This window comes from Passer domesticus, chromosome Z, assembly GCF_036417665.1.
Source record: "Passer domesticus isolate bPasDom1 chromosome Z, bPasDom1.hap1, whole genome shotgun sequence".
Classification (NCBI taxonomy): domain Eukaryota; kingdom Metazoa; phylum Chordata; class Aves; order Passeriformes; family Passeridae; genus Passer; species Passer domesticus.
In genome coordinates this window covers 28,968,196-29,099,612 of record NC_087512.1, presented here as the reverse complement: position 1 = coordinate 29,099,612, position 131,417 = coordinate 28,968,196, and the positions used below count along the sequence as shown (strand labels likewise).

The window sequence follows — 131,417 nt, the reverse complement described above, 5'->3', positions numbered from 1 at the left end:
GTGTGATTTTTTTCAGTGCAGTTTCCATTCTGGCTTGTGGCTAATATTGTGAGACCCGTTTCTTTTTCTGATAACTCTTTGCTTGTAAATAATTTGTAATCTGTCTTTGCATGGGGAAGCTTTAAAAATTAAGTTTTCCATTTAGAGTGCAGTTTCTTGCAGTACTAATAATTTTAATTGCTCTGTGTACTTGATGTGAAAAATATCTGCAAACAAGCTTTGAAGCAGCAGGATAAAACATTTTGGTGTGATTTATTTTAACTGTTTGATCTAGAGGCCCATTTCCTGAAATGTCTGTGGGCATGCTGGTCATAGAACCAAGCAGATACTGCATAATTATTTTAAGTTGTCATCTCTATATTGCACTCTGGTGGCTTACAATGGAGGTGTAGAGATAGGTATCACTGTTATATTTTTCATTTATTTTTGCCAAAGAACCACTTGCAGCAGCTTCTTGTTTTACCTATTGATTAGAAAGAAGGATACCAAGGATAAGTCCCATGAGCTTTTAATCTTTGATCTGCTGATGAAATGCCATGTGTAACTGTACTATCTGCACACTAACTTTCATAGATGTTTTGGAAGAGATTTGCAGATTTTTTATGTTTGATTTTCTTTTATTTTTTTTTAACTTAAGCATTATTTTTCATTACAGCTCTGAGTCCTCAGAATTTAGAAGTTAATACTTTTTAAAAGAATGCTTTCAGAGTGTCTGAACACTGAAAAACTGTAAGTGAAAATAACCTATCATAGGCAGAGTAGCCATGGCGTATAACAGATGTATTAACCTGTGACAAAACTGGAGAACTCTTTTTCATGAGTGTAAGGGTATCTCAAAAATTTCTTCAAGTTTCAGTTTTCTTAGATTTATAAGTTTAAGAACTTAAGTAGAGATGGTGTTTATTGATAAGAAGGTGTTTATTTATAGAGATGGGGTTTCAGAACTTAAGTAGAAATGGTGTTTATCTGATTATTTCTTATAAGGTAGTTAATTACTTTCCTGTCCAAATATCTGTTTACCAGGACATCAGTATAATTACATCTTAATGATAGTGACATTAAATGTGTTCTCTATAGGTTTACTGCCATGACTGCTCTCAAGTTAAGTGTTTGTTCAGCCCAGTATTTTGGACAGGTTGGGTAAAAGAGTGTATCTTCCAGGGGAGCCATTAAGCATATTGGGTTGCAAATTGACTCTTTATTGAGGGGTGATTACTGTGTCTTCCTCCACACAGACACTTAGATTCCACTGAAATCATATTTAATACATGTGGGCAGTAAAGAAGAGAGCATTTTGCACTACTTTTCATTTCTATTGAGTATTTGTACACCACCTTCCATCCCATTTGGGGTTACAAAACCAAAGCAGCATCCATTCCACCTACAGCAGCTCAACATGGAAGAGAGAAAACAAGCTAAGAATCTAAAGTATGAGAAATTTCTAGTCTAGTGAAGATGTGACTTATAATCCAGAGAGTGGTTTTTTTGCAAGTTTTCAAAGTCTATTAAATTATTTCAGATGAGAATTTTCTCCCACTGGATTTTAATCAATTAAATGATGGTATAAATGCTCTTTTGTGTGGTTTGACATCATTGTGGCAGTCTGAAAAATAATCAGTAGAAATGATAAGGATGGTTACCACTGACTAGTTTATTAGCATTATCAGTTTCACAGTAACTGACCTTTTCCTTCTGTGCCTCACTTCTCTTCATCTGTCATGATTCATTTTGTAACATTGATTTCCTTTTACTCTAACAATTTCTGTGTGACAGACTTCAAAATCCCAATCAGCCCTTACAGTTGCTCACACAGTGTTGAGAAACTACTAGCTGTATTTAAAGAAAAATGGGAAATTTATTTCTAAAAATTTAAAATGTCACTTGCTATTAGGACCCATTTATTTTGAAATACTATACTTAATTTTTAAAATTATGCAATCAATATTTTTTGCCAATATAGAAGTTGCTACTGTCACTTTTTTATTATTATATTAACTGTGTCTATAAAATCATGGTCTGATTGTTACAGGATATAAGTAATTGAAAAGCATGCTTGCATGTTCACCCATGCATCCACATTACAGCTTCAGCTCTCTTGTTCTATGTACAGCAACCTGGATAGGAAAATTACAGTATCCTTGTTACTCCTGTTTGAAAGCTACACTTCAGATCCTTTATCTGTAATTTTTAGTGCAAGTATAGTCACGTAAATCATTCCTATTGAACTTTTTATGTCTATTTAGATGGGTCATTTATGTACTTAAAATGAAGTAGAATTTGTTCCCTAAGATAATGGCACTTGGATGGTGAATGGTTGTTGACCTGATATGTGTGATATGCACCTGTGGCTTGTTTTCTCAATAATCAGCTTTGCCCATCAGTAAGACTTTTCTAAATAAAATACAGCCCACCTCTGCTAAGTCTGAATGGCATACTTTTTTTGTCTTGTTATCTATAAAATTCTGTAAAATGTTTTGCAGTAAAAATGAATACCTACTGTTCTTAATTCTTACTTCTGTTCTGCCATAATGAGAAAAGAAGTAATTTTTTAAATTATTGTAAAGTCCTAAGACAGTAGGACTTGGTGTTTTTCATAAAATCTGCATGTTAATAGATCAAAAGTCTTTCACTATCCCAGTGCGACTGACATTTTCAATAGAACACATGCGGAGGAAAATAAAGACACAATTACTAGGAAATTAACAGCTGAAAATGGGATATTGATTTGAGCTGCAGTCGAATATGGTTTGGTTTTCTTTCATCTAATTTTGAGTCATTTTTTGTGGTAGACTCCTGATTTTTTTCCTATATACATATGTTTTCAAATCCTGACTGGCTTAAGCTCTTAAGGTAGTCACTTAAGGCATTGGTTTTTGCCTTAAGATCTGCCAAGATCTGGTTGTTAGCCAGTTTAAGACCAGCACGTCAGGATATATTGGTCATTCAAAACTACCCAAGCTCCAGATAGTAATTTAAGATTGGCATGTTAAATGGATAAGCATAAGGATATTGTTAAATTGTTTAAAAATTAAAACATGAGTTGTTTTAATTTCTAAAAGACTAGTTTAGAGGAGTTGCCTGAGTGCCCATGTAGGTGTTTTATTTTGACACTTAGAGCATTCAAAATTTATTTAAAGGTATATACTCTTTTACAATCAAGCATTGCTTTTAAACCTATTTAACTGATCAGCTGTCAGATCTGGACATGCTAAAGTGTATTTGATTGCACAGGATAGGCAGGTGCTCTGCCTTTTGTCTGCTTTGTCAGAATATGCCAGAGAGGTGCTCCCTGCTGTGCTACACAGTGGCTACAGAGCTCCCTGAAAAGAGCTCAGGTGTAGCCAAACTGGTTTTTCTACAGTTTTTTTCTGGTAAATTCATGTGATGAAAGAGCATTTAGTAGGACAACTTTGGCCATAATTGTTGCTCAGTTTTTGCTTTTCCTTAAGGAGAGTTTGAAATCCAGTGCAGTCAATGTGGAATTGCCCTGGAACACTTAGAACACTTAGACTAAATCTCATCATTACTCAGATTCCTGTTGTAATCCTAACAGCTACAGCATTGTAGTCTTCTGTTTTGCAAGATTAAACTTTGACAAGTAACAAAACTCATCTTGGAAATGGAAAGCATGAATGAAGATTTTTTTGGAATAAAGGAGTACAGAACAAAGGGAACTTCTGGGATTTGAGAGACGTAATTCTGGATTTGGCATAAAACCACATAGGTTCAAAGGTGTTTTGGAGCACATATTCATGTATTGTTACTAAGTTTTCTCTGTATAAATTATGACAACATAAAAGTTGGTTTACAAATCTGTGCATCAGTACTGTAGCTTACTTACGATCTCCAAACTCATCTCAGGGCTTTCTTGGCGCTACACTGTAAGTTTAGTGATAAAACAGGTCTTGTAAACTATTCATTGTAATATCATAAAACTTCAGTAATAGCAAGAATTAAATTATTATTTTAGCCAAATATCACTAGACCTGCTTTTTACTGCCTTTTGTGGATTAGTGTTCATCTGAAACCATTGTTTCTTGGCTTGGTCACATTTCACCATGTACAAAAACAATGTTCATCTCTAAGATTCATAGTTCTAAAACGTCCCTCCAATACATTTTTTTTAAGAAATTAATTTAAATAAAATATTCTGTTTCATCTGGTTTAAATTTTACATCTACATAGAAGAAGTTTGCTCAAAGAAAAGGAATTACAGGTGTTTTTCTATGCATTTCATTCTACCACTTGTTTTTTGATGGAGAAAGTTGAGGGTTGTTTCATTCAAGTGAAAGAAAAAAGATCTAGTTAGAAAAGAATACGAAAAATGTTTGATAATGTTATCTGGCTGCTGTCTATAATATAGAAAACAAGTTGTTTTCAATTATCGTAGGTTATTTATATGAACTACTTGTAGATATACATGAAAGTACCCTTGGGCTTCTGGAATTTGATATTACAGTCTCCTGCAGCATGGTGTTTGGTGACTTTATTGTTTGTGACTTATCTTTTTCTTTCAGCACTTGGGTTTTAAAGAGCTGTCAAAGTATAACAAGTGTGAGAGGGTTTTTTGGTTTTGTTTTTGGGGTTTTTTTGTGTGTGTGTATTTTTTTTTAAAGAAATCATGTTAGGATCCTTTAGTTTACTTTTGTAAGTTTGAACTTACAGCCTTCTTTTTATGCCATACTTACTTCTTTCTAAACACTGTACATGTTAAACTGTCTGTTTTTCTTCTTCTCCATTGTTCCCTTTTAGCAAGACCTATATTTCATCAGCATATCCTTGTCCCACTTCCTTACCATGTGCTTCTTCAAATTAAAGCTCATTTAGGGTAATACTGTGCATCTTGGAAGCACAGACCCTTATCTGTGCTGACAGGCAAACAAAGGATCCCTTAATACTTTTCACATATGTGGAAACTACACCTATAATCACACTGGAGATGAAAATAAAGTCATTAAATGGATATTACATGTCATTATTTTATCTTATCATGTCAGCCCTCAGCAATTTACCAGGCTTAGGATATTTGGGACCAAAATGGGTGTAATTAATGGGCAGCGTACTTGTTTATTTTAGAATTTCCGACTGTCTTGTAGGTAACAAAATAAAATCTAATTATTTTGATATTTTATTAAGTGGTGTGTCAGCCATTATATAATTACTTATTCTGAAAAAAAAAAACAAAACCAAAACAAAGCAATCTGAAAATTATGGCTATCAGAAAGGTAAAGCCTGTTGATATTTTTTGTGAGAACAACAATTGCAATGTAAGTCTTGAGGAAAGAGAAACAGATGAAATAGTACTGTGAGACTATAGTGAATGTTGTTTTCCTACTGTGTGCAATTATATGTAATTAGATCTGTCCTTTTTTCATTATGCTGTCTCAAAATTATTTCTACCTATGTAGGTACTGAATAAACTCGTAAATAAGATAGCAAGATCAACATAGTCTGAAGAAATAATTAGTAACAATTTAACAGAAATTGTTCTGTTCAGGCTAAGTCAATAGTAATGGAGATGAATAAATGGGTGGAAACCTTAAGTAATTACAAATCCTTTAAATTATTCTTGAATTAGAAAGCAGGAGGAAAGAACATATTTAATTACTTTTAGAGATTCATTAGAAGAGAACTTTCTGAATTCAGTCTTTGTTCCTTCTTCCCTAGAATACACTCATTTAGGCAGCTGGTATTCTGTTTCCTGTACCTTGCTGAACCTCTCATCCAACTTGGTTAGCTAGCCTAGACATACAAACCCAGGTATTCAATTTTTGCCCCACAATGTGAGTTGTAAACATTGCTGTGAAGATTTATTTTTCTGTTAACTAACTTCTCCACTTTGGTTTCAGACTGCTTATTTTTGGTACAATTATTATTTTTTCATCACTCTAAAAAGGAATTTTTTTTTGTGTTCTATATAGTTGAGAGGAACTTCTGAGAAATACTGAATTTACCTTACTTAATGCAAATGTACCAATAGGTTTAGATGGGGGATGCAACTAAAAAAAAATTACATCTAGTTGTTTGCTTTTTTATTCTTCTGTACCATAGAAAGTTCTTCTTGGATATGTGAATATATTGACTAGATTGTACTTTTTTGCTGTTTTTAATTTTAGTTACAGAAGTATTTCCTTATGGACTTTTGATATATATTCATTATCTATAAAAGATCTGTTATCTTCACAGTGCTTTTCTAAATTTGTAACTGTGGTATTGCAGAAGAGTTATTGGGTTTATGATGCATCATGGGGAAGAGGAAATCCTCAAAGGGCAAAGAGGTGTCAATATTGATTCTAAAATTATTACAACTAAATTAGAATTAAGCAAAATGAATTGGGAAAGCAGGTATTGTATGAATCAGCATGGAAATGCGAAGGTCAGAGAATCTTAATCTAGAGAGTGCTGCTGAGACTTGGGTCCCACTCAAAACCTAACACTGCAATTTTGATTATCTGGACCTTGAGAAGCACAATTAGAAAGATTCTGCATAAAAGTATTTGCTAATGGACCTAAAGGGTTTTTTGGTAGAAATTATTACTGAAGAAGGCCATTCTCAATCAAAAGCCATGAAAGATTGCCTTCTTAGTTAGTGTTTTGGATTTACAGACCACTGAGAGATTGAGTCAATCTTTGAAATAAATGGATGACTTAATTTTGTTTAACCTGTCTCCCTTCTTTAGCTGGAAAGGCAACTAGCACTGCAGAACCTGATGAGAGAGAGACAAACAGCCATGCAGATTGCTTGGACACAAGAATTTCTCAAATATTTTGGGACATTTTTTGGACACTTATTGCTGTAGTTTTAACAACTGGGTACGAAGTTTATTCCCTAACAGAAAATATATTACATTATATATTTCTATTTTGCTGGGTCTTAATTTTGGATTACAGGTAGTTATTTTTATCCAGTACTTGCTCAGAGATTGATCAAATAACAAATGGACTCTGAATTCTGTCTGCTTTGAATGTGTTCTGGTTATGTCTGCAGGTTTATTTAAAAGGAGAGACATGAGCTGACAATAAAATGACAATAAAATATCTGAAGTACAAAAAGTCCACTGCAAAATAAAAGTTGTGTGTGGAAGAGGAGAGAGTATTTAAAAGCCATGCTATTTTCTTGTCTGTACTGAGATTTAATGAACTGTTAGTGAGTAGCACTAACTAATTCTCCATCTGGATTTTTTTAATGCAGTGAACATATTCTGAAGTCTACTCACTTAAATTTGAATCAACTGACCCAAGGGAAAAAGAAACCTGGCTAATAAAGCTATATTGCATAGAGAAGAACTTGCCCTACAGTACTTTTGGTTGATAATGTTTTCTTGGGCTGTAACATGCTTAGAGGGAATTAGGAAATATTTGTGGTTTTGTGTGTATAATGAGGATTAAAAGCACCTTATGCATTATGGGTTCTCTGTAGCATTTGGAAATGAACATAGAATTTATATTGTTACCTGTTGCAAGTGGTGCCCATGCATGCTAAATGAGTTAGATCATCCCATATTTGTTAATATTTTCAAAAACCACTATTGCATTTTTAAGATGCTCTTGGCTTGAGAAAGAAGGCAACCAGAGACAAATGTTTCTGAGGAAATAAAGACTTGCTCTTTGATTAGAGACTTTTAGAAGGATACACATGTCCTACACAGTCATGGTCAGCCTAAAGTAACAGTGCTGATGCGCTGAATATCCTAAATACTTTTTCTTTCTTCTTGCACAGAGCAATAAAAAGGAAAAAAATCCAGAAATTTTACTGCCAATACTTCCCTTAAGCTTTATATTTTCCTATCATTATGGTATGGGCTATGGGACACTCTTGCTAAGGATTAAAGGTATGTAAGTCTGTCGTGTTCTCACAGAGAGCCAAGCTTCAGATAACCTGTTATGTTTTTTTTAAATGGCTGGGAGAAATAATGTAATAGATATTTGACCTTTTTTGACAGAAATATTATGTCTCATTTTTTCTCTTCTGTTGAATCAGACATTTTGCTAGTCAAGAGTGCTCACTATACTTTTATAACATTTCTTTTCAGTTAAGACTGTAATTTTCTGTTCTTGTTTCAAAATATTTGAATGCTAAGTTATAAACACAGCTGATGTAAGAACTGGATATTTGGGAGAAATGAGTGATTTACTTCTGTATTCCACTCTGCTGTTGTTTTTTTGGGGAAAGGGCTAGGGATTACAATATAAAGGAATAGAGACACAAATCATGGCCTTACACCTTCATGACCAAAGACAGTCATCAGGTGATGATCTTACTGCAGTGTCCTGCTAAGACCGAAGAAAGGTGAGTCCTGGAAAGTGGGGTCTTGCCTCATAGTTGTCCCTTGTCTATGTAATTAACTTATATACATTGTGTTGAAGTATAAGGAGATGCATTTATGTTAACTCTGATTCCTAGTGAAGGAGACTGGCTTGGTGAGCGTTGACTATAAGTGAAAACAGCATCAGGCCATGGGTTGTCACCTTCACAAATTGACTTAGTTAACTAAGTCTAAGTAATTGTCTTGTCTGCTACTGGCACAACCTATTGAAACAAAATAAAAATCTGCTTCAGCACTTAGTCTTTAGCCTCCAGATCTAACACTTAGGTTTCCTAACACTGTGCTTCATGGAAAATAGTGGTAGGTTAATTAGACAAAATCTGCTGTAGTTCCTGCTGCATGCAGGTGCAAATACATTTAGGTGATGCAGGATTATATATACCTGTGAACATTTCCCCAACAGCATTAAACAAACCTCTCAGGATTTTAATATGAAGAGTCAGCTAAGCATAGGGAAGAAAGGGTCGTTCTCAGCAATCAAAGTGTTAAAAACGAGATTAATACACACAGAGCAGAATTAGCACTTTGAATTTATGATCTATATGTAATGTGTTTACTGTGTACCATGTGGTCCTGTATAGGTTGAAGAGGAGCAGTGTGGTATCCTATTGCTTTCCAAATATGAAAAGTCATCTTCAGCACTTCAGATCCATTAGGAGAACTTCAGCAGTATGCAAGGCTTGTGAAAATGTTTTGCAGAAAAGAAACTGTGGAACCAAATAGAAAACAAAATTGAGTATGCCAAACTAACTCTGTCTTTTCCAGATTTTTTTTCTAAAAGAAATGTGGTAGATCCATTATAAACTCATGAAAGCATTTGATGGTATATTACCTAAAGATTAAGTTAGCATGAAAGACATGGAAATTAGTAGACAGGTAAACATGGGAGTAAAGAAATTATGTCAAATTTTGTGCTTGAAAAGGAAGATTAGGGTTCAGCAGGGTTATTAACAATATTTCTCAAGATTTGGTCTGGATCTTCATTTGCTTTATAGTTTAAATTATGAGTAGGGTATCCTAATCAAATCTTTGGGTGACAAACTTGATTAAGTTCATCAACAGAGAAGAAATAAATTGCAGTGCAAAAACTTACAGTCTGCAGAAATGAGAGAACAAAATAGGATTCAATTTGATAATGTCAGCAAGCAACTAGGGATTAATCAGGATTTCTACCACCAGAGCTCATCAGATGGAAATAGTAGAAAAAGGGAAAACATGAATGCTGATGATCACAGAATGAGTATAATTCAATAGTGTGAAGAAATTGAGTTAAACAAAGTCTAGAAACATCAAGTGAGGTTTCCTAGTATCATGGCATGGTTGAGGTTGGAAGGAATCTCTGAAGGTTATCTGGTCCAAGCCCCCTGCACAGACAAGACCATCCATAGCCAATTGTCCAGGAAAATGTCCAAAAGGCTTTTGAATATATCCGGAGATGCATATTTCACAACGTTAGTACAAATAGAATATAGATGGGTTTCACTCCCAATCCTATGAGAAAGTACCACTGATAGGAAGGTGCAGGAAAATAATAACTCCTGTGGAAATTTACATTAATTCAGATCACTTCTGGAAAGGGAATCTGTAATTATACTCAAGAGCTAAAACTATTAGGTAATGACAAGCTGCCTTGCAAGAGAAAAAAAAAAGTGATTAATTTGTTTAGCTTTGTAAAAAGACATGAGAGATTTGGGTCTACAGATCCTACTTACAGGATAGGATAAAGGAAAGTAAGAGAAGGAAATTAAACTAATTACCAATATCAGCACTAGATTAAAAGGAAGTGGAATAGCCTGGATGAATCTGGTCTGGAAATCAGGTTCAGGAGTTCAATTTCATTTTATGATTAAAATTACGTAGTTGAAGAGAAGGTTTTATGACACAATAGACCTGCAGCCACAATGCTTATTCTCAACACTCAACTGATCCCCATGTTCACTCCCATACCTTTGCAACCATTTCTCTGCTTGTTTGTCTAATCTGTTGGTGCATGCCACGCTTAATCCCTCTGGTGTAATAATGTATGTATGCATTTACTGTTTTTTCTTTAAATGGTCTCTTTCTTCCAGCGTATACCTATCATCAACCTCATAGCCAATTCCCTCTCCTAAAATAATCTGCAATTATTTCTGTGCTGCATGGTGAACCTTGTATCTGAACTAACTTGATCACATAATGTCTGCATCTGCTGCCTGTCATCCTCTGGCATCATTTTATACCCGTGAAAGTTTTCATTGTTTCATTAGGCATTTTGTTTCTGATCTTGCTTACAGTTAATTTTTTCTTCTGTCTCTAGCCTATTTGACCAAAAATTATCTCATTATTTTAGTATTCTTCCACACTGAGATATTGGAAGGGTATTTTTTCCTGCTTTATAACTTGGGCTAATTAAAACCCCAAACTGAAGACATAGGGGAAAATACCTGTTTTGAGTTCTGTTTGTGCTGTTGGAAAGCCCTAAATTTCCAGGGCTGTGTATCAGAACCTAATCTTTTGGGTATGTCAGGGTTGAACAGCTTTTGGGTACGAACAGCTAACCTAAGATTAGGTTGAACCTAATCTTTTGGGTATGAACAGCTGTCAAACTATCTTTTCTAAACCCCTGAGGACACAAAAAATCAACCTGCTGTCTGTGTTCTTGGCCTCGCTGTTTTGTTTTTCCTCCTAGTCCAGGCACACACTGCTGGTGTTTTCCACACAAATTATTAGATGAGGGGATGGATTTTATGGCCAGCCTCTAGTTGCACAGAACTTCTCCACTAAGCAATGGAGCTCTGGCTACCGTTTCTGAGATTTGCATAGCTGAGTCCCTGTGTTCTGAGCAGTCAGTGGGCCAATGTCCTCTATTCCATGTGAGGGACAGGCATAGAGATTTGTCTATCTACATCTCTGTCCCAAGATCTTTTGCTATTTCATAATCAATTGCTATATGCAACTGACTGATGTTGTGGGAGTGGTAACCAGTGTTGGATATTAGTGATGGTCCCAGGCACTGTTGTGCTATAAAAATTACAGCTGGGAGATGTCAGCGCTCAGACCTGTTTTATGGAATGACCGTAATCCTGACTGCATTGCAATAGTCAGTGAGGCTGATCACACATAAATACACTTTCAAACCACTGCTATAAGGATCATAAAGCTGGGACTTAAGGCATAGATAAACAAGATTGTTGGCATTGTGCCAAATGGCATCAGCCAAAACAAATGCATTCTTTGCCTAATCTTCATCTCTTCTTATATCACAATCAGACCACCACAACCTATGTATGATGTTCAATCTGTATCTTTGTTTTTTGGATTCTCTGTCCTAGATGTTTTCATTCCAGCCTTACCCAGAGCATTCTGCACTCTATAACTTTTCCCTGCCATGCTGCATGTTTAGGTAACAAAGTTTTTGTGAGCAGTGGCTTTGAACAATGCTTCTTCAAGTCCTGTGCTGCCCACATTCTGACACCTTTTAGGCTAGTCCTGAGGCACGAAGAAAGATTGTGCCCAAATATGGTACATCTGTGACACTGTGTACAAGTTTAGTTGTTAAAGCTTATGTACACCTTCATGTGAATGTCTCATCCACATTCTTCTCAGATTCCTAATTACCCAACCAGTCTAAAATTCCTTAGAGACAACTTTGCTTCTGTATTGACATCAGTTTATTTATAAAATATATAGCTATGACTTACTATTTTGCTAATGTGGTCCAAACAAGAATGGCTAAAACAGTTTCTTACGTTTTTTTCCTTTCTTTGCTTTCTAGCTGTAAGACTGAGGAAATTTACCTTTTGTTTTCCTTTTTGGTTTGGTTTGGTTTTGGTTTTTTTCCCCTTTTTTTAAGGTGAAGCAGAGAACACACTTGATGCACAGGGCACTTTGCTGGAATTGCCTAAAGGACCTCTCACATTTAAAGATTTGTAGAAAATCAGAATGTCTCAGAGCAATTTCTTCATAGAAAAATAGGAAGATGGTATTAAAGCTACATATCTGAAATGTGATTTAATACTGCATTTTAACATAATTAAATAATTTTAAAATGTATAAGATTATGAGCTGTTATAAAATAAAAATGTAATGGATTTTTAAAAATTAGTGCTTTCTAAAGCAATTGGTTTCATGCTATATGTATCTCTTAAAAATAATCATTTTTCTGTAGTATATTTTTCTTGTTTATAATGAAATACTGAATTTGCATTGTCTATTCAGAGTCTGAAAATAACTTTCACCTGTTGTAAAAAAGTCTGGTACTGACCAAACTCAGTATAACCAATAAAGATATGGTAATTGGTAGTTATAAGTTTGTATAAATATATAAAATATATAAATAATTATATACCATTTTCAAATATATTTCAGGATACCGAGCTCAATTTGAAGTCAGGAGCGGGCAGTCAATTTATTTGAAAAACAAGACACTTTTTATTTGCTCTTCTTTAGCAAAGAACTTACCATCTCTGCTTCAAGTTCTGGAATAAACAGCTTTTATCAGAAGTAGGTTCAGAAGTAAACATATAACTTGCTAACTGTGTGTTTTACTCTTAGGGAAAACTGTGTTAAAGTATGAGTAGAGATAGCTTCTGAAAAAGAGGAAACAAATTATGTAGCTATTTCCTGAATCTTTTTCATGCTTGTTCGACATTCTGAAACTCAGGATAATTTGTTTTTTGATAATTGAAATCAGAGTTTCCCTACTAAGATGAATATTAACTTAGGCTAACAGCAAGCAAAATTATTAATGTATGTTTTTGTAATGAGTAGATCCAAGTGGCCTTACAAGTACTGAAAAACGGAGGGATTTTTTGTATGCCTTTACTCTAACATGATATATTCCAAGAATATAATTTTAGTATACTTTAATGTTCTGATGTCACACTTGGAAAAATTGTTTCTGATTGGAAATATTGTTCAGAAACAGATTATTTTGTGTTTTGGATGGAAATTCTTGTAGCATTAATCTAATTGTGGAATGAAAAACAAATGCTCAAGAAACATCCAAAAATTAATTAAGCCAAAGTCTCTATTGACAATTTGTTGATTTAAAAATTAAATTCCAGCTGGAGATAATGCCCCAAATATGATTTTGAAGACTACTTAACTAAACGTAGAATATTGCTACAACAAAACAGCCAAATATATAATGAAACAAAAGCTTCTCAACGCAGAAGAAATTAATAGCACAGTTTCCACAGTCTGACTTCTGAAAGTGCATTAACTTCTGCATTCAGGCACTTCTGTAATCGGTTCTGTCCCCTGCATGTTAACAATGCATACAGTCTGTAAGTGATCTCAAATGTGATGTGTTTTAATGGTCAGTGTAATAACATGAACACAAGTACTCCACTTTCTTGTTTTGCTTTGAATTACAGAGCGTTTGCTATGTTTCCTCCAAGTTCTGAAGTCCACCTTCCTTTAATTTTAAAGAATAATTTTATGTTTTGATATCTGTCATCTATTGATACTTTCTTATCTGTGTGCTTGTGACAGATTCCTGACTATGAAGTTTGATCAAAAGCCAGTGTTAAAGGGCCAAATCATGGTCCAGGTAGCAGTTTTAGGGGATAATAGGGTAGGTACATATTAATAAAAAATTGTTTTAATTTTTTTTGCTCCCAAAATTTGAACTTTGATTAATAACGTTAGTCTATTGCAAGACTCCACACAAAAATGTGACAGAAATGGGGTAAGTTTCATCTAGTATTACACAGTATCAGTGAAATTTACCAAATTTATTAAGGAAAAGGCTCTAAGCAAGATGGTCTAAGCCAGAAATAGATTTAGATGGGCTACATAGAATATGCCAAAAATCATCAAGCAGTTAAGGGTTATTCACCTTTATTGTCCTTATTTTTTACTGTTTGCTTTGCTTTTGTTTTTTGAGAAATGCATGGTTTTGTTTTGTAAATGCTTGTTCTTTGTTGCAGAATTCTACTGGCAGTAGAATAACTGCCAGTGTACTAATCAAAATGCTTGCACGTGCTGTGCACAGTCATATCTGTGACATAGTGAAAGATACAGAATAATTGAATGGTATAATTTCCTTCAGAGGACAGTGAAAGAAAACAGGGGCTTAGTAGTGACAAGGTTTACTTTGGGGAAATACATATTCACAGCACAAGTTGCCCATATTCATCATATTTGTTATATAAATAAATAAAGCGCCTAAAACATCCTGCTCCTTTCTGTAATTTGTGCTCAACTGGCCTCAGCTGTTAGACTTACTTTAATATATCACAACAATTGCCTTTGTTTCCGTGAATCACTGGGGAAAAAAAGGAGAGCAGTTCCAGGGGGAGCCTGTTCTGGCCTGAAGGCACTACTCTTACCATTCTTAATTCTAATGGTTTCTTCTGGTTATTTTGTCTGATAGCCATATATTCTGAATCAGTATCATTTGGAGCAGGATTGTTCTGGAAAAGGGAGAAGTCAGTCCTGATTAGGATGCCAAAATTAAGCTGTTTGTGTTCTAATTATAGGTGTGAACCCAAGGAAGTGCCTGCCACAAGTGCTTCCACTTCACTCTTATCTGGTTGTGATAATATATATGAGCACTGAGGAGAAACAAGCAAAATTGCTTTGGAGAGTGCAGGTTGGGCCTTACAATACGGAATTCCTTACAATAAGGAAAGTTGAAAATCATGGCCCCTTCCTACATGCTTTGGAGTTATTGATGACTGCATATCGCTGGTTTTAAAAGAAGGGGAAAGCACGTATGTGGATGTATACAAACAAGATTATTTCTGCATTATTATTTATTTTCTTAATCAGCCTTGCACTTCATTATGCAAAAATGCATGGATTTCTTAACTTTTTCAATTATGAGCTTTCTTAAGATTGAACTGTTTTCTAAACTGCACAATCCTCTAATGAAGGCAACTGGATAATGCTCATGCTTGGTCATCAATTGATGCTGTGATATTTCCCATTTGTTGCAGAATCCTGTATGGTACTAAGCAAACTTTAGAAATGCTGTAAATTCATGTTTGGACAGCTTTCAACAACGAAGTTGTCTTTGCAGAAGTGAATTGCATGAATTTGAAATTAAGTCTCTGGAAAATGTCTAATGAAATCAGTAAGTTTTTGTCTTACTGCTGATTTTCTTTGTCTGACATTTGTGAGTGATGGGAATAAGAGTTTAATTTAAGATATTCAAGGCTGCTGAGATATTGTTAAAGGATATTTTTTATTTAGCCCCCAGTTTTCATGAAATCTCCTTTACCTTCTATAAACTTTGCTATTGCTCAACATATTATTTAATAATTTAGTACAAGGAGAGAAGTAGTACAATTATCTTTAGCTTTTTTTAAGAAATTAAAAGATAAAAAATACTTGCATTGAGCCAGTACACTGGATGTACTTGCCTTGAAACATCCTATAGATAATTAATGGAAATTAGTTTCTTTGCTCTGCTATTGTTTTTTCTTCTTTATAAAACAAACAGTAGGAAGTTATATAGTTACTTCAGATTTGTTAAATTTATATTATTAATCTTCTTCTGCATGTTTTGTTTTGAATAATAGTTTTGCTAGTCACTCAGGAGGTACTATCCTCATTGCCTTGTCCTGGCAGTGCTTTTTCACATTACTACAGATTTTCAGACACTGAAAACAAATCTGTTGTCTGGAAGACTACATAAAGTCCATGCAGAAGTCCACCTGATGTGAGTATTTTCAGAAAAAGTCCATGAGACCAACAAAACCAAGGTACTGCTCTCAAAATTCAAGTTGCGATCACCCCTGCACAACTTCTGTTTGTAACAGTATAGTAGGTAAGACTTCAGCTGAGGGAGGAACAGATCGAGGTTTTGTTCTTCAGGAATTTCAGATTAGCAGACTCCACTTCTGCAGATTACACCCTAGCAACATTCTGGATGATGGTGCCTACTGTTGTAGAGGTACCACTGTTTAAACACTTAAGACTGGACCAAAAAGAAAACTGTCTGGGTTTTGGTTGGAGATTATTTTAATTTTTAATTTGGCTGGGTAGATTTAAATTTTTTTGGTGGTTGGTATTGGTCTGTGGTTTGGATTTGTGCTGAACACATGGTTAATAATAGAGAGATGTTTTTGTTATTGCTGAACAGGTAAGAGCCAAGGCCCTTTCTGCTTTAGTACTGCCACACTAGTGAGGGGACTGTGGGTGCTTGTGAGGAGATACAGCCAGGACAGTTGACTCAAAATGACTAAAGGGATATCATGCTGGTGGTATATGAAGTGGGGGGAAATGGAAGAAGGAAAAAGGAGGGTACCTCTGAAGCCATGGCATTTGTCTTCCCATGATGGCTGAATACCTGTTTGCCCACAGGAAGCACTTGAATCAATTCCTATTTTTCTTTTTTTGTTTGTTTTTTTTTTTTTCCTTTTGCTTTCCCTGTTAAACTGCCATGACTTTTCTCACTTTTCTAAGTCTTTCCCCAGTGCACAAATGAGCAAGTGACTGTGTGGAACTTGGTGGCCGGCTAGGGTTAAACACAACAACTTTGCTCACTATTTTAGCCCTCCACAGCCTTGTTCTAGATCCAGCTCAGTGTAAAACATCCAAGTCCTCCTTGAAGAAGAGACTGGATCCTGTAACTTCTCTGCCAGCACAAGTGAACCATACACCTTTGTACACTACTCTGTAGATGTATTTCTTCTCTGTGCTCTCCTTCTAGATTGAGTTTTGAAGGTTTTTTTTTATATGCCAACAATACTCAAGGGATTGAAAGCATACCCTTCATGTGAAAGGATCTACAGACAACAACTTCGAAGTATTTTAAGAGAGATTAACTTTTCTTCACAGAAGAACCAGAACCTCGTATAAAAGGTGACAGCAACCACTTCTTGTCCTATTGTACTAGGGGAAAAAAAACCAAAAAACCAAGGAAGCCAACAAACAAATCCAGAAGTGAAGTTTACTTTCACAGAGTGCAGAGTTCTGCATGGAGTCCAAAGACCACCACCCTTGTCAGCAACAGCCTGCTGAGCCCTATTCAGGAGACACACAGATGTGGAGCTCCAAATCTCTAGGATGCCCACACTGGAGCCAGAGTATCTCTGACACTTGGATACCTATGGCTACCACTGAACTCAGGCCTCCTGTACAACAAACCTGAGAGGAATCCAGGCTTTGAAATCCCCCTTCGAGTATCCACAGCTGAAGTACTTCCTTAGAAGTGCATTTCTTTTACTTCACTTGTTTCTGTCTTTTTATGTCAGGCAACAGTTTTAGGACACAGAGGTAGTTATGGAAAAACAATGGAAAAACAGTCGAAATTAAGTTTTTCAGGTTTTCAAAGCAATACGAAAGGGCATCGGCAGTGCTATCTGGCCGCAAACAGGAACAGCTGAGGCCCAGACCCGGCCGAGGCCCAGGCCCGGCGTGTCCCGGGCAGGTGTGGGCCGGGAGCCCGAAGGTGAGGCACGGCGGCGTGAAGAGCCGCGACAGCGAGCAAGGGCAGAAAGGGACGAAGGCGCTGCCCGAGGGCTCCTCGACGGCTGTTCCAGGCACAGGGACCGCCCGGCGGCAGACGACAGCCCCGGCACTGGGGAAGGGGAGGGGGCTCGGGGCCAGGGCCGGGGCGGTGACTCAGCGCCTCCCGCAGCGCATAAAAGGCGAGCGGCGGGGCTGGGCTGGACGCCGCGGTCGGGGGCGTTGTGGCGGCCGTCGGGTGTGCTGGGACGGCGCGATGGGGATGGCCAAGCTGCGAGTGCTGTGCGCCGCCGTGGCACTGCTGAGTGCGGCGCGGCCGGGGCAGCCCGGCGCCGTGCTGCCCGCGGGCGAGGGGGACGGCTACGGGGTGAAGCTGTGCGGCCGCGAGTTCATCCGCGCCGTCATCTTCACCTGCGGCGGGTCCCGCTGGAAGCGGCTCTCCCTGCTGGCGGTGGAGCCGGCGCCCGCGGCCGGTGAGTGTCCCAGGAGCGAGCCCGAGGGGCAGGCGGCTGTCGGGGCGCTTCGCTCGCTGCCGAGCGACGGCCTGCGAGGAGGGATGGAGAGCACGGGAGGGAAAGGGCGAGGGCGGGCGCTGCGCGGCGCCTCTCGCTCCCCCGCCCTGAGCCGCTGAGGGAAGGTCCCCGTCCCTCTCTGGCTTTCCCTCTAGATCCTAGTTGGCATTTCCGAGACTTTTGGAAGGACGCCCTGAGCTTCAGAGTCGGTATTTGCCTTTCAAAGGAAAGGCAAATAATGCTGGGGCGTTATTTGCCGGGATAATCCGCAAAGTTTTTGGTCAGTTCGGGGATGCCGCGCCGCTGCGCAGGGCTGCCGGCTGCAGAGGAGCTTCTGCTATAAAATCCCACAAAATCACACTTCTCCCCTCTCTTGGCCATGTGGGGACGCCTGGTGCGCCCTGGGGAGCGGTGGGGAATGCCTGTCGCTATGGCTTCCCTCCCTTCCCAAGGCTCCGCGGTTCCTGGGGCGGCGGAACGGAGCGGGGTTCCTGCCGGCGTTTCCCTGCCGGCCGGGAGCCCTGGCGCCGCGCTGCCCTCAGAGCTCCCGGGACGTGGGATCGCGCGCGATGGCATCACTGCTGCTTCTCTGAACCAGAGAGTTGGCACGCTGGGGAGCACGGGCTCTGGTGCTCCGGGTTACAGTCTCCGGGCTGTGCTCTCAAACCGCGGTAAATGTAACAGCAATTTTAAGGGATTGCTCTAATTTATGTTGATATTTGGATACTGAAAAAGAACGTTTTTTAAAAGGACAAAAATTGTAATTTTGGGTAAAACGTGCAATGGAAGAGATTTTTTTTTCTGATTAAACACACTGCAGTGAAATAACCTAAGACTTCAGGCAGCTAATGAAGCCAGTTTTCTGGGAATATTTGCACGGTTTTTTCTCCCAACAGGTTGAGTAAAAGATAAAAGTAACCTTTGTAATTATAACAAATCACTTACACACAGGCTCTGTGGGGATTATGTCCTTTCCCAGCAAATTTTGCTTTCCTTTTTGTTAACAGCAGCTTCTGAGAACAACAGTCACTAAGGAGCCTCCACTATGCTGCATGATATCTAACTAGAAGACTTCTTCACCCCAAAAGATTTTTATTAAATGGCAATCAATGTCTAATTACTAAAGTAGCTACAGCTACTTTTATTTTTGCACATACTCAGACAGCTGTTCTATCTGAAAATTAGGTTCTGTATACTAATTAGCCATATTTAAGTAAATAAAAAGTTGCTGGATATTCTCACGTTCTTTCAGCTTTCTGAAACAAAAAAATAACTGTATTAACAGCGTTAAGATCACAAGACAAAGACTTGGTTTGGATTCTTTTAAAATTAAGACTTGAAGAAGCTGTTTTTCTTCACATTGGCTGAAGTAAGCAATGTCACTTGCCTTGCAGAAGTAAATTTAAGAGAAACTGTGTAAGGTGAAAGGAAGTAGGACTGTATTTTTGAGAACACTAGTCAGTGAGATGAAGCATGTCATAAGTGAATTCTGCAAGCCCCTGATATGCCTTGAGAAATGAAAAAAATGAGAGGAAAGCATCAGTTAAAAATAGCTGTAGAAGAATGCAATCTAGGAATCAGTTTGCATAGAATCCTTGCTTATTTAGTCCTTCCTACGTTTGTTCTTCACATGATGCTACTGTGTATGATTGTGCACAGGAGAAGAGGGGTCTGATCTAATTCATCCAAAACAAGACACAGCTCTGTGGTGTTTTTGGGTACATGCCTTTACAACAAAATTCTGGTTCTGTGGAAAAATTGAGACTTCTCCATCAAAAACACTGCAGTTGTGACAGGATGCCTTTACTTCAGTTGCAGTTGTTTCTGTGTGCTCTGCATGTCTAACAGGAGGTATTGACTTTAAAACATAGATTCTGCTAAAAGTAAGCTACAAGTAAGTAATGGTGTGGAGACTCTCAAGTACTGACAGTTATCCTGCATAATAGTGTTTCCCTTATTGCTAACTGAATGGGTTTTGTTGCTGTTTCTTAGAGCTGTGTAATCCTTTTGATGCTCCTGCAGTCTGAATTTAAGATAAGTCTTCTCTTTAAAACAGATTCTGCGCAAACAGCAAGTAACAAACTACTGGGAAGCTTCAACCTGCAATCAGTTTTGGATCCTGAAGTGGAGCAGCTGCAGAGAAGCAGCCCATTTCTTGGATGGGAGACGTTTAAGGACTTGTACAGTTTAAATTACTATAATGAATATGTACCTGTGGCAGGTGACTTAAAAAAACTTGTTCACCAGGTAGAGGAAGCTGTTCAGAAGGACAGGGGGGGAACAGGAAATGCAAATCCTGTGGAATCAAGCAGCTACCTTTGGGCCAGGTATCCCAGAAGAAAACGGGAGTCTCTGGGCTTGGCAGGAATGTGTTGCAAATGGGGCTGTACAAAAGCTGAAATTAGTACTATATGCAGAGTTTAAAATCTTCTCTACACTTATGCATGAAATCAGTGTTTGTTGCAGTGTTACTTGATTGATTACTTAATGGAGGAAGAAAACTTCTGCTGTATTTTATCTTGTCTATATGTGCCAGTCAATATAGCTGGTTTTCTTTAAAAAAAACCCAAAACCAACAAAACAAACAAAACATAAATGTAATTGCAATGAGTATGTTTTGCTGCAGTAACTTCTAATCTATATTTTTTACTAAGTCTTTTCATTTTAATGTTGAGCCTTTACACTTACATTACGAATGTATTATATCTTTGTAACACTTTAAGAATAACTTCAATATTTCAATAAAATGTAATTATACTAAGTGTTGCCAAATTATTGTTCCTCTGACAAAATAATTAATATAGAATCATAGAATGCCTTTTATTGAAAGGGACCTTAAAGATCACCTAGTTCCATCCCCCCTGACACAGGCAGAAATACCTTCTCCTGGATGAAGTTGTTCAGAGCCCCATTCAACCTTGGCCTTTAATACTGCCAGGGATGAGGCATCCGCAGCTTCTCTGGGCAATCTGTTCCAGTCTCACCTCACGGGGAGCAATTTCTTCCTCAATATCTAGCCTAAATTCTCCCTCTTTTAGTTTGAACCCCTTATTTCTACTGCTACTAAGTTTCTAATAAAAAGTCCCACCAGCTTCCTTGTAACATCCAACAATATTAAAATGGGATTCATGGTACAAAGCTGTAGAGAAAGTGTCAAGTGAGAGTTCAATTGGCAAAATATTCTAACTCAGGTTGCTGATTATTTTGACCACGTTTTCCATTTTCTTGTAATTGCAGAAATTTTTTTATGCAGTATTATCTTTATAGCAACTTTACTGCAACACAAGAGCAGCCTGCATTTTTTTTTATTTATGTCTAGGCTTAAATAGTTAGAGTTTTAACACTTCAGTCATTCCTTGTTTACTTCCCCATTTTTTCAGTACTGCTGCTGAGTGAGAGTGCTGGATGTGCATCAAGTAACTTGTTGTACAGACACTCAGACATCTTTCTGTGTGTTCTTAAAGTCTTCTAGTGTACACTAATTCAGATGTACTTCTAAGTTGCTAATTGCCTCTGTATTTATGAATAGCTGATTTATTCCTTGTAGTTTCTAATCCTTTTGCCTTCCTCCATGATTTTCTCAGCTGTAAAAAAGTTGTATTTCAAGCAATATGGTTCATGAGGTGAGAGTTTTGGTTTTCCTGACCTCTGTAATCCTCAAGGTAACTTAACTTTGTAGCAGTAGTTGACTCAGAGTATGCTTCAGGGCTTAGGCTGTGCAGTTGATGCCTTTTGCTTTGTTCTTCAAATTATCTTTTGACAAGTATTCCTTAATTAGAAGAGTGCTCTCTGCAATTATTGTGTAATTTTTTTTTTTATTCCTTAAGATATTACTGTTATTGCAGCAATTAGGCATCTATTGATTTTTTTTTTTTTTTTTAAGACATGTTTAATTCAGTAAAGATTGGGCAGAATGGACATTCACTATGAATGCTGTTATCTTCCACATGAAAAGAACCATCTCTGCTGTCCTGGTAATAATATTTGTGAAGAAATGAGTCATCTTCTTAAACATCTTAGTTATAGTGACTTGAAATGCTTTTTTGCCACTCTGAGTGGAAACAGCAACTGTGCAACATTCTGCTATAGTTTTGGGTGGGTTTGTTTTTGCAACAGATTAGCTAAATGTCTACAATTAGCTTCCAGCAACGTTTCTGTTAGTTTTGGGTTTTGATTAGAATTTCCTAGAAGATTACAGGAGGAGTTTGAGGGGAAGTATTCCTTATTTTTGAGCAGTTTTAAGAATTTTTGGAGTTAAGATTACTTAGTAGTAAGGTTAGGAATAAGAGGTATATAGAATCCCTATGAAAAGCCAAATGAAAATTCCATGCGAGGAGAAAGTGAAAATTATCCTGTATGCATTTGTCTTGCTAGAAAACTGTCTCCCAAACTTTTAAAAGGAATATTGGAGAAGGTGAATGGTTATAGACAGTAAATGGTTATAGCAGACTTGAGTGAAACAAAAATGTAGTTAAAACATTAAATTTGTGAGTTTAAGTCTTGAATGGAACAATCTGGAGTTTAACTTGCTGGGTTAGATGTAAACCATTGGTAAAACTATAAATAGTGTAAGTGGAAATAGTGTTTGAGTGGAAGTGTTTCAGGCTGAGATGGGATTATAAATAGAAAAATCAGACTTTATCTGACATAAACAGGCTTTTCTCAGAGGTATGAGTCAACCCAGAAAAAAGGTGAAATTTATGTTTTCATTTGGTTTCTCTAATAGGCCTTGTCATAGTCTGTAACAACTTTAGCAGTCAGGCCATGGCAAAGGCAGATGGCACAGACAAAAATTAAGTCTGTGAAAAAAATTAGAGTAAAAAAGTATTACAATAAAATTAGGGTAAAAAAATTAGAGTAAGAAAGTATTTGTGTACATACTAGAGTGTGCAAAGGGCCCTTCCCTTCCCCTTCCCGTGACACTAGGCTAGGTATTTTCTAATGGTATTTTTGCAATGTAGCCAAAGGTGACAATTTTGTGTCACTCAGTTGGACCAGGTCTTGAGGATGCCATCTGCCTATGCTCACATCACTTGGTGTCCAGAGATACTTTTTTAATACGAGAAGCAAGCCTTTTATGTAAAATGAGGTGTCTGACTATTTGGGTAGGGAAAGCAAACACACTTTGAAGCAAACATACTTTGGAGCAGACCGCTCAATATGTAAAATAATGATTGAGTTGGATATTGATCCAGATAGCAGAGCACAAGGACACTGTCTCTGCTGAAAGTGCCTTTGGGAGTGCTGCTATATGTATCCAGCAGCATAAACATGAGGACAGCAGTTTAAGGGATCACATTCTGTTTACCATCACAATTGTTCAGAAACATAGACTTTTTATTGAGGAAAAAATTGAGGTTTTTTCCAACATTTCTTTCACAGACAAATTAGGTATTGAGGAAAGCATTGTTTTAGCAACTAGCTGCTTACAGAAATTTCTTACAGTCCTGTTGATTAAGTCTTAGTGTACAGGAAGTATCCAAGTTCTGGATAGTCCATGAAGATGTGTGAGCCTACATCTGAACAGCATTTTAGTTCATGAGTAGAAAGAGGTATACCAGCACATTACCATATTAGTGCTGCCATTTGTGTTTGCACGAGTGTATTCTGAATGTTTTGGGGAATTTTTTTCACTACAGGTGTAGTCTGATTCAGGTCTGACTATGACCTCCTAGAACAGTGCCCAAAGACATGGGAATAATTCAGGGCAGTATGTAATAGCAGGTTTCCCAGCTCTGTTCCCTGATATTTCCTTGTTTTAAATCTGATGTAAAACTCTTAATGCAATTATGCAATGTGTTGATAATCATACAGCTAGAGCCCAGTACCTCAAGTAGTGATGATATGTAAGAACATAGAATGATAAATGTGCTACAGGAAACTGCATGGCAAGTCCCAGAGACTTGACAGACACATCTCCCTCCTAACTCTAGTCCTGTTTGGCCAGTTCTTTATTTTGCCATTTGTTTAAACCATAGAGGAAAACGTCCAGATTCATGAGTTACTGAAGATATGCTGTCCTTTTTTTTTTTCCTTAGCCTCCACTTACAGGCAGAAAAAAGATTGACATTTATTTTTGCCTTCTGGCAGAGCTGGAGACAGACCTGGAGTTAGCACTCTGAGTTTTAGGGAGAGTTCCTGAGACTACTGTGTTTCCTACTCAGCTAGCAGTAGAGAAATGACTGTAGAAAATGGCAAGTCCTTTCCTACTCAGCAAATGGAACTTGGATGGATTTGTATCCCACCTCCTACTGTGCAATTACTCACCTGTATAAGCAATTAGCTCAAAGGGAGTCCTTTCCTAATTTATGCCACAATGCCACCACACATTGAATGAATTCTATTCATCACACAGCTTTCATGTATCTTGGGAACAAACACCTGGGAAACCTGGGGTCAAACCAATGAGGAAACTTAGTCTGACTGGGTGTGAGTGCAGAGAGTCAAGCGGGGCACCCATCGGCTCTCTGGAGATGCCCACTGTGGAGGGGCTTTCATCCCAGTTGTGGAAGTGTCTGCCCACACCTGAATGGTCAGTCTGGGAAGTTCCTTAACACAATAATGTCTTAAATTTTATCTTTGAGTCTAATTTTAACTATAAACTTAGATTACATCTAAACTAAATTAGTTGATTTGAATAGGTAGTTGGAGATCCAAAAGATCCCCAAGACACAGACCACTGCTATCAATGAAGAGGTCATCAGGAAGCAAGGCTCTCTACAGCAGTATATGGGAAGAGGATGAGAGAAAATACTGATAAAGTGAAACACAGAAGCACAGGCTGGAGATAAAAAGAAGCCTTTAGCCCACCGGGGTAGTTTTGGCAGCCATGACTCAGAGAAGTTGCCCCCAGTTTGAGGAATTTTCAGGCCTGTCAGGGTAATGCCTCAAGGAGCCTGGTCTGACCCTGCAGCTGAGCATTCTGTGGGCTGAGTGTGGGACAGGAGCCTTACCCAGCGTGCATTCCTCTGAAATTTCTCCTTCAGGAATGCTGAACAGATACAAAACAGTAATTGATATAAAGACTTAGATGTGGAGGAAGTATTTTCCTGGTGTGGTCTTGAGGGAGCTAAATGGACACATCTTAGTTAATTACATACAAATATTTAGTTATTGCATGACATTGTTCATTACAGATAACTAGCATTTATATATCTATACATACACTACATAGGAATATGGACAAGGACAAGAAAGAAGACAGGAAAAAAATGGCTTGATGTCTTAAATGGTATGCAAAATAATGTCTTAATTGTCATGATAGAGACTTTGTTGGATAGTAGACACAGGCAGGTATGACCTGTTCAGGAAAGATCTTTAAGACTAAAAGGCTATTTCGAGAATGTTTATTCTTAGACCAGAAGGACTTTTGAAGCTGGAGTGACTAAACATTTCTCAGTAAAAAGAATATTGCTGTCATGTAGGGGACTATGGTAAGCTGTAAATGAAGTTGTTAGTGGAGATGAGTCTTTCTCTGTGTGATCAGGACTTACCAGAAAAACTGCATACTAATGGGAAATTCAAATTACCATTTTGATGAGAAAGTGATACAAAAGGACACAAACTACACAGAAAACTCAGGAAAGGTGTTAATGCACTCTGCAGAAGATGGAGAAAACAACTGGAGGAGAGTGTGCTACTTAAGAAAATATCTAGCTGAGAATGTGGACATAGTGGGCACCATAAGAAATTACCAACACAGAGTTATTAGTTTCAGAAAATAAAGGAGTATTAAAACAAATAATGACATTGAGAATTAAAAAAACTCTGGTTTCTAGTACCTCTGTAGTACCCCAGAGATTACTGAAATTCCCCAAAAAGTGTGATTAACTAGCAAAACTGCACCAGTGATCTAGGGCTGAGGAGAGACACTGGCCTAGTGTTATGGATGAGTGGAGTGCATCTCAAAAGAGAGAAGAAGCAATATGTTTTATTAAGATAAAATAATAATTTGACATGATTCAATAAATTTGAAGGAACTTAATGAAGAGTGGTTTGACAAGGTTCAGTAAGTTTCATGGCAAGGTTCACCTTATCAATTACTGCACGGAGGAAATGAAAGAGAATCTATTTAGAATTTAGAATGCTTCACATTGAGAAAAGAGATGCCAAGAGTAGGGAAGAGCCTGTCATTGAGTTATGAGGTTCAAAGAGGACCCCCTTACTTTCTAAACTCTTCGTGGACCCAAGGTGGGGCTAGGTCCAATCTTAGTCTCAGACTTGGACAATGGTTTATGTCTAAAGAAATTGTCTATACAAGGCTTATAATAATATTGAGTAGCTAAAGGGATTAGTAGTATTTAATTGATTTTAATTCACCACACTATTAGTCACTTACCAAGGATCTGTTGTGGATTAATGATCTGCCTTGGGCATGACAGGATCTCTCAGTGTCAGGTAAGGAATCTGAAATCCCAAGAAGTGTCCCTGCTCATGGGGAGAGTCATCTGTTGCACAGTCCATCTGCAGTTCAGGCAGAACTCCGGCTGGGTCCATGCTGATGGTGGTATCTATTGAGTGAAGTAGTTGGCTGCTAGTGAACATTACAGGCTAGATATATGTCCTAATTTTAGCTATGGTGTCCTGTTCTCCATGTTGGATTACATGCATTCTTGGGTTTTGGAACATGATTTGAAATCTGAAATATTTTCCAGATCACCTTTATGCCCTTTTATGAGAGCCAGGGCTTGTTAAGCTGGGTGTTTTACCTCCCCCAGGCTTAGGCTCCACAACTGTTAATAGTTATCTGTGGGAATTCAAAGAGAGAGAGCTTTCCAGTGATAGGAAAAAATATAAACTGTGCAAGATTGGACAGAAAACTACAGATCAGAATTTAGTCTAATTCAAAGGGCAAGAGAAAATGTAGCAAACAACCAAGTGAACTCTATGATTACTTACTTATAAGATGATGAAGAGCCACCACATGGATTTAAAAAAAATAAATCAAATCTTGTGTTTAGATGTTATATTTCTTGCTATCAAAACTTACAGTCTTCATAATTAAACCAGGGCAAGACAGAACAAACTTAACTACTAAAAAAGATTAGTTATGTCAGATCCTCCTTGTATTATGTTTCTGCTGTTTAACAGAGGTGTGCTTCCAAGGCAGAGAGACAGACCAAACTGAATACACAGCATCTTCCCTTTTGTATAGTGTTATTTGACATTTCCATTAATTGCTTGCATGGAGTGAGACAGTGAAGTTGCAGAAACTGGCAAACAGATGAAGAGGAATTTACAAAAGGTATTGAGAAGGAAGGGACTGGAATTACATCCGGAGACTTCAGACTGGTCTTCAAAAATTAGGGAAATTACTTCCTGTGTTTAGGAACAATCAAAATCTTTTGCTATCAAAACATTCTTTTAAACAGCAATGTCTTTGGCTGATATTGCTGTCACAAAAGTGAATAGAATGAAAGGACCCTTATGGTAGGTCCTTTTTTTTTGAAGACTGAAGATTAAGTTCAACCTTAAATGTTACTTGGGATCTTTTCACAAGTACTTTCAGAGGTAAGAATCTGCACAAGCTTATTTGTAAGCGCCACACTTCCCATGCGAAAGCTGCTGTATGCAGACTAGATGTTAAGGTTGATTTACCCTTTTTGTTTATAGATCAGTATTTTTGAGAAGCAGGTAGTCCTAAAAGTAACCTGATAGTTAGAAAACTCCATTGATCTGACCAGCTATAGCTCAGGAAACACATCCAACATCCACTTTTAATAGCTCACACCATGCTTTTTTTCAACTGCTCTTGATGTTTAGCTTTTGTTGTTGTTGTTTCATTGTTCTTGTTAGTTAAATTCAATAATAGACTTATTATTGCTATGTGAAGTTCTTGCTGGAGAGAAATAACTGCAATTTTAAATGTATTGTAATACCTTTAAGCTAGATACTCAGATAAATTTAACTATTTAAAATAATTGATCTGTTAATGTTCAATTTCTTAATGAAGTCTTCTAAAAGTTATGTAAAAATTGTTCTATATAATATGAAGACCAAAGTTAAAATGAGTTCAATAAAACAGTAGACAAAATTATAGTGTCAAAGTGAAATCACTAATACCATTACATTTGTAGGACACTTATTCTCTTTTTAAGAAGTCAGTAATATGATTCAGCTGTATTACAGAGGAGATGAAACAAAATGATAATTTTCTTTCCCCATGCACCATTCAACCAGATATCATCCAGATAAAATTGATTGTATATATTTAAAATATTTGTACTGATCACATACTTTGAACTTAAACAGGAATTTTTTGCTGTCCTTGTTTGGGTAGTCTGATTTATGGCAGTTCTGATACAACTCTGCAATAGTATGGTTTTTTCTCCTGACATGCTTAATCTAGCTTTTGGTTCTCCTCACATTTTCAATTCTTCTAAGAGTCTTTTACAGGGTGGCAGGTACCTTTATTGATACAATTGCAATCTTATTATTGTCCCTTATTACAATGAAACAAATTGAGATGTGTGTAATCAGACTTATCTCCACAGGTACAGTATTCAAGACCCAAGATTGACTGAAAATGTTAAGTATTCTGTCATTTGTTATGCAAGCAGAACATGTTAGATATCTTCCTCTGTGTTCAGTCATTCAATTTGAAGATCTTAAAATACAGACAAGAGAAGGAAATTTAATAAAATGGTGTTTGGGAGATATCCAGTGTGTTGGACCCTGGCTACTATTTATTGGACATTGCTCATTACTAGACAGCACCCTCGGAGGAGGAGGGAAGCAGAGCAGAAGGCACTGTGGCCACTCAAAATGCAGCTGAATCAGGGGAGTAACCCCTGCTGGTAGCAGCTACCCCTGTACAGAAGAAGAAATCCAAAACCAAATCAGTTTGCTCTGTGAGGGATGAAGAGGAAGCAGGACCCTCACCACAAGAGGCAGGGCCAGAGATAATTATCCAATCCCCACCCCTGGGTGAGCTGCAAGACCTAGGAAAATATTTCAGCCACCAGAGAGGAGAGCTTCTGTTGGTCTGTTTGCTCCAAAGCTGGGACACTGTGGCACATGGCACGAAATCAGATGGTAGCAAAGCCAAGCAACTGGGATCCCGGTCACAGAATTTGGGCAATGACAAGGGAAGAGGACAGAAACTCTCACCCTCTGGAGATTATTTCTGTCAAACGGGAGGGAAAGATGTTCTTTCAAGGAAGACCTAATACTCAAAAGGGCATTCAGCACTGTGAATAAAAAAACCATTTCACAAAGAGAGTGCCCAAAAGCAGTAAGGTGCAGAAAGTTCCCATAGCTTTATGTCCCCTCCCTCCACCAGTCTGAAAACAACTAAGAGCTGGAACAAAACAAACCTTGAAGACAGATCATCCATGTTGCATTGCTCATTTCTTTTTTTTCTGGATTGCTGAGCTCAGCTGTGTTTGGCACTGTTCCCCAGGCTTGGCTTGGTCCCATGTGGCTAACTCCAGCACCAGTGGGGCTTGGCTAGGCTCAGTGGAGCTTTGGGCTCTGTGTGGCTGCTTCTGCTCTGCCAGAGCCAGGGTGTTCACTCCACTGGGCCCAAAAGAACAGGAAAAGGATGGGGGTGACAGAGCAGGGCCGAGCGCACCAGGCTGATCCCAATGCCTTCTCAGCTAGGCTGGTGCACTCCCCCTTCTTGCTGATCCTTGGCTTTTCCTGCTGAAACCATATTCCCATTGATGTGTTTGGTATGTAGTAAACATGTCATCACACCCACACAGCACTGAAAAGTCCATCCCCTTTCCCTGTAACCAGGACACTGTGGAATGTGTGCCACAGCCCAGCAGACCAAGCAGGTAAACCCCTGTGGTATGGTGGATGATGGTCAAAAGAAAAATATGGGGATATGGGGGGAGTCTGCAGATCCATCACCTCACACTTGCCCAAACCTGTCAAGGCAAGCCCTACATGCTTACAAATAGCAGTACAACCACTGGATGGCTGGAGAGGTACCTGTACCTCATGCCAGCACCTGGAACTCCATCTCGGGCCTTGAGAAGCAAGTCCTGGTGGGACATGGCACCCCTGAGAGAAGTCAGTTGGACAATGGGACTCATTTCAAAAACAGCCTCATAGACATCTGGAGCAGAGAGCACGGTATTGAGTGGGTGCTCTGCCCACACAAAACCTACATATACTGTGGAAGGGAATAAAGTCGCTGTGGTCCATATGGGGAATGTGTTAGGGAAAACTGTCTGGATTAGTCCTGCCTCAAGCAAAGGCAAACTCATCTGTGGAATTGGTTTTGCTCAAGGACACAGGTGTACTTGGTGAGTAACACCAAGGGACCAGTTGTGTATTTGATAAAAGTATTCAACTCTGTTCAAGGTAAATGGTGGTAATTTTCATTAAAAGTGGTGGTAATTTTCCTGTAAAGTTAAACAAAGTCAAATGGAAAGATGACAAAGTAATGAAAATCAAGACATTAGAATTTCTAACAAATTTAAGAAATGTAAGATGGTGTAAGTCATTTGTCTTACAGACTTGCATCTCTTTAAATACTGAGAACCAAAGGAAGTAATTCTTCATCCCAAATGAATCTGCTTAGTTTAAATCTTCATTAAAAAAGAGATTAAAAGCCCTCAGTCTTATTGTTTAACCTTTTAACCTGTCTAACATCTTTACTTCAGTACATCTAAGTTTCTTCCAAAGGATAAATGCTTAACATGGCTATTCTAGGAAGGTTGGAAAGTTGTATGTGTTGTGTTCTACCTCATCAAAGGGAACAGCTGCCTTCAGCAGTGATTTAAATGCCAGTAACAAATGTTAGTGTGCAAAAGAAAATGTTGGCAGGCATGCATCATCCATTGTATTCAGGTTTTTTTTTTTTATTTTCACTATCCAAATGCAAAAAGAAACACACAGTTAAGTTTCAGGTATGGATACACAGTTTTCTAAAAATATCCCTTTCATGTTCTCCTCACTAAACCATGTGTTCAAATGTTTACATTTCAATCACAAGTGGCAGGTATCTTTTCCTCCCTGCTCCCTACCACCAAGGGACTTTTTCTACTTTAATATAAAGTACTGTAAACCTCTTATTCAAAAAGAAAAATTCAGAACAAAAATTTTTAATCAAACATCTTTTCAGAATTGTTGTCTGGCATGGCACAACATTTAGTAGTTTATTTTGGTATAGTAATTACTGATTTTTTTCAGCCAGGTTGGGTGTCTGTGAATATTTCAGACTTAAGGCAGACAACACACAGTTTAGAAATATATTAGCACATATTTGTCACGGTATGGCATTTTCAGTAGACATCAGTTTTTCATAATTCATTGTGCACTTCACATTTCAGAAAGCTTCTCCCATGCTGAACATCATCCTTCTTCCTTTAGTCTTGTTCTTCTACACCTTTACTTTTGCTCTCAGAACTCTAACCTCTAGGTGTTTATGATCCTACATTCCTGAAAAGCTTGCTTTCTTTACACAAGAGTTACATTTCTTCATACTTAGTACAGTAACCTCTTTTCCCGTACATTTCAGGGCATCTGGTCAACATCTCAACTAAATGCAACAATTAAATATTTAATTGTGGGGGGGGAAATATAATTGTTACACATATTTTCACAGTTGTAGTCATCAGGACATTTAACAACAATTATCTCAACTATGGAAGATTTTAACCAGTACTAGGACCTGACAAGAGCATGTGTTTCTTTTCCTGAAAATTAATTTCTCCTCTGGCTTACTACATGACTGTTGCGAGTTTGTGGAATACTGTGTGGAATATATTTAAAAACTAACTTTGAAACTTAACATATTTATACTGATAGACAACAAATCAATACTACACAACACAATACTTGATTGCAGAGATTCTATAAGATACATTGTGCACTTCTTAAAAAATTATTTCAATTCCAATGTAGGTGCAAAGCCATAGTTAATACTTTAATTCTACACTGTAGTAGCAGTCATGTATACATAAACCAGCACTTTTTCTATCAACAAAAATCAAACAGCATTTTGGGTAGCATAATGATTACACTAAAGTATTACAAATGCAATGGCAACTGAAGACATTTTCTACAACAAAGTACTTAGTCTATTAATACAAATGCCATGTAAAAATATGACATTATCAATGCTACTGTAGATCTGAGAGCTTTCAAAAGACAGTGTTTTTTGGTGGTGTTGTTGTTTTGTTGGTTTTTTTTTTTAAGGTTACACAATTGGCAGTAGCAAATTCAGCAAAATCACTACATTTACATCCTCAACAGCTTTTTGAGAAAGCCACCAGGTCTGCTCTGGGACCTAAATATTGACACTGCAGATGACTATACATCTCCCAAGTCCTAAGCACTACTTGGTCCTATTCTCCCAGCTAAGAACTTTAATCCCAAATGCTCAAGCCCTCTGCACAGGACCAGCCTCTGGTTGTTAAAAAAGACTGTCTCTGGCCAACAGCACAAAATTACACTGCAGTGTAAAGATATGGCTTTCTCTCAAAATGATATAGTATTAAAGTAAAAAAACAAAACAAAACCCAAAACAAAACAAAAACATTCCACAAGACACTTAAAATTCATCCTTGAATTCACCACTACATTTATGCAATCAAATAGACTATGTAATTAGTCAAAATGTAGTAGAACAAGAAAAAGACCTTTAATTCACTTGAAAAATTAGCAGACTGGAAGATTTCTTCATTGCATTACACAAACTTCCCTGAGATTTTTACATAAATTATGTTTAGTCTACTATGTATTTGAAACCAGTGAGCTACCGAGTGTCATACACTGCAAATGTTACATAATTCCTGCATATGTTATTCAGCTAAAATGCTGTCTTGATACTTTAAAGCTTTATCTCCTTTGTTACAAAAATACACATACACATAACTGAGACTACAAATGCAAAGACATTTTTTTGCACAAAATTTCAAATCTTCAAAGCAATGTATAGAAATTGAGATAACATTTTAAGTTGAACATAGCACTTCAAAGTTCTTTGCAGCTTAAAAACTGACTGTGAAATTGGTTTGAAAAATCATCTATGCAAATGCTTGGTAGCAAGAACACTAACAGAAATAGTTTTAAATGCAATGGGCAGAGAGAAGGTTGACACTGCTCTCCGTACTTAGCACTCTCTTGTACTATAAAATAGTAATTTTGTAGGAGTGACTGTGGGAGAGAAACATCATAGTGGTACAAAATACTGCTATACTGGCACTATGTTACACTAAGTAAGGATTTTTTAAAGGGTTTTTTTTTGTTTGGTTGGGTTTTTTTTTTTGGTTTTTTGGGGGGGGGGTTTTTGGTTGGTTTTTTTTTAGTTTTTTCAAAAGCTGAGGTTCTTCAATTTCTGATAAGATGGATGTAGTTAACCACAAATATTAAGGAGGCTCTGTTTCACTAACTCACTGTCACAAATTTTCAAAATGAGCACTTCATTTTAAATATAAATCTGGATGTCAGGTCAGTTTGCCAAGCTGTATATCCCCTTAACTGAACTTCTCTCAGCAGAAGTCCAAAAAAGAACAAGCACTATACTTTGCAAACAATAATGCTTAAGTAAAAACAAACAAACAAACAAGATTATTTTAACTAAAAATAAACAAAACCTGCAATTATACTGCTTTGAGATATGAGATTATCCCCAAGTTTTATGCCTCAAGGCAAAACCGAAGCATTCTCTTGTCCAAAAATTTTTGTTACTTATTTCAAAAGCTGAATTATACAGCATTCAGGTAGCTCTGATCTCCATCCAGTTCTCAGTAACTGGAATCCTGTCCTTTCCCTCCGCTGAGTGTGAAGCAATTGCACTTGTAACTCCTCCTTCCAAATAGTCCCATGTTGGGTTTTACCACAGAAATAAATACGCTTGGGCCACTTCAATACAGAACAGGCTTGATGTGGTTGTGACTGGCCATATCAAATACTGAGTTGTAAGTAGTCTTTTTCTGTGCTGGAAGGAAGATATTAAGATGATCATCTTAACAGCAAAGTGAGGAATTGTGAAAGTGAGGGCGTTTTCTAGATTTTTAATCCTGCTTTGAAAGTTTCAATTCATTCACTTATGACTGCATGAAAACTACAAGGATGGAAAGAAAAAAAGAGCAGCATTTAAAAGCAGTAGACTTAGCTTTTTCTTATTTACACTGAAGACACTGCCTTGTGTAAAAATGAATTCAAACTTCTATGTGTTATCACTGTATCTTCAATTCTGTAAAGGTAATCTAATACTCATCAAGGGAGGAGTAGGAATAAAACAATAACAACTTTGTGTTTTCATTTTTAAATTAAATTTTTTGCATGGATTAGTAAGTTTTCTGTCTCTCCCAATAAAGCACAATTTGCTCCCTTTCCCTCAAAATACTTACAGTACATCACACAGCTACATCTCTTTGGATATACTGCTGGCTGATAACTGATTCAGACAGGCACAGCAAACCACTTCTGTTTTGTTACACAGAGAAGCCAGTTCTGCATCAACAATGAAAAAATCATCAAACTGTATTAACAGACCAAAGTTTTTGTGCAACACACAAAACAGGGTGCCAAGTCACTATATGCTCAGTGTAAAAGTATTTCTAGAAGTCTTTTCTGGGCATCTCCACTTTAACACGGAAATACACTGTTTTTTTATCCCTTAGTATCATCACATTTTAAGTCACTTCTTTTTTGTACTGCCAAGTAAGGCAAATAATGGTGTTGCTGAATGATCACCCATTATTTAATTTAGAAAAATAATTTCTTTCCCTATTTAGAATTTCAACATGTTCTCATAGTAACAAATATATCCTGATAAAAAAGCCCTAGCAGGATTCCTCAGTATGCAGATTGAGATATGGTATTTGCCACAGACTTTACTTCCAGCAAGGATAAGATGTGTGCACATGTACATATGTCAAATATACACAGCCGACCAAGAACATTTCGTTCTACATTCCAACTCATCCTCTGAAGGAGGGACAGTTTTCTCATCCTCCCATGTTTTCCCTTATATGATCCACTCTCTGAGCAAGATCCCGAAAGGTGGGGCGCTGGGCAACATTATTGTTCCAGCATTCTTTCATGATAGCATAAATCTGGAGAAGAAAAAAAAAATGGTAGTAGGTAAACAGATACCATACATATTTACTTGAAACTAGACTAAAGAACATCCAGCTTAACTTTATGCTTCCAAACAACAACTGCAGAAGAGTATGCCTAAACTCTTGCTATACTCATCAGTTTATCTGCTTGATCCCAGTGACTGCAAGAACCTAGAGTGGCTCTGCAAAAGCTCTTATTATAAAAGACAATTTTTTACAAGTTAACATGAAAATTCACTCAGCTGTTTTTTGAAACTTTTACAAGACTTACGTTATTTTGCCACGTTTTTGTATTTTTTTCCTTGGTCTTTTTTTTAAAAAAGCTCAAAAACACTTTAACATAACAAACACCAGTATGACCAGAAATCAGATTTACAAAGACAGTAGCTCTAAGTAAGACTTCCCCTGGAAAGTTAACATACTTCTCCACATTTGTATATTAAATTCTTAATTATTTTTCATATATAATTAGAAATAAGAAAAAAAAGTTACTGTGCAAACTGAACCAACTTTGAAAGATACTTCCACTACAACAGTTTTCTTTTTGCCCAGAGATGTACCTGATACCTGGTCTCATACAACTTCCCAAGCTCTTCACCTGTACTCTTCTCGTTAATTCAATGCAGACTCTTATTACCAATTTCTCATACTTTCAACAGTTTTTCACATGTTGCTTAAGAACAATCTGTACAGCTACCAGGAAAAAAATTAGAAACTGTTCCTTATCTTTCAGCAGATTTGAAACACCTGTATTGACAAAGCTGCTTTAGAACCAAGTCCCAAGCAGCTTGTAAGCTGCAAGATAAGCTGCTGTAAGCTAAGGTAACTGGAAGATTTATTATCTGTGATGACTGGTCTTCCAGAGTCAAAAGGGGATGAATACAGCTTCTGACACAAAGACATTTCCATCTTGCTTTGATATCTGGAGAAATGTCAGACACTGAAACCTTTGGGTTAGTTAAAATACAGTTTCAGTAAAACAGATTATTTATTATCTTGTACCTATGACATTCAGGTTATCTACAAAAAGCCCTTTTTGTAAAAAAAACCTTTGCAATTCAACAGTTGCTATACTGGTACATAAAATGCAAGAAAGGTTCTTCAAAGACTTCTCTTTCCATTCCCTATACATGTTTTCTTCCCCTGTGGCTTCCTGCCTCACTTGTACAATTCTTTCTCTCCTCTATTAGATCACTTGACCCTGATGTTTTCTCTTTCACCAGTTTTAAATGTATTATTTTTTGACTTATTGCCAAGTGTACTTGACTTTAAAGGGATGCAGCAATTAACCTGAGCTGGCAGTTACATATGTAAAAAACAACAACCCATAACTATTTTCCTTCCATTCTTTCACTACTGATTCACCTACAGAGCCCAACCAGGTCAATTTGACCGAACCAGGCTTTGTGCACTCTGGTCTGAAGAACAGAATACTACAAGACTTAGGAGTGGTATGAAAGTATTTTTTAAAGCATCTGGTATATAAGTAAAACCAAAAGAATACTGAATTTATGTGCTCTGAGGACAGCTTTACAGCTGTACTTTAGTATCTACAAATAACATGAATACAAATCTGAAGACGCTCATCATAGAAAATCTGATTCATATACTTAACTGTGCCTACAGTCTGCAAGTTGAAAATGCTTGACGGTGAATAACATACATTCTAAATATAAGCCTTCCACGCTTGAGAAGGGAACAGTAACAGAAAGGCAATAATCAAGACAAGCAGCTCTTTAAATCCCGGAATTAAATGTGAAAAACCTTAGGTGCATATTAAGATTTTTTTTACTGAATATTACATATTTCAAAAAAATCCAGAAGTTCACAGCTTTGATAGAGAATCTTCACATGGGACTTACACAGAACAAGTTCTATAATACTAATCTTGTTGCCTTAATACATGTATCTTTTTTGAAACAGAAGTGCAAGTGCCCAAGTACAGCAGTAAGTTATAGCAGTCCCAATTCACATATTCAGCAAGACTACAGTCTGGGCTCCTGAGGCAGTACAAGCTAAAGAATCAGAAAAAAAATATTATACTCATCATGAACTCATAGAATAACAGCACAGCCATTCCACTTGAATAAATACTTTAGTGGTCCAAGCAGAACAAAATACAAGTTTTGCATTTACAGGTACTCACCCTAACTGAGCACTCTTTACACTACAATAATATTTTAACACAGTACATCACCTCATCAGGGCATCCATCTGGTCTCGGCAGTCGTCCATTATTCTTCAAAAGCTCTATCAAGTGAAATACAATCATCTGACCTTGTTTATCATTGCCAATCATGCGCATGAATTCCTGAAACAAAAGGCCAACTGTAATATATAATCTTTAGAGGAAAAAAAGATGCTGCTATATTTTTACCAAGCAAAAATTTATAACAATAATAAGAATAAATTGAATAGTACATAACAATTATGAAATTATAAATTACACATCCAGAGAACATATCAATAATTACAGATATTTTGGTGTATAAAATGGAATAATAATATGGAATAGAATAAAATGGAATAATGATACATACACAGTTTAAAGCACTAAATGAAAAATCTTTAAAAATGTTGTTCATCATCTGATGATTTGGCTACCCTGGATAAAGAGAAGGCTGAGGTTTTAAATTACTTCTATGCCCGAGTCCTCAAAGGCAAGTGCTCCAGGCACACTGCCCAAGTTGAGAAAGGCAGATGGAGGGACTGAGAGAATGAAGACCCTAAGACCACTGTAAGAGAGGGTCATGCTCATGACTATCTAAGGAACCTGAATGTGCAGAAGTCTGCGGGACCTGAGGTCCTGAGGGAGCTGGCAGATGAAGTGTTAAGTTGAAGTTTGTGATGACTGGAAAAAGGGGAAGATAACCCTGATTTTTGAAAAGGGGAAACTGAAAGACACAATGAACTACAAGCTAGTCAGTCTCATCTCTGCCAGGCAAGATCATGGAGCCAATTCTCCTGCACATTATGCTAAGGCATATGGAAAACAAAGAAGTGACTGGAAACAGACAACATGGCTTTAGTAAGAGCACAACATTTTGCCTGAGAAATCTAGCAACCTTCTATGATGGAGCTACCTGGACTTATGCAAAGTTTGACACTGTCCCACATCCTTGTCTCTAAATGGGAGAGACGTGTGTTTGAGGGATGGGTGACTCCGTGGATAAAGAAGTGGCTGGAAGGCTGCGCTCAGAGTTGTGGTCAATGGCTCACTGTCCATGGGAGAGCAGTGATGGGGGGTGTCCCTGAGGGGTCAGCACCAGGGCCAGAACTGCTGAACATCTCTGTAGGTGATGTGGACAGTGGGACTGAGTGCACCCTCGGCAGCTCACTGACCGCAGCCTGCGTGCTGCAGCCGACACCCTGCAGGGAAGGGATGCCATCCTGAGGGACCTGGACAGGCTTGAGGGCTGGGCCCATGCAAACCTCATGATGTTCAGCAAGGAGAAGCCAAAGGGTCTGCACATGGGTCATGGCAATCCTGGACGCACCTGAGGGCTGGGAGGGGATGTGATTGAAAGCAGCGCTGTGGAGAAGGACTTGGGGGTGATGGTTGATGCAAAACTCCACATGACCCAGCCATGTGCACTCACAGCCCAGAAAAGCCAAACATGTCCTGGGCTGCATCCAAAGAAGTGATGCCAGAAGGGCCAGGGAGGGGATTCTGGCCCTCTGCTGAGACCCCACCTGCAGGGCTGCATCAGCTCTGGGGTCACAGCACAGGAGGACCTGTTGGAGCAAGTCCATAAAAGAACATGAGGTTGGAAAAGAGATTAATTAATAATATACTTACAGCTGGTGGGCTTTTGCTTTTGTCAATATAGGTGAAGAGTTCATACAAGACCACACCAAAGCTCCACACGTCTGAGGCCACAGAAAATTTGCTTTCTGTCAGAGATTCTGGAGCATACCTGCAACACACAGTACAAGGACAATTGCTCTCTGCAATATGTGCCATTTTGATTTTGAAAACATTTGTTTTAGTAAGACAGATTTCTTTTTCATGAGTAAGTGTTCTTTATTCATTGATATTAGCATGTTCTCATTTCCTTTTGGTACCTTCAATTACTAACTAGCCTTTTAATAATAGTTAATTGGTTTTGAAAACCAAATACACCTTAAACACAGTTGGTGATAACTATAACCAAGTTTGATTTTTTTTTTTTACAACAAGGTTGTAGATATAGTTCTTATTTGTAGTGCAAGTAAACAAGATGTGATGTGATAAGACCTGCAAAGAAAGACAACTATAGCCTTCCATCACTTTCAGTGAACTGTGTTGCAGGCACTTTTGGAACTAAACTGTACATCTCCAACAGCATCTACTAAGATGCCACTTTGTATAACTTATTCTTTAGGAAACAGTGTCTGAATCAGAACTAAAATACAGACCAAAATCGCATGTACAGAATGGCATTTTCTCTTGGGGTGTATCTCAGATCTCAGCTGGAAGACATGACTGACCAGTGTTTAGGGAATTAGAACACCTAAAAACTTGAAAGCATCCAGGAAAATGGGCCATTTTAGACTTCCTTTATCTCTGAATTGTTTTCTGTTGGATGTTATTTCCTTTAAGTATTTTTTGGGATTTTTGTTTTGGGTGTTTTCCTGGGTTTTTTAAAAATATGTTGAAAAGTTCTAGATGCTACTCTGTGAAGCAAAATATCATGCACATGACTTTCACAATTCTGGAAAACTGATGTGGAGCTTGCAAGTAAGAATTCCACAACACACAAAATCAATTGGCTGAAATGGCAAAAACTGAAAACATGCCATAATTTCACATACCAAAAGAAGACTTACCAAAATATAGGACTTTCGCCAGGTTCTTTCACTTTGTAGTATTCTTTGTCTTGTGGCAAAACTTTTGTCAATCCAAAATCTCCAATTTTAACTCTGTTCTCATTCTCCACCAAGATATTTCTTGTTGCTAAATCCCGGTGAACATATCTTTTTGTTCCCAGATACTCCATGCCCTAGGTGTAGGGGTTACAAACAGAACAGGAAAAGAGTTATTTTTACCACAACATAGCTGCACTTTCCCTAAGAGGATTAACCTCAAAGTTAAAACCAAAACCAAGTTTCTCTTCTCTGAGGAGACAATTTTTCCAAGCTCAGGAACTTCCCTTTAACTGTAGGGACACAGACTGAGTACCTGTCAGAGCCAAGTATTTTTTGATTATGTAGCTGGATAAATGCTACCACCCTTTCTGTGCCCAAATTCAGTTGGCTGGAGATATGCAAAAGGAAAAAGTTTGGGCTAATCTACACAATCCAGAGCACATGATCTGTCCAACATATCCATTTAATTTACTCTTTTTTCTTCATTTTCTGCATCTACATTCCTGAATGCTTCCATGAAACTTTGTATTATGATTCCTTGAATTTGACTATTATTCACTGTGTTCCCAACAGTGTGCTTTGTATCTCTTTTGTATGGACAATTATTCACCAGCACAGTTCTGCTTATTGTTACATTCTCACAGATTGCTTTTAACAAAGCATTGGTCTGAAGGCATATTGTCTTTTGCTGCTGCTGATCCCTTCTTACCAATGCACCTAATTTCACTAACGATGAAATTTGGAAAAAGCCAGTGTGTAGTGGCATTACTAAAACAAGAAGGTCTTGCTTAGACAGCAATAAATGGAGGACTGAAAGTGATGCTGCACAATGTCAAGAGATACCCAACTCATACATGAAAGGAATCACCAAGCAAGTTATCAGTTTCATCATTTTATAAGAAAGCATATCACCCTTTCAACACAACAGAAAAGTCAAATTAAACAAATAGCATTGGTGATCTCAAAAGTTCTGAAAAGCAACGTCTTTACTAGTTATGCTAAAAGGCTTACTTCTTCCTCTAATTTTTTTTTCTTAATGTGAGAAACCTCAGGAGTTTGGCTACAAAGTACAGTCTTTCAGATTCTAGTACCTCCCAGTACCATTGGGTGGCATTGCTGTTCTCTCACAGCTCGTTCCAAAACTGTTCAAAAATGCCCTATTCCTAATTGCCAACTTATTCACTGCCATAAATACCAACCCTAACTTCAAAGTGAGGGTTGTGTGTTTCTGGTACAACTAGCCTATGAAAATGCTACAGCTTTTTCTTACTACAATGTACTAATCCTAAAACAGCCCTAAAGTTTGATGATAGTAACTTTTCTGTTAGCCTGGAAAACACCTAAGACAGATCTTTAACTGAATCAATTTCTAAGTGGATATCACAATCCTGTGGCACTAGTCTAACAAGAGAGTTTAAATGTGATTTAAAATGTTTCTGTCTTTAAAAGTGGGTTCACCAGCAAGGACACCTGAAACACTTCAAACATTAAGAGAAGGAAAATCCTTTCCAGTATAGTAGCAAGGAACCGAAACACATTCATCTTAACCCTCAGGTAATGGGTGAGCCTTCATTTCTCTCACACCCTTCAGAGGAGAACAGCAAGGCAGAGGTAGAGATTACAGACTGACAGAAATGCACAGCAGAAAGATGAGATGTGAGATGCTGAAAGGCCAAACATTGCAAGAAAAGCAAAACCAGCTGAAAAGTGTAACACGATCAGCTAAACTAAGAAAAAGCATTCAGGTTTCATTTTCACAATATCAGGTATTTGCTATGTTTATAGTTAAGTTGTTTTGGAGTAACAGAATGCCACAGATTACAGAAATCTTAAAGCAATCAATATAACCTCTACTTTGCAGATTGTACAGCAACAACTTCAAAGCAAGGCACATACACTGTAATTCTTAGATTTCACTTTTCTTAGAAGTGAAGACATTTCCTTAAGAGCAAGCTCTATGTAGATTTCCTACATTTTCATACTGTTTGTCCCCATGGTTTGTCACTATCAAAGCAGGATGTTTTCCTGCTTTAGTATTTGCAGGATGCATATTTTAGCTCCCTTTCTCTTGGCTGGTGCTTGGTACCTAGGAAGGAATCATCTCATCTACTATTTTGATTTCTCACCATCCTGAAGACCTATAATATTTTCAAAGTTCTTTCGTGTATGTGTACACACATTAAGGTCCTTTTTTCTTCGTAGTTTCTGAATACGGTTCCTTTTCCAAAGATTTCTACCATATTTGCACAGCCATTAAAGGTCAAAATCCACCTTCCAGTCCTCCTAATGGATGCCTCAGACCAGGGTCCTGAGACGTGTTGCCAATGATATTTCACCAGGCTTTGAATGAAAGCCTGAGGACTTCTACATGCTTCGCAGCTTCTTATGAGAGTGCACAAGGCCAGCACCTTGAGGTCACAGGCTACATGGACACAGAATAAAACAGCTAAGTGTCTTCAGCCTTTGTGTGCTCAAAAATCCATGTTGCATCTTACTTCTGTGAAAGATTCAGTTACCACCCCCATAGATGGTGCTGTGTTTTAAGACTCTTCCAGTCTCTGCTTGAACAAAGGTTGTTTATAGTGACTTACCATCATAATAATGTAATTTTGTTGCAGAAGTAAGTATGAGATAATTTCTTAGGCCTGTTACTGACTGTTGATTTCTTACTCCTGTTCTTGTTTTGGAGACATAGATCAGAAAGCTCTTCAACCCTCTGAAGTGGGTGGTCACCTGTTCAATCCTTTCTCTCTGCAAAGACACTTGCCATAGACTTGCTTTTTTTGTTTTCCCACATTCCGCACTGTTTGCCTATGAATGAGCTCCTCCTGGAGACTACCCATATTGCTGTCCTTTAGTGAAGCACATGAATAGGTGGGATAAGCTATTAAGTGTGCAGCATTCCTCATGTAAGAGGTTGAGCAGCTAAAATGTTAGTCCAGTTTCAAGCAGGGAATCAGAAAGCTCTTTTTACCATGAGAAAGTTTGAATGTCAGGAGAAGGTCTTGGCCCTAGCAGAGATTCCCCCCTGATTATCAGAACTTTTCTGTAGATATTTCAGAAGCTAAGTCTTAGGATCTTAAGGTAGCAGGGCACAATTACCAGACATAAGAATATGTGTGGACAACATACCCTAATAAACACCCTCATCCATCTTAGTGTGATGAGAGAGCTGACAGAAGAGCTCACCAAGACCCTCTCCATCATCTGGCATCAGTCCTGGCTCACTGGAGATTTCCCAGACAACTGAAAGCTGTCCAGTGTGACACCCACCCACAAATAGGGCCAGAAGAAGGATCTGGGAAACTACAGGGCAGTCAACCTCAGCTCGGTGCTTGGCGAGGTTATGGAACAGATCATCTTGAGTGCCATCACACAGAACCTACAGGATGGCCAAGGGCTCAGACCCAGCCAGCATGGAATTAGGAGGGGCAGGTCCTGCCTGGCCAACCTGATCTCCTTTTATGACCAAGTGACCGCCTGGTGGATGCAGGAAAGGCTGTGGATGTTGTTTGCCTGAACTTCAGCAAGGCCTTTGGCACTGTCTCCCACAGCACACTCCTGGAAAAGCTGGCAGCCCACGGCTTGGACAGGAGCACTCTGTGCTGGGTTAGGAACTGGCTGGATGGCCGGGCCCAGAGAGTGCTGGTGAGCAGTGCTGCATCCAGCTGGGGCCAGGCACCAGTGGTGTCCCCCAGGGATTTGTGTAGGGCCCAGTCCTGTTTAAGAGCCTTCACTGATGATCTGGATGAGGGGATCGAATATACCCTCAGTACATTCATGGACAACACCAGGTAGGGGGGGGTGTTGATCTGCTGGAGTACAGTGGGGCTCTGCAGAAGGACCTGGACAGGCTGGATCGATGGCTGAATCCAGTGGTATGAGGTTTAACCAAGAGAGACCAAGTGCCAGGTCTCTTGCAGTTTAACCATAACAACCCCAGGCAGTGCCACAGGCTGGGGACAGAGTGGCTGGATAGTGGTCAGGCAGAAAAGAACCTGGGAACCTGACTGACAGCAGCTGAACATGAGCCAGCAGGGCCCAGGTGGCCAAGAAGGCCAATGGCATCCTGGCCTGGACCAGCAATGGTGTGGCCAGCAGGAGCAGGGCAGGGATTGTCTCCCTGTACTCAGCACTGGTGAGGCCACACCTCAAATCCTGTGTCCAGTTTAGGAAGGACATTGAGGTGCTGGAGCATGTCCAGAGAGGGACAATGGGGCTGGTGAAGGGTCTGGAGCACAAGTCCTGTGAGGAGCAGCTGAGGGAGTTGAGGTTGTTTAGCCTGGGGAAAAGGAAGCTCAGGGGGAAGGGGGGAAGCTCAGGGAGAAGCTCAGCTCCCTAAAAGGAGGCTGTAGCCAGATGAAGGTTGAGCTCTTTTCCCAGGCAACCACCAATAGGATCAGGGGACACAGCTGCACCAGGGGAGGTTTAGGTTGGACATTGAGAAGAAATTGTTCACAGAAAGGGTGATTGGGAATTGGAATGGGCTGTTCAGGAATGTGGGGGAGTCACCGTCCATGAAGGTTTAAGGAAAGACTGGATGTGGCACTCATTGCCATGGCCTGGTTGACAAGATGGTGTTCATTCATAGGTTGGAGTCAATGATCTCATATCTTTTCTAGCTCAGTGATCATGTAATCTTATGTAACGTACTGTTTCCATGTCTTTGATGAAGGTATTGGGAAAAGAAATTTTAAAATATTTCTGGTACATGCCTTGAGGGAGTGTGGTTATATTTTTTATTTTTGTCTCTCTCCCCCTTACTCTCATTTTTTCTTCTTTTTTGAAATTTCTAAATATGCAATGAAATCTCAGGTGTCTCTGGTTTGTAATATCTAAAATGTAATTACAGAATAAAACTAGGGAAAGCATAAGCCCTCTTTATAAGGAAAATGAAATATAACAAGAAAGATCAGATAGCAGTTTGTACCACTTTTCAGAATTTTATGAATTATGTTTGCTACCAAATAATTTATTAGAAGTTTGGGTACTTCTAAGGCCTCTGGTTCTGCATACAGAAGTCATGTATCTTTGTTCTTACAGTTTAAAGTAAATAGTTTAAACATACACATGTTGTTATATTATTTTTATAGCTGAATGTCTTTTGCGGTGAATGCCCCAAATGTGAGGACACGAAGCTTGACTCTATTTTGATCAAAAGGCTGATTTATTATGTTATATATTATGTTAAAATACTACATTAAAACTGTACTAAAAGGACAGAGAGAGAGGAAGGATCAGAAGGCTACAAAGACTAGAACAGAACAGAACAGAACAGAATAGAATAGAATGCAATGCATAACAAAATCCTGTGACTGCTCACAGCCTTGGCACAGGTGGCTGTGATTGGTCTCTAATTGAAAACAATCTACATGAATCAATGGAAGATGCACCTGTTGCATTCCACAGCAGCAGATAGTTATTGTTTACATTTCTTTCCTGAGGCACTCAGCTCTCAGGAGGGGAAAAATCCTAGGAAAGGATTTTTCATAAAATATCATGGTTACAAATGTCAGATTTCTGAAAATTCCATTACAGAATGTCATTAACAGATTGCCAGAGTGAGTGTATTAACTCCTACAATACTTTATGTCTGGTCACCTGAGGGAGAAAAAGAGAGTGTATTCTGCCTCAGTCAGCAGATAGACCAGTGTCAGCATCCTGCATTAATATACCTAAAAGTTTTAGGTCTCAACTACATTAATATATGGTTACTTTTTCTTAGAGTTATGTGGTGCTAACAGCCCAACAGCATTATAGAAGATGCACCGAAATAACCAGTTTTTGTTCATTTGAGACAAATGGGATGAAAAAAGGAGAAAAAACTTCGTTGAAATATGTATATAATTTAGAATGTCCTACCTTGCATATCTGAGATGCATACAGCAAAAGCTTCTTGTGGTCCAGCCTCTCCTTGTGTTTCTGCAGATAATCTCGTAAACTTCCATATGGTAGGTATTCCATAATTAATCTTAGATTCCTACGTCCTTTTACAGCAATAACAAAAAATACAAATGTAATTTTTTCTGTAATTTTCTAAAGAGGAGTTTTTTAACATAAGTATTTTAATTCCTCTACCAGCAGGCATAATAGAAAATGGACTTAAAATATTAATTTATGATCTATACATCACTATGCAATTTTTCATATACTAATTAACTGCATTTCCTCAGTTTTCATATACTAAAAAACTGCATTTCCACTCAACAACAACGTGGATATGCTTGAAAAATTAATATATCACTCATCAACATCATCTCATCAATACTTCAGTTACTACTGCAAAGGCAAAGTAGAAGTCTGTATGTCTGTGTTGTCAAGATGAAATTCAGAATGGTAAGTGACATCAACGTTTTACCAACGTTACCATCTTCCAAAAAACTTCCTTTGTTTTGTACTCTCTCAGTCCTGATAAATTTACGGCAAGTGAGTGACTGTCATAAACACTTACCTCTCTGAATTTCTCAATATGCATATTTAGGTGTATTCAATGTAGCACATACCTGCACTGTAGCATACTCCTTTGTATTTAACAATGTTATCATGCTGTAGCGATTTAAGTATTTCAATTTCTCTTTCAAAATCCCTAAGGTGCTCTTCTGTGCTATGTTGCAGCTTTTTCACAGCAACCACCTCTCCAGTATTATCCTGCAGCGGGTCATACCGGCACATCTCAACACTGCCAAAATTTCCCTAGGTCAAAAATAGAAACACTTGGGAATTAAAAACAAGTTCACATCATTTGCTCTTTGTGTTTCCTAGTGTACAAGTTTGTTCATATATAGAGTGTACTTTTTGTTCAGTGCTCACAGTACTAAACATTAAGGTTATGCGATTAATTATTTAAGTGAAAGGCCACAAAACTTCCCTGAGAGAAAAATTGCAGGACTGAGGGTAACAGTTGCAAAAGAAACATAAATTCCATGAAAGGAAGCAAACAGAACAGAAAACAAGGACAAGGAAAGAGGGTGATGTCCATCTGTTTTCTCTCCTTTCACAAATTTCCACTTCGCCTGGCATGATACTTTTCCTGCACTTGCATAAATCCCTTTGTCTTGGTTTTTAATTCTGCTCTGTTTCTTTTTGGCTCCTCTCCAATTTCTTTCAATGTTCTGGTTTTGTCTCTTTCTTCATTTATATTGTCTTTTGTCTTCCTTTATGCAGCCATCATCTACCACTCTGCTGTTCTCCCTATGCCATGCTGTCACAGTCAACAAACATCTGCAAACAGAAGTACTTCTGCTACTTCACTTTCAGGCTGCTTCATTACTTGAAGCCAAAAGAATACTGGTAAAACCAAATAAAAAAGAATACTGGTAAAACCAAATAAAACGGCAAAGAACCATGCTAGAAAAATAGTACTTGGTGAAGATCTGCCAAATGTACTTGGTCATCTGTCTAGGTCTGCTTTCACACAGCCAGGCTGCAATGACTTGCAAAACTAGTAACCAAATGCTGATTTCTAAAACCAAAAAGCTCAAGGCCTACATGTATCTTGAAGACATATATCTTCCTTTTGAATTTAGAGGCTGTATATTCAGATTTCTCAGAACATGCATGCACAAAAACACCAATACTGCTAGTTCTGCATAAGAGTGCTCCAGAGTGTTGTTAACTGAATATCAAGTGTATGTGTGCATCCATCCATCCATCCATCCATCCATCCATCCATCCATCCATCCATCCAGCCATCCAGCCATCCAGCCATCCAGCCATCCAGCCATCCAGCCATCCAGCCATCCAGCCATCCAGCCATCCAGCCATCCAGCCATCCAGCCATCCAAAATATGTCAGGCAGCTCTTCATTACTTAAAAATACTTAGCCTATTTGAGTGACTGGATGCATTGTGGAGGTTAGCTAATTTTCTTCTAAGAATACAGTGAAAGTGAAAAAAAGAACTAGAAGGAACTGCACGTGTTGCTCAGATGACTGAAATTAGTAACGTCTAAACCAGAAATTTCACTGTAAATAATGTATATGGGGTCATCAAAGGATAACTGAAAACCATAGTTATTTCCTAAACTATTACAGAATTTTGAAACATCTTACCTTGCCAAGTTGCTGTAAGAACTTAAGATGTCTTTCTTCAAATTGTGTTGGGTCCCGATCTTCAAACGCACCAGAAAATCCAAGTGCTCCAATTCTCATATTTGGCAACATATCACTTTCTGTCAATAGCTCATAATCTGAGAGGTAGAAGGAAGAAGGGAAGAAAGGGAACAGAAGGCACAGAGTAGTGAACAAGAAAAGGAAGAAGGTTATTATAGTCATAGCATGTTCTAATTTTGTTTGGCATACTTCAAGCTCAGTAGAATATTGACAGCCTTTATTTCTTTGTAGTAATTTGCAGTACAATGATGTATTGCAAAAAACATACTAAAAAGAAAGTGAACCAATAGGAATCAGGAGTCTTTTTGATCCTGTTGTATCACAAACTCACCTGGAGTGAACAAACTGTTCAAATCACGTATAATTGCTCTAAAAGAAGGCCTGAAATCTGGCTCATAATCCATGCAGTTGTTTATGAGGTTTGCAAGTTCTGTCCAGTTGGGGGCAGGAAGCTGGTGCCTATCTTCATAAAACTGCAGTTTCTGGAATCAAACAGGTAAGTAATTTTACATTTTACAACTAGGAAGAGTTGCAGAAGCCTTAACATTCTCCCCAGAGTAGCCAAAAATTACAGCTCTAAACCTAGACTTGCTATCTCACCAAATGTCCGTATCACCAAATTTCATCTAAGGCAAGGCTGGTATAATTTAGAGTGATCAGTTCAGAAATTTCCAGCCAATTACTGGTAGAAGATAAGAGAGAGAGAAATATGAGAAAAATAGTGTCTCCTTTATTGGGAATTTCATAAATTCTCAGCTGGATAGGTCCAGCAGAAAATTCTATTGACCTGTGAACTGGCTGAACTGACAGTTGTGAAAAGCTTTGTGAGTATTATGAAAGAATGTAGGGCAACTTCTGAAATACTTAGATATTTATCAGTTAAGTCTAGGTAAACCTTGTAAATTATTGTAAGAGCTGATTAAAATACCTGAAAAATCAAATCAGGCTTTATGGGAAGGTTATAGTACCTTTACAAAAATAATACTACCAGTACTTTTGTGGCATAGTGAAGTATTCTTTCTGCTTCCAAATAAAGAAGCAAATACATATAAATTAATATTTTCATAGAATGTGTTTCTCCTCCATCTCCCGCCCCTATCTGAGATAAAAGTTAACAGTACTGGTTTAGCTAAAATAGTAGAATTGTTGCAACACACAAAGTACTGCTGTATTTAAGATGTTCAATTATGGGAATGATAATTAAAATCCATGCACACTATTAGGAATACTTTTTTTTTTGTTTCAAGTGATACACTGCGGCAACAAAGCAACAGAAATGTGAACTAGAGAATACTGACAATTCTACACTTTGTTCCCCTAAAAATCAAAATAAACAACATAAAAACAAACGTCAAATCATCTCTTCTGGTTATTACTCACAAGCAAGTATGTCTTTTTCCTACAGTGGTCATAGGCCACACCACTTTACATGCTGATGTGGTTACAACAGCAGATGTTCTGAAGAAGTGTTCAAAGAACTGCTATGACTGCAGACCCAGTAATACTTACTCTTGAAGAATCTAGTGCACTCAGGGGTTTGTCTCCTCCACTGCAGATTTCCCACAAAGTGGTACCAAAACTCCATTTGTCTGTAGCTAGGCTTAGTTGTTTGGGATTCTCAATACATTCAGGAGGAACCCAGGGTATTCTCTCAAGAAGAACTGTGCAATCACACAAAGGAAACTTGTTAAGATGAATAACAATATCAGAAAATTCCGTAGCATAACTGATTTGGTAAAAATTACTTTAATATAGACAGGTATTTCATTGCAATGTACTTATAATATTTTCCAAGTATTTTTTCCCACCAAGAAAATCAAATTATGGAATATGGAAAAAAATTAAAATCGTATTTGTGAATCAAAGAGGAGATCCATTCATTTTACTGTAAAATAAGCCCAAAGGTATAAAACTGCCGTAATATCATTTCCATGTTACATTTGTTCTGTGATTTCTCTATTTCCTCCAATCTTACCAAGACTCAATACTTATCAAAAAGAACCAAGACATCAAAGAGTAAAAGGTACTTTGTTAGTGGTTGGTGTACTATGGCACAGCAAAAGGCACCATGAAAAGGAATTTTAAACTATGTGATTTTTAAGCTATTGCTACTGACTGTAGTAACAAGTTAAAACATGGGATTGTACTGACTTGGATTAGAGCTCCTTAAAATGAGATCTCACAAGAATAATGTAAGCTTCATAATAAAACAGGGAGAATTTAAATAGTTTACTGGCAAATAATGACACTGCATTATGCATAGGCTCTTAGATACCTTACTTCTTTAGACATCAATAAAAAGTACCAAGTAAGAAGTGTTTTTATTAAAAAGAAAGACCATAAAAAGAGACCAGGACATTCCAATCCATTAGCATAAAAACCTTGCACAATTTCCATTAAATTTTGCTGTTTATAAAGCACTGGAACAATCTTAAGAGTGGATGATAACCCAGTATTTTTAACATCATCAAGTGGCTCTAGTTATTCACCAAGAAATGCACTGAAGATGCTTTATAACTGCCAGTCAGTATTTTCAAAAGTGCATTTGGTTTCAGTTCTGAAAGTTCTTGCAAGCTATAAAAGATTTTATCAATTACAAGACACCAAGTTCAGCAGCTATCTACAAAGGTAATAAACTATATTACATATTTACAATATAGTATAACAATAGTACTACCAATGAAAAAGGGCTGAAAATTAGAACATCAGGGAAAAAAACCTCACACAGTGGAGAACTGTGGCTTGATGTCCTGTAGCTATCTGCTAATTTAAAAGATACACTCAAAACTGCTTGGCTAGGGATTTAGCAATAATTATAAAATGACACACAGATCAAGGAACTTACTACATCAAAATTAGATTAGATGGTAGTCAACAAAAAACCCACCCCCAAACTTATTTTTCAAGTCAGAAGCACTGGACAAGAAAGTTAATGGAAAGACTTACTATCTCTTGGCAAAACTGTAATACTGATGCCAGGATCACTTAGCTTTATAAATGGGAGGTTTCCAGACTTCCTGTCTTCCTCTCTGATAAGCAAGATGTTTTTTGCACAGACATTCCCATGAACAAGGCCTTTATCTTCCTATAAACAGAAATGCATCTTTTACAAACTGACCAAAAAAGTCTTACTGTTGAAGAGATATTTAAAAACAAATATTGTACAGCATGAGGGAAAGAAACATCAGCAAATAAAATAATGATCACAGATTAAGTTGATCAAATTTCAGGTACTCCACCAGTTTCTCTCAAACTTACAGTTTTCAGCTGATTTTTGTTATTTACCTAAAGTCTGAAACAATTTGACATTTTTTAACTCAGAAGAATACTCATCCATCCACTTAAAATAAATGTAAGAATATTTAAATTCTGTTAAAGGAAAGACTTATCTAGTCACATATGCTGTCTTGAATAACGGCCTTTATGTTTAACTGGAAAGACTAAGATTGAGACCTAATGCCCAAGAAGAATGCACTAGCAGAGTGAACAATACAGTGTTTTCCCTTCCCAGTGGTTAAGTGTTAACACTACCAGGAATGTTCATGTTTATGTTCAGCATCATGAGCTGAGGTGGGAAGCCCAGAGAGGACTGATTTCTGGGGATGGTGGGGGGTAAAGCATTACTGCAAATGTGTTTGTATTTTATGCTAAAACATAAAGCATTAAAAAAGAATGGACATTCAACTACACTTTGTGCAAGATACAAAGTCTGTCTCTGGGTATCTACTAAATAGCTGGTATATGGCCAATCCATTATCAAAACCCTTCAGAGTTTCAAGAATTCAGGTAGCTCAGCCTTCCTACACACATTAGTCAGAATCACTTGAATTTTGCCATTAACAAAACTGAATCACTTACCAGAAAATGCATGGCTAATGCCAACTGTTTGGCTACTTCCAGCTTCCACAAAATATTGATAATATTTTTGTTCTTTTTCAAATATGTGTCCAAGGATCCAAATTTTACATATTCTTGTACAAGGATGTCTGAGTCACAATGATAAAAAGAGTAACAATTAAAACCAATGACAAAAAATAAAATTTCAGGACAGATTAATGACTTTAGTACCACTCTTCTTTTCATACTTTGTTGGTGATCTAACTATAAATTTCAACTTTTGTGATACCTGAGTACTGCCACAAATACTCTATGCTCTTTATACTTCTTTGGAGCGTGGAAGTTCACCTAATTTCTTCTCAAATACATAGTTACTAGACTTAATATTTTAGGGTTAATTATTTAGATTTAATCTTTTACAGATTAGGTAAAATCCAATTAGCATCTTTCCACCCTCGTCTGAAAGGTACAATAATGTAACTGCTGATGTACAGAACTATCAATGTGGTGAATTGAATAACATTCAAGTCATTCACACTTCACAGTTGTTTACTATCTATATTCTTACTGGAAAATGCAATGCTTTATTGACAAAAGATGCTTTGCTTGAAAACAGAGAAGTACTTGCCCTAAAATTGTGTATATGTGTATGACATATGCCTCCATGCAGCCATCCAACAAATAACTCCAGAAACAAGAACTGACATCCTCAGTTCAACACAATAATTTCAAATCACATGACTGAATCCTTGCCCTCAGCTGCAAGATGCTCACACTGAAGCTACTAGTATTATATCTGACTGTAACAAAAAAACACAGATTTTTTAACAAATTCATTTTATAGACAGTACATACTATTTTTTTTTGCAATTCTGTGAAACAATTTTTATTGAATTTGTACATCAAGTGTGTAAACCATAGAATCAGTAACAGCTGCTCTTCCTATTTCATAATAACTGCCTTGCCTTAAACTGTAGTAAATCTCTTGCCTTCAGAAACAGAATAATTTCTAGAGGACAGCTATGATCTAAAGGTGAAATATGTACCCACGTAACTCTTGCAACAATTTCTTTTCAACTATTAACTTCATCTATCTGAAATTTTACATATCATCTCAGTGTGTGGCACAATTAATAAAATAAGAAACCCCCATGTGGTTGTTTTGGCACAAGTCCCCAGCCAAACATAATGCTGTGCCTTTTCCAGCCTTCTATGAGAGGTAATTTTTGATTACAGAGGTAAATTCTGATTACTGAATCCACCGTCTCTTTTGGAAATTCTTTCTCCCTAATGAGGGTAACCACCTACATAATATGCTCATACAATTATAAAGTGCTTCCTTTATACAAATTTCTAATCACAGAAAAAAAAAGGGTTTTGGGCAAACTGACATTTCAGCCCAAAGATTGAATGAAGAAGAAAAACTGTCAAAGTGAGGTCCAGCAGTCATATTTGAAGACATATTAGCATATGACAACCATCCAAAATTAAGATTTCATTTCAAGATGGTACAAATCTATTTCAGGTGTTCTTAAAAAAATGTTATTTATACATAGTCACAAAGCTGTAAGCTAAACTGGAAAGGCATTCAACTTTTGCAGATAATGCAAACATTTTACTGCTGCTAAAATTTTGTAGTGTGTTTGTTGAATTACCAGGACCTCATATTTTCAGAATGGGATCTCTAAAGCAAACTTCCCAAAGTTAAATTTGTGCTCATGAAGTCAGCACGTGTGGAAAAGGGCAGCAATAGCTGTTTCTAAGCGCAGTAAATGAAGATTTTTCTGGGTAGCACAGCACCTCCCTTTCTAGCTAACCACAGCTGATACAATGTAAGGCTGCAATTATTCTGGCACTTCAAAAGCTCATTCCAGAGGCGTGGCAAAACTGATCTCAGACAGAACAGACATTACAGAGGTTACTATTCACACTGTCTGTACTTTAAACAATTTTTCCCTTTTCTTTGTTTTTTACTATTAACTAGCTCTCAGACACCAAGGCTAATACTGCTGCAGCATGAACACATATTAGCTGCCCAGCTGGTGTTGAGCTTTTGTTTTGCTTGTTTTTTCCCTGTTTTTACCCAAAACCAATGTAAAACTCTAATAGAGACACATAAAAATTGGTAAAAAAAAGAATTAATTTCTACTTACTCTCTTCTCCACAAACACAGACGCCATAATTTAACACCAAATGTTTGTAAGAAAGCTGGCTCATCATACTTGCTGCTTCAAAAAAGGACTTTTTGGAATGAAAGGGAGAGATCAACAAAGAAAATATATCAGTAAAAACAAAGCCCCAAAATCCTAATAAATTTACTAAACCAATTTTTTTAAAATATTTCAACTATCTCTTTGCAAAGACCCTACGTAACATATTTTATATTGTTTGTTGTTGGTTTGTGTTTGGCAACTGTTTCTTGTGTGGTTGGTTTTTGCTTCAGTTTTTTTGTTGTGGAGGTTTTTTTCTCATTTTCTTTTTCTAAATAACTGACATTGCACATTGCAGATAGGTTAACAACCTCTTTTTCTCTGGCAGCAAGTATATCTCAACATTATTTAAAAAATTATTTTTTTTTCAGTGTCAATTATCTAGGTAAATTGAAGGCAAATTCATCATACACTATTCACTTTCTAATTTATTCTGCCATAATGCACTATTCAGTTTCCAATTTATTTCTTTGTAGCACATTATTAAATTAAAAGACAAAAATTATTATGTAATTCATCCACTATTGCAAGACCTTTTCCAACTTTGTCAGGAAAGTTTCAAATGTTTTTATTGCTTTCTTTATTTTTTTATTCTGTTCAGTGGCATCTCCACCTACACTTGCCTGTGTACTGATTATTCACCCAACAAAGTGAAGTGAAAATGAGAACATTTTCTTTCAGGTGAATATTTTTGTTTCTGAACTCTGAACTTTTAGTAACTGATTCATACTTTACAATATAAATTTATTACCTATGTTATCAAAAGCAGTATTACTATAATAAACACTACTACATCTTGTGAAAGTCTTTAAAATTCAGTTCTCACATACAGGGCTTGATTACACATCCAGTTTATTAGTTTTTGCACAAAAGCATTTCAGGTCTGCTAAAAGCGTCACTCAAAAACTGAGAAGGCTCAGTGATTATGGGTGAATCCATGTATGGCAAGTTTTCCTCATACATAAATATTTCTGATTAGTTGATTTTATTGGAAAATCTGAAGACAGTCTACCCAGAGGAAGAGTTTTTCCATAAATGGTCCCTCATCTGTAAATAATGAATTTACTGGTTAAGACAATCCTGTGACCATACCACCCCTCCTCTGGTACTTTAATTGTATAAATTACTTGTTTCCAGACCTCAGTGGGTAGTTTTGAATTCTCTCATAGGCAGTGGGAACAGGGAAAACAAAGTACACAGGTGTACTTCCCAAAGCCAGTCTCAAATCCACACTCCCAGTGTCACAAGCCTAAGTATGAGCTTGGTTCAACATGCAACCCTCTACCACACAAATACTCATTTATGAACTAAATGGGTAATGCTCATGAAAGTAAGAAGAGTAATGCTCAGCATAGCATGGACAAATGATATATAGCAGTCAACAACCACACCAACCTCAGAGTAGTTTCTGTGCACTTTATCCAGCACCTTTAAAAGAACTTCAGTTTGATGGAGCTGGCCATAGTCTCCCACTTCTTTCCTTACACCTTTGAAAATCTTAGTAAACGTGCCCTGTCCAAGACTCTCCTCCTAAAAGGAAGGAAATATAAACACAGAAAAAAAAAATCAAAAATATCTGCCTGTTTTAAAAGACGTGTTTAGAAACCCTGCCCCTGCATAAGCATATGTAAGTCTTTAGAGGTGTGCTGGCTGTAGAGACCTGTTGAGAAAGAAAGGAAGCAACTATATCAAAATCATCTTATATTATTCCTTGTTTTTTATTGATTACTCAGGGATCTCAGAAAATAACTTGCTGCAAGAAGCAGAGAGGAAGCAATTCCATTAAATATGCATTTAAACATCTCTAGAATGAAATAACTGTTATTGCAGTCAAAACAATACTTCATAATTATTTAAAAATAGTTATTTGCATTACTGAAAAATAAGATAAATTATTTTCCACAACTCTAAGGAAAGATTACAGCAAAATCTCCTAGCTCAGATAAGATTCTTTTAAACACACGCTGAGGTTTTTAAAACTTGGTGTATATTAAACCCAACATCTGCAGTAGAAAAAGCAACAAACTGACTTACGAATATCAAGTCCTCATTACGAATTTTGTGAAAAACCATCTGATTGACATTATTGTGTCTCTGTAGCATAGGTGATGAAGGTACATCAGAAACACTATTGCTTCTGAAGACTAGGAGATTTGATTTATCTGGGAGAAGAAAGAGGGAAAGGAAAACCAAAGTAAATTTGTAAAATATAAAACTAAACCAATACTGTTTCAGAAGGATTGCTAATGAGGGGCTCCTGATTCAACACAAACAAGATATCACATTGAGATCAGTGTATTTAAAAAGCCACACAGCATTTAACTGAAATCAAAGTCTGATATTTTCTAATCAGCAAAATCATCTAAGTTTACTTATGCGTTTTATGTTTCTTAAGTACTCCTACTTTTGACAAACACTCTGAAAATATTCCTACCCCCTTTCACATTTTAACTGCTGCACTATTTGTAATAACAACTGGGGATGGAAAAGGTAAACTACCTTGTTTTACAATACAAAGTATTTGTATTATAAAAGAGCAAGACTGATACTAAAACTAAATCTGAAAAGTATGTCTTTGTGAGTATCTGCTCACATCCATGATTATATTTATTCAATAATTTATCATTCTGATCCATAGAAATTTTTATTTTAATGGACTAATGTTAAAAATTTATTCTCTATAATGTGCATACATATTTACTTGTTACATCATTTTAAGGTTTTGAATCCATTGGCTATTTTCAATCAAATCTGAGAGAAGTAAAATTATATCATACAGTCTGTTCTGGCAAGTTTTTCTTAAGTAAGAACTTTGATAGAGACAAAGACTGTACATAGTACTACTTAGAAGGGCAGATATTTAAAGATTTCATAAATGAGAAAGATATTAATATCAAAGGTAGGCAAAAAAATAAAATCCAAATACAAGAAAAATCCCCTCCTCAGGCAGAAGCCTTATTCCATGTGTATTTTTAGAGTGTTAAAAAGGAGCTGAAACAACACTTGCAGATTTGACATAGCTCAGCTAAGATCAACAATGACAGAAATTCAGTGATATTGTTGGTTCCATTGCCTATGGAAGTATTCTCAGTGATAAATAATTCATTTAGTAGCTCTTTCCTTCTCAAGACATGAAAACACTTGATGTAAGAAGAACTGCTGCTGCACAGAATCCACTGCAATTAAGAAATCAGTTTTGCTTTTAATCATGAAACTGGTTACCATGATTACTTCTGGAAGATATCTTACACCAAAATTTTGCAGACACTCTGACTGGAAACTATGACTAAGAAGATGAATAAATAGGTCCGTGAAATTAAAAAAACCCCACACAAATGTATCACAGAATCACAAAATATTTTGAGTTGGAGGGGACCCACAAGGATTACCAAGTCCAACTCCTGGCCCTGCACAGGACCATCCGCAAGAGTCACACCATGTGCCTGAGAGCATTGTCTAAACACTTCTTGAACTCCCTCAGGTTAGTGCTGTGACCACTGCCCTGGGGAGTCTCTTCCAGTGCTCAGCCGCATTCTGGGTGAAAAAGCTTTTTCTAATACCCAACCTAAACATCCCCTGACACAGATCAGTGGGTCCTGTCACTGGTCACTACAGAGAACAGATCAGTGCCTGCCCCTCCTCTTCCCCTCAAGAGGAAGTTTTAACTCTTGATATCTCTCTTATTGTGGCAGCCAGAACTGCCCCCAGCACTCGAGGTGAGGCCGCCCCAGTGCAGAGCAGAGCAGGACAATCCCTCCCTTGCCCAGCTGGCCATGCTGTCCCTGATGCCCCCAGGACACGGCTGGCCCTCCTGGCTGCCAGGGCACTGCTGACCATGTTCAGCTTGCCACAGACCAGGACCTCCAGGTCCCTTTCCATGGCATTGCTCTCCAGCAACGCATTCCTCAGTCTTTCTTTACATCCAAGGTTGCCCCATCCCAGCTGCAGAATCTGACATTTTCCTTCATATAAAACTTCATATGGCTAGTGACTGCCCCATTCTCTAATTTTCTGAGGTCTCTTTAAAGGGCTTCCTTGCCTTCAAGGGCACCAACAGCTCCTCCCAGTTTTGTATCATGCACCTACCTGAGAGCCATTTAGTATTAACTTAAAAATAAGTCTTTAATCTAGAAAATAGGAAACTTTCTGCTTAGAAATAATCTCTCTCTCTTACCTTTTGGTTTTGGAGGACAGCATTTGATGAACTGGAAAATTATGCTGTCTGAACGGACAGTTTCTGTCTGGTAACAGGTCAAGAGATCCTTAAGATTACTAAAACTTCTCTTGGTTCCACTAAGATTATATTCTCCATTCTCATTCTTCGTAATTAAGCAGTGCTTATAATCTGTAGTATTGTCACGCTGCAGATAATGTTTCCATTAAAAAGGAAATGGATTAATATTTAGTATTTGAAAGCTTATCTAAATGTATAGCGCTCTACTAATTAAAGAAAGGATGCTTCAGGAAAATATGATCATAATTTGTTATTTTGTTCTCACTATGTAATATCGATTCTGAGAAAATATGACTCTACTCCCATCACTGGAACAAGCATGTTGATGCTAGAGAAAAACAAATGTTAATGAAATCTGAAAAGATGGAGCTGAGAAAACAGATAATGGATCCTAGGAAAAATCCTTCAGAGCTATTAAGGAAAGCTTATTCACCCTGACAAGGGGTTACGTCAAAACAAAATTTTGTTGGAAGCAATAGCCCTAATGCTTACACTCTGTGTTTGTTTGGCAGGCATTTGGAGATCTCAGCTGTAGTTCTGCTTTCATGTAATCTCCAGCACAGTTATACAAAATTACTTCCTAATACGTATTTTTAATATGCACTGAATTATTTTCACAGACTCTTGAAAAGATACCATTAAACATTTTTAAACAAGATGAACTCTTAACAGTGCTTTTGTGGTCCTGTATCTCAACCTGCAGCACATGCTCTAACCAATTCTGAATATAAAAAGTCTTCCAATGACTTGCACAAGTCTCAGGAAAAAAAAAAGTTGCAGTAAAGTCACTTAAAGACAATGGTAGTCTTCTCTCACAAGGTTGACTCTCACTTTGCCTCTCTAAGCTTGTTCATGAACCAATTTCTTTGTCTACAAAATTCCCTACCAAACATACTTCATTGACTGAACATAACATTTCTCCATTCACACATCAGCATTATTTGGCCATTTTCAGAGATCTACCTGTCTCTGACATTATTAGCAAACTTGCTAGCTTGCTGTATACCAGCAGGAAAATTCTTGTATTACCTTCCCTAGCTAAAAACACAAAGGTAGCTCTGCTAATGTAATTAAAGAGAAATCCATTCTTGAAACAACATCATTTAATTATTTAATAGCAATAATAAAGCATTATATTATCACTAGCTGTGATGTCAGAGAGAAGAGGTACATCGGGTTCTCTGAGAACCATATGCATTTCCAGGGTGGCTTTCTCTCTAGTTAACAACAGATATATCCAGGAGATTTGTGTTGATGTAACAGCTGCCAAACAATACGCAGACCTGGGGATGAGGACAAGACCCAAACCCAGAAGAACCTGTGAAGGAGGCACTCTCAGATTGTCAAAGGCTGTACACCCAATCTAATGAAGCCCTACTTGTGAGGGGGTATGTGGAAAACCCAGGGAAAAAACTCAAGTAAAAACCCCCAAACATTAAAAAAATAGAAAACCAGATTGCTCCATCTCCCAAATATTTATCCCAACATCACAGTCCCAAGACCCATGTCATTATCTCCAGAACTCTTAAGCTCGCTTCCCTTGGTCTCCAAGGCATGTGGCATGTGCATTAGCAATTCTGTGTCAACTCTGATGTTTCTCACAAGACCCTGAAAAGTGGCCCATCTGACAAAAGTAGCTATAGAATATACATACTAGACAAACATTCTGGAGGAGAAATTCAGAATCATTTACTGAACATCTCAGGCTCAACATCATATCACAACAAAAATTAAATAGGCACTAAGAATACAAACCTCTATAGCAAAGGTAAGGAAGTATTTTTTAAAATCTTTAGGACTGCAGCGAAGGACGTAGAAACCAGTCTGATTACCTGCTTTCTTCAGTTTACTGATAGCAAAGTCCATGCTGCAGTAAAAAGAAAATGTTTAATATTGCATAATTGCAAAATACAGAGATAGAAGATGTTGATTAATGAGCAAAATTAACAAATATCTAATAGAACAAAAATTAAAACTTTCAATTTTATTCAGCTTTTTTAAAGATAATCTCTTTGTCCTTTATTTTCCAATATATAGGGTGATTGCTTATGTAGAGAGCAGCATATTAAAATGTTTTGATACTAAAGAATCAAAATTATTTATCCAATAAGAAATGTTAAGGGCTAAAAAGGATATTCCCCACAGCTTATGATATGATTTTCAACATGTATTATGAAAGAAGCTATAATAAAATTACCTAACAAATAAGCTTAAATTAGCAAAACATTTGTGTGGGTGAAAAAGGTGGGTTTAACCAGAAAAATGGCTAACAAGAAAAAAGAGCAGAAATAAAACAACATTCATTATTATAAAAACGAATTTCCTCTTAAACAAGCCTTGCTAACTCACTATTTCTATCCATATCAAGGAATGATCTTTCCACTTAATTTTTATAACGTGTCACAAATGCACTGTATTTTACAAAGAGAAAAATAAGAGGAAAAATATAAGGCATTTTGTGTTACATAAATGCAGCAAAAAACAAAAAACATTTAAAAATGCCTACCACAGTTCACAATCAACTAAAGCTCATCTTCAAAAAAAAAAAAAATTCAATTGTCATATTACTAAAAAAATACTTACAAAATTGGCCCATGACAGTTGCTTTGGATATTTTCAAGGACTGATGGTGGTGCTACTTCTTTACAGAGATAATGATGGGCATCCGCTGTTAATCTGTAATATCCATCAATTAATGATACAAAGGAGAGAGCTTCTCTTAATGACTGAAATTCAGCCTCCTGTTCAATTGCCAGAGAACAATGTGGGGCAGGGAGGGAGAGAGAATTTAAATTTTATAATGGGCAACAAAAAAATTCCTGAATATGCTAATGCTATAAAAGATATGCATATATGCACACATTAAAGACTGAATAAAAGCAGTTTTAAACTGATGTTTGTACATTCTGCCTTCTTGTCATCATTCAAAACTTTATAGCAACCTTCATTGTTCAAAATCAAATCCAAACCAAAGAAAACAGAGAAGTTGTGGATGCCTTATCCCTGGAACAGGCATTTGAGCAATCTGCTCTAATGATCTGTGTCACAGCCCATGGCAGGGGTCTTGGAACCCGATGATCTTTAAAGGCCCTCCCAACTCCAACCATTCCATGATTCTGTGAAATCTGCCCCCCAATAAAACAAGCAACTCTTAGTCTAAATAGATGAAAGAGCAGAGAAATGCCAGTATGAAAGAGCATTTGAAAGGGAAAAACAAGTAGATAGATACAAGTCAGCATGCAGACACCTACTTCACTGCCAATACAGTCTGTTTCTCTCCCTAAAGGAAAGCCTTCACTTATCAAAAATTTATAGGTCTGCCTTCAAGCAGAAAAGAAAAATCTCCAGGAAAGTACCTGCCTGAAAACTTAACTACTAGTCAGCAAAAACTAGCACCCTCAGCTGGATCACAGACAGAAGATGACCATTTACTACTATGAAATCAGGTACACTGGATAGAAGCAGGGAGAAAAATCAGGTGGTTAAAGGAAAATGGGTGTAAAAAAGGTCTTATGCACAGTATGATTAACAGATAAAAGCAGGGAAAAATTACATTAATGTGCAACAGCATATTAATTGCTGCAAATAAAACAAAATCAGAGAAGCATTGTCTGAGTCACCCTAGATTTCATTCAGCAGTATAACCCAAGAGAACAGGCTGTGGTATGCGTTTGCCTGTGACACCAGAGACATACTTAAGCTGAACACAATTATTTGCCAAGTTCTTTGCTAGAGAACAATAGAAAGAGCTGGTGTTTTTGAGGAAGTGTCAAGAATTTAGAGTCTTCAAACTCCTTTTTAAGAGGACCATGACCTGGAAACAACTGCAGCCCTTAGTGCAGACCATGGTGAGGCAGCTGTGTCTCTGCAGCCCATGGATGTTCATGGCGCAGCAGAGATCCCGCTGCAGCCCATGAAGAACCTCATGTCGCAGAAGGAGGATGTGCCTCAAGGAGGTTGTGACCCCATGGGAAGCATGGAAATGTAGGTGTTGGCTGGACTTGTGGCCCCATGAACCACTATGGAGCTGTGGAGCAGCCTGCTCCTTGAGAACTGCACTTTGTGGAAGGGACCAACACTGAAGCAGCTCATGAAGAACTGCACCTTGCGGAAACAATTTGCATTGGAGAAGTTCATGGAGGACTGTCCACCATTGGAGGGATCCCTTGCTGGAGCAGGGGATGAGTTGGGGAAGACTGAGAGGCAAGGAGAACATACAATGAACTGACCACACCTCCCATTCTCAATCCTCTACACTGCTGAGGGGAAGGAAGTAGAGAATAAGGAATAAAGGCCCAGGAAGAAGGGAGGGGTGGTGGGAAAATGTTTTTTAGGATTTTTTTATTCTCCTTACCCTACTCTGAAACAAATTTGGTTAACTTCCCTGAGTCAACTCTGTTTTGTCCATGACGGTTAATACGTCTTACTTTATCCTTCTCTTGACCCACAAGCCTTTCATTACATTTTCTCTCCTCTGTTCAAGCTGAAGAGGGGAGTGATTAGAGCAGATCTGGTGGGCATCTGGTGTCCAGCCAGGGTCAGCCCACCCCACAACTCTGTGATAGCTATAAAGCCTGACTCAAGTGCAAGGTTTTAGGTTCAAGTAGAAAACTTTTTACATTTAGGTATAAAATACTTTCTTAAGATCTTCTTCAAAGGATTGTACACAGTAAAAGCAGTAACATTAATTTTGTCCTGATATTTATTTTGTATCATCATTCTTCAGAACATTTTGAAGCCTTTTTCAATGTGTTGGTCTCTAGCAGACAGCTTATCAGGACACCATGGAAACAGCACACTTGAGAACTGAAACCATGGACTCAGGTTTAAGACTAATAAACAGAAGAACAAATCTGTGTACCAGAAATTTTCCTCAGATATAAATATCTATTTCTATTTCATTTCAAGCCCATAGCTTTGAATGCAGAAGACTTTTAGTGTTCTGATAACACCCCTTAAATTGCTGATAGGTGTTTAGTTTTATCGCCCACTTAATTAACGTGGTCACAGATTATACAATACTATGCATACAACAATCACACAGCCTGCTCAAAGCAGTATCTATTAGAAAGAACAGCAACCAAAGTAAACAGACCAGATTCTTGCTGTCTTGTTTGTGAATGGTGACAATTCTTCTCTCACTGGAGCCTTCTTGGCTTGCTTGTTTAATGCTGACATCAATGATATCAGGAAAATCACAGTATGTTTGTAAATCCTGCAACAAATATCATATAATTTCAGTAATTACATAAAAGTCAATTAAAAACCCTCACCTAATTGCAGCATTGGAACTTCTGCAACTCCAAACTTGTAAGCCAACAACAAAGAGGATTATAAAAGGATTATAAAACCTTAAACGTGCCATTACAAGTAAATAAAGGATTTTTTGCTTTATTGAATAATCACTAGAACATAAATTGAAGAACAGAGAGAGATCCAGGAAAAATGAACAGAAATATCTACATATGGGCTTGGGTTTTTATAACTGCAGATATTTCTTCACTCTGTAGTATTTTATAAACAGTGGATCATTTTGATCACTTTTTTTGAGAAGGGTTTGGGGGTTTTTTTGTGAGCTTATTATTGGCATCCTGATTAAACAGTTTTAGAAAGCCTGTTAATTATACAAAACGTGGTAATTTCATTCAGAGTGATACAAGCTGCAAATCTGTAGTTGGAATGAAGAAAAAGTGTAAGGTTGTCCTCTCAGTCCCATCTACTTGTTCATCTAGTTGGTGAAAATGTAAACTTGCAAAACAAATTTCTTCACAATCTACTCCACATATGTCATTACATACAAATAAATAAAAGTTATTTTTAGTTCAGTATCTAAATGATAATTCATCAGTAAAGTTTACTGAAATGAGTTACAATCATGTTTACAAAGAGCCATATTAATTCAGTTGGTTTTCAAAACCAACTTCATAAATAGTTTCTTTACCAGTGAAAATATATGCAGTGTCTGTCAATAATAGAATGATAATATTTTTAATTAGGAAAAAATAATTTTGCAGTCTTTATTAAAAAAACATGATTTATTCAAACACTATGCTTACTAAAGGCTTGGTTGCCAAGCCTAAAGAGCATCGTATGCATACACTCTGTACACCTATAACTGGAAATTGCAGAATCTGACATTTATGACAGATCCTGCCAGAGCAACTTGCATTTACAGGAAAATTAGGGAAGGCACAGGGCTGATACATAACAACTATGAATGAAGTAATTGTCAATCTACAAATATTCTAAGAACAGCACACCTCAAAAAAATATGGGCATGTAATCAAATTTACTTTTTGCAAAGTATTGAAAAAAACCACTAGCATATAGCATTTTTTACAAATTATTACAGCACACTGTAGAAATACAACTTTTTTGTACTTTGGTCTTTTCTGCTACATATTATGAATCAAAATTACCCAACCAATGTAATTATTTTGTAAAAACACATACTCCAGTTTGTCTTTAGTTTTGCCTTAGGATAACTCCCACACTCTCAATGTGCACTGCTTTGAGTTTCTATCCGGTTTTGGTAAACTCATCATAATGAACAGTCATGATGGGAAATCTCACACATATACAAAATAATACCGAAAAATAAAAATGCAGCAGTACATGATTACTAGCACTTACAGGAACCACTAAGCAGCTAATTCCTGAAGAAAGACTATAGGGACTCCACAATCACACAGATATCATTTTAAATTTGCTAACTGAGACACTGGTAGGTGTCTAACTGCAGCAGGAAAGAGGTATAGGAGAATCTGCCTCTTGTTTGGAGTCCTTAGGTGCCTGCTTTCAAAGACGATCTGGGGAATTTCTGCATTTTATCTACACCTGGGGGTATGGTCATTACATTTCTACATTTTTTATATGTCATTGTGAAGTAAAATTTGCCTACCAAAATTGCTTACTACTCTGTTCCATAACAAGTTATCAAAATAATTTTTTAAAATTACCTGCTCTCCAAGTGTCTCACAGTCTTTAAGTTTTCCTCTTGAACACTGAATTCCACCATTTCCAGTTATTACAACGGTTGCAAAGCTTTCCTCTCCAGAAGGACCTCCACCAGGTTCTTTTACTTCAAAAACCTCTGAATAGAAGGCAGGCTGAAGGGTTTCCAGATTTATGAGATACTTAAGTTTCAAGTTTCTGGCAGTAGCTTTGCATTGGCCAAACTGTTGTATAAATTTGCGGAACCTGTACCTTATTCTTTTTCGTGTTAAAATGTGGTAGTCTTGGATTTTCGCTCGCACACACTTAGGTAAAAACATTTTGTAGCTGTGAATACATAACCAGACAAAAAAAGCTAATAATTTTATCCATTAAATCCAGCAAAGATAATTAGCTCTGTGCTAAACAAGTCAACATTGAAAACATCTTTTCCTCTAAATGTACTGTTATTTTTACAACTGTAGGGTAACAAAAGATCCTTAGATCTGTAGTATGTTCTTTCAAACAGAGCCCCCTGTCTTCTTCGACTTTCCATTTTTTCCCCTCATTCAATTGCAACATAAACTACATAATGCATTTTTCACAAATTCAAAAATGTCTGTTCTTTCATTAGTGAATTTCTAAGGTAAGGCAGCACAAGTTACAAAATTGCTTTGTTTGGTGTAGAAATTGTAAAGAGGATACTGCATGGCAGCTACATGGATAAGAGACAGATTTCCTGGCTGAAAATACAGGTGGTAGAATACAAAACCGTGGTTGGTTGTCACTGAAGTTCCTATATCAGGGACAGAATTAACTCAGTTGGAGTAGAAACTGATAGGATTGATACACCAAAGTGAGTTGATAAACTCAAGAAAGTTTAGCAGAGATCTGCCCAAGATGGTTTAAGAGCCTGGAGCACATGACATGAGAGAAGAGGCATATGGGAGCTTGATTTGTTCAGCCTGGAGAAAAGTAGGCTCAAGTATGGTGTTCTATTAATTGTCATCTAATAATGTGAAAGGACAAGAGAGGATTATCAGAATCAGTGAGGAGACTGATTAGGAACAGAGAAAATCTTTCACAATGACCATGGTCAGGCAGAGGACAAAGGTGCACAGAGTTACAGGGAAATCTCCATATCTGGACATTTTCAGAACTTGACTGGATGAGGCCCTGAGTCACTTCATCTAACTTTGAATTTGACCCTGACAGGAACAGGGGCTTGGATCTGATGACATCCAGAAGGTGTCTCACCTAAAATTATTGCTTACATATTTTCTCACGTAAGAAGCTGATGCCTTACCTTTCATCAAGAGAGTCAAATCCATGTCTCCAAATCATGAGTCATAATGACACGTATTTTCTATTAATTTCTATTTTACATAATAAGTAAAATTATGTAACAATTTTACATCAACACATCAACTGCCAAGAAATGAACACTTTCTCCTAGACCCTAACGTGCAAAAATACAACCTTTAGGCATGAGATAGATATGAAACAGTTACAAATTATGGAATCACCTGACTGAATTGTAAATAGCCATTGGGGTTTGGTCCTTTTCTTTGGCCACTCTCATCATATCCAGAACAGCCATTCCAAGGCATTCTTCTTGTGTTTCATGAGTAACAGGCATCTGTACCCATCCATCCAAAAAATCAGCTCGCCACTGAGAAAGAATGCAAGAAAGCAAATGAAACCTGGTGTACTGCTGCTTAACAAGAATAGAAGTTTGGGTGCAGTTGTTGGGGGGAGCTGTTGTGCTGTTTGATTGTCTATATTTGGTTTGTTTAGGGGGTTTTATTGGCTTGGTTTTTAAAAGACTCAATTACCTACTTCATCCACAAAGACATGTACTTATTCATAAGGAATACCAGCTGCTATCATGCTTATAAGCACTGTTTTGAACTTCATCTCTCCAAATACACAATGGGACATGGAATTTAATTTCCAGCTTGAGAGGGCTTCAAGCTTTCAAGAGCCTACAGAGTTACTAGGAGAAGACGGAAGGGGAACAAATGCTGATAACCCTCACCAATCTGCATTTAGCAATAAGCAAGCAAATAATACCTGTGCGAACAAGTAAGACATGACAAGATCGTCAAGGACGGGGCTCTCTGCACCGCGAAGAACACCGTAACGGTATGCCCTGTTGCTGCCACTGCAATACCAGTGGGGAAAATAAAACCTGGTAGGAAATCAATTCAAGCAAACGTTAATAAACAGGCATTTTGGTTACCAGCATCAGACCTTACTGCTCTCATCCACACGTAACTAGTGCTGCTGATCTGGAGGACCACTATGAAACCCCAGTTACTCCGTGAAGACTTCAGATCCAGTTCTTGGTGCTTTGAAGTACTACAGTACTCAAGGTGATAAACTGTACTGATAGGAATGAGAACTTTGCTAAGTTATTCTCATTAATCAGAATACAGAGAATTTTATTAGTGCCTTCTAGTTTCTTTTGAAACAGTTCCCAAGAAACACTCAGGCCAAATTATACAATGTAAATAAATTAAACCCTTTACAAAAGGAAAACTGACTACAGTTTTAGTTGTTCACATTCAATTATAAGGTTAGGAAAAAATGGTTGTATTGCAGAAACATGTCTGACTATGCAGGACAATTACTCTGCATTTCAGAAACTGCTACTTTTTTCAAACAGGCAAGCACAGAGGAGAGGAGATGAGATGTATTATTATTAAGAAAGGTTTTTACTTCTAGTATATTTTTATTGTTTGTTTCTTCAATCTGACACTGGTAAACACATTGGATAGAGAAAATTAATAATGTACATAATTCAAATCACTCCAATATTTTTGATTCTTTTAGCTCCCTGTTTTCCAGAAAATGCCAGCAATCTGCCCATAACTTCTAAGAGAAACTACAGTTCAACTAAAAATCATATTGGTTGTGTTCTCTCACACAGTCTTGTTTTATCATGAAAAGTGTACAACATTTTATTTAGATTACCTTATCCGGTAGATTAGGATGAGTCTGGTTGTTTCATCTACATGGAAGATGTGATTTGGGGGATACCACATTCTGTCTGCTTCACTCATGAGTGCAAACATGTTATGATACACTGGCATGATACCTACATGAAGAGCAGAGAAGCAAACATCAGTAGGAAACAATCTTCACAAAATATATTTTTAAAAAATAAAATGTTTTTAAAAATGGGTTAAAAACAGCAGATTGCCACAGTGCTCTAATACTATCAGCAACAGGTATCAATATTGCCAACAACACTGCAACCTTGATACCATAACCTGCAGGCTGCTTTGCTGGTTAAATTTTTCATTCCTCCTTTATGCTTTCAGACTGAAGACTCCGTCCACCTGTTGTCCTATACCCCACTGGTAGATTACAAGATTTTCTCTCTATGGCATTTAATAAAATGTCTTCTTAGCCTCTCAGTTTAGAAACAGCTTACAACAGTAAATTTTTTTCCTGCCTTTCCAAAATCAGATGACTTGATTTGAGCACTGGTTTTACACCTATGCATTGATTTTAAGACTTTAGACTGATTAGCAATTAGGAGTAAAGCAACACAAAGAAAATTATAGTGACTAGGACAACCATTGGCCATTTCCATTTTAGTAACTCAGTTTATAGCAAACCCAAACATATACTGTTAAAATAAAACAGAACTGGAAAATATCATTTTCCCTCAACAACTTTGAATTGTGTTAATGGTAACTGACAAGCAATCCTACTTAAGCAGAAACTAAAAAAAATCAGTTGAGTATCGACTCTTCAGCAGCCCCAGAATTTAAATTTGACTTTGATGCTCCCAACTGAAACACAGCATATGATTCAGCATTGTACTGTGCTGCAATGTTATGTATCCCTGTGATGTCAGTGTAAGATTTAGAAAACAGGTTAACTGCCTGAAAAATGACAGCACAAAAGAATGAACTGCAGGTATTGACACACATTCTGAAGACAGAAAGAGACACAGGTCAAAAGGCCAGAGAGTAGAATGAAAAATTACAATGTCAAAATTACAGTAGGTCATATCTAAAGAAAACTTTACATTAAAGGAACATACTTTGGGGTAAGAAGGCAACAAAAAAATTGAAAAACAAACAGGTAAAGACAAGAAAAGTAACTTAAAATGACGTTATGAGACAAAAGAATTCTGAGAAAAGGCAAAACACCAACACGCTTGCTCAAAGACTTAGAATGAAGTAACTGAAGTTCTCACAAGAAACCAGGAGAAAAAAAAATCATCCTTTATTTCTTTCTGTTCTGAACAACATCTAGGTAATTACTGAAAGGGGCAGAACCCACATTTCTTTCATCACATCTATACAGCATGTAAGACAATCAGAAGAAACCACCAACCAATTCCACACACAAAAACCACATAACCCTTTGGAATAAAACATATTTCAGTCTTAAACAACAATTTGCTTATTAAATTTTATACAAAAAAGAGTTTGCTTATATAGGGATGTAGTAAGAGAGCTAAGAACTAGAGTTCTATTGCGTATTTGTGAAGATTAGACTGCTGAAATCTGTAGGTTAATTACCTGACACCTTAAACTAAAGCTCTACAAAACACACCAGAGCTGCAGGTCTTAACATATGATTTTCTGTGAAAAGGAGTCACAAGCTTACAGGAAACTAGAGAAGTGGAAAGCATTATATAAGGCAATGAAAGGGAAACCAAAACGAAACACATCCCCCACAGGAATAAAACTGAAAGGATAAGTAACTGAAAGATTGGCTGTAATTCTAAATGTTGCAAATTTATGGCGCAATATGACATATTTCATCCATCCAAGTTTTGAGGATTTTTTTTAATGGAGTTAAAAAGAAACCTACCCCATACAACTAAACATGGTTCTCATTTGATGTGTAAAGTGGGATGAGCTATACTATACTACATGCCAGCTGTCCATAAAGCAGTAACTTAGCAGTCACTAACTTAGCAGTTTTACGGCTGTGTGGTGTCTGCATCCAAACAATTTCAGACTAATTACAGAGTAATGTACGTGAGAATCATTAGCATGTTTCATGACTCTTGCTAGATGCTAAACACCATTCAGGGCAATGCTGAATATTTACTATATAGCTGGTGAGACCTATCTAGTCTCCCTAATACTTTCACCCAAACTACAAACCATACCATGTACGCTTACTGAACAACATTTCAAAACCACATTCTTAAATTCAAATGCTAAGCTGCTGTATTTGACCAAATACATTACAGACACCACAATCACCATGCCACCCCACATGTCAAAAAACCCCACCGGTATTTCAAGATCCTCATTGCCATTCTGAAACTTTAACCAAGGCATGACTGTGGTACTCCCCCCTACAAATCAGAAATATTTATATTAAGCCCTCCCCCTGCCATTGTCTTCCTTTGTTTGAAAAAAAGAGTAAATTGTGCACTCTTCCATCCCTCATATTTTGGCATTTATAGTTCTGAATGGTAATTTGCACCATTCAATATTTAATGACAGTATTTAAGGCAGTATTTAAGGACTCAGAGATCATGTATATTTTTCAAGAAAAGGAGTGGTTTTTTATCCCTTCCCCTTTATTCATTTGCTTTACTACACTTAATGCTCAACAACTATAATACAGAGCAAATTCCTTTATTAAATAGAGTCTTGAAAATTGTCCACAAAAATCTGACAAAAGCAAAGAGGCCAGAAACTTCTCTTTTCATGTAATTGTTACCACCACTATTAACTGCAGGGCCTTTTAAAGTGAAGATAACGGCAGTATTTAAATGTTTTCTCTAGAAACAATGCAAATCTAAAAACTGGAGTGGGGAATAAAAGTCTTCTGATGAAGCCTGGATATGTCAACAATAGCAAAAACTTTGGAGAAATATAAAAGTAAGTGAAGGTAAGTAAAATCATAAAAGCCATTCACAATAGGCACTGAAAAGCCTGCCCTGGATTTTTACACTGCATTAACCATGCTATCAGCTCAATCAGTGGTCAATTAGGAGAGAAGATAGTGACTCAGACATAGGTAATCAGCATTTTCACTGTTTTGCTTCTTCAGCAAGGGCTAGCAAGTAAATTTTCTGGAATATTGCAATGACAAGATCTCTTTAAAATTTATTTGTTTATTGCATAAGGCTGAAGAAAGGAGTGTATATATATATATTGTATATACATATATAGTATATACATGCTATATAGAATATATATACTTGACTATAGTCAAGTAACATCACAAAAGACTACAACACAGCATAAGTTTATATTTCAAACTTCTGTTTCAAACCTAAAAAAAGTAGATTCTTCTTTTCCTCATTATGATTTTAGAGCTTCATATCCACACAAGTCTCACTACTTCATTTAACCTGAAGCAGCTAAATACAGGTTTTCTGTATCTCCTCTTTTGTTGGCAATAGGAACCCCTTCTCCCATACAGTATATTTTCATAAGGTAATATCTCTATTTTTCTTTCTTTCTAATAAAAATTAAAAGCCAGGAAGTGTAAATCACTGCAAGCCATGACACCACTATGACATGTGAAAGCCATTAAGAGTCTGCAATAGAAATACTGTTGTATGAAACTCAACTCAAGCGTGTTAAGTTAGATATAAAAAGATGAAAGCAATTAGTTGAATGATTAATAAAAATCTCAAATTTTCTATATAAAAAGTCTAATACATACATTAGTTCTCATAAAATTGAAAGTAAACTATCTAAAACATATATAGCCTTGCATATACCAGATGGAAATTTGCTTGCCTTTTCTGACATAAAAATAGTATCTTGCATTATCATTCATACAAACTGGAGGCTTACCAAACCCTTAACATCATATTCAATGTCACTATCCTGTCAACAAAATGGTTTCTGAATAGTCAATCAAAGCTTCTATTTCTTTTCCTGGAAAAACAGAATTGCCCAGAGTTCTGATTAATTCATTCCCCAGCTAGTGGAGGAGAGCAGGGGGGCTGCATGTTCTGGGTGGATTTTCAGGAAAGGCTATCACCCAAAGGAAGACAAACAAAGAAAAACCAAATAACACGACCTCACAAAAACAAGCAAACACACACACACATACACACTCACACACATGAAAAAAAAAAACAACCCTGAAACCAAGTAAAACCACGGAACAAAAAGAAACAACCCTCAGTGAACAGTTATACTCAATGAAACTCCGAGCTGTGTGAACCCTGACTCATGTCAATTCTGGAAATTCAGCATGTTAGAAAAAATATGCCTAGAATTCCCTTGTTAGCAGCACGGAATCTCTTCTGGAGCATAGAAGCAAAGACGTACTACAAAACACAACATTATGCAATGCAGTCTCTCCCTTGAAAACATTTCATTGACTGCAGACACTGCCACCACTTGTCACATTAAATGCTTTGAAACAGTGCTTTTACTTACTTAAAATTAAAAACTCTCTGCCATTTTATAGTTTTCCAAGATAGACCAGCATTTTTCAAGGATTGTACCATGGAAGTTCCAACATATTTGCAATCCAGATGGGTGAGAGTTAAAATGAAGATACACCTAACACAAAGATTCTGCAACCTTTAGAATGATTTCTCTAATGTATTGAATTTCCATCATCAGTTAGTTCCTCTAATACCACTTTCCCCTTCAGGCTGAGAACAATACCTTTTCTTCAATTTGGTGTGACATTTCTAATATTTTACTTGGAATTAACTAGCTAACATGCAAGAACTGAACCATGACTAACTCATCAATTTAAATTTAATTTCAAGACACCTTATTTATTTTTGCATTTCTGCTTGCAAAATGTGATAGCCACTTTTACATACAGTTTTCCTTATAAAAATACAAACCTACAAAAATGTTTATATTTATTATATTTTTCCCAAACCAGAAAAAATTTTTAAAATAAAGTTAATTAAAAAAAAAAAGAAGGCCAAGCTTTTGCATGCATGTATCAAACTGGCAGAAAAATATTTAGACAGGCTAACATTTTTATAGCCAGATATAACAGATCTAATGTCAAGTTAGCAGTGACTGGAAAATTTTCCATTGTTTGAACTGTTTAAATGATACATAACAAGACTCTGATTGCTGATGTTTGCCTAGATCCAATCCTGCTTTGCCTCCAACAGCAGTCATAGCTGGATATAATCAGCTCTGTTATCAAAAGATCTATGAGCTGTTCAGATCACAGAATTCAGTAACAATTACCAAATTTGTTATATTTCAGTCTTGCTTACTACCGAAATCACTCTCTTCTTAACCAAGTATTCTGACTCATAGCTTACTCCTGAAAGATCAGTCTTGCAATCAAACATTATTTGACTGTATGGAGCCGTATGTGTTTTGCCGTACAATCAAAAAATCCTCTGGGAAAAAAAAAAAGAATAATAAACAATAAGAAGCAATGCCGCATGATTTAAGCACTAATGGTTGCTATGAAAGAGAAAAAAGAATAAAAAGATGGTCACTTTCATACCCAGAGATTATAGGAATGAATTTGTTTCATTAAAAAAATCCAATGTACTTTTGCAAAGAAAGACACATGCAAAAAACGCACTCTTGAACTATTATACTATAGATTTCAGCCCTGTTGTATGTTAGACTCTGGGTAAATGCAACAATTCAAAGGCATTCTTAGATATCAATGTATTATTTATTTATAATATACTGCCATGTTGTTTACATACTATATTTCCTAAACCATTACGAAGAGCATCAACCACACACACAAGCACTCATGTTATATCTAACAGAACAGTTTCCTTCTGCAAAGTGACTAAGCATGTATAATATACAACATATGCACATAACTTCCAGGACCAATCTGTTGTGCAGGACTGCATCAGGAAGTAATTCAAGCTATATACAGCTCCTGCTAAGATTTAACTATCGAAACTTAGCTCAATGAAAGAAGACTTTCAGTTACAGGATGGTATACCCTTAAATTATTTGAAAAAATATGGCAGTCACCCAATTCAGCTTCACAACCATTCTAATGGGAACAGTTTTACAGTCTGGTGCTAATTACATCTGAAAGAACAGAGAAAAAACAGTCTAAATGCCACCATTTTGATGAGCTTTGGATTGTTGAAAACTTTGTATGAAGCTGGATTTCACTGCTTCATTATATTATAAACTGTTAGATATATACTTACCACAGGCTTTACAGGCAACAGCACAAATCTCTTCTGCAACATATTCTCCAGCTGAAAAGTGAAGGTAATCTCCTTCTGTCTTCCCAGGAGAATGATAAAGGTACACTTGAAGCAATGGTTCTGTCTGCTTGGGTGCACTGCTATTTCCACGGATGTCACCATTCTGGTGGACAGTAGAAGTTGCTGTACTTTCCATATTTGTCATTGTAAGACAAGCCATAGTTTGTTTTGGTTCTGCTCAAAGCATCTGCCTGAAAGAAATGTAAGAAATACTTCTTGACTAACCGCACTTGGTTTTATTTGTAATATTCATATTGAGTGACAGTACTGTTCTGACACTGAAAATCATTAGAACTTGAAGGCAAGAAAATAGCAGTATTACAGGAAAAAACAAAATATAAACTGGGAGTCCAGCTAGAGGATTATCACTTTTCACTGGATTTTAGACAGCATTGTGCTCACCTGCAACATGCTAATTAAACCTGAATGCCAAAAGAATTGCTTTAACAAGATCTAGTTGGGTTACAAACTAGCACTGATGGAGAGAAGGATAGAAACAACATCTTGCAGCTGTGTTTTCCTTGTAAGCAAACACTTCAAAAAAGCACTGAGATGTGAATCTAACAGACACGGTTTGTTGACCTAGGAATGGGCAATCTTCCAAGACCACCTTCTTCCAGAAAAAAATCATTTAATCTGCCATCAAAATAAAAGTTGTCTCTGATAAATGTAATCAAAGACTAATAATGCAAAAAATAACCACACATATATTGGATAATGAAAAAAATGTTTAAAAATGTGAGATTAAACAGCATATTCCAACAGCCAGTTGAAGAAAATCTTCGCTTCTCTGTGACTGCATCATAATTTCAATTGGTACAACCCCTTTTAAGACAAAAGCTTAGATCACAGTCGAAAAGGTTGCTTTATTAGAAGCCATTCCAAGTAGCGACCAGCTGGGATTCTGCATTTCTTATTCTGAAAATGCAGAATAGGTTCAAACAAGACAATTAAAAAATTTTGATTTTTTTAGAATCAAAGTATGGTTTGAGCCACAATAATGTTGCCCTGACACCTCCTTCTCTCTTCTTGAGCTGAAGAACCCCAACTGCCTCAGTCCTTCCTCATGGAAGAGGCACTCCAGCCCTCTGATTGTTTTTGTGGCCCTTCCCTGGACTCACTCCAAATGTACCATGTCTTTCCTGTGCTAGGGATCCCAGAGCTGGACACAGGACTCACAAGTGCGGTCTCACAAAAACACAGCAGAGGAAGAGAATCACACCCCTTGACCTGCTGGCAGTGCTTCTTCGTATATGATGAATTTGGTTTTCTGGTGTGCCAGCACACATTGTCAGCTCGAATCTCACTTTCTATCTACCAGAATCCCCAAGTCCTCATAGGGCTGCTCTCAAATCTATTCAGCCTGTACTGATCCTGGAGATTGCTCTAACCTAGATGTAGGACAAGGTGCACTTGGCGTTTTTGAACTTCATGAGTTTCCCATAGAACCACTTCTCAAGTCTGTCAAGGTGTCTCTGGATGGTGTCCCTTCCCTCAATCCCTTCAGCTGCACTAGTCAGCTTGGTGTCATTCCCAAACTCACTAAGCGTCTGCATGTTGCTGCTTAAGATGTTGAATGGTTAATAAAGATATTGAAAATGTAAATCTTTAGGTTAAAAATATGTTTATTGTTCTGCATAGGCATATGAGTGTTACATTCCTAACACATTATTTTCAACAGCTATTGTTTGTATTGAATTATGTTGCTTTATCAGGAAAGAGCTGTTTGGAGGTTGTTTTTAAATTTTCTGTTCCTAACTAGAATTATTCAAGAAAGGATGAGTGTATGAATATTCATTAATGAGGGCTAAAGATGATGTGTGCTATGGAAACCATAACAGTTACATCAGCAGGAAAAAAAGGCTGAACATCTTAAATAAGGAAAACTTTAACTTAATGAGTTATGACATGACAAAAATATTGAATTACATATACAAGAGGATAAAACTGTGTTATCCTTATGCTAATTCTGGGGTAAAGAGAAAAGAAAAAAGTATACCATCACCAAGTGAAAAATACATCCTTTTACTTTCCAAGCTAAGCAACACAAAGAACCAGTGTATTATAGATATATAAATATGAATGTCTAGATGCAAGTGTCATTCACTACATTCCGTAGACCCTTATGTAGGGGATACACAGATCTCCTGCGCCTCATTACAGAGCCAGCCACCTTTAACTAAAAAGATAAGTGCTTTTAGCTCCAAAGGTAGCACAGGTGACAAGCACATGTTTAACTAAGGAAAAAAAAAAATCATCCCTCCTCTACTCAAAAAGGAATTATTGTTTTTTAGATGAAAATAACCACCACATGACTATAAACATCATATTTAAAAGATTTCTCACTACTTTTGTCAATATTATGCAAGACGTAATGTTTGTGCTGTGCAACTTGCTTTTATAAAACAGTCACACCTTTAACCCACAGGGTTTAATACCACAGGGGGTAATCTTTAATTACTACAGTAGTTTTCCCAAAACACTCCAAAATTAACCTCTGTTTATTTAAACCTTGACCTGAACTGACAGATTTTTCATCCTGGTCACTCAGCTTTACATCTGAGTTGCTCTATTTGTTGCTCTAATTTCACAGGTTCCATATGACAATGTGAAAAAAAATCAAGAGATATTATTCAGTAAATTTGTGTCATGACTTCAAACTAAATAATTTTCTAGTTTGTCTTTATGTTAAAGTGCACACAAAGCAGGTGAAACTACACCTGCTACATTATTTTCTTCACTGAAAACAGAAAACACGTTTTCTTGGCCTCTGCCTTATGCATGTAACTAAAGCAGTTATATGGGCAGAGCCTCACGTGCAAAGTAACTGAAACACAAGGTCACCACTCACTGGTGAAAACAATACAAAACTGCTTTTACCTGTTTTTCTTAGCAGACAAGTCTCAAATTGGACACATTTGGTTTTCCCTGCTTTGTTCTATTCAGAGATCACTATATTAGCACAACAGAAATACTAAACATGGCCAAAAAATTAACTGCTGTTGATCTAGTATATTTAAAATATGACCTATTCTTCTGATAGAGTTAAGTATTTTGAGACTAAATGTACTGGGAGACAATAGCATACCTGTTTGCAGAACTCACTGAGTATAATTTTCTGGGGTACACAGATTTGTTCATACTGTAATTCAAAAGAATTTCTGTGTTTCTGTAGAGAATGTAAATAATTCTCACTATTGTATGAAAGGATTTAACATATTAAGAATGCAACTTTTATAGATAAGTTACTTGGTGCCACAAAGCTATTTGTTTGAACAAAAAAAAATCCTATACCAAGTCCACACACATCTTAGAATGGATGTCCGACATAAAGAAGATTCTATTAAAAAAATGGCCGAACAGTTATTCAAGTAATAAACAGAAATAGGTAACAGTCTGAGATAAGGATGATGTTTTGGAGATGAAAACTACTAGCTGTAAGAGATGTTATTCTGGTACTGAGGAACAGATTATTTGATTCAATAGAATTATTTTATGTTGCTAATACAGGTAATATTTTAAGCCATGGCTTCTAAAGGATAAGATTAATTATTCCATACATTGCTGTAACCACAATCACCAGCATCTACAACGGAACATGTCTACATACAATTCTCTGCTGACGTTTGTATCAGCACTGCACCTGAAAATTATTTTCACCAGTCACACTGCGTTGCAGAAATGTAATTTACATGGTTCTTTCTAAGTCAACCACCAAGAAACTGGTTAATTAGATTGAAAATCATGACTCACAGAAGACATTTCACTAAAACATAGAGGACATACAAGATTCTCACTATTTAATAATATGCAGCATTCACAGCGTTCAAAATATTTTTTTTCAACTTACAAGGTTTCTTTTTTGGGGAGCAGGGTCGGGAGCATTTGAGGCAACAGCTGGCTCTTGAAGGGAAGACTCCTGAGCCAGTGTCTTTAGCCATACCACTTCAAATGTGTAATTTCAAAGGTTTAAAAATGCATCTCACTACAGATAAATCCCCAACAGTTAATTACCTTTTTATCACCTGAGAAATCTCTGTACTAAACATGGGAGTGATGAAGCCCTTTAAATGAGCATGTCACAAGACATCCACTCACTGCAGGAATCCACAGAAAGCCAGACAAAGCAGGCACACATGCAGAGGTGGAACATAATGTATCTGCATTAAAAGTACAATATTAAAAGAATGTTAATGGCTGTGAACAATGCATGATTATTGAAGAAACCAAATCTGTATTTAGATACAGATTAAGTGATCCCCTCCTGTCTTATTTGCCCAAATTCCTGTCATCTTTGCAAAGAAGTTTTTAATTTAGGCTTTTTAAAATACAAAATTAAAAAAAAAAATTAAACTACATTTGTGGTACTGAAACTACTTCTCAGTTCTAGCAAGAAAGTGGTATAGAAGCCAGATACCTGACTTCAGACATAATCACCAGGTTTTTTTGCATGCAACATGTTTTTCTTTTCTGTGAATACAGCATCAGTTTGAGAAAACTGTTGACAGCATTACATGGAGAAAATAGAAATGAAAAAGGGAAAGTAATCACAAAAAGAGACATGGTATGTTCACTTCATGTAATAATAATCTCTTTAGCCACAACAATTAATTCTGTTTGAAAACTGACAACATCCACTTATTTCAATTCATGTGGAAGTTAAGATTGACTATCTTGCAGCAGGAAGGGCAAGGGCACACCCACCCTTTGCTCTCATTGCACAACACTTCTGTGGTTGCAGAAAACTATTTGAAAGTGCTTAAGCACAACAGCAGCTTCCTGCAGCAATGAAAAAAATATATATTCCCTTTGTGACCCTCCCAACACAGAAAGGGCCTGACAGAGAACCAAAATTGTTTTTAAAACTGTATAAAGGTGGGGGAAATACAAGGAACAAATGGAAGTTTGAGGGGGGCAGAATTCAGAATGGAGAACTCTTCAAGTTCCATACTGGATGACTCTTCAGACAGGTATCTCCCTGAACAGGAGCAAAGACTTCAACACAGCTTCCACAGCACCATGTGCTGTGTTGACTGAGTCTATCATGAATACCACACTCCCTTCTTCTGTCCCCAAAAAATAATCCATCTCAGTGAGCAGTAAATTCAGCTTATTTCCCCACAGAAGTCATACTGGTGGCAATGATTAGCATTTCTTCTCTTGCAGTACTAGCTTTAGAGACAGACAGTTTTGCCTTGCTTGGACAGCTGTGTATTTTGTATGCACCTCCTCCAAGTGCTTCAGACCATACCAGGATCTGATCTCAAGGCCAGTACAGTCAGCGCAGATTTTCCAGACCTGTGATGAAGTGCTGGAAGTAGAGAGGAAGGATTGTTTGGGGGAGAACTGTCTGTCTCTGACCTTCTGAGCACACATTCCATGCACACTGATCTGAGAGCACGACCTTCAAACAAAGCAGAGCACAATCACCTATTCACACTTTTCAGATCAAGGGGTATTCTAATTTATCTTCTATTTTAAAAGTACAGTTACATGCTCAGAACTGCCTAGCATTCATAATTCCCAGTCAGGCTCCTGACTTTAACCAAAACCGCATGAAGATTTATCTATGTTTAACTATGTCGTTTTTCCACAAATCCAGCAGAATAAGGACTACAACATTTTGAATACTCTCAATAATACTGTAGCTTGTGCTTCACAGGCAAAAAAAATCAATGAAGCAGTCTAATAGAAAATCTATTCTGCACATGACAAACAAAATGACTGCTTGCTTATGAAAGAGCAGCTTACAGCTGTGAACAAGAAGCATGGAAACTCAGAGATTAAAAACACCAAATTCAACAGGTTCATGTGACATATTTCTCTCTTTCTCCCTCACTACATCTACAGGATCTGCATTAAGGCCTTATAAAACTATTCAGTTCACACACTTTAAGACTAAGTCTCATCTGACACAACTTATTCTTTAAGAAGCAGAGCTGCTGTACCAATCTCATAGTGCACCATCTTGTCAGTGACCTAGCTCCCCTATTTCCTCCTTCCCTCTATTTGTTCAAGTCTACACCATCTTACATTTCTGGTAGCTGCAAGGATTTAAATGCCCAATTCCAAAACAAACTTAAGAGTCTAATGAACCTCAGCCAAAATAAATTAGTCCATCATCTCCGAGTTGCCACTGTCTGCAAAGAACACAATACAGCATTTGTTATTTCAACAAGTCTTCAGAACTGCTATAAATACAATTAATGTTTGTGCCTTGTCACCAACTGCTTAGTGAAAGAAGCAAGAATAAATAGCATTTTTTATTTACAAGCAAGGCTTTGAAGACATAGACTGTCTCCCAACAACTCAGTATGTCTACTGCCAGTAAACCAAAGATGACAGCAATGTGCACACTTTCCATCTGCTTATATACACATCCTTCTTTCAAGGAATTTGAATGAACATCAATACTGAAAGCCTTCCCAAGTAATGGTGAGTAGGTGGTATAGCAGGATGCTCTGCCTAGAATGGGATGAACCAACTTAAACAATGCTCTATTTTGCAAAGCTATCTGCAGTGAACTAAAAGAGGGTGTCATGCTGCTTTTGGTATAGGATTATGCTAAAACCAGCTTGACTCATCAACACCAAAGTTTAACGTCCTGATAGTGAGGTGAAGATGTGGCAGATAAAGTAAAAGATGCTTACCTAAAAATGCTAAGGTATCACAGTTGGTGATACAGGTAAGTAACATCAATCTCTACTTAATAATTTTTAGGGAGTTTCTTTGCTAGTTTTAATGGAATTGCTTTAATATAGTTGTTTTGACATAGCACACACTATTCTATCCTAATTTTAGCTTCTATAATGCATAGTAAATAATTGTGATTAACATCTTCATTTCTAATCATTTATTATAGTAATTAATTCATTTTTATATGAATATATCTGGTTTGCCTCCCTTAATCCTGTAGGACAAAGCTGTACAAAGGTTCAATCACAACTCCATAATTTCTTAGGCCTAAAACTATTAGTTTGGCACTAAGATTGGATCCAGCCACACCAGGCACCTCCTTGAGAAGGCGTTTAGAAGGCAAGCAGGTCCCTTCTGCACCTCATGACTCAATGGGAACTTTTCCAATAAACTTTATCTGAAGGTCTCACTCTACCTGGACCGGAGATTAAGTTTGCAGCAAAGTATCATAAAAAGCACTAACAAATTTCACATTAGCCAGTAGTAACAGAAAATCACAAGGGTATTATGCATCTTGTTCCAAGGCAACCAAAATCAAGTTTTTACCTCTAAATCCAAACTTAGACTGAGAAAAAAAGTTAGTCAGCTTCCCATCTTTTTGGCTAGTTTGTTTGATTTACGCTTAATATGTATGATTAATATTTAATTATAGTCTTTGCAGTTCAGTTTGAATACACAGACAAATGGAGCACAATTAAGCGTGCCCATAACATGTGCTCAGCATGGCTTGTTATGCTATGAAAAGTTTAAAATTGTATGACAATAGCAATAGTTTTCATATTCTGCATATATGACATCAGGTATCCTTGCAAATTTGGTCTGATTTTCTTTGTGTGTACAAGGTACAAGCTTGTTTCATTTGGTTGCTTTAAAAACAAAAGTACACTAAATTCAAGGAAGCAAATGCATACACGATGCTGACAGGCAATGAAGTATTGTATTTTTAATACATCACCCCTTACAGAATGACAGTGCTTTTTAATGGACCAACAAGAGGTCCATTAAATCCTTGTTCGGTCCAAACACACCACATCAGTGAGAATTTCACAAAAAAGTCACAGCAACAGATTCATATATTTCCAGTATACATTCATAAAAAAATATTCTCCTGACTAACTTGGCTGAAATATTCAACAATACTTTTAAAAATATTAAGCAAACTGGAAAATCTGAGAACTTTTTTCCATTATTTGGAAAGCAGGTGGTAAGTTCATAAATAAAATTAATCTGCAGTTTAAATGCACCATTTTCTGCATTAAAACTCTGCTGGCTTTTCATATTTTATTCTTTTATTATTGTCTTTTAATATTTATTCTGAACTTAAAACCAGCTTTCACAAAAATACAAAATATTCTCCTAAAGCATATTCAAAGATGTTTAGTGAACAAGGAGTGCATCTTCAGTTTTCATATTCATTTTTCTAATATACTGTGCCTATTGTTCCCCTGCCATGAGGTAAAGCCACACAAGAAAACAACTGCATCTACAAGAAATAAGCCCAAAAAGTTAAGTAACTCCAAAAGAATTTTCCTGTTTTATCAGCTGTATACTAATAGCACACAAGAATTTTTAATAAAAATTTGAATGCATGTGATAGCAAGCAAATAAATACAGAAGGTGACAGGTTAACATATCAATGACAAAACATGCTAAAAAAAAACCCAAACTAAAAAAAATATAGAGAATTAAAGATAACATTTGCTTACATTTTTCACTTGGAAAACCATTCCCAGTATCCACAATTCAGTCCATGAACTTTTGTGTAAGAGAAGAGTAATAGTCCTGGCCTGACCTGCTTGCATGACACTCAGGGATTAAGTGGATAGCTGTTAACATGAGGATTATCCCATTTTCATTCTGATTAGAAATTCTAAAATTTTGTTTTCTAAGTTCTTCACAACAGAATGAAGTAATCACTGTACTTATTGCAGGAAGAAAACTACATGGGGCTACTGTCAGAAAATGAATGAACACCACGCTCAGGTAGAAGCCTCAACATCACAGTAACATGCCATGTAGGTGAGTTACCAGAGAAGTAATCAAATCAAAGACTTGCCCAGAAGCAACAGCTTTATTTAGGTTCCATTAAAACTTTGGAAAAAGTTGGTCCATATCAGCAAAACATTTCAGTTTCACCATAGTGATAAATTTTAGCAAAAGTCTATTTCATCAGAAAATTTCCAAGCAATTCAAACAGTTGCCCAATCATCTGGCACAGATTATGTCCCAAGATAATGGCATCTGAGGGTCCTCAGTCCATTCAGTGCCACCATTATCTGTACATCTTTATATACACACAAGACATGGAAAAAGTAATGATAATGGGTCAGGAAGACCATTTGCATGAAGCATGCGAAAAATATCACCAATTTACTTTTATTCCCTTACATATCTCCCAAATTATTTTAAAGTGATGCAATAAAAGATGACAACACCAAAATTACAACTAAGTGATATTTTCACAAATATACCACCAAAGAAGAAGAAAAAAGTACTTTTCTATTAAAAGGCATTTTTGTTAAAAATACTGTCTTGGGGAAAAACCTTTCAACAACCTCTAGAGAATATGTAAGATAGGTACAGCCTCACTCACAAGTTTAAAAAAAATGCTGGAAGTGCAAACAAAAGCAAAAATTACAACAACAGCAAAGTCATCTGTGAAGTTACTTCATTTTCTTAAATGTTGCAAGATTGAGACAGTCAGGAGGTGATGCTGGAAGACAATTTTGAAAAAAGCTAGCTATTCTTTCCCAAATGCAATTCCTGCTGTCATAACTGAAGAGCAATTTGTGAAAACATGAAGCAGCACTTGTTTCTACAGTACTGTAGGGCCAAAGAATAGCATCAACAGTTGAAAACAGGTGTCGGTTTACAGATGCTGTCAAGAGCCACACAAGCTAGAGCTCTCAGAGGTCATACACGTTTCACGCTGCAGTCAGTGAGTGCTGAAGAGTGGCACGGCAGGCACCAGCTGTATCACAATGGGAAAGGTTTCAAACCAGTTACTCTTCTCCCAGCCTTCTGAGGCAGGCAGGGATTTCCCAGGTATGTTCTGGTTTTAGCATCTTAACTGTGGAACAGTTAGAACAGAGAACAGCCAAGACACACCACTTGCAGTGGTCTGGTGCTTCTGAAAGACGTCAGACTTTTTAACAAAGTTCTTTATCCTCTCCCACTACAGATGCACTCTGGAGTTCTGAGTCTATAAAAATATTATCCTCTAAGCAAATAACACAACAGTTTAACCAAGCAGAGTTATTTACTGGTAGAAATTAAAAAGTTCTCTTCCTCACAGAAGAAAAAGTTTCTCACATATTTCTGTGAGGAAAACCAGTCATAACTCTTTCCAGCTGCCATTGGCTATTAGTACAAATTGCCCTGCCTGCATTAGTTCAGGAAGCTTTTTCCAAGACCTGGATTTTAAAATGTTAAACTCCTTTGGACTTCCTTCTGAATTCTGTCATCTCCATTTTCTTGCACTCTTATCTCACTTCCCCAGCCTGGCAACTTCCCTCCTCAGAGCTTAGTAAAACTACTGCCTCTACAGTAACTGTCATATGTGTTTACACTACATGCAGAGCTCAAGCAGGCTGGAGAGCTAGAATTTTCCTGAGAACCAGGAGCAGAAGATTATGTAGTAGGGAGAAAGGGCAGTGACATCACTAAGTCTCCTCTAGGCAAGTAGGAAGTAAACAGAAAGAGGAAGAGCCATTTTAAAGGCAAGTGTCAAAACAATGTTTAAAAACATGCTTTCACCTTCATGGTTTATTTTATGGCCTTTCTCTTTCAACACAGATTGCATTTGGTAGCATAAAAGAAAAAAGAGACAAAAGAAAAGATGGGAATGAATGATCCTGATTCCTGCCCAAGAATCAGAACATCTTAAGAAAAAAATCTGTTACTCAAACCTCAAAGACTGTTTAATGAAATTTGCAGTCACTTAAGTGAGAAATAATTCCATGGAACAGTATCACCAGGTCTCTTCATTCTAGGTGAAATGATACCTCCAGTTTCAACTCCAGAATATCTCAACTGAAACTACTGCTCTTTGCCAAACTTCTAAATATCTACCCTTAGAGATTAAAGGTACAATTTCCAGTCTGCCATACACAGTAAAGTATATAATATAGAATATAACAATAGTAACCCCAACCAGCTCTTCTGCCCACAAAAAGAAAAACCACAAGAAGATCCACTATGCTCAACATAACACAATGTTATATTTGTAAGATGTCACTCCTGCTGCTCCCAATTTCATAGGTTATTTTGGCTTCTTTCCCCTCCCAGTTTTCATCACCTGACCAGAACAAAGGGTAAAGTGGTCTTGGCCAAGAAAATTCTAATAATAGACTGAACGATAAAACATGCATTACCTTGATTCCTGTAACATTTTTTCTGGGAAAAATATGGTAGAAAACAAATCTAGTAAATCTGAGACAGAGACGTCTCAAAAATGTGAAAACATCTGGATGAAGGAACTATTCTTATGCCAGCTACACTATCTGAACAGAATCTGGAAACGCATGCTTCAACAAATTAGCTCTTTGCAGAAATAACTGTCAGCATGTAAACAGGATAACAGTTAAGTCAGAGTGAATCAGCAAAGTCCTCCAAACAGCCAAGAGCAATAGATGTCAGTGTCTCCTCTGGACTCTCCAGAAACACTTTCTTCAGCCTACCCTGCTTTTTCAGCTTCAGTTAAGAAACTACTTCAAAAGGTCAGATCTAATGCAAATTTTATTGTACAAATTTCCTCCTCAAGGTGCGGGGGTTTCTAGGGGATTTTGGTGTCATTGCCCTCCTTCCTCCTCATCTTTGGAAAAGTGCCTAAGTCTTATAAAGGAAACCAAGCTAGTTCTTTACAGTAACACATCAGGAACATTACAGGAACCCAGGACTAATGTTATTTACAACCCTGCCTTAAAAAACACCCGCCCCCGCCCCCCCCCCCCCCAGAAAACCAAGCAAACAAACAAAATCCCCCAAAAAATTCCCTAAAAATCCAGCCAAAGGAAAAACCAACAAAAACCCAGAAGACTTCCCTCCCTACTCTTCAGCTTAGATCCCATACAGTTTCAACAAGGCTATGACTAGGTACACTTTCATAAACCCTTACAGAGTCAGGGCCTGGTCACATAAAATGAGACAAAACATAACAAAGACTAACTAAGACATACAAGCAACAATCTGAGATATTCAAGCAACTGCCACAGAAATATTTCAAATAAAATTATTTTTGTAGAAGTTTGATTAAATAGTAAAGTCAAGACTATGTAAATGCACTCACAAGCCTATCAAATAATGATTCAGAGTTCAATTACTGTATCAATATATAAATATTTATATCAATATATAAATATTGCAATTATATAGATATTATAACATATAGATAGTGCAGCTTCTTGTTACTATTATAACATATACATAGTGCAGCTTCTTGTTACTCTTTAGGAGAAGAGCTGAAGTATTTTTGCAAAAGAATACATTATTTTTTTAAATCCTATGCTAATGCTTCATATTGCTGAATAATTTATGACACTAATGTTGATGCTTTATCTTTACAATTCAGGAAAATGTACTTGCTTGATAGTTTATTTAATGTTTCCTTAAACACCAATGGCCTGCAAGTTCTCCACTTGTTCCCTATCTGAAATACCAGACAGCTTTTGCAAAGATACTGCACTACTTGCTTTGCCAAGATCATGTTATCTCTATAAACGCAGAGTGTCAGAAAAAAATGCTGGCCAGAAAACCCAGGGCTCTGAAAGTAAACAAAGGTTTTTCATAAAATATACCGCTAGCAGAGATTCTGCAGAAGTCTAATAGAAGTGACAAGGAGAAAGAAACATTAAGTTAAGACAAGCATATTTTCACAATGTAGCATTTCAAATAGTCTGTGTTCTCTTGAACATTTTAAAAAAAGAACAGACTGGTGCTTCCCCAAACACTGCACAAGAGTGAAATTATCATCATGTGGATCCAGTATTTACAGAACTCTGTTCTGAGTATGATTAAGCATTCAATTGTACACTTCACTTTCAAAGAGAAAGAAAATACTCCAAAATAACATAAACTTAGAACTGACTATATTCACATTGACTGTCCCCCAAGCTCTGAAAAAAGAATGGCACAAACCATTTTTCACTATTTTTGAAATTATATCCTGAGACACCCTAAGAAAACTGCAGAAAGCAAGAGCATGAAATTGTGCTCCAGCAGACTAAAAAGATCTAGCAGACTATCTGACAGTCTCAATAAATAAAAAGCATAGTGGAAAAACAAGGAACTGTTTAAATGAGATATGCAATAGCTTTAGAATAAATACCTATTTAAAAAACTTTTTTTTCCTCTCAGAAACAAGAGTGTCAAACTACTGAAAAAAAACAGTTAAGAAAGGAGTAGATTCTGCATTTCCTGATTTTAAAACATGAAGAGTAGATGCACTGTTACAAAATAGGTTTTAGATAATCCTATGTTACTGAACTTGATGAAGGGAGGAAGAAAGCCCAAATGTAAGTGACTGGTTTATGATATACAGAAGATTGGACAGGAAGATACAGTGTTCTTTTCTGGATTTTAAAATATGCTGCTGCAGATTGTGCTATTATCAGTTCCTTTATGACTAGGCATTATAAAATAAAGATTAAGCATTCTAGCACAACATTATTTAATAACTGGTAAGTTGTTGATAAAAATGTTACATTGCAAAATTCCCACTAAACAACTATTTAACTCCTCCCAAAATTCTTTCTGATGACACAAAACTAGGAAAAAAACCGTGAAAACACTCAGATCTCTTAGTACAAAAGTCAAACTCCAACACATGTTTTACCTCTGAGCCCTGACGGCTTTCACCCACGTTTCAATGTCCTTAGCATTGTGGGAACTCACCCAAACGTTCTGCAGATGCATGCACCCAATAACATGAACCAAGGCACCTCAGCTCTCCCTGCAAGTCCCCACTCCAACTCAGCAATCATACTCTTCTGATCTTGCCTAAAAGTGTTATTTTCCCACCCACTCCTGGATAGGAAATTTGAATCTACCTAAGGTGATCTGTTCAAAATCTAACATACTCCATTCTTAAATTATAGAAGAACTCTTTCCTAGATCATCTCAGACTTACATGCCACTTCAGCTTTTTACAGAACTTTTCAGCATGCTTGGCATAGTTATTTGCAGCTTCACCTCAGCTCTGATGGAATAAGAATTTCATATCTCTCCCCAGGTTTTGAAACCAGCTGTTGCACAGAAGTGTGGACCCCAAGAACCACATCCCAAGGTAAAGCAGAATGACTAATGCAAAGTTGACAAAAGCAAGATGTGACCATGAAGCAATGAAAAATCTCGCTAGGCCCTCCAAATTTCCTGTAAAAGATACTGCAGATTCTTTGACACTTTTTATTTCTTTGAATGCAAATAATTAGATAAGTTGGAGCTATGTGTAGAATACAAATGCAACACAGTTTATTATAGCCAAGTTTCTTCATAACTTGCCAATTATAATAAATTCTCATTCAAATAGAGAGTAAGAATTGTCTCCATCTGAACTAGTTGCTCTAAGAGGTAAAGTTTTGTACATACATTTATAAGACAAATTGCTGAAGCCCATTTAAGTGAACTCAAAGTTTAAAACCAGCCATGGTCTCTCCTTTCTTTATGCATGCTTTGAGCTCCCAAAGATATTGCTAAACAAAGTACAAATCACTATAAATACTAGTGATTGGCTAGTATACATATAAAATATAATATAAATATATATTTTGCTAAATATAAATTCCAATTAGCAAACAAAAGCCAATTAAAATTAAAAATTAGTAAACAAAAGCCAATTAAAAATCCTAGGCAGGAATTAATAAAGTCTGAATAAACCACTTCTGATCATGCATTCCAGCGCCTATAAATGGACATCGCACTCCCCTCTATGGCCCTTCAGAGTTTGCTATATCTACCACTAACCAGTCTTTTAAATATTTTTTTCCTTAATTGGGACTTAGTAAGGACTTGGGGCCTAGATGCGGGTGGACAATTTATTGCACCTACTAATCAAACTACATATAACAATATTTGTCTGCCAATCCACCAAATAATAAGGAAGAAACCAAGGAAAAGAAAAGCACTGAGGGAAAGACATAGATGCAATATACCGACATATGTAACACCTCTTAAAGTAACACAACACAGTGATTCTGCACACTGTTTATTAATTCCATTCTCAATTACTCTTTATAGTTCAAAAAAGATATATAACTATGTAACAAACGTGACACTACTGTGAACAACTCTATCAGAAGCTGTAGGTGTATTGTTCAGTACCTCAGAGGTGACCAAGATATTCCTCATGCCTACAAAAGAAAAAAAATTCTTATTGACTGTGGTTCTGCTCCACTCTAAATGTCATTACTATGTAGGATGTAATGCCCTCTACATTATTTCAAGCAGTAAATAAAACAAACTCACAAAGACACACTCTTGTTATTCTTCCACCTGCACTGAGGAGTGATAAGTTTTCATTTACCAGATGCTTCTCCTTTCCACCTCCCTGAAAACTGTTCACAGACAAAGCTCACCATTTAACACTCGGCCTAACTACAGGCACAAGCAGGTGCAGGTGGTCACCACCACCACATCTCAGGACATTGTGTAGGCTGGGATAGATTCTGCCCATCACTTCAGACAGGCAGGCAGAATTGCAAGAAGGGTCTGGTGGGTTGCTCTACCACTCCCCTTGTCAGCTGGACAGGCAAGACAAAAGAAAACAATTCATAGGCTGAGATAAGGCAGTTTAATAAAGCAAAAGCAAAAGTTTATGCACACACAAGCAAAGACAAAAACCCCCTATTCTCTACCTCCCATCAGCAAACAATGTTCAGCCACTTCCCATGAAGCAAGGCTGCAGCACATGTCACAGTTGCTCTGGAAGGCAAACACTGTAAATAAACTGTGCTCTCCCTTCCTCCTCCTTTACTCAGCTTTTCTATCTGAGCTGACATCATATGGTATGGAATATCCCTTTGGTCAGTTTGGGTCAGCTGTCCTGGTTATGTCCTCTGCCAAGATTCTGCCCAGCCCCAGGCTGCTGGTGGGAGGTGGAATGATGGAGGGACAGCGCCGGTGCTGCGCAGAGCTGCTCGGCAGCAGCCAAAACACTGGTGTGTCACCAACCCCTTTGTGGGTACCAATGCAAAGCACAGCGCTGTGAGGGCACCTGTGGGAAAATGAACTCCATCTCAGCCAGACCCAATACAAAGAGGTGCAGCAGGGGTTATGGCAGTTAAATAACTCTTGTACTTGACAAAGGATTTTAGAAACCTAGAATCAAAACAATGTAAGAAGTGGTTCTTGAGCTTCTTTTTGCCAGACACAGGTTTTTGTGGACAGCAAGACAGTGTAATGGAAGGATGCCTTCTCTGATGAAGGATCCTATCTCAGATGACACGGAACTTTCCTAAAACCAAATTATCTCCCTCTCAGCCTATGTCCTCTTAAGCAGTGTAAGCACAGCAGCTGAGTCACAGTGAAGATTTGATGTCATTTTATGTGTTGTACATGATCTCCCCCAGAAAGAAGAAAAAGAGTGGGCAACAGGTAAAACAAGCAAATCCTTGAGGGAAAAAAAGAGAGTGAATTGAGAGAGAAAGGACAATATGACATGTATTAGAAACTGTATGACAGCAGAACATCAGATTTTCCAGAAAAATCTGAGTACCCCTTACTCTAAAACCTGGATGTTGCTTGAATAGTCTGCAAGTTCAGAATGCATTTCTAGGATTAGTATGCCAAGTCTGAGCCCAAACTGAGCCACTCTCAAAGGCGTCTGCTTTTCCTCTTTCCCCACAGCCACTCCCCCTCCCAACTAAGCTTTTATAATAAAGATAAATTCTCCTCTCTCACCCACAATTGGGTACAAAACCAGGTTCAAATTTTAGCTGAAATAACCTCAGTGATTTAGCACTTACTCCACATCCTTTAAAACTAATTAAAAATTAATTTAACTTATTTAAAACTAATTAAAAGTTCATGATTCAAAGGCAGGCATAACCTTAATATACACAAGGTGAAATCAATGCTTGTGCATAAGCAGATGAAAAAAATGAGAAGGTTGAAGCCTGCTTCATCTTGGTAGGCATAGGAAAAGAGTAACTACTGAACATGATCAAAGTGGATGCCATTTGATTCCTATAAAAATCCAAAAAAAGGAAGGAAATGTAGGCATCCTGCAAAAATTAAGTTCTTCCAGAGCATTATGTTTTAAACTTTAGAAATATAATTGAACACAAATGAAAACTTGGGAAGAAGTTCCAACTGCTCCTGAGAAGAAAGTACCTTCTCATGGATCATTTGCTGGGAGGCAGTGACAGGTACCAGAGGATTAAGTAAAAGCACGAGTCTCAGTTCAGGTGGAAGATGAAAACAGCACACTGAGCCTTTGAGCACTACAACTGCAGCCTTCAAGCATTAAAGTGCCACCCTCCTGACATCTTCAGGCTGGTTTATTTTAATGAAGGTAGAACAAACGAAACCTAAAAAAATCATATTTTAAACTGACATAAAATTAAAGGAAGCAGGAGTAAATACCTTCATGGGGGGAGGAAACCCCAAAGACTACAGGAGTTAATTTGGGGAAGAAAATGAAAAGGAGGCTTTTCAATAGAGCCCCTGAGCAAGAGCAAGTTAAAACAGATGTTCAAATCACTATTTTAATCTTTCTGTTGTGGAGTGAGAAAAAACACCAGTGGAAGTGACTGCTTTTTCTTAATGAATTTCAGCCACCATGGCACAAGAGGCCATGTACCAGCTGGACCTGGGCACTGACTGTCCCCTGTACTTGGCACTGGTGAAGCCACACCTTGAATCCTGTGGTCAGTATTGGCTCGACAAGGACACTGAGGTGCTGCAGCATGTCCAGAGAAGGGCAGAGGAACTCCTGAAGGGTCTGGAGCATAAATTCTTGTGGGAGGAGCTGAGGGAGCTGAGATTGTTCAGCCTGGGGAAAAGGAGACTCAGGGGTGACCTTATCAGTATCTATAGCTGCTGTGAGAAAGGAGGATGTTGCAAGGCAGTGTCCCTCCTCCCAAGTAACAAGTGACAGGTGAAGGGGAAATTACTCAGGTTGTGCAAAGAGAGGTTCAGGTTGGATATAATGAAAAAAATTCTTCACTGAAAGAGTGCTTAAGCTTTGGAATAGGCTGCTCAGGGAATGGTGAATTCACCATCCCTTGAGGAGTTCAAAGGAGTTGACATAGCACTTTATGCTATGGTTTTAGTGGTCATGGTGGTGTTCAGTCAAATGCTGGACTTATCTTGGAGGTATTTTCCAACCTTTATGATTCTATGTCTCTATAGCATGCTTTGCATGCTCCTAATTACAGGATAAGTCAGTCCCAACTACTGTTTAGTCTCAACTACTGGCAAATGCCACCTGTTGCAGAGCCAACTAACCTTACTGAAAGAAACCAGAACAGTAAATACTTGTAACACAATCCTCCAGAAGAACAAAGCAGCTCTAATCCTGTGGTTTCATCTGAGTACCCTCTAATCTGCCACTCTCAAAAAGAATGGAAAGAGAACAAAGTAGCTGTGTTATTTCCTTACCACCTGGAACATACAATGAACAAAATAAATAATTACATAAACATCTTGCTTTCTCACAAGTACATATAAAATCAAAATGAAGGAATAGTTATGAATAATCCACAAACTCACAAGTATGGATTTCACACTGGTTCAAATTTTTCTTGAGCAGTCTGTGCAAACATCTTGCTCAGATAAACCAGTTTTGCTTCCTCCTGGAAGCAAAGTACATAGTCTTCCACTACGAACTTCTAAAACACCCAGCCTAACAGGGTAGTGAAGAGGCTTCAGCAAGTTGTGCCAGCTTTTATAACATTGATGTATAAAATACACCCATGCCAGCCAATTTCATCTCTAGGGAAAAAAAAAAAAAAAAAATCACTAGTACAAGTTTCAATGCCCTAATGAAGCATTGATGATCTTGAAGGACAGTCAGCTTCCCAACAACTTCTGAAGCAGTTTTTCGTTTCCTTGTGTCTTGTCACAGCTTTCACCCCAACATACCTTGCTCTTGTAATATAAACCTGAAGGCTATGCAGCCATACAGAAGTTGAAGAGGTCAAAGCACAGACTGCAGATAAACAAACCTAGATGTTCAGAAGCACTAAAAGCAAGAGCAACACAATTAGCTGATTCCCACCTGTCAATGCTAAGTTAATCCTGCTCTTTCTACAGCGTGATTTCTCAGTCATCCTGCTCATTTAAGTTTGAAAAGGGCTGTATTACATCGAACACACAACAAACCCACCCACAATGTGCATGTAGGATGTTTTATCTATTCAGTCATCAAAATTAAACACACTTGCAGTACATCTCCTTCCCTCAGCTCTTTTATATACAATTATCATAACATATATGATGGATTTATGGGAAATTAGAGACAGGTCTGCCTTTAAGATAGTTCTCTTTCTTTCAGTTTTTCAAAATAATTCAAATTAAAGACAAGTGCTTTTCTACTTCAAGTACTTGCCTATATTGCCTAAGTTTTCCTTGTTAATAGTACGCAGTTCTACAGTTGGTGAAGTATTTGCTTTGTGATCAGTATCACAGCAAGAAACAGTTTATCACAAATTATTTTTTTATTATTAAATTTCCCTAGACTACCAACATGATGAGTTTGAAAAATTTACTTTTCCTTTAGTACCAGTATGTGACATAAATTTCTTATCGACTACTGCCCAGATTCAGCTGTCTACTGGACAGGAAAAGAAAGTGACAGAGTGAAGCCTACCAAGTTCCTTCTTACTACTATTTGATACTTTCTTGGATTTTGCTTCCAGTGGTTGCTTGAAGCCCAGTGCCCACTGAAGACATACCACAATACAACAGCTTTCAACAAAACTTCTACAGACTGATATTCTTTACTAGCATAGAGAGTATGAGAAAAATTAATTAGTGCTTATGGTCATATAATTTTCAAGTATATGAACATTTCAACTTGGCAACAAAGCTAATAAACATGGGCCATATTTTTTGAACAGACACAACATCAAAAAGGTATCTTGTTGCATGCATTTTGCACTACAGACTTTGCCTAATTGCATTCCTTTCCTCCTTCTTTGCTGAACACTCAGAGTAGGGAACTTTCTTGAGTCAAATCCAGAATTCCTACCTACGTCCTTTCTTCACCGTTCCCTGGTCTTTCATGACTCCTGATCCTAGCGTTCTGAGCTGCTACTGTTACTTCTAAATGAAGGTGTACCAGTAAGTATTTCTGGAACACCTACATCCCACTGTAACTACAGAACAGTGAAAAAACAAGTTTAATTCTTCACTCACTAGTTATGAAACATTTCTTTCTTAGTCTACCCCTTCTGTTTCTTTCAGCTATATGAAGCATTCCTTCCTTCTTTTCCTCAAACTGCTATCTAACAAATGGTGACCCCTGTAAATCCAACCCCAGTTTTGAAATATCTCTAGAGAATTTAGCAACAACAATTAAGGTTCTTTTACTTATTTATGAAAATACATTTACAGCCACTTTAGAGTGGCTTTGACTTAATGCACGCAAAGCTTACTAGATGTACTTAGTCATCTTTTCCTTTTCTAAACATCTGTTGTGGTTAAGGAATGGTACTCCTCAGTTCAGTGCCCCCACTGGTACTCTCCCAAACCAACACCACTTGCTTGATCTTCCCTTCCCACTCTGGCAGGATGGAGTTGAGAACTGGAACCACAAAAGGTGACAACCACAGGTTGAGATAAGAAAAAGTTACTGGAAACAGCAATGAGATAACAAAACGAACAGCAACAGCAGCAGAAGTTCTACCTGGATACAAGGATGAATTTCTTTACTGTGTAGGTAACTGTGCACTAAAACAGATTGTCCAGAAAGGCTGTGGAGTCTTCCTTACTGGAGATATCCAAGAACTGTCTGGATACAATCCTACGCCATGTGCTCCACGATGGCCCTGCTTGAGCAGGAGGTTAGACCAGATGACCCACTGTGGACCTTATACCTTTAAACACTCTTTGAGTCTGTGTCTTTTCTCAGCTACTGTCATTGTTTAGTGCATTGTATGACTAATTTTCAGACTTATTTTCAAATGCCCATGAAACAATTCTGTTACTTCTATTTTTTCTCTATCTAAACTGCAACAGGCAACTTGATTTTGAGAGTTAAATCTCTCTCAGTACATGTTTTCCAGGCCATTTGTTGGTTCACTTGTTTCAGAACAGGCACACAGGATGAGACCAAAGGCACATCTAGTTCTAGTGGCAGCCAAGAGTAAGTGCCCAGAAAAGAGCCTAGGAGCAGAACAAGCCCACAACAGTACTTTCCCATGGTAGTTTCATAGTGGTCCAAGATCCACAAATATTTTAAGCCAAGATGAATTTAAAAAAAAAACCAGCTTTGTCATCTTTACAAGCAACACCTGCAAACAACCACCTTCCTCTCTACAACTACCTGAAAGAAGGTCATAGTGAGCTGGGGTTTAGTATCCTCTTCCAGGTAAAAAGTAACAGAACAAGAAGAAATGGCATTAAGTTGTACATGGGGAGATTTAGATTGGATATTGGGAAAAATTTCTTCACTGAAAGGGTAGTTAGCCATTGGAACAGGTTCCCCTGGAGGTGGTGAAATCACCATCCCTGAAAGTGTTCAAAAGGCATATAGATGCGGCATAAAGGGATATCATTTCGTGGCATAGTGTACTAGGTTAATGGTTGGACTCAATCTCAGAGATCTTTCCCAGTCTTAGCAATTCTATGACTCTATGAAAAATCATACAAGTCCTTGTCCGTTCAGACATGAAAATCATCAGACCAGAAGATATTAACGTCCTAGAATGAAGTTAAAATCTCTGACTTTTTTCTCCAAATTATTAACCTTAAAAGAACACTCAATCCTCATTTCTATGTAATTTCTTCTGTTTCCTTTCTCAATCTTTTCTTGTCACTTTCTACAGTTTACTTCTTTCTTCCATCCTACTGACTAACACTCTTCTTCTGTGACCCAAAAGGGTAAGGGAATCAGAGTACCCTACTAACTTAAAAGACAGATAATCATAATCAGCCACTCATGAAGTCAACTTCCAAAGAAATAAAGCAAACTCAAAGCAGCACATCTGATAGACATTTTCAGACAAGAAAAAATACATACATGAGCAGTTGTTGCATGACCTAGGACAGGCAAGTCATTATAAAATAACAATTCCATACTAAAATAACTGGGTAAACAGAGAAAGAAAGGAAAAGAGAGAATGCAGGCCATTTTGCTCCCAGGAAAGACACAGATTACGGCAGCAAAATTAGGCAGGACTGCAAATCCATTTGGCAAGGACAATGACTCACACTGGAATACATCATGGGGTGAGGCAGAACTACCTAAGTTAATTATCTAGAGATCTTTAAAGGACTTGAGAAGGAAGGCAACTGACCTTCTCCAGTGAAGCCTCCTTACCCTTAAGTAGGAAAAGCCAGGCATACACTAAAGGAAAAATCCTGGCAGTGCTTCTATTGAGGCATAACTGATTATACAGGCTGACCAGCAGAGAGAGCTGCATAAATTGGAAAGTTTGCCTCTCAAATGGGGCACCAGTCAAACAGACCTTCTGGAACTGCAGAAGGAGCAGCATTTAATTAACAATGTAAGATACAAGGTATGCAGATTGGTACATGCACAAATTGACAGACCACAAGAGAACTGAACCCACAAAAACACAATAGATCAATTCTCATACAAAAGTGGTAGGCCTCCTGGCAATACATGAGAAGAATGCAGAAGAACTGGAAAAGTTCTTATATGAAAGTGGCACTTCAAAAAATATCAATACAATTTGGACTACTGAAATCAACACAATTTCCACTTCTACTTGAGTGGAGGCAAAACTGTGGAGGCAGGGGAGGCAAGTCCTAACATTACTGCAAATTCAAATGAAATCTTTTGAATACATGAGGGATCAACATGTAATTTATGAAGTCCAAAGAAACCTCACTTCAATTCTCAGCTGTCCAATTAACTCCTCTACATGCTATTTTGCAGTACATAAACAGACATATTTAACCATTTAAACCCCATTAAAAACCAGAGAAACTGTGAAATACTTATTCTATAAACATGCCAATGAAATAAAAGTTCAGTGAACCAAAGGCATTTACTTGAAAATTTACTTGTAAGAGAGCTATGTTCAGAGCTTAGCAAGCAGCTCAAGTAACTATGCCTACAAACCAGCCACACTGTGCTATTCTAACATCACCAAAACCTAAGATTATGTATTATTATGTATAATTATGTATTTATTATACAATTAGTGCAGTCTAGTTTTTGAGTACAGTGGTTTCACGTTAGCTTAAGTCTGTGAAATTCTGGAAAGCTAAAGTCTTATTCTCCCTTTTACCTGGTATTCCTAATTGCTCCCTACTTGCTTAGCACTTGTCTTTGTACTGGGACAACATTCAGTAAACCAGTTTCAGTTAGTGCTATTCAAAAGTTTTCAGAATTTGCTGAAGTTTTCTGCATTTTTTTTCACTCCAAAAACACAGGATTGCTAGCACAGTTGCAAAGACATGTATGGGAACGTGCTCCACTCAAACTGCCATATGCTGACTTGAAAACGTATAATCCTACTTGAAAATGCACCGCAGAAAATCGAAGTTTCTCTAAATCTGCAGAAAAACCAACAGAGTTAAGAAAAAGCTGATTTGTAGCTGGAAACTTCTATTTTCTTAGAAAGATACTCAAGGAAAATCTGAAAATAAAATGTTTCATAGAGAAAAAAAACCACAAGCATACTTTCTACATAGGCATTTCATTTAACCACAAATATGCATACAGGTTCAGCAGACATTTGCAGGGATTTGGACTTAATATCCCATTGCATTCCACCTTCAGAAATAAGAAAACCCTCACACTTTAGAAAGGTTGTTAGACACACTACACAGAATCTCAAAGTAATAATCAAAAGGGAATCAAAACCAAGCAATACTATTTACCCTACTGTTATGATTATTCATACACAGGTGCAATTTAAGAAAATATTTTCTTTGGTATGAAAGAATACACCGTTTTTGTACAGCAACAAAACTGAAAGTCACAATTATTACATGAAAAAGTGAAAAAATAAAATAATAATAGATTAATTTAGTTGGAAGGGACTTATGGTGGCCATTTTTTCTGTTATCCCTGCTCAAAGTAGGGTCAAACTATACCAGGCTCGAAGCCTATATAGCAAAATTTATAACATATTCAGAGATGGATATTTCACAACCTCTCTGAACAGCTTGTTCCAGTGTTTGACTATCCTCCTGCTGAAAAATATTTCCTTAATATCTAACAAAAATTTCCCATGCTCCTTGTGTTTGTTTTCTCTCATCCAAACACCCTGTGCCTTCAAGAAAAAGTCCAACTCCATATTTTTATAGCCTCCCATCAGGTAACTGAAGACGACAAACCGATGTCTCTTTAGACTTCTCCAAATGAAAATACACAATTCCCTCAGCCCACAGTACATCATGTACTCCAGCTGTATTTATCTTTGGCAGTACTGCACTGATCTTTTTCCAGTATGCCAATGTTGGAATGATCTATTATTAAGAAGCTTTGAACTGGAATCACAATCAGACAAAACTAGGTAGAAGCCTTTCAAATAGAACATTCTTTTAAAAGTCACACATTTTAATTCTAGCAGTGTTAGGTTAGATACTCAAGAAAAATACAGGCTACACTCGGGAAATAATTGAGCATGCCCTGAGTAGTAATCACAGTAACTCCTGGTATAGTGAGATCTGAATTGAATACAAATTTTCAATGTAATTGAGCAGAAAACTCACCTTATAAGCACTACCTATATATATGGAGCAGATTATGTGTTCTTCACCCATACAATAAACATTAGGCACATTCAATTTTACTTATATCCTTCAAATATATAAAGGACTTAACCATCATGGGGAGACACTTATATACAACCTGGCTGAAATTCAAAACAGAAGTATGGTTTTATAGCTTCTGCATTTATTTAGGATTATTCTAGTTTAAAGACTATCTAGACAGCAAATTACAAACATAAAAATACTTTTAACTGCAAAAATTCAGGACTACATCAAAGAATAAAGCTATCATTCATAAACATTTGCTGTCTGTTAAAGTTGTACATATTTGATACAATCACTAAACTTGCTGGAAGAGCTTCTAACTTGCAAAAGTCAGCAAAACAATTGCAAGGTCTGCATACAAGAGAAGGAACAGTAATCCAAAAGTCTATTTTTATATAGGAATTTTGCTGTAAAACAAACAAACAAAAAAAACCCCACAGAGTAGCTAGTCCAATTTAGTTTATTTGAGTTAACACAATTTTTTTCCCAAGCAGAGAGAAACCCTTTCCTCAAATTTGAGGATGCTTCATAATACTCTACAATACACTTTGAGTAAAATATTACTTTCATGTAGTCTAGCAATGACCAACAAACTCAATCTATAAATGGGGAAAAAACCTACACACAGATGCAGACTAATTCCTGGAAATAAATAGCTTTTTTTCTGGGTTCTTCATGAAGACAGAAAGGGACTAGGTTGTTTTTTGCTTTTCTTTTAAACCAAGATACACTGTCAGATGATTACATCAACCAGCAAGTAACGTCAATTAGACAAAAAAAATCAGACAACCCATTTTAGCATGGAAGAGATGTTACTAATTGCACAATGTTTGGAGATTAAAGGTTTTTCTTCCCTTGCAACTACAATAAAGTATGTCTCTGCAGCCCAGTCTGCCAATGAATACAAGCAAGGACTATAACCTCTTTCATGCTGTCCACTGCCTGTCCTCCAGCCCCTAGTCCTCTGATATCTTTAGAAGTTTGAGGTGGAAATGGATACTGGAGTTTTCCCGTAGCTCTTCTCAACATTGAGGTTACTTAGCAAGAGAGTTCTGGAACATAGAAGTTTATTAAACTTAGACCAAGAACTTCAAGGTTTTACAATAAACAGGACCTACTACACAGAAATATTGTCAAAGTAACATATCCAGTGGGTGCTAAATGGTGGTGGCCTCCAAAAGGCTCCATCTGGTATTTTATCTAGAACAATGACCTTTCAGTAGCCTACTTACCTCAGCAACAACTCAGAAATCAATCCAAATAAAAAGATAACACATATAAAATCTGCTTTGATTTATTAAGCAACTACCCGAGTCACATATTACTCAAATTTGTATTAGGCCCACATACCTCAAAATACAAATGGTTTAATTCAAATGAATTCAAATAAATGATGCTGATTTCACAAGGCTTTGAATGAGAACCCAAGAAGAGAAACAGTAATTGAATCCTCATTAAAAAAAACCAAAAAAACTCAAATTAGAGAAGTTGCAGCTCAGTAAAGATTATGGAGTCTAACATGCTTACATGCTTCATTACTGACTTGCTTTATGCATATTAATCTAATGTAATTTCAACTTGAATCCCAAAAGATAAGAAACCAGGTGTCTAGTGATAATACTGAATCTTTTGCATATAGGTGTCTGATAGGTGTCTGGTTATTTTTAAATACAGAGAAACAAAAAAAAAATAGTGATCCAGAAGCAGATCCTCTTTAAAAGCACTTCAAAACATTTCCTTAAAACCCACTTCAATGGCTGTAAGCACATTTCCAGTTATGACTATTCTTCCATTATTAGTATTTTAGGGACCTTATTTTATAGTAAATGCAATCAAATAATAGACTCCTTTCTTTGATGAAAGCCACCTATATGTTGTACCTCTGGAACAGTATTTCTTCAAATTACTTCAAGTACTGTAACAATACTGAGTAACTAGGCATAATGATGTTGTCCCACCCGTTCTCACTGCAGCAGAAGTACTAGAAATAAAACAGTGACAAATAAAAACCTATGGCATTCTGGCATTCTTCACCTACGGTACTCAACTCCAATTAATTCAGTTGTCCTTTAACTCAGTCAAAAGAGGATCACTGCAGCACTGAAAACCCTATCTCATGGAGCCCTTCAAGAATGTGCCTGCTTGGCCTTTAACATGGAAGAAACTTTTCCCCCTCTCACCTCAGTGTTCTCTGCTCAAGGGCCTCAATCCTCCTGTTTGTAGGAGGTGCTGGTAAGAGTGACAGCAAGCTTCCACATACCGTCTCATCTCAGCCTTGCCAAACCCCTTCCTATTAATGCTGTCTACCTCACCCTATTAGCAATTCTAGTCTATAACCAAACAAACACAGAAACACTTGTATGGTTGTCTTCCTTTTCACTCTGCTTCTGTGTGTTTGTTACTAACCAATAGATTGGATAGGAAACTTTTGCCAATTCAATAATATACAGGAGGTACCAGCTAGGCAGCCAAAGGCTTCGTGAACCAGAGCTCACATCCTGGTGAATGGACGTGTTTATTGCAACAAGGGTGTTTTTCACTTTGACCAAACCAGAAATATCTTTGAATCTTATTCCTTTTGCAAATCAAAGCAGTCCCATACACAGTCCAACTGCCTTACTAGAGCTATAGTTGCTCTCTAATCAGTCCTTTCTGTACTGCCTTTGTTCAGCTACTGAGGGCTGCCTTACAGGCCCTTCGCTTCACAAGCTTTTCCAATGCAGTAGCTTGACTTGGGCAAGCGGTTACATATTTTTCCCCTTACCACACAAATGCAAATACATTGCTTATACTGGTCCTGCAAAACCTCTAAATACTTCTCAATCTCAGCATTTAGCCCAGCAGAACTATAATTATGCTGGCAGCCACATTCCCTTCCATTTTTTTTTCGGGTTTTGCTCTTCCCTTCCCTTTTATACATCATAATCCTCTCCCTGTCCTGAAAAAGACAGAAGGGCAAAAAGGAGGAGAAAAAAAACCCCACTTTTCTTCTTTCCACTTTATATCCCTGCTCTATTCTGTATTCTGTAGAAGTTCCTCACTTTAAGTTCCTTTTCCTTTATTTATTCAGGACAATCCCCATTTCCTATTTCCTCCTTCCTTTCTTAGCAGCTGGACTCCTCAAAGGAACTGGTTCTGCCCCTTTGAGAGGTTTGGGGTTTTTTTTTCCTTTTGGTGGAAGACAAAAGAGCCAGCTCTCCCCAGTATTTCATTTCTTTATCACTCAAGAGCATACAAGTTGCTTTCAGAGTTGATAATCTTCCATGTCTTCTTGTGTAACGGCTCTCAAGTCAGTAATTTTAAATAATCCATTGCAAGTAGAAATTATCGATTATCTGTGAACAGGCAACACTCAAAGAGTGTCTTCTAATGGGGAAACAAGTTAAAAATTTATATAAACCCTAGATTATCTAGGAAAAGGTTCTAGAAAAGTCATTTTCATGTAATCACAAGAGGCAGTATTGCCACAAAGACTGCCAATTTTCTCTTACTTCTGTGCTGCAAATTACTTCATTTCTGCCTGTGATGAAGTTTAGATTACTAATTTCATAAATTCCAGCACTATTAGTGAGCTAAAAATTACATAAGGGGATTTTTTTCGTCTTCTGTTTTTTTATGTGAAAGAAACATACCATTGCATATGTCAGATGATGTGTTGCTGGTATTGAGTCCAGATATCATGCATCTGTTCCAAATAAATGGTTTAGTTATCATACTAGTCTTGAGAGTAAACATGATGTTCTTAAGTCAACCAGGATTTTCAGGTTACAAGGACAAAAATGAAAAGACACACAAATTACCAAACTGACACTCCCACAATAGTCTGTGTAATCCACAGCTGACCTGCCATTTCTTTCATTACTTGTACACACAATTTAACACTTTAAGTATGGCTGTAATCATATAATGAGATTTGCTAAAGCCAGACTTTGCGTGAACTAGTCCAACAGTAGCATTTTGATTATCTACTTGCTGAACACCAAGAGTACTTTTCAAATATTTTGAAACTAGCAGAAACAGTAGCATTAGCCATACACATTTAAAATGTTCTATCACATTTGGAAAGCATATGAAATTCTAACAATTACCTAGAAGTGATGTCAATATTGTATGACATAGAAGCACGTCATAATTTAAAATACAGAATGACTAATGTTATGTACATATGCAATGATACCCTATTAAAGACTCCCTCTCATATAAACAACAGAATTGTATAACATTTTACAGTAAACAGTGTATTTACAGCACTGTACTTATGAGTATGTCATTGTTCCAGTAACAGTTATATTGTGTAGCAATTCACCCAGTGAATAAGTACTGTGATCCAGTATTTTAATTATGACTTCAAAAGGGCCTCATCCATTACACAGATAAAATAAAACATTAAAATAAAAGTATGTAGGAACAAACAGGAAATGAGAGATCACAAACTGTAATTGCAAAACCAATCCTGTACATGATCTGTGTCAGTAGATGGAGTTGTCATAAATAAAAGGCTTATTAAGCTGTTACTTTAATCCATCACACGGCCTAAAAAATGAAAGGATGATGTTAGAGTTCTAGATATTGAGAATTTTAGAATTAAATACATATTTCTGTTTATTCCCCTGCCAAGAAACTAAAGGTATTGGTGAAAAAGTAGTCAGGAATGTTTGCACACACATGTAAGATACAGCATTTTCTGGAGAAATGGTCACTAGTTCAGAGAAAACTTTAGTTTAAACTGTGAAATCTTTAATGCCACATACAGCCAGAGTGTCTGACCCTCAACCATGGGGAATCAAAACTGAGCAAAACACTTGAAGATAGCATGAATGCCTGCTTCAAACACTACCAGATGATCAATCTTTTCCTAAATCAATTGTCTATACTGAGGTTATAAAACAGCATTTCCAGTCTTATCATAAAGGCCCTCTCCACTGTCAACACAGCAGCCTCACTGAAATTTGACATTACACAGTACTTTCCAACAGTTACTACTGCTGGAATAATTAAACATGTACAGTAACAGTTAAAGTTGACATACAAGGATTTGCACCCATCTCTATTTCCATACAGAACCACTCATCTACCCACACCTTCACAGAACATTCAGTTCACTTTTGTGACACTTCACAGACAAAGAAGCAAGTACACTTGTAACTTTAAGAATCGCTAAATACTCCAAGCTGGAAAGGACCCACAGGGGTCACTGAGCCCAAGTCTTAAGGGCATTTGGCCTGTGTGGGGATTGAACCCACAAGCTCAGCAATACTAGCCTCATGCTCTAACCAACTGAACTAATTTCAGGGTTTCTTGCACCTTCTTAATTACCTGTCATCTGTATTTTCTTTCCCGCATTTGTAATACATTTTGACTTCCTACCATTATCCTTGTATTCAGACTAAACATCAGTTCTCATCTCCTACCAAGCAACCTGCTAGTTTTTCTTTTCCTTCCAGACAAAATACCAATACTTCTCCTTCCTCACACATCAAAAAAAAAATTCTAATCAAAATACCACACCCTCACCCACTGAGGCTAATAGAACTGAGCCTTTTCACAATCTGTTTTTCACGAGAAAATTGCTTTTTCTACTAACCAATCAAAACTAATTTCTTCTTCAAAACCAGCAATAGTTCTCCTCCAACTGAAAATCAGTTCTCCAACCCCAAAAAGATAATTTTAATATAGCTTAGCCCAGCTTGCAAATCTAATAATATTTAATGTGCTGTAAAGTGCTTTTTGGTTATCTTATTTTCTTCCCATTTTCTCTCCAGAGGCACTCAAAACTTGATTGGGGAGTCAGCTATAGTAAATCTGAGGACAAGAGATCCAGGAAGACAAAGGCTGTTTCAGCAATGTAAACTGAAAGACAAAATACTTGGCTAGATGTGGGCCATGAAGTTTGATTCCAAGTAGGTCAGACTGACTGACTACTGTCAAGATCAGAAAGCAATCTTAAAACCTACTTGATTCAGAGCAGAACAGCTAATGGCTGTTTTATTAACAGGACCAGAGGAAGAAATGCAAGAAAGCAACAAAGCCTCAGCAGGAGAGATATGGCGGAACATGAGAGAAAAGTTCTGAAAAAGAATAGAGATAGTAAGAAGGTAATGAACAGAGAGGCATCTGGAAGCATGATGAGACAAAGCCGTTTACATTCTTGCTCTCTCCTGACTTTAAACCCATATTATTTCCAGAATCCTACTGAGTTCCCGCTTCTGCCTGTAAATTCACCTCATGCTCTCCATATAATATATTATATTATATCCCAGCGTCTTTGACTATGAGCATCTTTTATTTTCAAGTTCAAAATAGTTATCTTGTTTGTGGTGCAGTATCATTCATATTAGAAAGTTCAAATTAACAATTTAAACAAACATTTTTTCCTACCACTTGCTGTGTAAGCTTACCAAATGAGTCCACATGCCCATTTAACCTTGTTGCTGCATCTTGTATGTTTTTGCCATGAATGCTTTAATACTTTTTTCCCGTAGTTTATCTTTTTTCTCCTGTAAACATCATCAGTGACGATGATTTACCACCTTAATTCCCTGACAGCAAAGGGATTTGCAGCTGTTTTGTTTGCTCAGTTTCTTCCTCTAAGACTCAGTGAGTAACTGGTAATTATGTCTAGATAAGACAACAGGTAAGTATTCTAGAATCACTGTGATGTATTATAAAGAACTAACTGTTAGATGAGAAATTAAATTTTCTTCTTAACCAGAAGTAAGCAAAGTATTATTTCAACCAACAATAACATAGTGATAATTCCTGCATGTTTACTGCCTCTGAACATATACCTCTGCCTAGTAGGGGAAGTAATTAAGATGTTATTTTTCTTAAAAAACAGGTTTCTTAAAATTTCTTCTTTCTCCTTAATATTTCATAATCAAAAAAGCAGCCTAATAATTTAAGTCATTATAATAAGAAAGGAGTCAGGAATATGAACTTTAAAAAGCAATAGAAACTAAAAATAAGTGGAAACAAGGCAAGTACTCTAACACTACATATATACTTAGCTCCTCAAGCACAAGAACAAACCTTAGTAAGAAATGGAAGAATTTTAGGCACAAAAAATATCACTAGTACAAGTTCTTATTAAACAAATTTAGAGGTCATTAAATGAGGCAAAAAAAATGGCACACTGATCCACGATATGTTTCATAAGGGAAGAAACCTGACTTCCACAATTAACATTATTTGTATGCAATGAGATCACAGAGAAACTGTTAGGAAAGGCAAATATTAAAACTTGACTTGTAAACTTGCACTCAGGAATGCAGTTTGATGAAAGAACCAAACTGCACTGGCACACCCTTGTAACCAGTTCTAGAAGACATTTGTTCCAGCAAAACAGAACGCATTGGTCTCAACAGGTTGAAGTTTAATGACTTATCAAAAACAAAAGACTGTAACACTCCAAAAGTTCCAGCTAGTTTAACAGTGCATGATTCCTAAAGACTCAAAGAGGAAATTGAAAGAAAACAAACACAAACAAATAAAAACCAAACAAAATCAAAAAAACCACCCAAACATACAACAAAAAACACAAAACAAAACCAAAAATCCCCCAAACAAAACAAAAACATCAAAACCCCACAAACTTCCAAATATAAACACGTGTTCTATTCATTTCATGTATAATTAAGTACTCAGCAATCTAATGGCCAAATTTATTTATTCAAATTAAAAACGTCTTCTTTAAGTTATGACTGAAATTAAAGAAAACACTTAATATAAACCATTCATGTAGCACGTTTACTTTTTAAACTGTTGTTCCACACGTTTAATCACTCAAGGAGCCAAATAGTTCTCTGCACTAATGTTTTTAATTAAACAAGACACATTATGGTGCATATTTATGTAAGAAAAGATAGAATTTAATGAGTTCAATCTAGACTTTGAATTTTAATTAATTAAATTATACCAGAAAGCACATTGGCTACAGTTTTCAACTACAGTAATTTTTAACTTACTGTTGGCACACTGCAGTTCTAAAATTGAAATGTGACAAAAACATAGGAAACTGTCAAAAAAACTACAGTTGACATTATTAAATACAACACTTATAAAGAAAAGTTATATAACCAAATTTATCAAAAAGTATTACATTTTTCAAACTATGCAGTTTAATAAATAATGAAAGTCAATTACATGAACTGAACAGCTTGTTTCTGGTCACAGTACCCTTCAAGGATTTCAACCACTCATCATTCATCATCCTATGGTTATTTTTACTCAAACTGGGGGAAGAATATATTCCCAGTTTGGTTGCTGGAAAGTCTCTGGCCACCTACTGTCCTGGCCTTTATTTAGAAATCTGCCAATATTCAGATCTTAGCTGAATTTAAAATTCTGAATCTAGTTCCTATTCTAATGCTCTAACATAGAAAAAAAACACTGGCAAACAGGAACAAGTTCACAGCAGAGGCCACCAACACCGTTGGAGGCTGTAGAACAGACCCTGTGAGGACAGACTAGGAAGCAGGGTCTATTCCACTTGGATGCGACTGGGGGAGCCTAACAGCAGTCCTCAGTACCAACATGGAAGTTATTCAGAAGATGGAGCTAAGCTCTTGTCCTCCATCCACAGGACAAGAGACAATAGGAGCAAATTGAAACACAAAATGTAAAGGGACAATATAAAGAGAAGGTTTGACATCCAGATGATGGCCCAGTGGTCGATGTGTTATCTCCATCCTTGGAGATTTTTATGACCATCCTGGATACGGCTTTCATACCTGTTATGACCTCCTTACTTACCCTGCTTTATGCAGAACTTTGAAAGAGAAACCAGCTGAGGTCCCACTTCACTAAATTACTCTGTGGTTCTATACGTACAATATCTGTCTTTAACTAAAAGTTACAACATTTAACTAAATTTAGGTTTTAGCATAATTGTAACTATAACCTTCAAACGGTTTTCTTGAAAACAAACAATAATTTAAATAAATCCTTTTCATATCTATTTGCTGCTTGTCCACTGAAAACCAGGGATGATAGGCTCTTGTTTTCATTCTGCATGTCCTCTGAGCATGAAAAGGGACCATCACTTTTCCTGGCTCCACAGATATTTAATCCATTAACTGCACAATAAGGGGCACTAAAGGTGACTTTCCTTTAGGCATTCTCACTTAGAAACACTTAAGCTATGTTGCATCAGCTCAAAATAATGCTGAGTTTTTTACCCAAGACACACTACAGATGTCAGAGAGGGAGCAAAGTAGTATGACGCACTAGCACAAAGCACCAAGTGCCCTACATGCTGTTCAAAACTAATGCTTTTTCTGTATTTGCAGAAATGGATTCAAAAAATCTAAATATAAAGCTGCTCAAAGGTCTTTCATAGAATTTGGTTGAGCAGTCCACAAGACTACTGCAAGGATAAGAAACCAGACGTCAATTCTTTCTAGCATTTTATGGCATACAGTTAATGTGCTGTAATATCAAGTCATGACCAACTTCAAATATCCTTCTAAAAAGTCTGACTAAAAAATATTATTCCACCACCCTGCATAGTCATAACAACTGCACAACCACATCACAGCACAACAAACTACAAGAAGAGACATCATGTATTATCAACCTACCCAAAAATTTTTACAAGTTTGAAAAACTTATGGGTCAAAACTCACCAAATCACTATAAGAATTGACAAATACTATAACCTTTCTCAAAAAACAGAGTAAAAACATTTTTGCATTCCAAAGTGAATTTAAAATTCAGTTTTGTGGGTTCACTGGCAGAATTATTGATAAGTGTCATGATTTAGGAATGATATTCCCAATTTGGTACTCCCACTAAAAAGAATCCCTGGCTGCTCCCTCCATGTCCCCACTCCAGTGGAAAAAAACCAAAAGGCAGAGATGCAAGATGTAAGCTGATGTAAGAACAATTTACTGGAAACAGCAATGAGATAAGAAAATAGACAGTAATAGCAACAGTATTAATAACAAAAGTGTACAAAAGAGGGTGATTTACATGCAAAACTCTCCCCACAGGCCCCAGGTTCCCTCTTCCCACCACACTTCTGGATCTGATGCCACACCCTTCTTTCCAGAAGTGAGATCACCCTACTTCCAACAGGATGAAGTGCATGGTATAGAACAACCTAGACACTGCCACATGGGTCCAGGCTCCACCCCTCCGCAGCTATTGCAGAAAAAGTAACTCTGTCATGGCTGAAATCAGGACAATAAGATAGCAATCTCAGCAAGTGGCAGAGCTCTTTGGAAAGAAACCTGGAAAAAATACCAAAGCCCAAGAAAACTATGGCATGGCTTAAGGGTGCTGCAGTCTAAAGATATCCTTCTAAACACTGCTAATACATGTGCACCAGCTTGGGTAGCAAAGACCATGTGAAACTTTCAGTATTCTGTATGGTTTAAGCTGCTGTAGCTTCCAACTGCTGAAATATTAACAAGTTCAGGTACATCTATGTGCATTACAATCACAAATGCAACTATATTGCAAACATAGCTTCAAATTCGTTTGTTCCTGGGTGATACTGGGGTAATCTAATTAAACCTCAGCCAAATAAATCCTGTAGTTTATTTATTCTCCACTTTGATGTACACCTATTTCATCACACTGCTTTTAGGTCTGCCAATGCATAACAATGAAAAGTGAAGACTCCGGTTCTTTTTCACATCCACTTTGCACAGTGCCTATATGTTTTAATAAGTTTTGCACTCTTGCTATCACAAACTTCAGTCTAACATGCTTATCCCCAGCTTCTGCAAGCATGCTTATGAAATACTCGCTGAAATTCAGTACATGTCCATCCTTGCAATGTCCAAAATATGGTTTTAGTGGGCTAGTCTCCAATTTTAGGGAAGAGAAGATACATAGAAACAGAATGCCCTAATGTAAGCCAACTACCTTGAAATCACCTTTAACTGAAGAAACCTAGTTAGGAGAAAAGCAGCCAGAAGTACATTTTCACAAGCTCCCTGACAGAGAGCATGGTTACAAATGTTTATGAAGACCCAGGTATGCGGCAATTAAAAGATAACCGTGCACCTATTTACACAGTTGTTAGAGTAGTTCCAAAGTCTGTCTTTTGGGAGCCAGCTGTTGGATTGACACAAGCTTTACTGCCCACAGCTGAGGATCTGGGTCTTGTGCAATCCAGTGCCCTCCAGTTCCACTGGGAACCCAACATTTCTTTTGTAGCTCAGTCCATCTTTGGGGTTATCCAGGATGGCATTACACAACATTTTCTCTGACACTGCAAGCCAGCTTAAGAAGTTATCCTGTCCATTCCCTTTCCCTCTTGCCACTTGCTCCCAATGAGACAAAAAAGTTAATTAACTTAGGTCACTTGTGATACAGTTTACAGCACAGCCCTACCAAAAGCTGTTGTGTTTACACAACCGAGGGAGCAGCAAATTCCAGTGTTTGTGAGAGGCTAAGAAAAGTCTTGAGAACAAAGACAGGTTAAGAGAACAGTTAATACACATCATGAAACTACAACTCCACCTTATTCTTAGATCTTTGTGACTTCATGGTTTATTATTCTCTCTCTATGGTTTATAAACCCCTCTTTCATTAGGAATTAATATTTGTTTTCCAATTGTCTTTGTCCTCAAATGGTCTTGCATTAGTCTCCCAGTCAAATTTTACCTAATACCTGAAACACCACTGAAATACCTAATAACTGAAATACCTAATAACTGAAACACCACCTGCAACCATACCTCCATATCTGAATCCATGCAAGTAATCCCATAATTTCATGCTGAAATTAAAAGGCCTCCCAATCTAAATACACTTGAATAACTGAGGCCTTTAAAAACTGTTTGATAAGTTCAGGCATCAAATGAACTGTATGTTATGTATCAACACTGGACATTTAGATGGCAAAGGTTTCATACTTTAGAAATATCTGACAGTACTAGAAAGCCAAACCATAGCCAGTATTATGACATACTGAATAGTGATGAACATTTTTGTCATGACTATGAAATCCTTGTAGTCAAACAAGACTAACAGATATCAGAGATGGAAAATACTAATTTAAAGCATACTAGGCCTGTACACTAACACTATTCCTCTAAGATATTATCTGTCCACCAAAAAAACCCTCAAAAGTCTTGCATTGTTTCTGGTGAGCAAGATGATATAGACTGTGCAAAAAAAGGTTTAAAAACTGATTTAAACTGATTTGATAGTTACTCTCACTAAATACTACAAAAAATAAATCCTTGAGACCCATGAAATCACATAAATAAGCACTTTTAAAGTTTTAATTGTACATGCTAATAACTTTAATCATAATACTTTGAACATGTATAATAAATCCACTTACTTAAAACATCTGTAAAAGACTTTCTTGCTCAGGCACACAAGCAGAATGATAAAGGTAATACCAGCTAAATCAGCTCCACTGAGCTGTCAATAAAAACCCTTACACCATGAACAACACATAGATTAAGAACTTGGGTAAACATCAGAAAAGACTGCTTTTCTATGGGGCTGCATGTAGAGCAAGAAATACCACACCATATATATTTATGCAAGCATATAAGCACTTTCAAAGTCTTAGCCTAAAAACAACTTTGGTGATAACCGGCTTACATGAGACTTGAGCAGGATCAAAACTGAGAGCTAGCCAAGAAAAAAAAAACAGAAGACAGATAATATCTGATGTCAACAAACATAACATAATTAAACCCTGAAAGAATAACTTGCAGTTATTCCCACGTGACATCAAATTTTAAGCCAAATGTAAGCAGATAAACAAAACAACCACTCACAGGATGTGCAGCTCAGCAGAATCTCTATTTTAATAGAGACATACACTAGACAAGAAAAAGTGTTCTGATGAAAAGAGAAAAGGTATTGAAAACATTCTCGATTCACCTGGAATATTGTCTTTTGTGACATTGCAAAAAAACCAGAAAAACAGAATTAGTTCATAGATTTGTATGAGCTATGAACAAATACGACTCTATGAAAAAAGAAAATACACAAATATACCCTCCTTCCCCCACTCCTGCAGAAAAAGCACCACACAAAACCAGAAGAAAACCAAGAAGGCAGAAAATCTAAACAGCAAGAGTTAATGACTTCATTCCTAATACGAGGAAATGTGCAACCATGATGAAAAAGCAATCTACTAACAACAAAAGGAACCATGTAATGCTATTGTGGAAGTCATTGTCAAAGACAGATGCAGAGACAACTCACCTCAGAAACGGACAATGTTTCTATTGATTTTAAATCAATAGGTGCTTGCACCAGATTGGACAGGTTTTTTTCTACAAATCAGATTTAAAGATTCAGCTTTGACTGCATGAAACAGTAACTACATAACCAAAATTAGATGGACAATTGCCTTCTAGGCAAGTCATTCTACATAACAGATGGGGGTTATCATTGTCCACGTGAACCAGACCTCTCTGTATCCAGTACTGCATAACCCACAGAGTTTGAGATTTGAGTGAGGCATCACCCTTCTTTGAGCATCTTACAGGCTGCAACTGACAGTAACAACCTACCTTACACTTGTACCTTGTAGCTGTCACTGTACTGATGCTCACAACCAATTTAAGTGAGACAATCTACTCTCTAGATGAACATAGTATGCAGCAGAAAGCATCTATTTGTATGCAGCAAATAAAACTGGATTACTCTTCCTTCAGCAGAACTACTACAAAGGAGTTTCTTTGTATATTCACATTTTTTGTACAGTTTTTCACGTCTGCATGAAGACAGATCTATCTTACAGAATAATTTTTAAAATCTCATGTTCAGAAATTCAAGAAAACTCCTCATTCAGCTTTTGATAAAGAAATTGTAACTGAAACAAGTTAAAGAAATACAAACGTAAGCATGAGCTCAAATGTTGACTCAGATCATGCTAGTATTACTCATATTAGTCATTACTGGCCTCATGCTGAGAACCCCATGGGACACATGAATACATAAAGAACCCACCAAAATCAGTGCACAGCCAGGGTCAGAGGCTTTGAAACAGTAGCTCTGTTAAGTCAAATGAAAAAATATAACTGTGTACTTGCCTAATGACAGTGATAACATTTGCATGCAAACCTAGGTAAAAAGTAGCAGGTGTGTTACAGCAAAAATGCTAGCCTGTAACAGAAGACGGGCACTAGGATAGGATAATTTGAGTTGAAAGGCACTGCATGAGGTCATCTCATTCAACCTCCTACTTAAAGTTCCAGTTACTTTTCTAAAAAAAAGGCACCAGATTTTGGTTACCTTCTTCCAGTTGTTTTTTTTTGGGGGGGGTTTTTTGTTGGTTTGTTTTTTTTGTTTTTTTTTTTTAGAACAAATACTTGTTTTATTATTGCATGGTCAATTCTGTTAACTGCTTTTTAATCGCAAGTTTTGTAACTTTTGATACTCTTCTATTCATAATGAACGTCATTTAATTACTGTCTCTGTTTAGTATTACTACATTTCTGAATTTTGTTTATTACCCTCTTAAGGCTCTTTCAGATGGGATCTCAGGTGATTTCTTGTAACTGCAAACATCGTCACTTAGCTTTTGTTTACATAAGGTCATATTGTAAAAATGCCCCAAAGCTGAAATAAAAGGAGACCAATGGCAACGCAACAACATCATTCAGCAATTGCTTTTCTCCTAACTTCAGAGAGATGATGCCACTGCTAGTACAACATGGCACTAACACTCACTTCAGTACTATTCTGTGGTCATGCATAACACTACCTCCACATAGTTTGGAAATGGTTATTCTACAGATTTCAACTTGGTATTAGCCTAATTATCACTTTGAACAGCTACAAGTAAAAAGCAGTAGCAACCTCCTTTCGTTTTCCATTCTGCAGTTCCAGTCAGTCTGATTCAACCAACAAGGATGTTGGACTGTTTTATGCATTCCATGTATTTCTTGCTCATTACAACTTCCCCTTCCAGCAGAAAATACTCCTTCCCCATGTTGCTGTCACTGGCGCTTACAAAAAATGAAAATCTGTGAATAGGTCAAATTCAGGCTTCTCTGGAAAGTCCACCACAGCTTAAAATCCCTGCTATTTTATACAATAATACTGAAATTGTTTAATTCAAGAGTCTAGACTTACACCATGTAAGTCACTCTGGATGCATTCTCATCAAGCAGAACACAGTAGTGGTTACTGTATTCCTACTGAATTCTCAAATTACTGCCACAAACCCTAAAAAGGTAAGAAAAAGGAGCATGTCCAAAGAACATCACTACAGCATTAGCACCATATCAGTTATGAAGAAGACTGAGATGCAAGGAAGGAAAAGAAAGTTAATCCATATAACTGATCCAAAATACCTTTAAGCGTGCACATCTCTCCATAGTCTTCTGTCAATACTGATTTTCCATAAAACAGAAACTTAAAAAACACTTCTCTCTCACCTAGTTACATTTAACTAGCAATAGAACAAATGAAGTAGATAATAAATTGGTAAGCTTAACAGAGCAAAGATGTCAGAAACACTGATCACGAAGCAAATTTACAGTTTGCTTTACAAATTTACACAAGTGCAAAATTACCCTCAAAACTGTTAATAACCATTATAATCTTCCCAATTAAGTTTCCTTCTATGCAACAACCGAAAGGAATACAGTCAACAATTCTCAGCACAAAACAATTTATGGATAACCAAAGGAAGGTGTTATTTTCTCACCTGTCACTGACTGCAGAAGTAAGAAATTTGAAGACAATGCCACAATCAGGTTCTAATTGAAAAAAAAAAAAAAAGAAAAAGAAGAATGAAAAAAAAAAAAAAGAAAAAAATCTGAGGAAGTTTTATCTGAAATTATTTTCTTAAAAGAAAAATTATCGTCTGAAAATTAATCAAATCTATTAATTCACAACCCACACCTAACGGAACACTTCCCCACGCACAAGCAAATTCAACAGAGACTTACAGAGAAAAACCACAAATGCGGTTTTTCGCGACTGTTTGCCCTCCTTCTGCGAAGAGATTTTTTTTTTAACGGCACAAATAAGTACTGGCGAGGAAGTTCTCCCGCAACACACAGCACCTCCACCGAAGAGGCGCGGCAGCCACACTTCCCCGCCGCCCAGGTCGGCCCCGGCCCGCCCCCCGGGAGCCCTGTTTACGGAGGGGGAGGAAGCCAGCGCGGTGCCCCGCTCACAGCGCCCGCCGGACCGGGTCTCCCGCCCCCCGAGCGCCCGCCCGCCCCCGCCCGCCGGGGCGAGCCCCCGCCCGCGGGACGGGGCGCGGGGCACGGCGGTGCAGCCGCCACCCCGGCCACCCCCTGGGCCCCGCCGGCGGGCGGGCGCTGCCGGCCCCACTCACCGCGGCGGCTGTGCAGCGCGGCGCGCAGGCAGCGTCCCGCCCGCTCCCTCCCCATGCACGGCGGCGCCAGCCGGGGGACGCGGCGGCAGCTCCGCGCCGACCCGCGCTCTCGCCGCTGCCTCCGGCTGGGCGGCGCTCCCGCCGCTCACGTCATCGCGCGGCTGCGGGCGGGGCGGTCCCGCCGCGCTGCCCCGGCCAGGCGCGGCCGCTCCGCGCGGGGCTCGCCGTGCCGGGCCGGGCCGGGCCGGGCCGGGCCGGGCCGGGCGGGACGGGGAGCCCCCCGGCCCGCGGGGACACCGTGCGGCCGCAGGGCGGGCGTCGCGCAGCTCTCCCGGGGAGCCGGCGGTCCCCTCGTCACAGAACCGCAGCATACTCTGAGTTGGAAAGGGCAAGGGACACACATGGATCATCGCGTCCAGCTCTCGGCCCTACACAGTACCATCCCCAAGAGTCACGTATGTGCCTGAGATCGAAACTCATCTGCAGCTCTGTCAGGTTCCGTCGGCACTAGAGAGGGCAGCAGGTTTTGTCAGTGCGGGAAGCGGAACCGCTGCCGAGCGGGCGAGTGCTGCTCTTTGCCCCGCTGCCTGCTCCACAGTCGGTGTGGGCAGCAAGGGCTCCTTGCCTCCCACAAGTCTCCGTCTGTAGGAGCCCGCCGAGGGAAAGCTGGACCGCTGTGAGGCGAAGGGCTGGGGACCAGCGAGCGTGAGGGACAGATCTGGCCTTGTTCAGCCATGGCAAACAAGCAGCGTCTTTGCTGCACTGTGGTGTGTGTTAGTTTGGCCAAAGAAAAAATGTATGGTTGAAGCAAAGTGTGTGTGTGTGTGTGTGTGTGTATGTGTGTGTATGTGTGCTAGTTCCGTCTCACTTCTTGGGATTTATTGCACAGTTCTGACTTATGAAATGCACACTTTTCTGTCACTTCCTGTGTGATGAGTTTGTTCCTTGTTTTCTTGTCCGTGCCAAGTAATCATGCTTCACCTGAAGGCTCTGGTGGGTTGTCTGTTAGACAAAGGAAAAACACAGGCTGGGACAGGGAAAAACTAAAAAGCCACGTAAAAGTTTGATGGTTGATGAGTCTCAGACTGCTAATAGACTCGGTTTCGTGACATTCTTGCTTTCAAAGCAGGCTATTACATGTCAGCTAGCAATTTGGTACTGTTAAAATGTAATTCTTTAAGGACAATCTCACTTTGTCATTTCTATGATGTGATGCATAGTCTTTTGCTCTGTACAGAAGAGTATACCCATGTGCTATAACATAATCTTCCAGGTCTCATGTCCTTTAAGATCATCTCACAAAATCTAGGCCATTTCAGAACTGGAAATTATATCAGTGGGTACATTGCTTGGTTTTTATTGAATGTGCAGTGTGAAGAATACCTGGTGATTTTGAAATAAAGTCAATTACAGCATATTTTCTTTGATAATATCTAGTCCTTCATCTCAAAGAAAGTTTCTGTGGTATTACATTCTCTAATAATTTGCTTTTCATGTTTAATGTCTCTTCTCAGTTTGCAGTGTGGAAAACTCACACAAACATGCTGCAGTGACACTGGAAACTTCTTCCAAGCAGAGAAAAGAAAGAAACTCCAAAATAAAAATATGCTGATGCCTCCCAAACATAATTACTTAATATGCCACTGATATCCAGACCACTCAAAAGATACAGAGAGTAGTGTACTACATTGGTTGTGTTCACTGCATGACATAAGACTATGCTCATCAAGATTTCTGTGGACAGATCCTGCAAATGCAAAGAATTTGACTGAAATAGATGACAAGTCCTTATATTGTTAAGTTTCAGTAGTTTGTCAGGATCAGGTGTAGTTGGGCCTGCAAAATGTCTCACCCTCTGGAGTGATAAAGCACACCATCCCTTGCTTAGATTTTGAAAGTCCAATCTGTGTTAGGACTCCAAACTTTACAGCTTATCTAATCATACCTGGTATTCTTGTTTGTCTTCAATTATAATTAAACATGTTTAAGTATAGCATAGCAAGAAACAGAATTGTTCTATGAAAAATCCTTTTTCACTGTTCAGCATTGTTCATTACTTTCATCAGGGTTCTGGCTACTATATCAATTTTCAAGAAAACCTTTAAAAGGCATCTGCACTCAAAAACTGTGAACATCTCAGGTTTGCATCTAACTGCCATTTAAGCACCCCCCCTTCCCTTTTTCTTTGCTAAATGATGATACAGTGTCCATACATTTGCATGTTACTATGCTTGGACACCAGTGTCAACCTGTGGGAGGGAGTTGCTCCATACTGTTCACACATTTCATTTTGTGTCTTCACACTCTGTGAATGCCCTTGTGTATAGGGTGTAGTAACATAGGCATAACCTACAGAATCCAAAAACATGGATGCTAAACAATAAAGTTAGTAAACATATTCCCGAATAATGGACAAAGATACTGCTAATAATACAAAAAACATTATTTCTACAGGTGGTGTAGCAGCTTCAAATTTAGTTTGCTTTTCAAAGCAAGTTACGAACTTGCCATCTGTGCAAAAGGCTTAGTTTTACTTACTTGATTACTTTACTTCAGTGTTCTAAATTCTGAGTTTAGTGTGCTGGCCAGGATATAGACTTTGTTTCATTTTCATGTTCAAAAAGCTGAAAATTACAGAAATAGTTCTGTAGTAGTTCCTTCAAAAATTCTCATAGTTGTCCTTTGATTTATAATTTTCAGCTGAAATTAAAATCAAAGCATATTCTCTTTTCAGAAGTAGGGAGTTATTTGCAAAACCTTTTCAAATTACAACACTAACGAAGTTACTTATTTTAGTCAAATCTATGCATGTATTTCACTTTTCTTTCTACTTTTGTAGTAGGATGTAAAATTCATACTGTTTAGTAAGTACATATGTCATAATGTTTTGTCTCATTTTATTTGTGTAATAGGCCCTGCCTTGGACAAAGACATAGTTTGGTTAAAAAGCCATGCTTTCTCTTTAAATATATGATGCGAAGAACAGTCTTAAAAGAAATGTTATCATTTTTTATAGTCATTCTCTGAAACCTTTTTCTTGAAGTTGTATGAGTGATTACCTCCTTCCTGGAGGGGAATGGAAGAAAAAGCACCTGTAAATACAGGTGCTTTGTGTATGACTCGGCTTGCAAAAGGACATACTTCTAATTCATCCCCTGTGGGAAAATATAACTTAGAAAAAGAAGCCATCTCTTGGCTTTGAGGGTCCCAACAGGAAGCACAAGATTTTCCTCTTCCATTTGAAGGGAAGACATCCATTTGATACTGTTCCTCTGAGGGACAGTAGAAAGTACCTAAAAATACCATTTGTAATGCATTTCTGAAAAGACAGCTTTTGGAGCATATACCTAAGGATGCAAAAGGTACTTCTCCAGACACTGAATTGTACCCTCATTAGAAGATGCACATCTTTGTCAGTTCCTTCTCCAACAGCCCACTGTGTTCTTGATCAGGTACAAAATGCTGCATAACAACAATCCCATAGGAAAAAAATTTTAAAAACCCTAACAAACATAGAAAAAGCCCTACAAGAACAGGCTTTAGTTCAGTTGCTGAGCAAGTAAAAAGCGCTCAGAGACTACAGGGACTAATGCAGGACGGTGACTTTTATAAATCAGTGGAATTGAATCAGGTAATGCTCCCTGTGTGTCCAAAACTTCCCTGTTTCCTTTCCCAGAAGTTTCCAGGAGCTGGATAAGCTTTCATTTTCAACAGCTCTCCGGGATTCCCTCCAAACAATACAAGGAGAAGACAGAGAAGCCTGCTTTGTAGCCGACAGTGATCAGGAATAGTGATCTGCCTGACAGATTGTATAAGAGATGGGTGTGTCAAATGTCCAGTGGCATTAAATCTTGGATTTAAAATGATTCCATAGAAGTATTGCTGTATTTCTTAACCAATATTGGTTAAGAAATATGTGCACAAGTCACCCACATGTAGTGCATGAGATTTTCATCTGCACCTTTCAAATTGAATTGTTCCAGTTTCGTGGATTTCAATAGTTTCTGATAGGTTTTCTGCAAATAAAGATTAAATCATTTTCTTATTTACTGTTTAGTGAAGCTAATTGCCTCATGTGAATAGTAAGACCTGCACTGATCTCCCATACTGCTTGTGGCTCTATTAAATGTTGCAATCCTTTGAGCACTGTCATCCATGTGGCTCAGCACAGGTTGGTGTGGATCTGATATGGAAATGGAGTAAATTCCTTCCTTGCCAAGTTAGTTGAGTCACAACAGAGCAGCAGCATGGGACTGCCTTTTAAGGAACATGTGCCTTTCTCTTATTAGAGGATAAAACCTAGTGTGCAGCCAACAATTTAGTAGCTGGAGAAAGCAGGCAGGCAAGTAAGCACAAGCAATTGGTTTAACTATAGAACTTCAAAATAAATTTTTGAAATGCAGTCCACTGATAGGAAATGGCTTGGTATAAATGGTAATACAGGGAATCACAAATTTACTGTCACCCTGTGACTTTTTGCTTAGTAAACATTTAGGTATACAAGTACCACACAGTGAAGAAAAGGGTCAGTAAGTCTGAATTTCTACTCAAAATCTGCTAACAGAACCAAACAAAATTAATAAAACTGCAGCCTGAGGCTGAAGGAGAACCTTCAAGCATGAAGACTCAGCTTGTAGTGTTTGTTAGTGGTTCTGCTGTCAAAAGTCCTAGTGATTGCAATATAAATACTTCAGGAGTCCATCAGTATGCCAGGACTCCGTCAAGTGACTGTCCTAACCAAATTTTGCTTGCATAGGTTCTGTTTTGCTTTGTTTTCCCTTTCATCTTTAAAGCAGGGTATCTTCTATGCTTGGCTGGTATCTAAATACAATAACATGTGAATTTTGTCTTAGGTTTTCATGGCCAGGTTTTGGTAGTGGGGGAGCTACTGCCTTCTGTCAGAATATGCTGGCAGTGTCCTCCATGTCTGGTAGAGCCAGTGTCAGTCGTCTTCAAGCCAGACATGCTGCTGGCCAAGGCTGGGACAATCAGAAATGATGGTGATGCCTTTTGATAACATATTTAAGAAGGAAAAAAAGTTATTGGGTAGATGTAATTGCAGCCGGAGAAGAGCAGACTGGGAGTATGCAAGAGGAACAGCTCGGCAGACAGCAAGGTCTGTGAAGAAGGGGAGGGATGAGGTAGACACTGCAGCTGGGTTTCCCCTAAAGGCCATGGTGCAGCCCATGGTGAGGCAGCTGTGCTCCTGCAGCCCACGGGGGACCATATGGATGCAGAGATCCCCCTGCAGCCTGTGAAGGAGACCCACACCCGAGCAGGTGCATGCCCAAAAGAGGTTGTGACCTTATGGGAGGCCTGTGCTGGAGCAAGTCCTGGCAGGGACCTGCAGATCCAGGGAGAGAGGAGCCTACAGTGGAGCAGGTTTCCTGGTAGGACTTGTGACCCTGTGAGTTCTCATGCTGGAGCAGGCTGTGCCTGATGGATTGCACCATCAGGAATAGGAATAGGCAATTTTCCTGTGAGATGAGCTCACACGGGAGAAATCAATAGGGAACTGTCTCCTGTGGGAGGCACCCCACGCTGGAGCATGGGAAAGACTCCTCTTCCTCAGCACTGGGAGAAAAAATGTCTGATGAACTGACCATAACCACTGTTCCTCTTCCACCTGCACCATTACAGGAGGAAGTAGAGCTAGGAAGGAAGAGAAGTGAGGGAAACTGTTTGTTTGTTTTACTTCTCATTATCCTGATCTGATTTTCTTGGTCCTAAATTCAACTAATGACCAAATTCAGTCTGTTTTGCCTGAGATGGTAATTGATTTACCAGTCTCACTGACTATATCTCAAATCATGAGCCATTCACTATATTTTCTCTCCCATGTCTAATTGCAAAGGAGAGTGTTAAGAGTAGTTTTGTTGGATATCTGGTATCAAGTCAGGATCAACCCTCCACTGAATTAAAAAAGTTTTCAGTGCTACTGTTATACAAATTGTATTCATATTCATAATAAATGCCTTCCTAGGTCTACCTATCAATAGGAAAATAATTTTTGACAAAGAAATTGTCTTTGAAAAACCCATGGGAATAGGGAAGTCTACTAGATTAAAAACCTCTCAAAATAGATTTTGGAGGGCCCAGGGTCTGTTTTTTCTTTTGAAAAATCAAACCAAAATCACCTCAGCTTTCTTACCTTAGGCAAATATGGAGAACAGCCTTCTTTCCTCATACATACAAACTAGTATTCCTCTATTAATTCTTGGAGTTTCCAGATATTTAAAGGGACTCAGAAATTGACAGAAGTACTCTAATGCATAATTATAGGTTTCCAGCCCAGTTCATCTTCTTCAGGACTTCACTGTGTACAGTGTTCATGACTGTGTAATGACCTGGCATCAATTTGTGGAAAGTAAGATTGTTCTTTGAATAGTGTTTTCATATGTGTATATATATTAGAATTTTTTTCCTCCGTCTCAAGACATGAATGGAGATTTAGATAAGAATATTTGTTATGGATTTTTAAAATTAATATTTCTAGAAGTTAATTATGTACTGTTTAATAATGTCTGATTTTAAATGCAATAGAGTGCAGCTCTGCCCATATTCTTTTACCATGCATTATTATGGAAAGTTAACCTTCCTTCGCTTGTTTGGCAGCAGTTATCTATCTGTGAAAGCCAGGAAGCTTCAAAAGTTAATGTTTAGGTAAATTCCTTTCCATCAGTAGTGTTTCAACCTGCTGGGTTTGGGGTTTTTCTTTGTTTTACTTAATTGTGTTTTTCATTGTTGTGTCATTTCATCTGCTTTAGTGTAGCAGGATGTGACTGTGATACAGCTAGAAACTAAAAGGACAAAAGACAACACAATGAGGTAACAACAATCCTGTTAAGGTCAGCTGTTGGAGTTTTTGAATTTCCTCACTCAAGAGCTCAACGTTTATGATATTTTTCATTCTTTTTTTTTTTTTTCATTTTGAAATACATTTAGATACAATTACTAAGCTGCTTGGATGCAATACAGAAATCAATGTCATGAAAGTGAACCAAGTGTATCTTGCACATTTTCTTAACTGTCTTCTGTACTCACATCAGTCACCAGAGACTTTTTCAGGGTTCTTGAGTTAGGATGGAGAAGAGAAGGCTTCAGGGAGAAGTCTTCAGGGAGACTTTACAGCAGCCTCCCGGTTTTAGATCATTCCTGTAAAGGAGTCTTACAGGAAGACTGGAGAGAGACTTTTTACATGGGCATGTAGTGACAGGACAAAATAGCTTTAAACTGAAGAAAGTAGGTTTAGATTAGATATTAAGAAGAAATTCTTTATTGTGAAAACACTGAGGTGCTGGAACAGGTTTCCCAGGGAAACTGCAAATGGTCCATCCCTGGAAAGGTTAAAGATCAAATTGGATGTGACTGTGAGCAATTTGGTATAGTGAAAGATGTCCCTACCTATGACAGGGGCATTAGAACTAGATGGCTTTTAATGTCTCTTCAAACCCAAACTGTTTTATGATTCTGTAAGAGCAAGAAACTTTAATAGACACACACAAATATACACACAAGAAACTTTTATGAAGTGATTCTACTGCATACAGTAAACTCAAAGTGAAAACATTTTTGTAGGTAATTTTTCCACATGGTATTCTCACTTTAATATTTCACAATGAAGTAAAGACACTGAATTTCACTTTTGTTTCTACTCAGTTTTACTTCTGATTGATAGTATATAGTAGCAGCATGTTGTGTTTTGATTCACAGTTCTGGAAAAGCATGAGCAGAGCTTAAAATCAGAAACCTATTCCAGTCTGAAATACAATTATAAAAATATGCAGTCTGCTGATTCTTCAAATGTGCTAAGTAATTGTTGCTCAAATTAAAATAGATATGAGACCCATTGTTTTATCAATATTTCTGAAAAAGTTACTTGAGGAAAAAGCTAGATATCAGTGTTGGTATCAAATATACACTGGCAAAACTTTAATACTAAAATATTTTATGTTAAAAATAAATTATTAGGTACCTTTAACATAGCAGTTTTGCTTTTGAATCTTTTGGCCAATTTTAGTTAAAACTAGTAAGAGTATAAGGTTTTCACAAAGAAGTAAATTCCTAGTCTGGATTCAAAAAGGTATGAACATCTGCAAACCAGTTAAGATCAATTCTGAGAGAGGCCTGTCCCACATGCTACCGCTTTGGTAACACAGCTTTCATTAATTAATTGTGGGATCAAACTCTACATAATTTAACCACTGATTTTCAGTATTGCTTTGTATTTACATTGGTACAAACAATATCAAACCTATGTCAAATCACTATTTTCTTCTCCTCCCTTATTTTTAAATTTCAGTCAGATCAGTTAAAGACCTTTCTTTGTAACTAAAACAATAAATCAAATTCAGCTCTTTAATTTCCTATATTAAAAGAAGCACCCAGCAACTATTAAATTTGAAAATACTGATATCTTGTTCCACTCTTTATAGCGTAATGGAAATAAACTACATATTGTAGCTCTCTGGGACAGCATTTCAGGATCTAGAAATAGCTTCCACTAACTCCATTTCTTAGAGGAGGAAGATTTTTAGATAAGCAATTCCAGTAAGTATTCCCTGACACTGAGGCACACATACAAAATAAAGCAAGAAAGCTCTCCCTAGGACAAAGAATACATATCACTTGCCATTAAGCTTCCTCAAAGTTTAGGTTATAAAAGATATTGTCAAGATAGCTGTACCCCAGGCAGAAACAGGAGTTAACTTGATCCTTCCAGGGAGTAGCTTCAGAGTGTGTCATTCCCAAGACTCCTTTCATGTGAAGGATCAAAACAACTAGATGTATTTATCTAATTGCTTCAAAGAGTAGAACTAGTTCTCATCTACAGAAATGAAGGAAAGCTAGTTGTCATGGTTTTCGATCAATGCTGAGCAATGTTGAATCTGGCATTCCCAGGACCAGAGAAGCTGCAAGAGTACCCTGCAGCCCTGGCACTGCCTTCAACACAGCTAGACCTGTGGAGGAAACCCAGCCCTCTGAGACGAGTCACAGGGTGTCCAACCCTCCTGGTTTTGAATGTCTTCTCTTCTGCTTCCTCTGCTGCTACAGAATTGAGTCAGCCATAGACAGAAAGCCTAGAGCTACCAAAAAACCCAGACAGATATTTTTGGTTACCAGAAATTGTGACAACAGGAGTCAGTTTGTGCTTAGGAGGTGTTGCAGCAGGCAACATAAATAAATATTCTACTGATCTATGGAGAGGTAACCATTCAGTAAATGGCACAGGAAGCAAATTGAAAAGATTGCAAAGGGAACAGCTTTTACTTGGAACTGCCACTGTTCTGCTTACTCTCAAAAGTGAAACTAACAAGCCCCACACAGGGCTACTTGAGTTTAATATTTTGCTAGCAGCTGCAGTAACACCAGTAGAAGTGGATTGTCATGCAAGTGGTTGGGGAGATAGAACTACTGCACTACTATGGTTAGCATCTGTGTTTCTTGATTTTTTATATGACCTAGCACTACAAAAATATGCTGGCAAGGGTTTGGGATTTTTTTTTAATCCCTATAAAATGCTGGTTGGCAAAAGAACAGTATTTAAAATAGCTTTAAACATTTTAAATATAAACAGATAATTGAAACAGTAGCACAATTACGTAAGTTTCTTCAATTGTGTGCTTCCATATCTTTGTGACTTTTATTCCCCACACTGCTTCATTGAAAAGCAAGAAGCTAAAAAGTAGTATCTAACCCCCAAAGCTCCTTCTCTTAAGCTAACCTTGTCTTTGTGCTGGAGATAGTCTTTGCAGTAGCAATGGTAGACACCTTATACGATGAAATGCAGTAAGGGTTTTCACCAGTGGAAACTGGAAACTCCCATGACTGATAAGCAAACACAACATTAGACTGGATTCCTTAACAGAAGTTCCTAAAATAATAAAGTATTTTAATTTCATAAGACTGGAGCTTTATATCAAGATTTTATCTTGTACAATTCAGAGACTTAGGACTTTATAAGAATGTGCTCATTGTCCATTTCTTAGCATAATATTCCACCGGTTTTAAAGCAGCGCATACATGTTAATGCCAGTCAGCCAGAAACTTTGATTTTGAGTGTTAGGCTTAGGTTCCTTTCTTGCTCCACTTTTTTCCAAAACTCAGAGGATTCAGCCAGAGGGCTATTACTTTTCAAGATGGCAAGCCTTCAAGGAGACCTCTGAGACAGAAAGATGAGGAAAATGCTTTGTTTCTACAGAAGGAACTACTAGGGCAGATTTAGTTAGAAGAAATCCCATCTGTCTCTTCACTCTTCTATTTCAGAAATCCTGAATGAAAATTCCTGTAGGGAAACAGATCAGTGACCAGTGGAAAAAAGAGAGGAAGATGACTGGGTGAGTGGCCAGGGAGGCTGCCTGCAGAGGATTCTGTGTGCATACAGGGAGCAAAGAAGCGAAATGATGTAGTAACTCAGAGTCTACTGCAGCATAATGGGGATTGTTCTTCCAGCTTGTACAATACAGCAAAGACCATGGATCTAACAGGAGCGAGATCAGTGGAGAAAGAGATATATCACAATGGAAAGCTTTCTCAAGTAAAGCTGGCAGAATTGGTCTTTAGAGGTAGACAAACCAAACAGTTTTGTGAAAAAAGCCTAAGCAAGAATGTAAACTTCACCAAAACATACAAACAAACAAACAAAACCCACCACCCTCAAACCAAAACCAACATAAAAAGCCAGCAGAAATAAAACAGGGAGACTCAGGCTTGTAGAGCCCAAAGAAGCTTATAGCCATCATAAAGTGAGGCAAATATTTGCAAAGACCTGAGGTTCTGTGAATCTTCATATTTTTAAGTCAGCTCCCTGTGGGATAAAAATTAGTCACTTCATTCTTCTCTACCACTGGCACAGAAGAAGTTGTCCAAAACAGAGACTTTGGAACAGAGGATAAAAATGCATGAAGCCAAGAATTACATTACATGTAATGCAAACAATGTACCTTTTTATATTTATAGGCCTATGACTTGGGAATAACAATTAAAATAGTATAGTAATTAATAGTATTGTTATTGTCTAGAGAAGACATAAGGCAGAGGAAATCAGTGACAGACTTCCCTGAAATCACACTGAAAGGTGTGAAAAGAGAAGTTTTAGACAACTTCTTTCATAGCAGCTCTTTCTTTGAAAGTAATTCAGTGAAGAAATGCCACGAGCATAAATATTATTAAGTTTTCACTCCATGTGTCAGTCAGGCAAGTGACAATTTTGGTAATTTCTTGTATTTTACTTACAATGTCTCAATAGCTATTCAACAGTTTCTGACAAAAGATTCTATTTTCTGTGCAAAGTTGTGAGACTGAGAAGGGAAAAGAAGAGTAATAGAATTCTGCAATATCCTTCTTTGCTGTTAGTTATACTCTGTTTTTGATTCTTACTGTAAATTTCAAGTTTTCAAAAAAATCTGCTAACAATGCTTATTTAACTGCAAACTGAAACACATGTTCCTTCTTTATTTGTACTTTAAACTAAAATGGAGAATACGTTTTTAGGCAGCTGCCACACCCAGCTTCTGCTGGTGCAGCTTTAGACTAGCCCCCTTCATCCTCTTGTTGAGTAAGAAACAGTTAAAGAAGCTTGTGCCTTGTCTAATAGCCTGTTCTGCTAGGATGCTCTACATAGCATGGAAAAAGCCAGATCTTTCAGAACAGTTCCTCACTTCGAGTTCATACATCGTTGCTTAGAAAAGTCTAAAGCAAGATCTTGACACTGTTTCAAGACAAAACTTGATGCTCACATTAACAATGAAGGATGAAGAAACAGTATTTTTGCTAACAACCTGACAGACACATTCCAAAAGAAACAGAAATACCTTTTCCTAGTCTCTCTTATTTAGTCCTGACTCACTCTGGATGTGTTCTTTGAAAATATATTATGTAGACTACCTATATCCCAAAAATCAAGTGAAAATAGTAGATAATAAAATTATGGCATGAATTATTAAGTAGATTTTAACAATCAATGCTCAGAAAGATTCTGCCATAGAAATTCTTTCCCAGTCTCATTCTGAATGTTTAGATGCGTTTCTAAATACAAATACTTTTACGAATCTCTCAGTAAGCCATACTGCTTCAGGCACCTTCTGAATGCTGGCATACAAACAAAACAGTATGGCTGTGGTTTTCTTCTCTTTTTTCCTCACTTTCATGATGTTGGGAAAAAAAAGAATAAATAATCAAAATTCATGCACATTTTGAGCTAGATACATCTTGCAAATCTTTAGTACATTATACAGAATCAAAACTGTATTACCAGACACACAAAGAAGATTGTTTGTCTTCATGTGCTGAGGGATGATGATTCAGAACCACAGTCTTCACTTACGAAATATATCCACATTCATCAAAGTTAAGAAAATATATCTAGATTTATGCAAAATTTGCTAAAGCAGTTTTTTTCTTATCCTTGGAGACAGTTTAAGATCAAAAAAAAAATTTAAGTAACTTTCAAGGAGTAAGGTGGCAACCAGTTAAAAATGCAGTGGGAAGGGGTAAGGCATTTGTTCTGAAGCCTGTAACTTCTGAGGCATCCTGCAACAATGAGTGCCCTCCTGAGCCTGTTGCATTTTGTAAAATGGGATGTGTCACTGACGTGTAGTGATGATCAATGGAATTAAGCCCGTAATCCTACTCGTTCATCCGTAGTTAAGCACTAGATCCCTCACACGATCAGTCTCTGCAAGCTCCTACAGATTTTCACCATGGGATCACTGTTGAAGAAGCACTGATGTTTGTTGTGTGGGCAACAGAACAGAGGCTGCCAGGGAAGCGTGGCCAGACTGGTACTGAGAAGAGGAAGTGACAATGTGGCAAACATACAGCATGAGGACAAATACACATCCCACCTCTGTGTGCTCAGTTGTGCAGAGCAGTTGCTACTTCAATTTCCATGGGCACCCAGCCACTGCTCACTCTCATGTAAAGAATTTATTTTGGCCTTTGTTTTCTTGCAGCAACACCCTTGATCAATACTACTTTAAACCAGGTTTCATCTGTGGGTCTCCTTATTGCTACATCCATAGATTATGTCTATACACTCTAATACACAGGGAATACAGCTCTGGGCACTCTTCTTCATGTATATACATAATCTTACTATTCCAGGAAAGAAATTAGCACTAACACCTGACATCTATTGCTACAGATTTACTACAAATCATCCTAATAGTTCTGTCTTGTAACAATGTCACAACTCAATTTATATCTAGTCCCAGTGCAATTTGGACATTGTGATGCTGTGACACAGTGCATGACTTGCTTCTGTTACTCATCCAATGCCGTCACCACACAGTTCAGCCCACACACTCTTCCCTGCAGGACTTTCTGTCTTTTAACCCCTCTCACTGACAACAGGTTATAGGTGTTTTTCAGAGCTTGTCAGTGTTGCTCAAAGGCAACAGGCACAAGGAGGACACTATAGTTCCCATTGTGAATGCTCTTTTGAGATACAGCTTACTGAGACCTAAGCAGTAACTTCTAAACATGCTCCTGCCACATTTTTACTTTGTTTAGAGTTGCGCTGACACAGTTGTGTGTCTCACTGGGGATCCCTTAGGAGACAGATTAAATAGAAGTGGACATACATCAGACATACAAAATAAAAGCATAGAGATGGCGATACAATATTAAAAAAAAAAGAATTAAAAAAAAGGAAATGAACTCATAGACAAAATTATGCATACTGAAATTTGTTTCTTGTTTGTCTTTTTTTTTTTTTTTGCATCTGGTTTCTCAAGAGTATGATTGAGAAACAGGGAAGTGTATGTCAGAATTTGCAAGCAGAGAATTATGCCTCTGTGGATTGAAACAAAATCTGTATCACCCATGGGGAAGAGGAAGGAGAAAGTATATATGCTCTGGCAATAACAAAACACCATTTTAAAAACATTACCCAAGACAGCAATGTACTTACTGTTTTGGCCCAGCCAACTTACCTACTGTGTGCTTCCCCAGCCAGTTATTGCACTGGCTTCTAGCCATATGCCTCTGATAAAGTGCACTTGGAATGAAACAATTTTGCTTCCAATATAATTTCTTCTTCTCCAGAAGCTGTCCTACAGCCAGTTAGCACGGATTTTCTGACATAACCACAGAAGATGCAATCAAACTACAATCATAACAGCTTAGAAGAAAGTTTGACAACAGGTATTACAAAATTGGCAGGAGATGCAAGGTAAAGGCATATTTTACAAATACTTATCATGTCACCACTGTGACTGCAACTGTCATGGGACCACACCTGCAGTGGTGCATTCAGCTCTGGGGACCCCAAAATGAGACCTGGACCTCTGGGAGCAGGTCCAGAGGAGGCCCCCAGTAAAGATCCCAGGGTCTGAGCACCACTTCTCCTCATGAGGACAAGCTGAGAGAGTTGGGCTTGTACAGCCTGGAGGAGACTGTGGAGACATTATAGCACCTCTAAGTCAGTACCTAATGGCACCTAAAGGAAGGCTGAAAAGGAACTTTTTAAAAGAGCATGTAGTGACAGAACAAGTGGTGATGAGTTTAAGCTAAAGAAGGTATGTTTAGATTAGCTATTACAAGAAATTCCTTACTGTGAGAGTGGTGAGCTGCTCTGACAGCTTACCCAGTGTAGCTGTGGATGCTCAATCCCTGGAAATGTTCAAGGCCAGACTGAATGGGTCTTTGAGCAACCTGGTTGGGGGGATGGTGGAACTAGATGATCTGTAAGGTTTCTTCTAACTGAAACCATTTTGATTCTATTATCAAAGCTGTACACCCAAAAGGGATTAACTAAATTACTGATGGATTATTTATGTACAGCTAATCACTTCAAACTTAAGTTACCTGAGTATTACTCTGCTATGGACAGAGGGACTGAGATGAAAGATGTGTCTCCTAGTAACTACCATCTTCACCATAAAGTCTCTGGCTACCAGCATTATGTTTTTTTTTTCACCAAAAATTAATTTCCTTTGTCCAGCTCTAAAATTAACTATCTTACTGCTTGTGTGATCAGACCACCAAAACAGATGTCAGTTGCTGTTTTGCTGATAAACAAACAGCTTTTATCTGCAGGATTTCCTTCTAATAAGTACTCTTCCCAGAACATGAAGGCCATATAATTTTAAGAAAATTCTTACCTAAAACCTCCTCTGGAATTAATATTTCTCCAAAGAGTGACTGTTCTGGAAAAACTTATTAGTTTCATACACCATTCTTTTTCTCTGAAAAGCAACAAGCAAATTCAGAGGATCTGAGTTGTTGCAGCAAATAGTGTGCTGTAGAGCTATTCAATTTGCAGCAGGGCTAAGGCTTACCAGTCCAATCTTAACACTAAGGTTAAGTACAGGTAATTGTGTAACATAGTATCTGCTGCTTGGGCAACTTATTGCCCTCTCTATGCCTGATGCAACTGGAACATGTGGAAAAATTCACAGCTTTATAGTTAAGCTTAAAAAGAATAAAACTTTTCATTTTTGAAATTGTGACAATACTTGCAAATTTTCATTTAAGCAATTTTTGGAAACTGGACCTGTGGCACAAACTTGAATCTTTAACTATTGTAAGCTTTATATTTCTATTGTAGTGGCTTTTAATTTTAGTTTGTACATTTCACCTTTTGGATCAGTGGTGCCTTGTATTTTGGATAATTTTAATTCATGAAATTTCTAGTTTTCTCACTACATAGTTACAGAGGGCAGCAAGGTAGATTCTTTCAGGCCTATATTCCTTTTTCTAACTTGAAATGTAAAAAATATAATCAAGTTATTTTATTTTACATCCTATTGTTATATTTAGGATTTTCTTGGCTGCAAGTCAAATTTTGGAAATCTAATAAATTATAAGAATGGCTTCACCCTTTTCCTTCCTCCTTCTCTGGAAACTCCCAAAGTTGTTTTTTTGATGTATCAGTTCAAGATAGCCATTTATGTTATGATGGGCTGAGAAAAGACTTCAAGGCTTCTCCCCCCCCATTATTGTCT

At 37.5% G+C, this 131,417-nt stretch overlaps 4 protein-coding genes and 1 long non-coding RNA gene across 12 annotated transcripts in view; 4 read left to right on the top strand and 1 right to left on the bottom strand.

The window, feature by feature from the left end:
* Nucleotides 1–12,404, top strand: part of PLGRKT (plasminogen receptor with a C-terminal lysine) — a 19,296-nt gene extending 6,892 nt beyond the window's left edge. Inside the window, 4 exon segments of the mRNA XM_064405239.1 lie at nucleotides 6,681–6,785; nucleotides 6,788–6,813; nucleotides 7,723–7,832; nucleotides 12,160–12,404. Of these exon segments, the coding sequence (XP_064261309.1) occupies nucleotides 6,681–6,785; nucleotides 6,788–6,813; nucleotides 7,723–7,832; nucleotides 12,160–12,281 (363 nt within the window). The 3' untranslated portion in view covers nucleotides 12,282–12,404.
* A 1,831-nt stretch (nucleotides 12,405–14,235) lies between these two features.
* On the top strand, nucleotides 14,236–20,999 carry LOC135290398 (relaxin-3-like). 2 transcript variants are annotated; one of them, XR_010353175.1, is made up of 4 exons: nucleotides 14,236–15,025; nucleotides 15,251–15,387; nucleotides 15,885–15,975; nucleotides 20,295–20,435. XR_010353175.1 is itself a non-coding variant. In XM_064404301.1 (2 exons), exons 1-2 carry the CDS (start codon nucleotides 17,983–17,985, stop codon nucleotides 20,660–20,662), a joined length of 585 nt encoding a protein of 194 aa, XP_064260371.1. In that variant the 3' UTR covers nucleotides 20,663–20,999. The 2 variants fall into 2 exon arrangements, 1 of the variants encoding a protein (XP_064260371.1); XM_064404301.1 differs by lacking the exons at nucleotides 14,236–15,025; nucleotides 15,251–15,387; nucleotides 15,885–15,975 and adding an exon at nucleotides 17,983–18,199 and having other exon boundaries at nucleotides 20,295–20,999.
* A 10,030-nt stretch (nucleotides 21,000–31,029) lies between these two features.
* JAK2 (Janus kinase 2) lies at nucleotides 31,030–115,610 on the bottom strand. 7 transcript variants are annotated; one of them, XM_064403092.1, is made up of 26 exons: nucleotides 115,471–115,610; nucleotides 114,832–114,883; nucleotides 78,624–78,769; nucleotides 74,550–74,800; nucleotides 68,411–68,534; nucleotides 67,508–67,625; nucleotides 66,961–67,106; nucleotides 65,461–65,782; nucleotides 63,597–63,716; nucleotides 61,085–61,242; nucleotides 60,257–60,368; nucleotides 58,442–58,628; nucleotides 56,302–56,429; nucleotides 55,663–55,797; nucleotides 54,211–54,298; nucleotides 52,079–52,206; nucleotides 51,167–51,305; nucleotides 49,730–49,881; nucleotides 48,552–48,702; nucleotides 48,161–48,297; nucleotides 46,614–46,803; nucleotides 45,973–46,097; nucleotides 40,072–40,244; nucleotides 39,062–39,179; nucleotides 37,460–37,573; nucleotides 31,030–35,256 (listed from the first exon to the last, which is right to left on the bottom strand). In XM_064403092.1, exons 4-26 carry the CDS (start codon nucleotides 74,767–74,769, stop codon nucleotides 35,149–35,151), a joined length of 3,393 nt encoding a protein of 1,130 aa, XP_064259162.1. In that variant the 5' UTR covers nucleotides 74,770–74,800; nucleotides 78,624–78,769; nucleotides 114,832–114,883; nucleotides 115,471–115,610; the 3' UTR covers nucleotides 31,030–35,148. The 7 variants fall into 7 exon arrangements, with proteins under 7 accessions (XP_064259162.1, XP_064259161.1, XP_064259159.1 ...); XM_064403091.1 differs by lacking the exon at nucleotides 115,471–115,610 and adding an exon at nucleotides 115,076–115,229; XM_064403089.1 differs by lacking the exon at nucleotides 78,624–78,769.
* On the top strand, nucleotides 85,895–92,283 carry LOC135289488 (uncharacterized). The gene is made up of 3 exons (XR_010352257.1): nucleotides 85,895–86,023; nucleotides 88,534–88,587; nucleotides 92,075–92,283. It is a non-coding gene; the product is annotated as an uncharacterized LOC135289488 (long non-coding RNA).
* LOC135289487 (serine/arginine repetitive matrix protein 2-like) lies at nucleotides 115,477–119,226 on the top strand. Its single transcript, XM_064403096.1, has 2 exons — nucleotides 115,477–115,925; nucleotides 116,985–119,226. Exons 1-2 carry the CDS (start codon nucleotides 115,524–115,526, stop codon nucleotides 117,021–117,023), a joined length of 441 nt encoding a protein of 146 aa, XP_064259166.1. The 5' UTR covers nucleotides 115,477–115,523; the 3' UTR covers nucleotides 117,024–119,226.
* The last annotated feature ends 12,191 nt before the right edge of the window (nucleotides 119,227–131,417 follow it).

What these genes read in the sequence shown, in the direction of transcription:
- LOC135290398 (XM_064404301.1), top strand. Translation starts at nt 17,983, where the DNA reads ATGGGGATGGCCAAGCTGCGAGTGCTGTGCGCCGCCGTGGCACTGCTG. An exon ending in GGAGCCGGCGCCCGCGGCCG is followed by an intron (nt 18,200 to 20,294) that starts GTGAGTGTCCCA and finishes TCTTTAAAACAG; the next exon opens with ATTCTGCGCAAACAGCAAGT.
- LOC135289487 (XM_064403096.1), top strand. Translation starts at nt 115,524, where the DNA reads ATGCACGGCGGCGCCAGCCGGGGGACGCGGCGGCAGCTCCGCGCCGAC. An exon ending in GTACCATCCCCAAGAGTCAC is followed by an intron (nt 115,926 to 116,984) that starts GTATGTGCCTGA and finishes GTCTCTTCTCAG; the next exon opens with TTTGCAGTGTGGAAAACTCA.
- JAK2 (XM_064403092.1), bottom strand. Translation starts at nt 74,769, where the DNA reads ATGGCTTGTCTTACAATGACAAATATGGAAAGTACAGCAACTTCTACT. An exon ending in ATCCTAATCTACCGGATAAG is followed by an intron (nt 67,626 to 68,410) that starts GTAATCTAAATA and finishes ATTTCCTACCAG; the next exon opens with GTTTTATTTTCCCCACTGGT. An exon ending in GTGAGACACTTGGAGAGCAG is followed by an intron (nt 63,717 to 65,460) that starts GTAATTTTAAAA and finishes TATTTGTTGCAG; the next exon opens with GATTTACAAACATACTGTGA.